The sequence below is a fragment of the Eriocheir sinensis genome, chromosome 48 (assembly GCF_024679095.1).
Source record: "Eriocheir sinensis breed Jianghai 21 chromosome 48, ASM2467909v1, whole genome shotgun sequence".
Classification (NCBI taxonomy): domain Eukaryota; kingdom Metazoa; phylum Arthropoda; class Malacostraca; order Decapoda; family Varunidae; genus Eriocheir; species Eriocheir sinensis.
This window is the reverse complement of record NC_066556.1, coordinates 13,091,380-13,203,802: the sequence shown is the minus strand read 5'-3', so window position 1 is coordinate 13,203,802 and position 112,423 is coordinate 13,091,380. Positions and strand designations below refer to the sequence as shown.

At 44.9% G+C, this 112,423-nt stretch overlaps 1 protein-coding gene across 1 annotated transcript; it reads left to right on the top strand.

Annotated features, from left to right (window-relative positions):
• Window positions 1-23,678: 23,678 nt before the first annotated feature.
• Window positions 23,679-107,935, top strand: LOC126981611 (uncharacterized). Its single transcript, XM_050833050.1, has 6 exons — window positions 23,679-23,842; window positions 43,414-43,571; window positions 45,443-45,578; window positions 75,417-75,529; window positions 83,022-83,205; window positions 107,459-107,935. The coding sequence occupies exons 2-6, from the start codon at window positions 43,488-43,490 to the stop codon at window positions 107,857-107,859; spliced, it is 918 nt and encodes a 305-aa protein (XP_050689007.1). The 5' UTR covers window positions 23,679-23,842; window positions 43,414-43,487; the 3' UTR covers window positions 107,860-107,935.
• Window positions 107,936-112,423: the final 4,488 nt, after the last annotated feature.

Genomic DNA, 112,423 nt, shown 5'->3' with positions numbered 1-112,423 from the left:
CCGTCAGGACCTGGCGACTTGTTCTTCTTAAGCTTATCTATCTCATCCTGAACTACTTGCCTGGTAATGATTATATCCCTCAATTTATCGCCATCCCCGCCCTCGTACACCTGAACTCTTTCCGGTATAGTCGTTCGATCCTCCTGTGTGAATACTGAAAGGAAGTAGTCGTTCAACAATGTGCTCATATTTTCGTAATTTTCTACTAGCTCCCCTGTGTTTGTTTTCAGCGGTCCAATTTTCTCCCGTGTTTTTGTTCTATACATCTGAAAGAAGCCCTTAGGATTACTTTTCGCCTCATTTGCTACTTTGATCTCATAGTTCCTTTTTGCTATCCTGGTGTTTTTCTTAACTAATCTAGATAGTTCGACGTACCGGCCCCTGAGATGTGTTTCACCATTCTTTATTTTCTGATAAATTCCCTTCTTTAACCCAATCTCGTGTTTTAGTCCACGAGTCATCCACTTAGGATCATTGTTTTCTTTTCTAAGTGTTCGCTGTGGTATATGCTGACCTTGCCCCTCTACTATTACTCTAACTAAATTATTGTAAGACATTTCTACCTGGTTCTCCTGGCTCCCTAATCCGCAGTTCTGGCCCTCATGAATCCCTAAATTATCCCAGTTTACCCCTTCAAGATGTCTTCGAAGCCCCTCGTAATTTGCTCTTCTAAAATCTGGCACTAACACTGGGTTTGGTTCGCGGGTTACCGCCCAGTCTAAGCTAAAACGAACCGTTCTGTGGTCACTATTTCCTAACTCTCCGCCCACCTCCAACTCACGTAGCAAGTTCCCATTATTGGTTAGGACTAAGTCTAATATGTTATCTCCTCTGGTAGGCTCAGTAACTACCTGCTTAAGGAAATTATCTTGTATAACTTCAAGAAAGTCCTCGGCTTCCAGGTCACCCACTAGGTCTTCCCAGTCTATATTCCTATAATTAAAGTCCCCCATTACGCAGACATTTCTGCTCATACTCGCCCTGCCAATCTCCTGTAGTAATATACTCATGTCCTGTCTGTTAATGTTGGGTGGCCTGTACATAACTCCTAGAGTTAGTTTTTCTTTCCCTTTGTAAACGTCCACCCAAACTGATTCTGAATCCATGTTAGTTTTGACTGAATTGTTAACTAAACATTTAAGTGAGTCTTTAACATATAGCGCAACTCCACCTCCCTTTCTGCCCCTTCATCGAAGCTTTCGATAGAGTCTGGCACAACTTTGCTTCTAAACTTCCCTCATTCGGATTAGATCCTTCTCTCCGTTCCTTTATCCCCAGTTTCCTTTCCGGTCGTTCTATCTCTGCTGTGGTAGACGATCACTTTTCTTCTCCTAAACCTATCAACAGTGTTGATCCACAGGGCTCTGTTATATCACCCACTATCCTCCTGTTATTCATCAATGATCTTCTTTCCATAACAAACTGTCCTATCCACTCATACGCTGACGAATCCACTCTGCATTATTCAATTTATCTCAATAGAAGTCCCTCTCAACAGAAATTGCAAGACTACAGACTGGAGGCTGCAGAACGCTTAACCTCAGACCCTGCTAACATTTCCGATTGGGATAAAAGGAACTTGTGTCCTTCAATGCCTCATAAACCCATTTTTTTTCGACCTATCAACTTGACACAATCTTCCAAACACTTATCCCTTATTCTTCAACAACACTCAGCTGTCACCTTCTTCAACACTAAACATCATCGGTCTATCCTTAACTCAAAATCTTAACTGGAAACTTCACATCTCTCTCACTAAATCAGCTTCCTCGAGGTTGGGCGTTTTGTTCGTCTCCGCCAGTTCTTCTCCCCCGCACAGTTGCTATCCATATACAGGGGCCTTGTCCTCCCTCGTATGGAGTATGCATCTCACGTGTGGGGGGGCTCCACTCACACAGCTCACTTGGACAGAGTGGAGTCTAAGGCTCTTCGTCTCATCATCTCTCCTCCTCATACTGATAGTCTTCTACCTGTGAAATTCCGCCGCCATGTTGCCTCTCTATCTTCGATCGATATTTTCACGCTGACTGCTCTTCTGAACTTGCTAACTGCATTCCTACCCCCCCCCCCCCCACTGCCTCGCCGCACACGACTTTTTACTCATGCTCATTCCTTTACTGTCCAAATCCCTTACGCACGAGTTAACCATGCAGCAGCTTCACTCTTCCATCCCCCACGCTGGTAAACACTGAACAAATCTTCCTTCAACTGTATTTCCTCTTGTCTACGACTTGAACTCTTTCAAGAGGAGGGTATCAGAACACCTCTCCTCCTGAAATTGACCTTTCTTTCTGCCACTCCTCTTAACTCTTTTATAGGAGCAGTGGGTAGCGGGCTTTTTTTCATTATTGTTTCCTTTTTTTTTGCCGTTGAGCTGTTTCCTCAGCTGTAAGAAAAACAAATATATTTCTTTATCTACCAATAAATCTATCTAAAAATCATTATCGTTATTACCCTTCCCTTCCCTCCCCCCTCACTCCGTATCTCCCACCTTATTTTCCTCTTCCCTCACTCTCTTCCCTTCCTCCTTACTCCGCTTCCTCTAATACATAGAACTCCATCTTAATTAGTCCCGATTCACTCCCTTCACTTGTTTTTCACCCCTTCCCTTCCCCCTCTCTCTCTTCTCTCCCCATCACTGTGTTCCCTCCACCTGCAGTGAGCTTCACCTTATTTTTTCCTTATTCACTTCTTTTATTCTTTACTCCCTTCCCTTCTCCCTCCCTCACTTAGCCTCCTCCCCCACAGAATACTCCACCTTCCTCCTGGACGACGGCACCCCCGCCCTTACACTTCGCACCATTGGCGGCATTCTGGATTTCCACTTCTTCCTTGGACCCACCCCGGAGGACACCACTTCTCAGTATACCAGCGTGAGTTTCCTTTTTTTTATTTTTATTTTTTTTTATTTACAGCACAGGAAACAACTCAAGGGCAACAAAGAGAAAGTGTAGAAAAAAAGCCCGATAATCGTTGCTCCAAAAAGCAAAAAGTAAAATGGCCAAATGGACTCCACTGTGTCCAAGTGAACTGTGTGTGTGTGTGTGTGTGTGTGTGTGTGTGTGTGTGTGGAGCCCCCCCCCCCTCCACACACACATGAGATTCATACTCTATACGAGGGTGGGCAAGGCCCTTGAATATGGAAAGTATCTGTGCGGGGAAGAAGAACTGGCGGAGACGATACAGGACGCCCAACCTCGAGGAAGCTGATTTAGTAAGAGTGGAGATGTGAAGTTTTCAGTTTTTGAGCTAAGGATAGACCGAGGATGTTTATTGTAGAAGAAGATGACAGCTGAGTGTTGTCGAAGAATAGGGGATACGTGTTTGGAAGATTAAAAAGAGTTGTGCTAGACTCTATCGAAAGCTTTCGCTATATCTAGCGCAACTGAGACAGGTTCCTGGAAACGGCGAAGAGTGGATGACCAGGAGTCAGTTAAGAATGCAAGAAGATCGCCAGTAGAATGACCCTTGCAGAACCCATACTGGCGATCAGATAGAAGATCAGAAGTGGATAGATGCTTTTGAATCTTCCTATTAAGGATCGATTCAAAAGGTTTAGATAGACAGGAAAGTAAAGCTATAGGACGGCAGTTTCATGGATTGGAGCGGTCACCCTTCTTAGGCACGGGCTGTATGTAGGCTTCCTTCCAGCAGGAAGGAAAGGTAAATTTTGAAAGGCAGAGACGAAAGAGTTTGACCAGGCAGGGTGTCACCACGGAAGCACAGTTTTTTAAGGACGATAGGAGGCACTCCGTCATGCCCATAAGCCTTTTAAGGGTTGAAGCCAGAGAGGGCATAGAAAACATCATTCTTAGGAATTTTAATAACAGGCATAAAGGAGTCAGAGGGCGGGATGAATAGGAGGAATATGACCATAATCGTTCAGAGTGACAACAGAAAGTCTGATTGATTGATTGATTGATTGATTGATTTAAATTAGGCGCCGCAACAGCCAGGGTCATATGGCGCCGTATTCAAAGAGTTAAAAACTAAAAAAGAAAAAAAAAACTAAACTGAAAAGGCTAAAAAAAGTAAACTAAAAAAGTAAACTAAGAGCAAAGCCAAACAAAACGAGACGAAACAAATCACACAGAAAACGGTCATAACTCATGGAGAAGGCCATCCTTCTCCATAAAGAGAAGTACCTCGTGTCCCGGGGAAAGGCATCTCCCTACCAGCATCAGCGAGAGACGGAATGATCCGTCTTCTCCCCGACACTGCGACAGGTATCGCACTCGCAGGTCCCCCAAACTGGCGCACTCGACCAGCAAGTGCCGCACAGTCAGAGGAATCAAGCAGTCATCACAATAAGGCTGCACCCCCCGGGACATGAGGTAACCATGTGTTAGACGTGTATGACCCGTCCGAAGACGGGTCAAGGCTGTCTGCGAGCGACGGTCACGGACACTTTCGTATGACCAAGGACGAGACACAGTCCTGGTAATCTCTCCCATTTTGGAAGTCGCACCCCGAGCATTCCACCTCTCCTGCCAACTGGCAAGAATTGCCTTGCGAATCTCTGGAAACATATCTGTACATGGGACAGCACTAGGGGGGGCAACTCTAGCTGCTGCCTCCCTTGCAAGTCCATCAGCTAGTTCGTTCCCGTGTACGCCAACGTGTCCTGGAACCCAACAAAACCCAACGCGATATCCCCTGTTGCTTAGCAAATACAGCCACTCGAGAACAGATAAAACTAGGGGATTAACAGAGGGGGTAAAGGAGCCCAGCGCAGAAAGAGCACTACGAGAATCACTAAAGATCATAAAAGAGTCCACAGGGAGCGTAAAAATAATCTGTAAAGAGAGGACTATTGCAGACAGCTCTGCAGTAAATACAGAAGCAACAGAAGAAAGAAGGAGGGGAACACAACACCAAAGCCAACTCCAGCATCCAACTTAGAGCCATCAGTAAAGACAGGGATGGAGTCCGAGAGTTCAGTGAAATGCTCTAAAAATAAGGCTCGGGACGCATATGGCGGTAAATCCCTCTTATTATCTATAGTGGGAGAACACACGGATACACCGGGGAACTGCCAGTATCCAACCCTAGGTACTCGATAAGGGCAGATAGGAATGGGAGGGAAAGACAACGGTGTCATGGCAGACGGAACCCAAAAGGTTTAGGGAGACTAGGTCGCTGATCATATGCAGGCGAACTGGAATCCCGCAAAACTGACACACAAGGAACTGCTTCCGGAAGGCGTTGGACGCGGAACCAGCAACGGAATAGAGAGGACTGGCGTCTCAAATCCAGAGACAGGACGCCAGCATCCACGAGGAGGCTAGGTATTGGTGAAGACCGGAATGCACCAGTAGCCAAGCGGACCCCGGCGTGATGTACTGAGTCGTACGCGTAGTGAGCCTCCTTGGCGGAGGAGTATGCCTCGCAGCCATATTCCAACTTGGAAAGGATGAGTGTTCTGTGGAGGAGTAGCGTGTCCCTGTCTGCACCCCAAGAGGTATGAGCGGCTTTCTGACAAGCCGCCTTAACGTAACGTAAATGAGGCACCCAGGTTAGGCAGCTATCAAATAAAAGACCGAGGTAACGAGTCGTCTCTACACAGGACAGTCGCCTATTACCAAAATATAAGTCAGGGTCCGGATGAACGCCTCGAAGACGACAGAAATGCATAGCTACTGTCTTTGAGGACGAAAATCGAAAGCCTCGCGTATTTGCCCAATTGACGACTCTATTAATAGTCAATTGCAGTTTTCGTTCAATCAACGACATCCTTGCCGCAGAAAACGAAATGGATAAATCGTCTACATATAAGGAGCTATGAACTCCATCAGGCAGGACACCAACGACTCCATTAATAGCCACAGCAAATAGCGTAACACTGAGAATACTTCCCTGTGGTACACCATCATCAAGTGGACAAACCTCGGAAAGAGTACTCCCCACTCTAACCCGTAAAAGACGATGAGATAAAAACTCCTGAATAAAAACAGGGAGACGGCCACGAAGACCAAACTCAAACAGGTTAAGTAAAATTCCATGACACCAAGCGGTGTCATAGGCCTTCTCCAGATCAAAAAACACGGTCACCTGGTGGTGATTATTGGCAAACGCCTCACAAACTGAGGACTCCAAGGATAAAAGAGCATCCGAGGTGGAGCGCATCTTTCGGAAACCATATTGCACCGGGGTCAATAAATTCCGGCTCTCCAAGTACCACATAAGCCTGACATTCACCATCTTCTCCATCACTTTACAAATGCAGAATGTTAAAGAAATAGGACGATAGTTAGTTGCTTGGAGATGATCTTTCCCAGGCTTCAGAATGGGGAGAATTACAGCCACACTCCACAGAGATGGAAAATCACCGGTACGCCAAATGAAATTGTAAAGATCCAATAAAAATGTAAAACCACAGTCAGACATGTGGCGTAAGAAAGCATAAGGGATGTCGTCTGGACCTGGCGATGAATCATGACACTGGGATAAAGCCGTCTTGAACTCGGAGAGAGAAAATGGGATATTATAAGATTCCCCTCCGGTGGAAGCGAAGTTAACGCCGAGTGATTCCAAATCCCGGCGATGACGAGCCCCTGGTGCAGTATGATCTTTCCTAGAGACACTGGCAAAGTGCTTGGTGAATAGGTCAGCAACAGTCTTAGGGTCCGCCACCGTTTCCCATGCATGCGATAACATTGGAGGGGGAGGGGGGGAAAACTTCCCAGAGATCTTACGAACTCTGTTAAAGACTTCTGTGAGTTTAGTTCTGGTAGTGATGGAAGAGACATAAGCCTTCCAAGAAATTCGTTGAGCCTCCTTGAAAGTGCGTCGTGCTCGAGCACGCGCTCGCCGAAAAGCATCCAAACACTGGGGGTCCCCACGGTGACGACGAAGTCGAGAGAATACAGCACGCTTCTCTTGCACAGCAGTAGTGCAAGCGGTGTTCCACCAGGGAACAGGACGTTTAGGGAACTGGCCAGACGTCCTGGGGACGGATTGAAGGGCTGCAGAATGTAAGGCATCAGTGAAATAGGATGCAGCCTCGTCAGAAGTTCCAAAGTCAGCCAACGGACGAAGAGAGGAGCTAAGTTCCGTAAAACGCTGCCAGTCTGCTTTATCTAGACGCCAGCGAGAAAGGCGTGACTGTGGTCCAGAATCAATGCGTTCCAATAAAATTGGAAAGTGGTCACTGCCATACAAGTCCGGTAAGACCCGCCAACGAAAATCAGGAAGAGAATTAGAAGTGCAAAGTGAAAGATCTATAGAGGTAAAAGTACCAGTTTGGCTATGAAAATGTGTCACCTCCCCAGAGTTTAAAATTTCTCATCCCTGATCCTCAATAAAAGAAGCAACTAAAAGTCCGCGTAGGTTGGTAGCACCATCATCCCACAACGGATGGCGACCGTTAAAATCCCCTAATAAAAGTAAAGGCGAGGAAAGTTCCTGCACCAGGTCGTCAAGATCGTGTCTGTCAACGGGAACACCAGGAGGGAGATAAAGGCTACATAATGTATAAAATTTGCCCAAATAAACCTTAACAGCAACAGACTGCAACGTTGAGTGAAGCTGTAATGGGACATAAGGGATATCACAGCGAACGAATATGGCGGTGCCACCATGGTGGCCCTGTCCAGGATTAGGGGTACTATAAACGGCACGATTCCCAGGAGGAGACAAGCAGGAGAAAACCGAGATATCAATGCTCGGAGTTCCTCCCACGAGGCTCGTAGGCCTCTACAATTCCACTGGAGGAGTAGGAAGATGTCTATTTTCGAGTGCGCTCCAGGCGAGCCCCTGAAAGAGACTGCTTTTTACCCACCTGATTCGGTACGGTAATACGACGAGAAGAGGAGACTGGGACCCGAGAGAAGCCGGGTCGAGGGACCTCGAGCTTTCTCCCAACAAGGAACCTGCGCCCCCTCCGGACGCCGCACTACTAGAGCCAGACCGCACACCACTCCCCGAAGCTACATGCTCGCGGGGAGGATTCAACATGCATCACCTGGGACGAGGCTGGAGAAGCTCCATCAGAACCTGGAGGTTACTCGACAGAATCACAGGACAAAAGGGAAAATCTGTTATGGGACGTAATAACAGTAGCTTCAAAGGGCCGGGAGGAAACCGTAGAGGACACCTGAGCAGCGGGCTGGGCAGAAGAGCGAGTGCCTAGCGATGAGTTGTACGTCTTTGCTCCAGTACCGGCCTTCTGGCGGTAGAGGAGTTCACGGCGCGCACTACCAAGGCTGATAAACTGACTATTTGCAAGTTGCAAAATATCCTGTTCCAGGCGATATCGTGGGCACTGTCTGGAAGACAACTGGTGAGCATCCTGGCAATAGAAGCAATAAGCATCTGACTCACATTCCGCCGTGGAGTGTGAGCCTAATGCAGAACAATTACCACACCGAGAAGGCTCAGTGCAGTATTTCTTACCATGACCATACCCGTAACATGAAAAACACTGTAGAGGGCGGTCAACAAAAGGCTTTACCCGAAGATGGAGAGGGTCAATACTGACACGGTCAGGGAGGGTACAACCAAAAAAGGTGAGAAGTATCATGTTAGCTGAACCCTTCATCTTGGACACCTTATGAACAGAACTAGGGCACATCCCAAGTATTTCCTCCTCAGAGAACTCATAGAGGTCATGATTATATATACTGCCTTTACTATAATTGAAGGTATGATGTGCTTTGACCGTTTCAAACATGTCAGCAGGGCATGGTAGATGTTGCAGCATTATAGCTTGAGTAATATCTTTAGCCCTGACTAACACTCCCTTCCCATACTTTTTCAGATTCCCCTCAGGGATCGTGCCAATTTCTTTGGCGAGGTACCTAGCAGCATGAATGAAGTTGCCACGCCCATTCCTATAGTATGCAACAAACCAACGAGGGGGAGGGACCTGGCTGTCCCTGGGAGTTGGCTCTAACAAAGCGTCTTCCCAGCACCTGCGATAGGCAGAGTCGCAACAGCATCACACGCCGACTGGGCTTCAGCGCTGGAAGCAAAGGCCACATAGCATCTGTTTGACTTGAAGTCTCCATTATAAATGAGAAGGATACGAAGGACTGTGCCAAATGGCTTGAGTAAGGAGTGCAAGGCACGGTAGGAAAACGATGGATCGATATTCACCATCTGAAGTGCGTCCAGCTTGGAAGAGGGACGCACATCAGAATGCGAGGCAGCCTTGTCAGACACACGTGGACTTTTGTGTCGCACGGATTTGTTTTGGTCAGCCCCTCTAGGAGGTAGGGACTTTCCAGCGGCACCACCAGAAACGTTGAAAGGCTCCAAGGTGGCGACGAGAGAGGGCCGTGTAGGGGTAATCGGGGACAGGCGGACGTCAGGGAGAGAGGTAGGCCGAGGCAAGGGAAACTTACCCATATACAGGGGAGGTGTTTCACTCCCCCACACCCCCACCCACCACGGAGCCCAACAAGGGGAGGCTGAATGTTGGGGCCAAACCGCACCCAACTGCCCCAGGGGTAATGGGGAAGTATACGCATCCACTGCCAGGTGTTTAACGGCGGCCGCGGGACCGTTGCGACCGCCCACCCGGCAATGACCACTTGACCCTAGCCATCGCATGACCAGCCGACTGATTCAATGGGGCCACACTGAACCACCCGTCTTACCCCAACCCTCCCACCAAAGGAGCGTGTTGCCCACCGAGGGGAACTACACCCTGCCCCGCGGTGGACTCAACCCCCAGATAAAAGGGCACGAGGAGTATACGGGACGCCACGCACGGCAAACACGTGGGGAGACAGTAGCCCTGCCCTAGGTGGTAAAAGGGCAGGGCGGGAGGAGGCAACATCACCAGTAGGCCTCCTCTACCGGTGATGAGGGGGGAGCACTTGATCCACGAGGCCAACGGACATGGAGCCCTATCGAGGTGGGTAAGCCACCACGGTAGGTGGTGCCGCCGACCTCGCTTCAAGCCCCGTCAGCACGACAAGGTGACTCCCCTTCGACGGGGGCTAAGAGAGGATGACCAAGAGTCAGTTAAGAGAGCAAGAAGATCGCCAGTAGAACGCCCCTTGCGGAATCCATATTGGCGATCAGATAGAAGGTTAGAAGTGAAAAGGTGCTTTTGAATCTTCTGGTTAAGGATTGATTCAAAAGCTTTAGATAGACAGGAAAGTAAAGCTATAGGGCGGTAGTTTGAGGGATTGGAACGGTCATCCTTCTTAGGCACAGACTGTACAAAGGCATACTTGCAGCAGGAAGGAAAGATAGATGTTGATAGGCAGAGACGAAAGAGTTTGACCAGGCAGGGTGTCAGCACAGAAGCACAGTTTTTAAGGACAATAGGAGGCACTCCATCAGGTCCATAAGCCTTCTGAGAGGTGAGGCCAGAGAGGGCATAGAAAACATCATTTGGAAGAATCTTAATAACGGGCATAGAGGAGTCAGAAGGGGGATGAGTAGGAGGAATATGCCCAGAATCGTCCAAGGTGGAGTTCTTACAGAAAGTTTGATTGAAGAGTTCAGCCTTAGAGACAGATGAGACGGCAGTGCTGCCGTCAGGGTTAAGGAGAGGAGGGAAAGAGGAAGAAGTGAAATTGGAGGAGATATTTTTGGCTAGATGCCAGAAGTCACGGGAAGAATTAGAAGAAGCAAGGTGTTGACATTTTCTATTAATGAAAGAAGTTTTGGTAAGTCGGAGAATAGATTTGGCACGATTCCGGGCTGAAATGTAAAGATCAAAGTTAGCGGGAGTTCGAAGGCTCTGGAACCTTTTGTGAGCTGCCTCTCTATCTTTAATAGCACGAGAACAAGCATGATTAAACCAAGGCTTTTTAGCATGAGGAGCAGAGAAAGAACGTGGAATGTATGCCTCCATTCCAGAGACAATCACCTCTGTGATGCGCTGAGCACACACAGAGGGGTCTCTCTCCTGGAAGCAGTAATCATTCCACGGGAAATCGGAAAAGTACATCCTCAGGTCGTCCCACCGAGCTGAAGCAAAATGCCAGAAGCATCGCCTCTTCGGTGGGTCCAGAGGATGTACAGGAGCGATAGGACAGGATACATAAAAAAGGTTATGATCGGAGGAGCCCAACGGAGAGAACAGTTTGACAGAGTAAGGAGAAGGATTAGAGGTAAGGAAGAGGTCTAGAATGTTGGGCCTGTCTCCAAGACGGTCGGGAATACGAGTAGGGTGCTGAACCAACTGCTCTAGGTCGTTGAGGAGAGCAAAGTTGTAGGCTTGTTCACCAGGCTGGTCAGTGAAAGAGGATGAAAGCCAAAGCTGGTGGTGAATACTGAAATCTCCCAAGATGTAGATTTCAGCAAAGGGAGAGTGAGTCAAGATGTGCTCCACTTTAGAATTCAAATAGTCAAAAAAATTGACATAGTTAGTAGAGTTAGGCGAGAGATAAACAGCACAGATGTATTTAGTAATAGAATGACAATGAAGTCTTAGCCAGATGGTGGAAAATTCAGAAGAGTCAAGGTCGTGGGCACGAGAGCAAGTGATGTCGTTGCGCACGTAGGCGCAACATCCAGCTTTAGATTTAAATTTAGGATAGAGATAGTAGGAGGGAACAGAGTAGAGGTTGCTGTCAGTAGCCTCAGAAACCTGTGTTTCGGTGAGGAAGAGAAGGTGAGGTTTAGAGGAGGAGAGATGGTGTTCCACAGAATGAAAATTAGAACGAAGACCGCGAATGTTGCAGAAATTGATAAGGAGGAGGTTCGAGGAGTTATCAGGACACCTCTCAAGTCGGCAGCCAGAAGGGGAGTCCTCCCTGGGGGAATTTATGGTCCCCTCCCCCCCAGGCGGTGTTTTCGTTAACCATTTTGAATTTTCAATTTTGGGAAAAGATGTGTGTGTTGTGTGAATGTAGTGTGGTGTAGAAAGAGAGAGTAACTGTCTTTTGAGAGCATGCTGAACTGCTCTCTGGTGTTGATGAGACAAAAGGGAGAAGGTTAGTGAGGACATGGGAAGGGTCTTTGAAGGGCTTCAGCACCCTCCTCGCTTCCCATATATCCTCACCGGGAGTAGCTCACGCCCGTTCGGTAGGGGTCTTCCTATCTACTGCTGATGCTCAGGCCCGTACCAAGAGTTATGAAGGTCGAGCCGCGTAACTTCCCTTCGCCAATGTAGGCACGGCCTCAGACCGTGCCTTCAATCCTCATCACAAGTCGCTCGGGAAGGTAAATACACATACACACACTGCAACCTTCTTTTCACCAACCATATCTAATGCACGCACACACATACAAACACACAGTGCTATTCATGGAGGTGTAATACCTTCGTGGTGCTATTACAGCAATAATATTGTCGGTTTCATTCCGTCTGTCCACTCGTGAACGTAGATGTGGCACCTGCGCATTGTGAGTTTTTGTGATTGCGTGAAGATCATTTGAAAGTTTGTGTATACAATAAATCCTCAAACCATCGTATATGAACCGCAAACAGAAGATTTGCATCGATAATATACCATACAAGAACACGAATAAATAACTTGTATAACAGTATAGTTTGATCATACTCGAACGATCTATAGCCTTTCAGATACTCATATTTCATCTCATTTATGGATATAAAGTGACATACGACTCTGCAAGTGTCTATACATAAGGAATTTTGATGTTGCATGTATAAATAACATGTGTAGCCTAATATATTCGAAATAGCCTAGCATCGCATTCAACAGTTATTATTTATTATTTCATGTTTTTTTCCATTATTAATCGTTATTTGCATGCAGTAAATTATTAAGATAACCCTTTGTTTGCACTTGCAGAGCCAGATGTCTTAACTGAAATTAGAAAGAATTTGAAAAACCATAGATCGTTGGAGAATGTGAGAAACGAAGGTTGCCGCCTGGCTAGTTCCTCTGTGCTTTGAAGGCGCGTGCAGTTGTTGTAAACAAGACAAACATATTCCCTGCAACTATAATATACGACTTTCCGATTAGGGAAAATATTTTCTCAGGTTGTTTTAACTGAACCGCAACTATTTGTCACGCCAAATTTGGAAAATAAACATATTTTTCCTCGAAGGTCTGAGGGAAGACACGGGGTAGACCTTGCCTTCCCTTCGTCTCTCCCGCAGACCTTCGTTCCAAAAATGCTAGTGACTATAGGTACGCACCGTCCTTCCCTTCGATCTTCGTCGTTAAACCTTCGTGACTCTTGGTACGGGCCTAAGGCTCTTCGTCTCATCAGCTCTCCTCCTCTTACTGATAGTCTTCTGCCTCTTAAATTCCCGCGCCATGTTGCCTCTCTTTCTATCTTCTATCGATATTATCACGCTGATTGCTCTTCTGAACGTGCTAATTGCATGCCTCCTCCCCTCCTGTGGCCTCGCCGCACACGTCTTTCTACTCATGCTCATCCCTTTACTGTCCAAATCCCTTCCGCACGAGTTAACCAGCATTTTCACTCTTTCATCCCTCACGCTGGTAAACTCTGGAACAATCTTCCTTCATCTGTATTTCCTCCTGCTTACGACTTGAACTCTTTCAAGAGGAGGGTATCAGGACACCTCTCCTCCCGAAATTGACCTATCATTCGGCCACTCCTCTGGACTCTTTTCTAGGAGCAGTGCGTAGCGGACTGTGTTTTTCAGTATTGTTTCCTTTTTATTTTGCTCTTGAACTGTCTCCTTTGCTGTAAAAAAAAAAATAATAATAAGGTAACGTTGTGGAGAGCAGCAGTGAGTCTCGTTAAGAAGCCTTCCGGCGGAGTGGGTTGGCCTACAGTGTTATGGACTCCCTCAGTACCAGGATATGTTGATACTTGACTAGAATGAAATAGATCTAGATTTTCGTGTCGCTTGTATATATACCCCCTTTCCTACTGTGACACAAAATAGTGACTCAAAGAGGACTGTTGCTTTTGGTAGTAAATGCCTCCCATAATATCGCTGAGACTAGTGTGAGACGCAATGATACTGATTAAAGGCTTCATAACGTGTGAATGCAAACTTCGACTATACAAGAAGCCGACCTTGCTTACCGGGTGGAGTAGGCCAAGGGAACATCCAGAGAATTCGTGGCTCTAGCAAGTCGCTAGATCCTGACATTAGATATTTATGATGGTAATGAGTGACTGGCGCGAATTTAGGGCCGCTTTCACAGTCGTTTTGTTTGTTTTGATCGTTACCAATGGCGACGATCGCCGCTTTAGAATTTCCACTTCTAACTGGCCGATGGGGTAGTGGCGGCTGCGGGGTTAGCCTAGCCCCGCACCTTACCACACACTCTCAACACCTCTCGCTTCCTCTGCAGCCGCCACTACCCCATAGGCCAGTTTCACGTGTATGTTAGCCTTTTTGTTAGCTGTTTTTTTGTGTGTTTTTGATTAAGGCGCGAACTGTTATCTCACGTGAGGTCCGGTATACCGTTGCCTGCTTTCACAAGTTGATTGTAGTAAGGTGAGATAACACAATAGCCTTTTTAGTTAAGTGATGTGTGGCCGAGCGGTAGCCGTTATAAGTTCACTTTAGTTCACTTTAGTTCTCTCTCTCAGGTTGATACAAATACCAAATGTATTTTAACTATATTAACAGTTGTACTACATAAGGTTTACAGTTTACGTGAGCGAGACGCACGAAATCAGAGACAGCCACACCGCTGCAGGGCGCGGGGCGGCAGAGCACCGCTCGCCTGCCCGTCACCCGTCTTCTCTGCCTTCTCCGCGTTGTTCGCCCGTTTTATTTGCTTGTAGTTCGTCCGGAAAGGTGTGGGTTCCGGTTGATGACTGTTGATGAAAGTCATCATTTGCTGATCCTAGTGTCAGTTCATCACAGCTTCCCACGGCCAAAAGCACGACGTGTTGTTAGACATCCTGTTGTGCGACACCGACCGGGTGTCGCCACACGTACAGTCATACATACACATGTACATTATAATATACACATTACATCGCTCGGTTCTCTAAAAGTCGCGACCTCGCGACTCACCCGACCTTTAAAAGCAGTGTACCTACCCATGTTACAGTCGCACAATGTGTACTAGTTAAACGAGGTCCTGTTATTGCTTAAAAAAATATATATACAAGTCAGAGCCCGCCTAACGATACAACATCGGGAAATGCCAATGATAATAAAAATAATCATGGAAGTAACAAGAAATGGGCAAAGTACATACAGCGCGAGATAAACAGGGCTAGAGTCGTGGACATGGAAGCTCAGTACTATTCCGAGAGACCAAAATAATAGCTCGAAAAATTATTTACATGATACATCCTAGTAAAATTAAATTAACTAAACTGTCATTAGGATACATGGTAATGGAGCTATTTGGAATAGTAAAAAGAAAAAGGAACAATCCTTGAAGAAGATCTGCTACACACTGAACCTTCGAGTCACACCTGGTCACAAAACTGTCGCAGAGAAACACTCATTCGTTGCGTGACAATTAACTGCCAGTGTCGTTACCCTCGGCACGCCTTCGAGACGGGTGGGGTTTACAACAATAGATAAGGTTATGTGAAAAGAGGTAATGTTATCCGTAGAGTCTCCCAATAGTTACATTGTGATAACAAGGACAAGTCTGGAGAACCTTAGAACCATCGGCAGTCAGCACCACTAACTCCTAATACTCCGTTTTTCAGGTCTACAGTACTATAAAAGAAAATCCTGTCACCAAGTTGTGAAATCACTGTTGTAACAAATCTCACTGAAATATATAATTCCAGCATAATTGATTAAAGTAATTCCAGCATTAATAAACATCAAATGAAAAAGACAAATTTCCACCTATCCCTCGATCGCAACGAACGTGGATGACTGACATCTTTGACGCCAAAAATAATTCCCGTCACGGGTAACAGTGGTATGTCAAGGAAGGGTAAGTAAGACTTGTCTGCTTACTTCCAAAGCTTACAGATATTCACATGCTGATTACGATAAAAGTTAGGGACAGCATCTGCTCAAGTTAAGTCTGTCAGTGCAGAGAAAAAGTATGTTTTAAGCAGAAGCACATGAGGTTCAAGGTTAAATTGTACCTATCCCTATGTTAGTCTACACCCTCGGTTATTACGGCTCCAATTAAATTAAGAAGACTGACTGCCTTGCATCAACTCAGCAATAAAAGAAAATAGTGGGTTAGAGTGAAAAGTATTACTCAAGCACTCCCCTTCTCGCATGAAAAAGATGCAGGCAAAAGCTTAGGAACCAAACATAAATTAGTAGATGCGAGGATGCAGGTTATAGTCGTGTGGTGGAAAGATACACAAAGCAGCGTCAGGCTGAACCTCAAGCCGGCGCTAGTCTTTGGAGACGATCACTATGCACCATTCTGTGCGAAAAAAAAATCGTAAAGCTCAAATTTCCAACCACCTATTTATCTGACTATTTCTGCCTAAACTACGGGTAAATGAACACACCAAGGAACTTTTTATTACCGCTGGTGACACCCAAAAAGGTTTAGGTCAGAGGGTCGCGAAGGCCCCCCTCCCCGACGAACGTGTCGACGGCAAACGAAGCTTCAAAAAGGACCCAAAATTACTTTAAATGCCATAAAAGTTGGCTGATAAAACCGTGTAGGTTGCCAGTGGGGCTGTAGTCAAGGGATACTGCACTCCTTCGAAGAGGAACGTTAAGGACAATCATGTACATAAGGAACTCTAGTAATAATCTAGCATTAGCTACAGAAATGGTTTCTCCATCTGTCTAGTTTCCATGTTTAAAACACGAGATCAAATCAGTAGATAGCCTATAGGCGTCCACTGGCCTATTAAAAAAAAAAAAAAAAAAAAAAAACTATAGCGTCAATCGGCGCCATGGTAACGATCAAAACAAACAAAACGACTGTGAAAGCGGCCCTTTAACCCCAGGGTTTGACGTCGTTAGTGTACGAGGTGACGCACCCCCCTGGCGTATGCTCCTATTGACTGACTAAAACTCTGGCTGACAAACCTTCATCTTTTTGGCATATATGATGGAAAACACGTGGCCAACACCATGGAAACGTGCAAGGGTAGCCCCACTGCATACGAACCTCTAAGTCTGGGCATGATAACTAAACACTCATTTTCCTGCTGTTTGTTATCAGCTACAAATTTATATCCGGGAGATGAGGAGGAGGAGGACGAGGAGGAGGAGGGGGAAGACAGGAGAAGGAGGAGGAAGATGAAGAAAAAAAGGAGCAAGGAAGGAAGAGGAAAAGGAGAGGAAAAGGAGAAAGAAGCGAAAGAGAGAGAGAAAAGAAGAAGGAAGAGGAGGAGGAAAGGAAGAACGTTACCTTATTATTATTTTTTTTACAGCAAAGGAGACAGTTCAAGAGCAAAATAAAAAGGAAACAATAATGAAAAAAAAAGTCCGCTACTCACTGCTCCTACAAAAGAGTCCAGAGGAGTGGCCGATTGATAGGTCAATTTCGGGAGGAGAGGTGTCCTGATACCCTCCTCTTGAAAGAGTTCAAGTCGTAGGCAGGAGGAAATACAGATGAAGGAAGATTGTTCCAGAGTTTACCAGCGTGAGGGATGAAAGAGTGAAAATGCAGGTTAACTTGAGAATGTTGTTGCTGAGGAACTCTTACGGCACCTTGAGAGGCACAACTTGCTCTCGAGTAGACAGTTCTCCAACTCCAAAGCAGACCTCCTTGTCCGCCTTACCAAAAACTGGTAGTAAGCCTAGACTAAGGTTTCGACACCCTAGTGATAGCCCTTGACATACTAAGTAGACGCTTTTGACCGGGCCTGCCACAATGGACTCTTGGCGAAACCCCACGTTAGGAGAGTACAGGGAGACTTGCTAATATTAGTGGACGAATGCCTAAACGGTAGGTCCTCAGTGTGGTGGTGGGCTGGTTTAATCAGAGCAATACCCGGTGGATTAATCTGCTCCGCAGGGTTCTTCATTCGGATCAGTCTTGTGGAATGTCTTCTTAGATGATCTACAGCAACATCCCGAATTAACCACTTACGTAGTTGACGGTACATTATGTATATATATCTCACAGTCAAGAGGATTACTATCAAGTGGCCGACCATGTCAACGCCACCCTAGGGCAAATAACAGAACGGGAATTCATCTGGGAGGTTGACTTTATACCAAATAAAACCCGCATAATGGTAATTTCCCGTTCTCTTGCTGATGCATATGCCATTAGGTACTTGCTAAAGATGAGTGACTCAACCAGGGCCATATTTTTCTTTTACTAAGAACTGAGGTTCATCAGGCAAGAGAAAAATGTGTCTGTTTGCCTTCCTCAAGGTGCCAGGTCTTCGACGTAAGGCCTGCATTCTCAACCACCAGGGGCTCATAATCTAATACAAAGCGCACTAGGAATACATTGCGCTCTCTTCGATGTCAGCTGCCCCTCCCCACCTAAAGAAGATTGAAAGTCCTGCGATAAGCCCCCTGCTTAGTTAATTCCTTCGGTTTTCCACCAAAACGTGACTTCCTGCAACACCGCAGAGATGTAGGTGTCATCACAGCCCTGCGCATGGCCATTGTGCAATACGAGCCTCATAAGGCTAGCCTCTCCCTCCCAATATTCACTGCGCCAGGAGTAAGAGAACTGTATTCAAAGCAAAATATTGGAGGTGCCGAGGTCACGGGCAAAACTAACACATCAGGACTATCTCCGTCAGTGTTGCGATGCTGTGTTGCCTTTTCGTAATAACTAATGTTTCGAGGATGATAACCCAGTAAGTAAAGGAAGTGGCTTACAGATGGAGAGCTGCATAACCAACACCAGATACATCCATTTATGCCTATAATTTTTTATACTCTATAATAAAATAGAATGAAAAAAGGCAAGTTTCAAAATAAAATGCCTCATCAGGAAGCCTCGTTTAACGTGTGAAAGATGTAATGTATCTGCCCATCATTTGTTATTTTTATTTATGAATGACCTGCTCGAGAGAGAGAGAGAGAGAGAGAGAGAGAGAGAGAGAGAGAGAGAGAGAGAGAGAGAGAGAGTAATAATAATAATAATAATAATAATAATAATAATAATAATAATAATAATAATAATAATTTATTTCCACTGGACGTGGTTATTCTGATTCAATCACATTGATAATGTAGATTACAATTACAATCGTATATATATATATATATTTATATATATATATATATATATATATATATATATATATATATATATATATATATATATATATATATATAATTTGTGCAAACTCGAAAGTTAAGAAGACTAGGATACAACTTTAACACCAGTCTCCCTCTAGATGATGTAATCTTTAACTTTTCAAACCACCACCTCTCTAACCTTGAAAAATCAGCTCTTTCAAATGGACTTATATACGCTATTCACCCATCTAGGCCTAAATTCGTTAATCATTTCCTTGATTTTGAGAAACTTTTTAAAACATTAGCCACACAAGACTGTTATAAAAAAGATGAAGGAAACTTTGAATACTTTAAAAGTAACTTAAAACAAACCGCGTTTGAGTCTTTCTACGGAAGAAATCGTAACACGACCGTCCACAACCTTACTAAGGACGAGTACCTTGCTTTGAAAGCCCTCAGCAATAAGTCCTCCCTCATCGTAACAAAGCCAGATAAAGGTAATGGCGTAGTTTTACTCAACAGAGACGATTATATTACTAAAATGGGTAACATTCTATCAGATCACAATAAATTCATGCCTGTTACTAATGATCTATTTCACGAACTTTTAAAATTAGAAGATAAAACACACAGGCTGTTGCGAAATCTACTAAAAGAAGATGTTATCAATAGAGATACTTACTCTAGACTACGGCCCAACGGTTCCAAACCAGGCATAATGTATGGACTACCAAAAGTCCACAAGGATGGTTGCCCTCTTAGACCAATTTTATCTGCCATTGGAACATTTAATTATAATATTGCGAAGTATCTTGTTGCAATCCTAGCACCGATTACAACGAACTCTTACTCCTGCAAAGACACTTTTTCATTTGTTAAAGAGCTAACATCGTTAAAGATGAAGAATTGCGTCATGGCTAGTTTCGACATTAAGTCTTTATTCACGAACATTCCGTTAGATGAAACAATAGATATTTGCATTAATGAACTTTTCAAAGATACAGACCTTGTAATGGGGTACGATATAACTTCCTTTCGCAAACTACTAGAGATAGCGTCAAAAGACAGTATTTTCCTTTTTAATAATGAGTGTTATAAACAAACTGACGGAGTGGCTATGGGTAACCCACTGGGTCCGACGCTCAGTAATATTTTCCTGTGTTTTCATGAACGTAACTGGTTAAAAGATTGCCCGTCTGAATTTAAGCCTACATTTTATCGCAGATACGTGGACGACACTTTTCTCACCTTCAAATCCCCTGACCACATTCCTCTGTTCCTTGAATACCTAAACTCCAAGCACCCTAACATTGAATTCACCGCTGAGCTAGAAAAAGATAATAGCTTACCTTTTTTAGATGTTTATATAAAGAAATGTACGGATGGCTTCACCACCAGCGTTTATCGTAAACCAACATTCACTGGCCTGTGCACAAAATTCAAGTCCTTTATTCCTTTAACTTATAAAAGAAACCTGATCACAACACTAACAACACGCATTTATCACATTTGCTCAACCTATTTTACACTCCACCATGAACTATCACGCCTTAAGGGAATGTTATGTAACAACGGTTACCCAGTACCATTCATTGACAAAGTTATTGGCAAAACACTAAATAGCCTTTTGATGCCTAAGGATATTTTTCAACACACAGTTCCACGCCATATTGTTTACTTTCCAATAGAGTACAGAGGCCCCCAAAGCCTGCAGTTAAGAAACAAACTCCTCAAGGTCATCCGATCCTGTTACCCACAAATTACTCTCAGAGTTATATTTAAAATGAACAAGACCATACAGTCATTCTTCCACACTAAGGATAAAACACCTTTACAACTAGAGTCTTCTGTAATTTACAAATACATGTGTGACAGCTGCCAGGCGTCATATATAGGTAAAACAGAGAGACATCTAAAAACACGAATACACGAACACTTCGGAACCTCAGCCAGAACGGGCAAACGAATCATCAACCCATCCCACAGCGCTATAAGAGAGCACGCTCACACACACGACCACCCACTCAACAGGAACTCCTTCACTGTCCTGGACAGAGCTCAGTTCAGAGGTGACTTGCCATCATGGAGACGCTACACACACACCTCAACAAACCTACCATTGGAGACAACTCCACATCAGTGGAGCTACTGTGTTTTTAACTTAAGGTATTATTATCTGCATTTAAATTTTTTTTTTTTCATTGTTTCTTTTACTTGTTTTTCTTCAACCCACGGTTTTATTTATTGCTGTTTTGAATCTATTGTTTTATATTGTTTTATAGCATCTGTCTACTTCACTTGTTTTGTTTGTTTTTGTTTGGATACTTTTACGCTCCCCTTTAGTGTTCAATTTTTAATCCGCTTGATTTTTACTAGTTTTACTGTTAAAACCTCGTTTTTGTGTACACTCTCACCTTATCATTTTATATTTTATCTTTTCTTATGACATTGGATTGTTTTTACCGTAGATTAATCTTATTGTACTTTTATCTTACGCTGTATGTGACACTATGTTCTTGCTTTTAGGTCTGATGATGGAACATGTTCGTTCCGAAACGTAACCAACTTATTAAAGAAGTTTAAGATAGCAGAGATGTTTCTGCCAGCCCTGGTACTCCTCTTCATTATATATATATATATATATATATATATATATATATATATATATATATATATATATATATATATATATATATATATATATATATATATGAGGGTAGGCGGTGGCCGAAGTGATAGCGTACTGGACCCACATTCGCCGCGTGATGGACGACGCGGGTTCGAATCCTCACGCTACCACTCGGATTTTTCGGTCACCGCCGAGTGGCTTAAAACTACCCACATGCTGTCCTGAAGACCACCCATCAACCCGGACTCTAGAGGAAGCCGTCCAAGCGAATCCAGTACGAGTTCCGGGGGGCAGCATGAGCCAATGCAAGATGGCGCCACTATAAACATTCGCCTGCGCCAGAACGGGCTGGGCCGACCATCAGGCCCCACCTGGAAGAAGCCTTTGGCCGACCATCAGGCCCCACCTGGAAGAAGCCTTGGGCCGACCATCAGGCCCCACCTGGAAGAAGCCTTGGGCCGACCATCAGGCCCCACCGGGAAGATGCCTACCGGCGCAATAGGCAACAACGTTAAAAAAAAAAAAAAAAAAAAATATATATATATATATATATATATATATATATATATATATATATATATATATATATATATATATATATATATATATATATATATTTGTTGAATAATGTGTACAGTAAAGTGCACACATGCACGCGTACAGATATGCATGCTTACAGTTACACACACACACACACACACACACACACGCGCGCGTGCATTTACTAATACATTCCCATAAATATAAATACATATATATATATATATATATATATATATATATATATATGTATATATATATATATATATATATATATATATATATATATATATATATATATATATTTATATATATATATATATATATATATATATATATATATATATTTCAAGTACACTTTGCAAATTTAGACAGTGATGTTAATTATGGATTAATAAGTAAATATTTCTTTAACTTTAATTTAAAATGGAATACGTTAATCGTGTATTTTATGTCAGGAGGTAGCTGATTATCAATGTTAGGGCCGTCTACACTTATCGCTGTGGCTCCCGAGTCAGTATTAGTTTTAGGGACAAATAGGTGTTGCTTTTGTCTTGTGCTGCTATGCATCATACTGTTAACAGTTGGGAGAGTTAAGAAGTCTAGGTAGTGGTGGGTGACTTGTTTAAAAAATATAGCTGCTCTGTTCAAGGTAATTTGTTCCTTTATATTTAGCCATTGAAGTTCCTTTAGTATTGGTGTGACGTGATCGTACTTCCTGGCGCTGCCATCTGCAACTTTAGCTGCAAAGTTCTGCAACCTCTGACCCTTCTTCATTAGTGAATTATTTGTGGAGCCCCAGATTATGTTGCAGTAGTTTAGAATACTTAAAACTAGATATTGTATGACGGCGAAACGGGTGGATTTATCAAAGTAATTTTTAACTCTATTTAAGCAGAATATGGCAGCCATGACCCTTTTTGTTGTCTGACTGATGTGTTTGTCGAAAACCATAAACTGATCCAGGAAAATAGTGATTTTTAACATGGGTGGAGGGTTGGATTATACTATCTTCAAATTGGATGGTGATGTTGCTCGATATTTTTTATATAATCTGACGTGTTCCTATAAATATGCAATGTGTCTTTTTGGTGTTTAGCATTAGATCATTTTATTGAAAATATTTCTTTGCTTTCCGAAGAGTCTTAACTTTTGGTGATTAGATTTCCCAGTTCGCTTAATTTGCCACTGTGAAGGAACTGGGTATCGTCAGCGTATTGTATTAGTAGTCATTTCTTTATATGAACAGACATATCATTGATAAAAATGTTTAATATGATAGGTCCTAAAACAGACCCCTGATGGACGCCATAAGTAACTTTGGCTATGGAGGAAACAGTGTTATTAATGCGGACGGATTGTGTTCTTTCACTGAGGTAAATGAGAGAGAGAGAGAGAGAGAGAGAGAGAGAGAGAGAGAGAGAGAGAGAGAGAGAGAGAGAGAGAGAGAGAGAGAGAGAGAGAGAGAGAAATATTTCTCAACCTCGGAGAAAAAATAAAGAAAAAACAAACAAAAATTGTATAAAACACGTTATCTTTCCAGGGAGAGGAGGTGCAGCAGGGCCGGCGCGGTGCGGGAGTTGTGCTGCTGACCGGGAACTCACTTGTGCTGCAGAAAGTCGGCAGAGGCAGTGGTGGTCTCTACTCGTGCAGCGCCGAAAACATACGAGGCAACGAAACGAGCAACGTCATCCGTCTCCATGTGATTTGTAAGTGTTTAAGTAGTTGTATGCGTGTGTGTATTTTTTATTTTTTATTTTTTATTTTTTTTACAGCAAAGGAAGCAGCTCAAGGACAATAAACAGAAAGTGTAGGAAAAAAGCCCGCTGATCGCACGGGTGGAGAGGTGTCTTGATTGTCTCCTCTTACTGATGAAGGAAGGCTGTTCCAGAGTTTAACAGTGTAAGGGACGAAAAAATGAAGATGCTGGTTAACTCTTGCATAAAGGGTTTGGCCAGTGTAGGGATGAGCTAGAGTAGAAAGTCGAGTGCATCGGGATCGCGAGAGGGGGGGAGGCATGAAGTTAGCAAGTATAAAAGAGCAGTCAGCATGAAAATATTGATTGAAATTAGAAAGAGGCAACATGGCGGCGGAATTTAGGAGGTAGAAGACTGTCAATAAGTGGAGGGGAGCTGATGAGACGAAAATGCAGACATGCACGCGTACAGATATACATGCTTACTGTTACACACACACACACACACACACACACAATCACACACACACACACACACACACACACACACACACACACACACACACACACACACACACACACACATCCTTGAGGATAAATAAGGAAAGGTTTGTCAGGAATTTCGCCATTGTAATGCAAATGACATTAACCTGCTTACCGATCACTGAATATGCTCCTCTCCAAGCCTCCCTCTCAGGTAAGCCCTATTCGAACAGCAGATGGTTGCCTCCTGTTAGCTATGGATGGGCAGTGGACTTGCTGGTCCGAGTACTTCGAGTAGTTGCACATGGGGGATCTTCCACGTGGGCAGCCTCCAGCTGCTGGGATGCAAATGGCGGATGCTGATCTACTCATTGATGAAACTTTGCCCTCTCCTGAAGAGGCCAGCGAGGCTGGCAAGAGCTAGCAAGCTTGAGGGGTCGAAAGGTAGCTGGTATTTGTAACGTCTGTGCGGATCTGCTCGAAGCTGGAGTTTTTGCCATGATCTGTAACTTAGATGCGGCCTTGACTACCGTATTGCAATCTGGAGCCATTCCCACTGACTGGAGGTAAAGCTAGTCATCCATATCTGCAGAGGGAAAGGGGACCGCCAGGACTGGCACAACTACTGAACTATTACTTTGCTTAGTGCGCGAGGCAAGGTGCTTGTCCATCTCTTCCACATCTGGAATCACAATCAGGTACTTTAGCTACAAATATCTGAGCAGTCCATATTCATGCCTGGTAAGTCGACATCTGACTGTATCCTAGCTCTCTGAGTACTGTTGGAACAGCGACGGGAGCTTCGATATGGGATGCTTGCAGCTCTCAAGAAGGTGTTTGACAGACATGTTTGACAGACACTCTGGTTACTTCTGATACTCAGCTGATTGTTTGCTTTCCTTTCTCGTTTCGTCTTCCTTTTGCGCGCGCATCGTTGATTGGTAGCTGCCTGCTGTCGTATCATGCTTGGTAAAGCCTGTAGATCTTCTTCAGCTTGAACGATGAGCTTTGGCCTGGAGTCTTTAATGTACAACTCCACCTTTCTAGGGAGGCGCCGTTTATCTGTACACATATCCGAGACTTCTGTGTTTTCTTCCACGGTGTTTCTTCTAAATGTTTCTCCATGTTCTCGTAATTGTGTTTTTGGAGTTCCAGTAGCCATGTGGAATGTAGGGCGCCGAGACAGTTTCATTGTCATCATCACGATATGCGAGGATTGGACGACTTCACAGTTCCATCTAGCACGTGAACCTCTATATACGAGACCACTCCCTTTGATATCTCTGAAATCATTATGATTTCAGGGATATCGAAGGGAGTGGTTGAGTCGAAATGGTATTCACGATCGGTGATGTAATTGATGGTGCTGTCCACAGGAACGTCAGCAAAAGCGACTCGACAACGAGTGAGGCAATTTATCATCTTCAATTGCTGGTCTTGAGGATGTAGAGGTAATCTGATGGGGCTTGTAGGCTGTAGGCAGAAGGTATGTATGGGGTAAGGGGGGACACACCCGCTTCGCTAGTTTATAGGTCGAGGTCGATATTTGTACTATAATGGGCCGGAGTTTGGTGCCTGGTTAATGGATGTTTACGTTACCGTAATAGTAATCCATGCTGAATTCGTCGGACAGTTTTCAAGCTAGATGTTATTACTAGCACAGTTTTTCTTAGCTTCAAATTTGTTTACTATAATTTATTGAAGGTATGCATCGGGTCCTTGGTGATTCTTTTGAATTTGCTGAAATATTTTAGTATGTCACTGATCTTCTGGAGGAATTCGGAAGTATCCATGCTGACATGTGGCAGCTTTGACTGTTTTCCTAATGGTGATTGTTGGCGTTAAACTTTTACCGTGGTTTACATCTCGTCTGCCACCGGTGGAAATTAAGCGATATACCGGGCCTAAAGAGGGGATTGATGAGGCGTATCTCATACATCCTAACAACGCGTGGTCACATTCCTTCGCAGGGGACATGTGCGATTTTTAGTTCGTTTTTTCTTCACAAAAAGCGTGAAGCGGCAGCGCCTGGACAAGACTGGACAGATCTACCAGAAGGGGGCAGGGATTGTCGAAGCTTCCAATGAAGTCGCTCTCCCGATGGCCAAAAACATGAAGGCGCGCCATTACAGTCTCTCGTCGTGCCAGCTGCAAAGATATTTGTCAGGCACGTGACTGGCGAAGAGGCGGTGGCGAAGTTGGGGAGTATGTTCCTCTCTAACAACACTACCGTGCCGTATCGAAAAAAATGTCGGTCGACATTGCCGACCAAGTGATTGCGGGAGTGAAAGCCTCCAAGTCTGGGTTTGCCATTCAACTCGACAAATCGATGGACGTCACAAACTTCTGTCAAATACTTGTCTACGTCCGCTTCACACAAAATGATGCAGTAAGGACTGAGCTACTGCTGACCAAGGAGCTGTCCAGTACAACGAAAGGAGAGAATGTTTTCAACGTTATAGACAATTCCCTCAAGCAGAATGAGCTGGATTGGGGAAAGTTGGTCGGATTTTTTTTTTTTTTTTTTTTTTTTTTTACAGCAAAGGAGACAGCTCAAGGGCACAAAAAAGTAAACATTAATAAAAAAAAAAACCCCGCTACTCGCTGCTCCTAAAAAGAATCCAAAGAGGTGGCCGAAAGATAAGTCAGTTTCGGGAGGAGAGGTGTCCTGATACCCTCCTCTTGAAAGAGTTCAAGTCGTAGGCAGGAGGAAATACAGATGAAGGGAGATTGTTCCAGAGTTTACCAGCGTGAGGGATGAAAGAGTGAAGATGCTGGTTAACTCTTGCATAAGGGGTTTGGACAGGATAGGGATGAGCATGAGTAGAAAGTCGAGTGCAGCGGGGCCGCGGGAGGGGGGGAGGCATGCAGTTAGCAAGTTCAGAAGAGCAGTCAGCGTGGAAATATCGATAGAAGATAGAAAGAGAGGCAACATTGCGGCGGAATTTAAGAGGTAGAAGACTATCAGTATGAGGAGGAGAGCTGATGAGACGAAGAGCCTTTGCCTCCACTCTGTCCAGAAGAGCTGTGGTGGAGCCCCACATGAGATGCATACTCCATACGAGGGCGGACAAGGCCCTGTATATGGACAGCAACTGTGCAGGGAGAAGAACTGGCGGAGACGGTACAGAACGCCCAGCCTCGAGGAAGCTGATTTAGTAAGAGATGAGATATGAAGTTTCCAGTTGAGATTTTGAGTTAAGGATAGACCGAGGATGTTTAGTGTTGAGGAAGGTGATAGCTGGGTGTTGTCAAAGAATAGGGATAGTTGTTTGGAAGATTGTGTCGAGTGGATAGGTGGAGAAACTGTGTTTTGAGGCGTTGAAGGACACCAGGTTCTTCTTGCCCCAATCGGAATAATAGTAAGGTCTGAGGCTAAGCGTTCTGCAGCCTCCAGCCTTGAGTCGTTAAGTTCCTGAAGGGTGGGTCTTCTATTAAAGAAGTTTAATAATGCAGAGTGGAATCATCGGCGTAGGAATGGATAGGACAGTTCGTTTTGTAAAGAAGATCATAAATGAACTACAGAAATAGAGTTGGAGATATGACAGAACCCTTTGTGACACCACTGTTAATAGATTTAGGGAAGAACAGTGACCGTCTACCACGGCAGAAATAGAACAGTCAGAAAGGAAACTGGAGATAAAGGTACAGAGAAGGATAGAAACCGTAGGAGGTAGTTTAGAAAGCAAGATTTGTGCCAGACCCTATCAAAAGCTTTTGATATGTCCTGCGCAATAGCAAAAGTTTCACCGAAACAGCTAAGAGAGGATGACCAAGAGTCAGTTAAGAAGGCTAGGAGATCACCAGTAGAACGCCACTTGCGGAACCCATACTGGCGATCAGATAGAAGGTCAGAAGTGGAAAGGTGCTTTTGAATCTTACGGTTAAGGATTGATTCAAAAGCTTTAGATAGACAAGAAAGTAAAGCAATAGGACGGTAGTGTGAGGGATTGGGCGGTCACCCTTCTTAAGTACAGGCTGTGTGAAGGCATACTTCCAGCAAGAAGGAAAGGTAGATGTTGACAGGCAGAGGCGAAAGAGTTTGACCAGGCAGGGTGACAGCACGGAGGCACAGTTTTTAAGGACAATAGGAGGCACTCCATCAGGTCCATAAGCCTTCTGAGGATTGAGGCCAGAGAGGGCATAGAAAACATCATTTTGAAGAATTTTTATAACAGGCATAAAGGAGTCAGAGGGGGATGAGTAGGAGGAATATGCCCAGAATCGTCCAGAGTGGAGTTTTAGAAAAAGTTTGAGAAGAGTTCAGCCTTAGAGATAGATGAGACGGCAGTGTTGCCGTCAGGACTGAGAGTGGAGGGAAAGATGAAGAAGTGAAGTTGGAGGAGATGTTTTTGGCTAGATGCCAGAAGTCACAAGAAGAGTTAGAGAAAGCAAGGTTTTGGCATTTTCTATGAATGAAAGAATTTTTTGTTAGTCGGAGAATAGATTTGGCACGATTTCGGGCAGAAATGTAAAGTTCATAATTAGCATTAGTTTGAAGGCTCTGGTATCTTGTGTGAGCTACCTCTCTATCATTGACAGCACGAGAACAAGCGTGATTAAACCAAGGCTTTTAGCGTGAGGAGTAGAAAGAACGAGGAATGTATGCCTCCATTCCAGAGACAATCACCTCTGTGATGCGCTGAGCACACACAGAGGTCTCTATCCTGGAAGCAATAATCATTCCACGGGAAATCGGAAAGTACATCCTCAGGTCGTCCCACCGAGCTGAAGCAAAATGCCAGAAGCATCGCCTCTTCGGTGGGTCCAGAGGATGTACAGGAGCGATAGGACAGGATGCAGAAATAAGATTGTGATCGGAGGAGCCCAACGGAGAGAACAGTTTGACAGAATAAGCAGAAGGGTTTGAGGTAAGGAAGAGGTCTAGAATGTTGGGCCGATCTCCAAGACGGTCAGGAATACGTGTAGGGTGCTGGACCAACTGCTCTAGGTCGTTGAGGATAGCAAAGTTGTAGGCTTGTTCACCAGGATGGTCAGTGAAAGAGGATGAAAGCCAAAGCTGGTGGTGAACATTGAAATCTCCTAGGATGGAGATTTCAGCGAAGGGAGAGTGGGTCAAGATGTGCTCCACTTTAGAATTCAAATAGTCAAAGAATTTTACATAGTTGGTAGAGTTAGGTGAGAGATAAACAGCACAGATGTATTTAGTAATAGAATGACAGTGAAGTCTTAACCAGATGGTGGAAAATTCAGAAGAGTCAAGGTCGTGGGCACGAGAGCAAGTGATGTCGTTGCGCACGTAGGCGCAACATCCAGCTTTGGATTGAAATTTAGGATAGAGATAGTAGGAGGGAACAGAGTATGCACGACAGATGTTAGTGAGTAGTCGCGGTTGTGATCGGATGTGTATTGCGTCTTGCTCCACGCGAAAAGTGCTTTGTACACATGGCTGTCAGGGCCAAGGGCGTGAGGGATTTGTGTTAGGTTTGTAAGGATTTCACAGGCGAGAAATGGATTGGATGCTGTTTGTGCCCTTAATGGTGTCATGTGAAGTGTGCTCATTTGTCTGGAATTAAGCAGGATAATATACCTAAAATTAATTGGATTTGCACCCCATGCCTTCATAAAGCGTCTCTGGCTACATAAATTGTGGAGAAATTGGATGAATTCAAGCAAGATGAAGTTGAATCAAGGGCTGGGAAGGTGCAGGAGGGCCTGGGGTCAGTTGCTGACGCCATTCGAGCCGACCAAGGACTTAGTTGGGCTGAGGTGGCGAAGAGAGACAGGAAAGTCAAGAAGAATCTCCTAGTTGTGAAAGCTTCTACCAAGGAAAAGAAGGCAACAGATATGAAGGATGAAGTCTCCTAGGCATTGAATGGCATTCAAATAACTGATTCAAGATTCACAAATGGAGGTAATATTGTCATGAACTTTGATAATGAGAACACAAGGACTGAGGCTGCTCAAAAATTGGAGTCTGTTGAGCAAATTAGTACCAAGAGTGTTGGAAAGATGAAACCAAAGATCATGATAGGTAATGTGCATAAAGAGGAGACCAAAGAAAAATAATGGAGACCATCTTAGACCACAATGAGTTCTTACGCACAATTCAGGGTGTTGAGAATAAGATTGAGCTGATTTTTAGTAAGCCTGCAGCTGGCGGCACGATGCACTACATTTTGAGGTGTGACCTGACTGTGAGAGAGCTGATTTCCAAGAATCATGACAAGTTGAAATTAGAATGAGGAATATACACGGTGAGAGACATATACCATGCAATTATATATTATCATTGTCAGAGATATGGCCATCTTGAGGCCAACTGTACTGCCAAGACCAATGAGAAGCCCAAAAATGTTTCAAATGCGCTGGCGATCACAAATCAAAGGAGTGCGCCATGGCTGAGAAAAAATGCATAAATTGTGTGAGGTACAAGAAGCCTGAAATCAACCACTCAGCGAATGACCAGTGTTGTGTAGTTCTTCAAACCAAAATTGAGAGAATTCGTAACATAAACGAGCATGGCTATTAATTAGTGTTTATACTAAAAGATAAATTGTGTGTTAAATGTTCAGTGAGTTGGAAATAATTTAATGCCCAAACATGGCCAAATGACTATGATAATGCCAAGTCTTATTAAAAGGACATCAATAGGCTATTCATGAAAGCAATCAAGACTCACTCACTCACTATGACGTCGTGAATAAGTGTATCGAGGATTATTATCGATGCAAACATCGTATTTGTTGACAGCCCTCGCAGAGCGCTGCACTAGCAGTGGAGCGGGGCCTGAAACCTCATCAACGGTAAACGGTAAAACGGTAGTTGGAGCTCCGTCTGCGCTCGGTCGAAAGTCTGGGTTTCAAGCCCATGTGAAAACTGTCACCAAACGCCACCGTTGTCCATTGTTCCTTATACACAGATTCGCCCTTTGTGCTAAGATGCTCCCTTCGATGTTGTTATGATGCTTGAACCGAGTTAGCAGAGTCGTGAATTTCGTCAAAACGTCCACCCTGAATAGTCGGCTATTGAAGCTGCTCTGTGAAGATCTCGGCTCCGACCACACCTGTTTCCTCTACCACACAGAGGTGCGCTGGCTCTCCCGAGGGAATACAACGATGCGTCTCTTTGAACTGAGGATGAACTCCTCGTGTACTTCATGGAGAAAGAATACGATTTTCAAAAATATCAGAGGGACAAGGAGTTTATCTCAAGGTTGGCCAACCTGTCGGACATTTTGGGGGCCCTTAACCACTTAAGACTGTCGTTCCAAGGGCTCAACGTCATTGTCACCGGTTCATCTCGAAGCTGGGGAGCGTTTGTCCGGAAGTTGGACCTTTGGATGAAGAACGTGGAGAGCAAACAGTACGGAATGTTCGAACTCCTGACTACCCTTGAGAGCGAGGACAGTGATGCATTTGCCCAAGAAATCGTCCGTCACCTCTCAATCCACTAGACTGAGTTGAAGCATTACTTCCCGGACGTGACATGTTGTGCCTCCATCGCCAATCCGTTCTCCGTTGATCCAGTCGATCTGCCTGTCGGGACCGGAGAACAAGAGGAGCTCATAGATATCCAGGCTGAAGAGGGAACACAAGGAATGCTCTCCTATAAACTTTTGGGTGAGAATGGCCTCCTTGTACCCGACGCTAGCCCGTCACTCTGTTCTCCAGCTACTGATTTTCCCCTCCACGTGGGAGTGCGAGCAGGGGTTCTCAGCCGAAGAGCCGGAACCGTCTTGCGCCCGGAAATTATTTTTGATGCGCTGTGAGCAAGGTTATGCCCCGCATAGACCAGCTGGTGGAGAAGAAACAGATGCAGCCCTCTCATTGAATTGAGTTGTGTTCTTTGTTGTTAGTTCATTTGTGTGTTCTAGTTGTGAATAAATTGATATTTGATCGAATTGAGCTTACGTTACAGCCAACATGTTTTCTGTTGTTCACAGTAGACTAGTAGAGGTTCAGTAGAAGAGCAAGTTACTTGATACTGGGTTCACTAGAGGACCAATTTACTCGATAATGGAACCTGGTACCAGGTGGTACGCGACGACGGTACGGGACCTCCAAGTGGTACGCGAATCAGAAAAAAATTATTGTGAACCACTGATCTAGAGACACATAGCTTAATTCACGACTCGCAGCATGGGTTCACGAAAGGTAGGTCATCCCTCACCAATCTATTGTCCTTCTATTATAAAGTAATTGAGGCGGTAGACAGATATGAAAACTATAATGTAATATATTTTGATTTTAGTAAAACGTTTGACAAAGTTCCTCACCACCGACTGTTGCTTAAATTACAGGATCACGAAATACACAGTAAAGTTTTGAATTGGGTCAGGGCGTGTCTTAGCAAAAGGAAACGAAGAGTGTAAATCAACGGTAAAAGACCTGACTGGGGCTGCGTTAAGAGTGGAGTCCAGTCAGGTTCGGTATTGGGTCCTCTGCTATTTAGCATTTATTACAATGGTTTAGATACAGGAATGAGTAGTGATGTCAATAAGTTTGCTGATAAGAAAGATCGGCAGACTAATTCAGTCGGATCAGGACGCTAGTATTCTTTCCGATGAACTAAGCAGGTTGTATGACTGGGCTGGAAAATGGCAGATGGAGTTTACTGTAAGAACATAAGAAGAACATAAGAACGTAGGAGTGTGCAAGAGGCCGGTAGGCCTGTACAAGGCAGCTCCTTTGAACCTAAACTCCCGTGTATCTAACCCCACCTGATATCGCTGTCCATGAATTTATCTAATCTATTTTTGAATGTGACAATTGTATTGACACTCACCATGTGACTGCTAATCCTATTCCACTCATCCACCACTCTGTTAGTAAACCAATTTTTGCCCATGTCCCTGTTGAATCTGAATTTATCCAGTTTAAACCCATTACTTCGTGTCCTACCCGGTTCTCTTACCAACAAAACCTTATGAATATCCCCCTTATTAAAGCCCTTCATCCATTTATAAACCTCGATCATGTCTCCACGCCCCCTTCGCCTTTCTAAAGAATGCAAGTTTAACTGTTTGAGTCTTTCCTCGTATGGCAAGTTTCTCAACCCCTGAATCATCTTAGTCATCCTCCTCTGCACCGATTCTAACATTTTGATATCCATTCTATAGTAAGGTGACCAGAACTGAACCGCTTAGTCAAGATGAGGTCTAACTAATGCTAAATATAGTTTGAGGAAGACTTCGGGGCTTCTGTTGCTTACGCTCCTTGAAATAAATCCCAGTACCCTATTTGCTCGATTTCTAGCTTGAATGCACTGTGCCCTTGGACGGAGACCAGAGCTCACTAAGACCCCTAAAGCCCTCTCGCACCCAGACCTGCTTATGAGAGTGTCATTTAAGCAATAGTTATGTGAGGGGTTGTTCCTACCTACACTCAGAATACTACACTTCCCTACATTGAACTCCATTTGCCATTTATCCGCCGAGTCATACAATCTGTTTAGTTCATCCTGGAGAATACTAGCGTCCTGATCCGACTCAATTACTCTACCGATCTTGGTATCATCTGCAAACTTACTGACATCACTACTAATTCCTGTATCTAAGTCATTGATATAAATAATAAACAAAAGTGGACCTAATACCGAACCTTGTGGGACCCCACTCGTAACACATCCCCAGTCAGATCTTTTACCATTGATTTGCACTCTTTGCTTCCTATTGCTAAGCCACGCCGTGACCCAGTTCAAAACTTTACCCTCTACTCCGTGAGCCTGTAATTTAAGCAATAGTCGTTGGTGAGGAACTTTGTCAAACGCTTTACTAAAATCAAGATAGATTACATCATAATTTTCATCTCTGTCTACCGCCTCAAATACTTTATTGTAGAAGGACAAGAGATTGGTGAGGCATGACCTACCTTTCGTGAACCCATGCTGCGAGTCGTGAATTAAGCTATGTTTCTCTAGATGCTCCCGAATGTTCCTGGCTATTATGGACTCCAGCATCTTGCCTATAACCGATGTTAAGCTAATTGGGCGATAGTTTGAAGCAGCTGACCTGTCCCCCTTTTTGAAAATCGGCGTCACATTAGCTACTTTCCATAGGATGAGCACATAACCAATATTTACCGACGTCTTAAAGATGTCGGTTAGTGGGTCACTGAGTACATCACTAAATTCCTTTAATACCCTCGGAAATATCCCGTCAGGACCTGGCGACTTATTCTTCTTAAGCTTATCTATCTCATCCTGAACTACTTGCCTGGTAATGATTATATCCCTCAATTTATCGCCATCCCCGCCCTCGTACACCTGAACCCTTTCCGGAATAGTCGTTCGATCCTCTTGTGTGAATACTGAAAGGAAGTAGTCGTTCAACAATGTGCTCATATTTTCGTAATTTTCTACTAGCTCGCCTGTGTTTGCTTTCCAATTTTCTCCTTTGTTTTTGTTCTATACATCTGAAAGAAGCCCTTAGGATTACTTTTCGCCTCATATGCTACTTTGATCTCATAGTTCCTTTTTGCTATCCTGGTGTTTTTCTTCACTAATCTAGATAGTTCGACATACCGGCCCCCGATATGTGTTTCAGCATTCTGTATTTTCTGATAAATTCCCTTCTTTAACCCTATCTCGTGTTTTAGTCCACGAGTCATCCACTTAGGGTTATTGTTTTCTTTTCTAAGTGTTCGCTGTGGTATATGCTGTCCTTGCCCCTCTACTATTACTCTAACTAAATTATTGTAAGACATTTCTACCTGGTTCTCCTGGCTCTCCAACCCACAGTTCTGGCCCTCATGAATCCCTAAATTATCCCAGTTTACCCCTTCAAGATGTCTTCGAAGCCCCTCGTAATTTGCTCTTCTAAAATCTGGCACTAACACTGGGTTTGGTTCGCGGGTTACCGCCCAGTCTAAGCTAAAACGAACCGTTCTGTGGTCACTATTTCCTAACTCTCCGCCCACCTCCAACTCACGTAGCAAGTTTCCATTATTAGTTAGGACTAAGTCTAATATGTTATCTCCTCTGGTAGGCTCAGTAACTACCTGCTTAAGGAAATTATCTTGTATAACTTCAAGAAAATCCTCGGCTTCCAGGTCACCCACTAGGTCTTCCCAGTCTATATTCCTATAATTAAAGTCCCCCATTATGCAGACATTTTTACTCCTACTAGCCCTGCCAATCTCCTGTAGTAATATACTCATGTCCTGCCTGTTAAGGTTGGGTGGCCTGTACAGAACTCCTAGATTTAGTTTTTCTTTCCCTTTGTAAACGTCCAACCAAACTGATTCTGAATCCATGTTAGTTTTGACTGAATTGTTAACTAACATTTAAGTGAGTCTTTCGCATATAGCGCAACTCCACCTCCCTTTCTTCCCCTTCTGTCTTTGTGAAACATCTGATAACCCGTTATTTCAAATTCCGATCTAAAATTTCTATTGGCAGTGTCTATCCATGTCTCAGTGATCGCTATTATGTCAAAATTTTCTGAACAAGCTTCACCCCTTAGTAAGTCTATCTTGTTTCTGAGGCTCCTGCACTTAGTATAGAAGATTCTTAGCCCGCCCTCTGTTACTCTCCTATAATTACTTCTAAGCTGCCTGGTTGTACTATGAGCTAGATGTCCTCTCCCATTACTCCTCCCCCCCTCGTCTATACTAAAAAATCCCTCAGTTTACTAAGTGTTCGCTCAAGGGAGTCTGAGAGAGCCTCAACACCCTTGAACGTCAAGTGTATCCCGTCCCGGGCGTAGAGGGCGTCGTTGCCAAAGAAGAGGTCCCAATTGTCGACGAACAGCCACCCATTGCGCTCGCAGTGCTCAGCAAGTCTGCTGTTCACTGCTATCTCCCTGGACAGCCATCCATCGCCAACAGCGCCTTGGCAGGATGCCACACACTACTGGCGACCCACCAGCGTCTCTAATCCTACCTAACAATTCCCTAAAACGCCGGAGAAGGTCCTCGCTTGGCACACGGGAAACGTCGTTTCCGCCACAGCTGAGAAAGACATTGGGGTTCGATCCCTCGCTTTCCATATACGCCTCAATCCTGTCTGATTTATGGCCCACCCCTGCCCCTGGCAAACACACCTTCGTCCTGTTCTCATCCTTGGAGCAAAAATACCTGTCAACATAACGCACCTGACTATCACCAACGACAAGCACCCGGCGGCCAGGAGAGGAACCAGAAGGAGGGGTGGGTGAAGGGGGGAGGGGAGAGCGGGAAGGGAGGGGAGGGACCTACTGTGAAGAACGAGGAGAAATTGTGGAAGAGGTGGAAGGTGGAGAGGAGGAGGAGGAGGAGGAGGGGAAGGGGGAGGAGAAGGAAGGGGGAGAGGAGGATGTTGGGGAGGAGGAGGAGGAGGAGGAGAAGGAGGGGAGAAGGAAGAGGAAGGAGGAGGAGGAGGAGGGGAGAAGGAAGAGGAGGAGAAATTGAGGGTGAGGGGGGGAGTGAGGAACGGACGAGGGGAGGGAGGAGGAAGAGGGGGAAAGGGAAGGTGAGGGACAGGTGTGGGAGGGAGGGACGAACGAGGAGGCGGAGGACGAGGAGGAGAAAGAGGGAGAGGAGGAGGAGGAGGGGGGGTGGGAAGAGGGGAGAGGGGGGACGGAAGAGGAAGGCGGGGAGGAGGAAGAAGAGGAGAAGGAGGGGTGGGAAGAGGGGAGAGTGGAAACGGTCGAGGAGGTGGAGGAGGAGGATAGGAGGGGCTGCTATGTGGGAGAAGAGAATACCAAAGCCGGTGGTGGAGGGGAGGAGGACGAGGAAGAAGAGGAAGAGGAAGGGGAAGAGGAGGAGGCGGGGGCTTGTTGGGAACAGGGGAGAGTGGAAACGGCGAGGAGGAGGAGGAGGATGGAAGGGGCTGCTGTGTGGGAGAAGAGAATACCAAAGCCGGTGATGGAGGGGAGGAAGACGAGGAAGAAGAGGAAGAGGAAGAGGAAGAGGAAGTGGAAGAGGAGGAGGCGGGGCTTGTTGCTGCTGCACTAACTAATAAGTCTACCTGGGTGGCGAGAGTCGTAACCCTATTCTGTAACTCTATGATCCTCTGATCATCTTTCTGAGTCTTAACGCAGAACCTACAAACGTCCTTGGAAGAAAGTACTGCTTGGCCATGCGAAGGCCACACCCGGAACAGCGCTTGAGGGACGGCATGGTGAAGATATGGGCGAGGCAAGACGAAAGTAATTTGGCGCGTTAAGACACTAACAAAAGTCCGCAGCTGCGGTGAGGTCGTCAGGTCAAATCTCTAGGGAAAAACGTGTATCTAGGAAAAAGGGCGCGCTTTTTTCTACCTACTAAGACGAAACAAAACAATAAGAAACCAGCAGCTGCTGTCAGGTCGCAGTCATGTCAACTCCCTGGGGAAAAGGGCGTGTCTCGGAAAAAAAGGCGCGGTTATTTCTGCCTACCAAGACAAAACACGTGCCTATATTATTATACTGAAAAATCACTTACGTAAATAAGATAATAACTGTGTTCATTAGGTTTGCGTGGAAAGGTGAAGTATCTAGTGTTTTGTGTGGACATAGAAATTAACGTAGCTTGGCGCGCCTGATTCACGTGTTCCTATTATCACAAAACAGTAAAGTATCCTAATAGAAGAAGGAAAAGAAAACACAAAAGCAATATAAAACCGTGTAGCACTGGGTTCGCGTGAAAGAGTGTTGAAGTTAGTGTAGGTTTGGGAAGCATAATACACGTGGCCTAAAAGTAACTGTGGATCACTATCTAACTAGGTAAATACTATATCAGAACACTTAGCGGTCTGTAATATGCAGGTAGTGGTAATTCTCCTGATTGTGTAGTACTCCGGCACAGCAGCAAGCTCCCAGAAGCACAGAATGCCTCAAAACACCACAAAAGCAGAGGAAAAAGGCTAGTTGGCACCACACAGCAGTGGGACAAAAAGTCAACGTCTTAACCTGAGGAAGGTCAACTTGAGACTGAAGGAAGGTCAGCGTGAGACTGTCGAGAAGTGCAGTTTTCTGAGTGTAGGTAGGAACAACCTCTCACATAACTATTGCTGAAATGATATCCCCATAAGCAGGTCTAGGTGTGAGATTGATTTAGAGATCTTAGTGAGCTCTGATCTCCGTCCAAAGGTACACTGCATTCAAGCTAGATATCGAGTTAAAAGGGTACTGGGAGTCATTTCTAGGAGTGTAAGCAACAGAAGCGCCAAGATAATTTAACATGATACAAGTCTTTAAGTACCTGAACAAGCTCAGCAACGTTGATCACTCCAAGCTCTTCACGCTACAAACTACCCTGACAACAAGAAACAACGGAAAAACAATTCAAGCAAAGCGATGCAATACCGACATCGGCAGGAGTTATTTCTCGAATAGAGAGGTTCGCCACTGGAACAGCCTCCCTGCAGAAGTGGTTAGCGCAGAGAGCATCACCTCATTCAAGAAACGTATTGATCGCCACTTTGCTGCATCGGGATTGAACTGAACGTATCCAAGAGTAGGTACACAAGTGCTTTAATCCTTCCCTTCAAGCCACTCAAAATGTAGGAATCGGTACAGTGGAGGACACCAAAGATGATTCACGGGTTAATAAACTTGCATCCTCCAGGAAGGCGAAGGGCGCTAGGAGACTTGATCGAAGTTAATAAGTAGATGTAGGGCTTAATAAGGGGAATATTAATGAGGTTATGATGGAAAGAGAACCATGTATGACACGTAGTAATGGGTTTAAACTCGATAAATCCATATTTAAGAAGGACAGGAAAAATTGGTTTACCAACAGAGTGGTAGATGAGTGAAACAGGCTTGGCAGTCATATTGTGAGTACCATATATATATATATATATATATATATATATATATATATATATATATATATATATATATATATATATATATATATATATATATATATATATATATATATATATATATATATATATATATATATATATATATATATATATATATATATATATATATATATATATATATATATATATATATATATATATATATATATATATATATATATATATATATATATATATATATATATATATATATATATATAGAGAGAGAGAGAGAGAGAGGCAGTGGCTGAGTGGATAACGTGCCGACGTCGTGTCCAGGACATCATGGGTTCGCTCCCCGCCCGGTGCCACAAGCTGGGATTTTTCAGTCACCCCCGAGTGGCCTAAGACTACCCACATGCTGTCTAGAAGACCACCTATCAACCCGGACTCTTGAATCTAAAAATTTAATCAAAGATGAGCACCGGGAGCCAACATGAGCCAATGCAAGATGGCGCCACTATAAAACACTTGCCTGCGCCACAACGGGGTGGGGCCGACCATCAGGTCCTACTACGATGCCTACCGGCGCCACAGGCGAAGACGTAAAAAAAAATAATTTATATATATATATATATATATATATATATATATATATATATATATATATATATATATATATATATATATATATATCTTCTTCTTCTTCTTCCCAGCTTTTCCCTAATCGGGGTCGCCGTTGTGAATGAGCCTTCTCCACGTATTTCTGTTGTTGGCCATCTCTGGGTTTAAATTCTTCTCCCTTAGATCTCCGTTTATGCTATCAATCCACCTTCGTTTGGGCCTTCCTCTTCTTCTATTTCCCTGCACTTCCATTTCCATGACTTCCCTTCCTACATGATCTTCCCCAACTCTTCTTCTCAAGTGTCCATACCACCTCAATCTTGACTCCTGGATCTTCTTGGAGATTTCAATTACTTTCACTGTTCCTCTTATATATTCATTCCTAATTCGATCTCTTCTGGTGACTCCTACCATCCATCTCAACATCTTCATTTCCGCCACATCCATCTTCTTTTCTTCGTTCTTCTTCAGAGGTGCTGCCTCAAGCCCATACGCCATTGCAGGTCTGACCACTGCTTTGTGAACTTTACCTTTCACTCTTACTGGTACCCTCCTATCACATATCACACCAGAAACTTTCCGCCAGTTATTCCAACCACATTGGATCCGGAAATTCACTTCTTTTTCCATCTCCACTGTCTCGTCTACCATTGATCCCAAGTACTTAAATGTTTTCACTCTCTTCAACATTTCACCATTTAGTCTAATTGTGGCCTGTTGGTCGCCACTTGTATCTGTTGTGAAGTATTCCGTTTTGGACCTACTAATCTTCATTCCTCTGCTTTCCAAAGCAACTCTCCATTCTTCTAGTTTTCTTTCCAGCTGTCTTCTCTCCTCTGTCACCAAGACGATGTCATCAGCATATAATACACACCAGGGTGGTTCCTCTCTGACATTTTCTGTACTGACATCAAACACTATATTGAAAAGTAATGGACTTAGTGCCGATCCTTGGTGTAAGCCGACTTTCACATGGAAACTGTCAGTTGTACCAACCGTACTCCGAACTCTAGTTGTAACATTCTTGTAGCATTCTTGGACAATTCTGACATACTTTTCTGGCACTCCTCTGTCTCTTAGGCTTCTCCATACTTCTTGCCGTGGGACCCGATCGTATGCTGTCTCCAAGTCAATAAACAACATATGTAGTACTTTCTGCTTTTCCCGATGTTTGTCCATATTCTGTCGAAGTGAGAAAATTCCGTCAACCGTTCCAAGTCCCTTCATAAATCCTAGTTGTTGCCTACCGATATGTACCACCTGTCTCAATCTATCATCCAACACCCTTTCGAATAGTTTAAGGGTGTGAGACATTAGTTTATCCTCGATAGTTCTCACAGCCCTGGATGTCTCCCTTCTCTTTAAAGATCGGTATCAGTGTGCTTTCTCTCCACTTTTCTGGTATAACTTCCTTCTCCATTATTCCTCTGATCAGCTGGTGCAACATGTCAACTCCTTCTCTTCCTAAGGCTTTCCATACTTCTACTGGTATTCCGTCGGGCCCTATTGACTTGGCATTTTTCATTTTCTTCAGTGCTCTTTCTACCTCTTGTCTTGTCACCTCCCCTAATTGGTCGTTCGGTTCTCCATCATCTCTAATAAGTCTCTCATTTTCTTCATTTAGCAGCTTCTCAAAGTAGTCCTTCCACCTTATTATGATAGCTCTTTCCTTTCGTATCACAACCCTCTTTCATCCTTGATCTGTCTAATATGTGTAATGTCTTTTGTGCTTTTGTTTCTCGTCTTGGCCAACTTGAATACTTTTTGTTGTCCTTCCTTGGTATCCAACTCTTTATACAGGTTGTCATACGCTTCTGACTTTGCAATTGCTACCGTTCTTTTTGCTTCCTTGCTGCACTGTTTGTAATGCTCTTTATCCCCGTCCAACTTTGTTACTTCCCATCTTTTCTTCGCAATCTTCTTTGCTTGAACTTTCTGCCGTACCTCTTCATTAAACCACCATGTTTCTTTATTTTCCCATATCTTGCCACTACTTTCACCGAGGATTTCTTTTCCAGCTCTCAAGATGTTTTCACTCATTCTGTTCCACCATCCATTTACATCTTCCATTTCCATGTCCATATCTCTTAGCACTCTTTCTTTGAAAGCCTGCTTATGATCTTGATTTTTCAGTTTGAACCATTTAATCCTTTTCTCCATTTTGACCTTCCTTTTCTGCCTGCGTTTAACAGCTATCGCTAGGTCTATGACTAGTAAACGGTGTTGTGCAGTCACGTGGTCGCCAGTATAACCTTACAATTTCTTATCTCCTTGATATCTTTCCTGCGATAGAGTAAGAAATCTATTTGACTCGCTCTATCTCCACTACGGTACGTAATTAGATGTTCATTTTTCTTGCGGAATATAGTATTTCCTATCACCAAGTCGAATGACAGGGCTAAGTCTATAATTTTCTCTCCATCCTCATTCCCATCACCATAAGCATTTCCACCGTGAATCCGACTGATTGCATCGTTTCCATTTCCAATGTGTCCATTCATGTCTCCTCCAACTATGCACCTTTCACTTTCGTCTACCTTTTCCAATTCCTCCTGCAAAGCTGTCCAAAACTGTTGCTTTTCCTCCTCTGAATTTCTTGTTTGTGGTGCGTACACACTAAAGATATTCACTGGGAAATCATCAAATGACAGTCGCACCCACATTATGCGGTCATTTTTCCTATTCACTTCTGTCACCAGGTCTTTCAAATCCTTGGATAAAATTATTCCTATTCCATTTCTCTTTTCATTATTAGCCCCTCCATAGATGAGTTTAAATCCCTCACCTAGTTCTTTGGCTTTATTTCCTGTCCATCTCGTTTCCTGCACGCATAACACATCCACTTTTCTTTCCTTCATTAGGTCTGCGATGGCACGACCTCTTCCAGTCATCGATCCAACATTTATTGTTCCAAACCTCACTTTTTGAGCTTGCTTCTTTGGCCCCATCCGCTCTTGATGCGGTAGCCCTCGCTGCGCCACAGAGTTAGGGCGATGTATCTGTGGGTCACTTACGGGTGACATCCTAGCATTTGTCTCATTTTCGGTAAGGCTCATATCATATCAGGTTTTGGCAGGAGTTTTATGGGTGGATGCCCTTCCTAACCCCAACCCTCCCCATTTTTCCGGGCTTGGGACCGGCACCGAGTTGCACTGGCTTGTGTTTTATGTATATATATATATATATATATATATATAGATATATATATATATATATATATATATATATATATATATATATATATATATATATATATATATATATATATATATATATATATACCTGTATATAGTCACATCAAGAAAGAGAATAGATAAGTTCATGGACAGTCATGTTAGGTGGGGTTAGGTTCACAGCAGCAGCCTTGTACAAGTCAACCGGCATCTTGCAGACTTCTTACGCTTATATATATATATATATATATATATATATATATATATATATATATATATATATATATATATATCTATCTATCTCTATATATAGAGAGAGAGAGAGAGAGAGAGAGAGAGAGAGAGAGAGAGAGAGAGAGAGAGAGAGAGAGAGAAATAAATAGATAGATAGACAGATATAGATATATGCACTTCCGTAACTGGCGCTGGCATTAATTCAAGAAAAAACAAAGAAATACTATTTAACACACTATTTGTTGAGTATATTATAAAAAAAAGATGATAAATGTATCGATAAAAAATTGGGGTTGGAAATTCTTTTCCTGTACAGTCAATAATGCTTGTACATTCTCATTGGCTTCTTTAAGCAGAAATCCCCTTTGTATTCAAATGTTCCTCTCCATGCCTGCAGACGCGCCGCGGTGTCAGGTTCAGGAGCAGGTAGTGACGGTGACACCGGGAGTTAACGAGACTCTCAAGTGTGCAATGGACGCCCATCCACCACCAGATCGCTTCTTTTGGTCTGTCAATAGCACACAGGATGGTCTACACGTAGTTCCCCAGAATCAGGTATGTATAAATATAGTGGTAATAATTATAATAATTTAATAATAATGTCAGGACATTTTCGACAATTTAATTATAATAATAATAATAATAATAATAATAATAATAATAATAATAATAATAATAATTATAATAGTAATCATTATTATTATTATAATTATTATTATCATTATTATAAAAAATAATAATAATAATAATTCTTCTTCATATTATTATTATTATTATTATTATTATTATAATAATAATAATTATTATTATTATCATTATAATAATAATTATTATTATTATAATTATAATAATAGTAATAATAACAAAAATAATGAAAATAAAAGTATTGATAATGCCATAGATACAATACTACTACTTTTTCTACTACCACTACTTCTACTACTACTACTACTAGGAAAAATGAGTCGCAGGAGCTTACAAAATGCGTCGCAATGCATTGACTCAAATGCATACATAGATATAGCGACATAGGATGCAAGTATCCTCCAGAAGTACACGATAACTTGGGATATTTTTTTTTCACGTTTAGCCTGTGGCCCCGGTAGGCTTTCTTGTTGGGGCCTTGTGGTCGACCCCAGCCCGTTATGGCGCAGCTAAATGTTTATAGTCGCGCCATTTTGCATGGCTCATGCTGTCCCTCGAAATTATTTTTTTCTTCTAATATCTTTAGTAATAATTCAGAGTCCGGGCTGATAGGTCGTCTTCAGGTCAGCAAATGGGTCATCTTAAGCAACTCACTGATAACTGAAAACTGTCAACTTGCAGGGGGCGGGACTTACGGACGCCGAGCCCACACGGTGACCAAACAGCCCACCCACCCCCACACAAACACCCGGTCAGTTGTTGATTTTTCATGCGTTAACCCAGACTGGCAAGGGATGTATCGCTCCAGCAACTGGCTGTGTATCCGTTATAATATTTGTCAAAAGTAGGGTAAGAAAATTATCTCTTCCTTTCTCCTCCGCGGAGCAGTCGTCAGTGTGCCTGACTACAACTCAGCGGGCCCGGGATCGAATCCCTGTCCGGTCAGTTGGCTTGCAGCTCACTAAGCTGCCATTCTCCCTTTCGGACTGGTCGATAAATGAGTACATGGGTAAACCTGGGGAAGGAAAACTGTGGCAATCACAGATTTCACATTGACCCGTGTCCCGCGGTGATGGGGTCTTAACTACCACAGGTTCAAAGGGCCAACGGTACGGAAATGAGCACGGCAGCTCCGCGCAACTTAACATTTCTTTACCTTTGCGTAATATACATTGCGATGAGGAGCTCTCTTATCCTAACATGTTGTGTTTTGTGAAACGTTTCTTCCGAGGAAATCTGATTGAAGTTTTTAATATACTCGATTGGTTAACGATTATGGTCACAACAAAATTGTATTTTAATCGACGACACTTCATGATCGAGAAATAATGTCACAAAACTTAACGTAAAGAAATATATGAAAGCTTAACGAATGTTTTTCCTCATCAATTATATAGCATGATGATGAAATAAACTCCCACCTTCAGTGGGCACATCCTCCATCATAATACTAGCTTGGGCAAAATGCAAATTTGTTGCGGCCGTTTAATTTTCTGTAGTTTCACATATTTCTTTTTAGTGGTGTCCATACCCTCGGTAGGCTATCTTGAGGTACTGGTGGGCGTAGGCGAATTCTGTTTATAAGGGTTGCCGTGAAATATGACTCTTTCGGCCCATGGTGTTCCCTGATGCTCACCTTTACCTAAGTCGTCCTTGTTAGAGTTGACTGAAATTTTAGACAGATGAATCCATCTATATAACTTTGTCTATGTGCATTTATCATTTATATATCTCTAATTTTTAACATCTGCACAATTATGCATGCACTGTTTCACACACAGTTCGAGTGGTTTGGCAATATCTCCAGGTTTACCTATACCCCGCCGGTCTCCCTCGCCAAGATGTTGGTGCTTTGCTGGGCGATGAATACACAGGGAAGAACCAAGCACCCATGCACTATCACCCTCATCCAAGCAGGTACGAAGTGTAAAAAATAATAAAGCAGATAAAAAAAAAGTACAGGAGGGAAAAAGAAAGGATGGAAAGAGGAAAATAAAAATGGGAATATTTCAAGTAAAATGAGAGACCAGAGAAGAGCAAGAGGGATATAGAAAAATGTTTTCATATTAAGAAACATCTTGTTAACTATCTATTTATGTATCTATCTGTCCGTCTATCTTACTATATTTATATCTGCCTATCTATACATTCATTTATCTATCTCTCTATATATTTATCTAGCTAGCTCTAGGAGTCTATGTATTTGTCTATCTATCTATAAGTGTCAATGTATTTATTTATCTATTTTCACTACAGTTGCTGGAGCAGCGTAAGCGAAAAAAAAGGGCAAGCGCTGCTCCTACGAAAATATAACATTAAATGGCCAAAAGAAAGTTTCAGTTTCGATCGGAACAGTGTATTTATATGCACCGCTTAAATTGGTATTCTTATTTATTTATTTATTTATTATTATTATTATTATTATTATTATTATTATTATTATTATTATTATTATTATCATTGTTATTACTATTATTGATATTATTATTATTATTATTATTATTATTATTATTATTATTATTATTATGTGCCGGTTTGGCGTCGTATTCAATTCCTTGGTCAAGTTTTGCCCGGAATTAAATTGCGCATGCGCGGGCTATGCTATTTTGTCTATTACATTCACTGCACTGTCTTTTAACAGCTTTTAATAAGCTTATCTTTTATCTTATGGTAGTTTTTATGAAATAAATGGCCAAGGCTGACATGGGCACCATAGCTCAGTTACTATTGAATGACCTTGAATCAGAAGAGAAATCTGAGGAGGCAGAAGGACAGTCATAAGATCAGAGGTAAGCTTGGGTAGGTAGGCGGTGGCTGAGTGGTAGTGTGCGGGCTCCACATTCACCACGTGATGGACGATGCGGGTTTGAATCCCCACGCTACCACCTGGGTTTTTCAGTCACTGCCGAGTGGCCTAAGACTACCCACATGCTGTCCTGAAGACCACCCATCAACCCAGACTCGAGAGGAAACCGTCCAAGTGAATCAAGGAGTTCCGGGGGGCAGCATGAGCCAATGCAAGATGGAGCTACAACGGGCTGGGGCCGACCATCAGGCCCCACTACAAAGGCCTACCGGCGCCATAGGCGATGACGTAAACAAAAAAAAAGCTTAGTATAAGCTATTAAAAGACAGTGCAGATAATTAAATGGACAAACCCCGCGTGTGCGCAGCTCAATTTTGGAGATAAATTGACAATGGGATGGAATACGCGCCACACCAGTCCTTCGTGAACCCCGGCACCGGATGTTGGGAGTCACTCCGAACTGCTGCACGGGAACACGGATGCCGGTACCTTAGTGAATGAAATACGTAGTAGCGGCCTGAGAGTAGGAGCGGTTCAGAAGTGATTTTTAAAGGGCACTAGTGTTACCAGAAAGGAAATCCATATCGACGTGTGGGAAATGTCTGTAGATGTCACAGTACGTTTGCCCAGTGCAGTTTAAGTTTCTTTTTGACTTCCTATATAAATTTTATGGAAAAATACGATTCAATAAATTATAACCTGTTGTAAGCCTGCTAATCCACTCATATCAATGCGAGGAAGTGGAAACAGTGCGGGCGGTCACGGGATTGTGGACACACTCAGTGTTGCTAGATCCTACCAAATGCCACAACCTCGTATCCCAATACGTTTTTATTAGTTCCTTATTTATCAATATCATCGAAATTTAAATGCCTATCAGCTTTTATATTTTCAAAGAATGATGTGTGGGATATGCCATATGGTAACATTAATGTAAGTTAGCAACTCGCTGTAGCACGCAGGTATTTCCAGTAGGGCTTAGCAGGTACCGTTGAGTACCGGTTGTACCTGTACCGAAAACTCAGATACCGGTAGTACCGGTACTGGTACCGTTGAGCTATCGATACTCAGTTACTACCGGTACCTTAACGGTATCCAGTGCCGTTAATTAAGGTATCGGAAGTGAGTATTGATAACTTAACGGTATCCAGTACCGGTACTGAGTATCGATAGCTTAATGGTATCCAGTACCGGACCAGAGTATCGATACCATTACAGATACCGAGTTCCTATACCATCAATACCGCTTAGTGATACGCTCGCCAGCCCTGCCTGGCTGGCTGGCTGTGCAGACGAGAGGGGCTTTGCTGAGTCGCTGCCCGTCATCCTGCCGTCGCTGGCTGCCATGTTATTGCCCTGCGGCGTTGTTGCGTCCTCCCGTCCACCTAATTTTATTTACTTATCTATTAAATAATTCTTCATGTCCGATTCTCTTTTTAAAGGTTTGCTAATATACACTGTTATTGTTATCAGTCTATGAGACCATCCATAATAACTATACACGCTGATTTTTTTTTTCTTCGAAAAAAGAAATATTCCCTTCTTTCAGGAGAGAGAGAGAGAGCATCCATTCACCGAGATATCCACTGAGGCTCTCACCCTCTCATTCGTGTGAGGAGGAAATGAGAGAGCGTGAGTGACTGGTCAGTATCGGTACCAGTACCGAGCAGTCTGGTACCGGTACCGTACCGTTTAGCCGGTACCGTTAGTATCATTACCTGTACCGGTACCTGCCCACCCCTATTATTCCCAGCGTCAGTTACCACGTGCCCTTCACAAAGAGAGCACGCTACCCGCTCTCCGACGTGTACCTGTACTCTTTCGACCTCAAAAAGAATCTCCAAATTACTTGGTGTTCCCTGTGACCCTCTAAACTCGTAGTGAGACTCTGAACCTCCACACATCACAGAACACCACCACACAGGATGAAAATGTCACTAATCTTAAATTTTTGTCATACATGACATAGGACAACGCGTCCTCGTCGACAGACCGACTTGGTCGGCTCGACTGACGTCAGCCGATTGAGTCGGTCTGTCGGCACAACCCCCTCTGATGGGCTCATTTATAGCCCCCCTCAGATAATCGACAAACCACCTTAGTAAGTCTCTTTCATAGCCCAGCCAGCCATCGTGCTGGCGAAAATACAAGAAGCCATACATGACTTATTTTACTTTTGGTATTTTCCCAGTGACCTGGGAACGCACTTTAGGAGGCTATGTAAGGAGAGAGCGGCGCCGGTAGCGAGGGAAGACGTTAATAGACGCCTTCATATATCTAAGAGACACGTGTAATGCTATCCGCCCAGCTCGTGAGCAGGGGGGCAGTTATTAGCCTCAGGTGCTGTACAAGAGAGGAGAACAGGAAATAAGCTCGCCCCCTCTCAGAGAGCTTGGACATAGGCGTTGGGCACCGCCGACATTGACGGCGGTGTTGTTTGTTGCGGGAGTTGGAGTCGACGGACAGTGACTTAAAAGGCCCGCTTCACACGAGCGTTTTTTTCTAACCAACCAACCAAAGCTCATTATAAAGGAATTTTAATATGTTTAATGTTACATTTCTCTAGCTCAGATTGAAACTCCTCGGACCGTAGAGAGTTTCTAGTAAAGTACCACCTTTTAAGAATGACTTGGCATTGTCCCTATATAAGTACCGAGGTATGGATTAGCTATTGCAAAATCTTTGGAAAGCCAAAATAAAGTTCTTAGAGGACATATCAGGGAGAAGTTCAAAGTGGACAGCTCTTATGTTGAGACAAGTAAATACCAATATAAACATTTTTACTGTCTTGTCACTGTTTTCCTCTTTAACCCAAATGTGATCTGTGTAGTATACACCTACGTGCAGAAAGGTCTTTACCAGGTTCATGTGGTGCTTAGGCATATTTGTAACTTTAGGATACTTAAAGGCTAATGCATTATACGTTGTACATGTTGTACAGTTGCTCAACTCAGACTTAACTGCGGCCCTACTTTTAGGGATCCAATATCCTTGTTCCCTTAGGTAATTTAGAGTAGTGCCTACGCCTAAATGTTGTACTTTTAATTGGCAGGAATTTATTAATAAGGATGTAAACCTATGCTCTTTAGGGAGCATTATAGGGTTATGCGCATCAAAATTGAAGTACTAACAATTTGCTATCCTGCCTCTAGATCTCAGTATTCCCTTCTCATCTAGGAATATGTTTAGATTCATTACTTATAAAGGAGGAACTTTAGCATTATTGGTGACACTCTCTTTCGAAAAGGCAATTTCCGTAGCAAAACATTCTGCTTGAGCTATTTTTATCCAGTATTCATTGGCTTTCCCTTTAGAATCATAACCTTGTAGCGGGTGCTACTTCAGGCAATTTGTTAGTTCAGGGAAGGAAGAATGACAGACTGTGGTGATCTGACAGCAACTGATTTATTAGCTTCTTCTTCTAAGTTTTACCCCTTTGATAAGGGGACAGGGCCTTTGCACAAAGGCGGCCCTATAAGGGGGGGCGAACAATTTAAAACTCGTGGCGTTTGTAGGGACGCCTCCGCCGCCGCAACAGCCACGGGTATCAGCCAGCGAGCAGCGACGGAGACACCGGCACCCCGGGCAGGCGCCCAGTAGCAGCCCGTAGCAGGACACGGGCGAGCAACCGAGCAGCGGGGGAGCCCATAGCAAGGATAAACAAGCAGGTCAACCTCACCGCTGCGGAAGGGCCACCCGGTCGCTCGCCCACGGAGGGCTGGCGTGTTCTCGATCTATTAGCGTCGTCGTCGTAGAAGATTTACCCCTCAGAGGGGGAACGGGCCTTTGTTTAATGCGACGGCCCGTCGCTGAGAAGGCAGGTTGAAACCCGCCGGCTGGCGTGCCAGGCGGGGAAACGGGTGCACGAGGTAGCCCATAGCAGAGCCGAGCGAGCAACTCAAAGGTCTATAGGTGGCCCAGAGGCCGGGAGAGTTGCTCGCTCGACGAGTGCTGGCGTTCCACTGATTCAAATTCAAATTCAAATATTTATTAGATCAGGTTGGGGGAAATTACAGAGGAGGGGGGGGGGGTGCACATACAAGGTTATATAAAGATATAAGGATACATATCCATACACGGCCTAGTACGTACAGGGAGAAAAGTTTTGGAAAAAAACAGAAATAAAGGAGGAGGTAGAAAGTTGCCGAGCGGTTACGGCACTGCTATTTTTTGTATATAGTTTGAAAAGTCGAGGGTAGGAGTAAACATTTTAGGGAAAGAAATGGGAATTAGGGCTACAATGGCTTACCAGCCTCTCTTATACACATAATTTTAATCGCGGGTTGACTACATTATTAGCGATTTACAGAATTAATAAAAAATAAAATAAATAAATAAAATAAATGTTAAAATTAATTTTGCAGTTTTACAGGTATACGATGAAAATATGGCTACATAAGAGTGTTTACGGGAGACATGTAAGGGAGTGAGTCGAAGAACAATATGGGCACAAGGGAAAGACACATTTACGGGAGAGAGGGAGTGATGAGAAAAATACGAACACGGGAAAATACAGCGATAAGTGGAAATTACCTGACACAGACACATACATATACATATACAGACATAGACGTACACATATACATACAGTTATACATACATACATAGCATAGATATACACACATACATATACATATACATACAGACCGACAAATACATACACATATATATACCTATACACACACACATACACATATATATATATATATATATATATATATATATATATATATATATATATATATATATATATATATATATATATATATATATATAAATGGGAGGAATGCGGTGTAATGAGTAAGGATTAGAACATCGCATACTGTCAAGGGGGGAGCGTGGAGACGGACTAAAGGGCAGATATGTGTTCAGGGGGTCAACGTGAGCATGTGGGGAAGGGGGCGTGAGTGTGGAAGTTAAAATCGCGGGTCGGGATCATGGTTCGCCTCCAAGGCTAGGAGACTCCGCGGAAACCACGGATGACTCCTGCCCGGGGCTTCTCTGTGGAGGTCCCGAAGGGTTCGGAACTGCTCCCAGCCCTCCGTCTCCATCCGGGTCCATATATTGACCGACATCTGATGGAGCAGGATATTTAGGGGAGGAATGCTAGCTTCTTCGTGGAGGGAACGCGTGGTTCTGAAATTATCCCACCTTACGCTGAGGGCAAAGCGTAGCGCCGCGTTCTGCACCTTCTGGAGCCGACCGAGGGCCGTCGCACTAAGCCCATGGATGGGAATGGGCGGGTAAGTGAGGACAGGGATCACCAAGGTTTTAACGAGATGCAGTTTTATCCTGGGTTCGAGATCCCGGAAGCGATACAACATGGTCAGCGCCGCCCGCGCCCGCGCCGTCCTCTCGGTGACGTGGGAGGTGAACCCACGCCGGGAGATCTTAAGACCGAGAAGACGTCCCTGAGCGCTGAAGTCGACGAGTTCGTCGTCTACAATGAGCGGGGCGGGGTTTCTGGTCGCCAAAGGGATGACGGTAAACTTCGCCATGTTCGTTCGTATCTGCCAGGCCTTCTCGAAGGCTCCGACCCTGGTGATCTCACTTGCCGTGCGGGCATTTAGCATCTCACGAGAGCGTCCTGGGTAGGGCACCACTTGGGACACGTCGTCCGCATACAGTATGTTAAGCCCAGTGATGGAGTCTGGGCAGTCGCTGGTGAAGATGGAGTACAGCGTTGGGGAGAGTACACTCCCCTGCGGGACGCCGGTCTCCAGAGGGAAGGCGGGGCCGACGAGGCCGCCGACCCGGATCCGTGCTGTCCTATCCATCAAGAAGTCGCACAAAATGCGCTCGACCGGGGGTGGGAGCCCCAGATGTAGCATCTTGTACTGGAGTCCAAGATGCCACACTTTGTCGAACGCCTTGCTGACGTCTCGGAGAACAAGGTTGCAGCGAGATCCGGATGCTAGGTTGATGGCAACCGTTTCCGTCGCCAACGCGATGGCGTGGACGGTGCCTCTCCCCCTGCGGAACCCGTACTGGGCCGTGTTGTAGTGACCCTCCCATTCCAGGTGGTCACGGAGACGTCTCGTGAGAACCCTCTCGAAGAGCTTCCCCGGGACCTCCAGAAGAGAGATGGGGCGATAGCTGTCTGGGCGGGTCGGGGCCTTCCCAGGCTTCACTATCATCCTCATCTCTGCCTCCTTGAGGCGATCCGGGAAATACCCGGCCGAAAGTGCCGCGTTCAAAATGTCCCTCAGTCGGGCCAGGGCGCTGTCAGGAAGGTGGGCGAGTATAGTCTTGTTTATGCCGCTTGCCCCCGGGCAGGATGACTTGCTCCCCCTGTTGGCCTGTCGCAGCTCCTGGAGGGAGATACGGCAGCCCAAGTGGGAAGCTCCGTCAAGCCTGTTCGGGTCTGCGGCATCAAACGGGAGGGTCCTAGGGGCGTGTTCGGCGAGGTAGTTCCGGACAATGTCGTCGTTTTGTTCGTCGATGTCGACGTCTAAGTCTGCGGCGTCCCCCACGCCGTCCTTCCGGAAGACCCGCTCCCAGTTGGACGTGCGGAGCCGGACCTTTTCTTCGTCAGTGCTGTGTCTGATGCCAGCGCCGTCGACCAAATCAGAGGCCCGACCCGAGGCCCTGCCGGAGAGGCATTTGAGCCTGTTCCAGAACTTCTTGGGGTCGGCGTGACAGGCGGTCAGCCCGGTCAGTGCCCTTCCCCAAGAATCCCTGGACTCGGCGAGTCTCGAGTCGTGGAGCTCCTGACGTAGTCGAACAAAGCGCCGGTACTCGTCGTACGTCCAGCCGAGTAGCTTCGCTCTGTCTCTCAATGCGTTGAATTGTATGCGCAGAAGGCACGTCGTGCGTGAGGGTCTAGCGTGTGGGATTAGTCGATAGGTCGAGGTGGGGATATGTCGGTCAGCAGCTGTCTTTACGCTCGACATCCAAGAGTCGAGCGCCGCGTCAATGTCTTCTAACGTTTCACCGGACACGTCCGGTTGGGCAGTCATGTCAAGGTTGTTATCGGTCTGAAAGGCCACCCAGTCGGTCCTGCGGAAGGCGTACCGTCTCGGGGCGGGGGTCAAGAGGGGAGACGTCGAGATGTCAATGATGACGGGGATGTGATCACTGGAGGTGAGGGGGCCAGGTGTGAAGCGGTGATTAAAGTGGTTGGAGGGGTTGGTGAGTAATATGTCAGGTGAGGTCGCGGACCGGGGTCCGAAGTATGTCGGGAAGTTGGGTCCGATGTGTCGAACGATGTGTCGGCGTATGTAGTCGACGAGGTCTCTGCCGACACGGTTCGACGAGGCGTAGCCGATGCCGACGTGTCGGGCGTTCAGATCCCCCGCGAGGAGCACCGGGGTGCGCCTGCGGAAGAGCCTGAGGTAGTCTGGGTGAGGGAAGTACGGTCGTCTGGGCGGAAGGTAAGATGTTGCGACCATCAAAGGACCATCGGAGGTGTCGACTGTCACTGCGAGAGTTTCGGAGAGGAAGTCGTCCTCGACTCTGCAGCGCAGCCGACATCTGACGGCGATGGCAACCCCGTCCGAAGGCTCGGAGCTGAGGTTCCTTTGGTGGACCCTATAGCCCGGGATTTTGATCCTAGCGTCGTCCGTAAGTCCGTGGCTGTTGAGAAGGATGATGTCAGGGTCAAATTGTCGGTACGTATTGTGCAAGTCAAATTTCCGTCTGTCCCAAGTCAGTACATTGTGTTGAACTACACGCAACCGAGTCACGGTATGTCAGGGCGTTGCCTGGTCAAGCGGAGGCTGGGGAGCAGTTCCTGTGGGACAGGGCCGGGAGTGAAGGAGTGGAAGTCATCCTCGGAGAGGGAGTGTAGGTAGCCGGCCAGCTGCCCTGGGAAAGTGCGGAGCCAGCCCCTCAGGTACGGGAGGGAGCCATGCGGGCCAATGTAGCCTAGCTTGTAGTGTCCGCCATCCAGGCCCTTTTCGAGGGACTGGTACGTGGGGCGAGACGGCCAGCGATCTGATCGGCGCCGGATGACGTAGGGGACTACCTGGCACAAGGCCCCATCCCCAAGGTCAGACGCCTCCGAGGCGGTAAGGGAGCGGGCAGGGGACACGGAGGATAGGGGGGAGGATCGCCCTGAGGATCCCTGAGGGGGGAGGGAGGGGGAGACGGGAGGGGGGGAAGAGAGAGGCGAGGAGGGCTGTGGCTGGGGCGGGGGCGCCGGCTCAGGCGTCACCGTCTCCTCCGGCACTGCCGGTAGGGGCGTGGCGGGGAACAGGAGGGTGAGCGCAGCGCAGAGAGCCGTCTTCACCAAGTCCGCAGGCAGCCGAAAGGGGGGGAATTGGAGGTCGGGGAGGCCGTTCTTCTGAAGGGCCCCTGAGAGGACCTCCTGGAAGGTGCCAGGCTGCGTCGCGTTCAGGACGTGAGCGTGAAAGACACAGGCAAGGCTTCCGAGGTTGAAGGTCGGAGAGGGAGGGGGGGAAGGTGCCTGCGCGGTCTGGGATTGAGCCGCCTGGGCGTAAGAGGAGGGGGACGTCTCTTGAATGCGCCGCCGCTGTTGCTCCTTTTCCCTGAGGGCAGCCCTGCGGATGGGACACCGCATGGCCCGAGCACTGTGCTCTCCGTCGCAGTTGGGGCACTTTTTTTGCTCGGCAGCACAGACTCTGAAGGAGTGCGGGCCCGAGCACTCCGAGCAAAGGGGGGCGGCGTCAGGTAAGGGGCAGTTGGGGGTGGTGTGCTGCTCGATCTTGTGGCAGCGGTTACAGGCCATGAGGGGGGTGTACACCTCCGCCCTAATTTGCTCCGGAGTCACGGAGAAAGAGAAGAGGAGAAGCCCCTTCTCGATCGCCTTCCGGGCCATCTCGCTGGACCGGAAGACGATCTTCAGGGTGTGGGAGTGAGGGAATTTGTATATGTCCTCCACTTTCGCCCACCCATGAGCCCTTTCGAGTTCAGTCCGGAGCTCGCCAGGGCTATTCTCCGTGACCAGCTCGTCTAGGCGGAAGCATATGACTGTCCGCCGACTACGGACCTCAGAGGGCATGAGGGGAGTGAATCCCTCCGCCGCAAGCGCCACCAGCAGGTTGCTTTCAAAGACAGCCTCGGTGTCCTGGTCCGAGGCCGTAACCACCACCACCCCGTCATCAGCGGCGAGTAGGCGGACGAACCTAAGTTTGGGCCCCAGCAGGTTGGAAAGCGCGCGCCGTGTCGCGAGGGCCTCAGGCTGGGCGTGCCGAATTTTGACGCGGCCCATGCTGGGTTCGTGGGCCGGGGGTAGGGGGGGAGTGGTGACAGGTGAATGGGGAAAAAGACGCCGCAGGAACCAGCAACGTGAGGGGACATGGAGAGGCAAGGACAGAGGCCCCTGCCGTGAGGGGAGGGGGGCAAGGGGTGAGGGGGGGACACAGGGGAGAAGGAGGGTAAAAAACCGGGGGCTGGGGGTGCGGCAGGAAGGGTCGGGGAGCCGCAGGGGGCGCGGGAGGAGGAGGGAGTGGGGGATGGGGGTGAGTGAGTGGGCGACTCGGAGAAATGTCCCGTCTACCCCACACGGACGAGCCACTCGATTGGGGAGTCCTGTCGGACGGGGATGGGCGTCCCTGTAGACGACGGGGGCGGGTGGTGAGGGGATGGGTGAGGTGACTCGGGGATAAGCCCCTCAGCGCCACAAGATATGTACGGGAAAAACCGGGCGCACGCAGTGGCACAAATGGATGAACCCTATCACATCAGCGACATGAATCAGTAAGTAACATACCTTGCGGATCGGTTGTGCATGCACCACAAACCAGATTCGGCCTGAAGAAACACGGTGGCGTGGAATGGTGGGGAGGAACAACGTACGCAAAACTCAACGCGTAGAGCAGGCAGACGAGGAGAGGGGCCCACTACAGCCGGCGAGCGGGAGCGGGGCAGGCAGCCAATGAGAGGCCGAGAAACCAGCCCCGCGCATGGCCAAGCCACCACTGCTGGCTGCCCTCCGCTGTGTAGCGAGGGATGGCGGGGCGACTCACACCCACACCCCGCCACTAGAAATGGCGATCCAAATCACAGAGACCAGGCGCTCCGGGGACGACACTATCAGGCACCATTAATGTGGGACGTTGCACGTGATATTTACCGGAGACGAAAACACCCGAGGACACACGGGCGACATTCGTCTCTCGGTGCAGGGCCAGCACGGAGAGGCCCACCCTGTGAGCGGGAGGCTGTAGCCAATGGGAGGACGAGAAGCACTACCCACACACTCCCGGGCCCCTGGCCGAGTCAACCCTGTGCCGCCTGGCAACAGAGGAGGCCAAGCACACCCCCAGCACACGCCACTGGCGAGTAGGGACACCGAACACACACCGCCGCACAGGGACACACACCGTCACTCGTCGGGAGCACGCAGGGGCCACGGGGGCCGCCTGACCGGACTCGGGAGCACACACAGCTTGTTCAGGCCGCCACCTGTGCACCCACACAAAAACAATGAGCCCCGGCAACATATACCCGCCCGCGGGCACCCAAAACAACAACAGCACAATGGGGAGACAAGCACACGTGGTAGTTAAACGGGGCGCGAGAATGAGGAGGAATCCCCGCAATAAGAGACACTGGGGAGACACTGGGAGCACGTGGGACGGGAGCACCGCGGGGGAACAATGGAAGGAGGTAGCAGGTCCAGGGACGGGGAGGCGGGAGGCGGGAAGCAGACGAGCCAAACACAGCGGGGGTGCCCCTCTCGGGCGCCCCGCCCGAGAGGGGCACCCGGCGGCGCCAGCCGCCCTTCGAGAGGAAGGACAGCGTCAGACGCGGTATAACTCACGCGAAGCAGCAGCGGCGCAGGCACAGGGTTGTGTGAGAAAGAGGTGCCCGGGAGGGACACCACGCCGCACGCCGCCCTTCGGGAGGAAGAGCAGCGTCGGAGGAGATAAGGCCCTCGTCACTTGAAGCAGCTGCGGAGCCGGGCCCGGGGTAGTAGTGAGGGGGGGGGGGTGTCCGAGAGGGACATCCTACAGAGGCAGCCGCCCTTCGGGAGGAAGGACAGCGGCAGAGGAAGGACCGGAGGAGAACCCGACACACACGACAGCTCCTGGTCCACGCGCCGCTCAGCAACCGGGAGGAGAGGGGGCGGGATGCCCGAGAGGGACACCCGATGTCGCCAGCCGCCCTTCGGGGGAAAGGACGACTTCTGCTGGCAGAAAGGTTCAGCCACCAGGAGCGGCAGCCAATGAGAAGACGGGAATGGTCGTGGGCCGGCGGCGTCGACTTCCTCTTCTTTCTTCTGCGCTGGGCGCGGGGTGGAGGTCCGTCCTCTTCCAAGACGAGAGCTTGCTTGCTTGCTTGCTTGCTTTTAGGTTTACCCCCTAAAAAGGGGGAACGGGCCTTTGTCACTGTGGACGGCCCGTCGCAGAGGGGAACCCGCCGCGGGCGTGCGGCGGGTGGGGGAGCCCTTCCGTCGCCGCCTCAGCCACGGGTATAAACAGGGGGGCAGCGACGAAGGAACGGGCCCTCCGAGCTCTGGCTCAGGAGCAGCCCGCTCGTGTGGGCGAGCAATGCAAGCTCGTTGCGGGAGCCTCCGCCGCCGCCACAGCCACGGGTAACAGCCGGCGAGCAGCGACGGAGGCACGGGCTCTCTGGGCAGGCGCCCAGCAGACACCCGTAGCGGTGCACGGGCGAGCAGCCGACCGATCGACTTGACTGCCGCGGTGGGGCCCTAAGCGAGGATGACCAAGCGGGTCAACCACGCCGCAGCAGAAGGACCCCCCGGCCGCTCGCCCGAGGAGTGCTGGCGGTCCACTGAAAGACGAGAGCTTGCTTGCTTGCTTGCTTTTAGGTTTACCCCCTAAAAAGGGGGAACGGGCCTTTGTCACTGTGGACGGCCCGTCGCAGAGGGGAACCCGCCGCGGGCGTGCGGCGGGTGGGGGAGCCCTTCCGTCGCCGCCTCAGCCACGGGTATAAACCGGGGGGCAGCGACGAAGGAACGGGCCCTCCGAGCTCTGGCTCAGGAGCAGCCCGCTCGTGTGGGCGAGCAATGCAAGCTCGTTGCGGGAGCCTCCGCCGCCGCCACAGCCACTGGTAACAGCCGGCGAGCAGCGACGGAGGCACGGGCTCTCTGGGCAGGCGCCCAGCAGACACCCGTAGCTGTGCACGGGCGAGCAGCCGACCGATCGACTTGACTGCCGCGGTGGGGCCCTAAGCGAGGATGACCAAGCGGGTCAACCACGCCGCAGCAGAAGGACCCCCCGGCCGCTCGCCCGAGGAGTGCTGGCGGTCCACAAGACGAGAGCTTGCTTTTAGGTTTACCCCCTAAAAAGGGGGAACGGGCCTTTGTCACTGTGGACGGCCCGTCGCAGAGGGGAACCCGCCGCGGGCGTGCGGCGGGTGGGGGAGCCCTTCCGTCGCCGCCTCAGCCACGGGTATAAACCGGGGGGCAGCGACGAAGGAACGGGCCCTCCGAGCTCTGGCTCAGGAGCAGCCCGCTCGTGTGGGCGAGCAATGCAAGCTCGTTGCGGGAGCCTCCGCCGCCGCCACAGCCACGGGTAACAGCCGGCGAGCAGCGACGGAGGCACGGGCTCTCTGGGCAGGCGCCCAGCAGACACCCGTAGCGGTGCACGGGCGAGCAGCCGACCGATCGACTTGACTGCCGCGGTGGGGCCCTAAGCGAGGATGACCAAGCGGGTCAACCACGCCGCAGCAGAAGGCCGCTCGAGAGACACGGCTATTTATAGGTCTCTACAGGATCAAGCACCAGCTTCACAGCCAATCAGCTACCAGCGTGGCTGCCACTCCGCGCCTCGTGAGTATCGGTTGTCGGCCGCCTTGGATCTAGCGCTTAGACCAACAACCAATCATCTGTCTGCGCGAATCCCGTCCCGTGCCTCATGATTGAGTTTGTGGCGAAGGCCGCCACAATACTCCCCCCTCAGCGAAAACGTCCCGTTGCGCGTGAGAGGGGACGGCCCGCCCTGGAGAATCGTACAGGACGGTGGTCGTCGTCTCGAAGGTATGCTGGCTTGAGTCGGTCGATGGAGACCCAGTCATCGCTGCTCTTTATACGTTGTAGGAAAGCTTTCTTCTTTCTTTGAATGACGTCGTAGGGGCCAGAGTGTGTGTGGGGGTGGGGGTGGGGGGGGCAAGGTTGGTATGTGGGTGTTGGTGCGAAGATGCTTTGATGGATGCAGATCTCGGGGGACGTATCGGTTATCTGGCGCCTTGTATGTTTGTTTGCACGGGCGAATTTCCCGACGATGCTCCTGAGGCGGTTGATGTCGATGCTCGTAGGCAAGGTAAATATAGTCTACCGACAGGTAAAATCGTCTCCCCCAAACGCTGGCTCTAATAGCCTCTTCCATTTAGCGTAACCCGTTTCTGGGTCGTGATCTGTAGAGTCCCTCATAGAATCCCGACAACCTAAGATTTGGACGCCATTATTGGCCCTGTGTTTTCGTCGCCCTTTTCAAACACTAGCACACGCTCTCGCGGCGAAAACAGGGACAATAATGGCGTCCAAATCTTAGGGTGTCGGGACTCTATCTATCAAGGGACTCTACAGATCACGACCCAGAAACGGGTTACGCTAAATGGAAGAGGCTATAAATTTGCGCTTCTGAGTGCGTGTGTGTGTGACGTCAGAGCATGGGTAGGAGGAGAGGTTGCAGAGCTGACAGCGGCTCAGTCTCAGATTTGACCCCGTGACGTGCAGTGACTTGCAGGACATGCATGGGGAACTTCTCTACACATATACAGCACATACAGCATGTGACAAGAGGCAAAAAAAAATTATATACCAATTCTGTAGACAATGAAAAGAATAAATAACCTGCTCGACACAAATATAAATCAAGACAAATGGGAGCTCCGTTGAATGAAGAGGCTCACCCACATCCAAGACCCAGACCTATACCACTCTGACGTCACGGGTATGGGCGGAGTTTACCTATACCACTCTTTGACGTCATGGGTATGGGCGGAGTTTGGTACATTGCCTGCGCGAAGGAGGGGGGATGATTTTACCTGTCGGTAGACTATATTTACCTTGCTCGTAGGGGCGTCAGGGAAGAATTCGCCAAGTACAACGAGGGGGTAGCCGAAGACCATCTCGGCCGGGGAGACGTCGAGGCCCTCCTGTGGGGTAGTACGAAGGCCGAGGAGGACCCAGGGAAGCTGTGAGAACCATGTTGAGTTGCTGCATCGTGACATCAGGGCCGCCTTGAGGGTTCTGTGGAATCGCTTCACCATGCCGTTAGCTTCCGGGTTGTAGGTTGAAGTGTGGTGGACTGCGGTGCCCAACAGCTGTCACAAGGACGTCCATAACTGCGACGTGAAGGTGGTGCCGCGGTCGGACGTGATGTGCATGGGAATGCCGAATCTGGAGATCCATCCGGAGATCAGGCATTGCCGTCTCGATATTGAGAAGGCCTGACAGCTTGCTGGATTCTTTGGCGATAAGTCATCCAAGTAAGGCCCAGTGTGTCCCGCGTTCCCCAACTAAAATGTTATTTTCTGTGTGTTTTAATGCATTTTTTTGTGTCAAATATATTTTTCCTGTGATTTTTCCTGTGATAAATAAAGGTTTCCCAACATTAATATCTTATAAACATCATCAAATTAGACATAAAAAGAGGAAATAAATAAGATATAGTATAAGGAGAGGGAGAAATATTCACATAAAAAATCATCTAAATACATTGACTGTCGCAACAGAGTAGACTATTATTTTGATTTGTCACCGTTTCTAAATATCTCTTGGACATTCAAAACGCTCTCGTTATAATTACTATATTCAACAAGCCGATCCTCCATCCCTATACTAGGCAACCAGTCACCTTCTATCTGGCAACGTTTTCTTCATCTTCTGCTTTTGACCTGTAACGCTTTGAATCGCTTATTAGGTCCTTCTCCTCTCGTTCCTCTTTTCTTCTTATTGACTCACGTTCCATTTCAGTATTATGTAACTTTCCTAACTGCAATAAAGTCACTTATTTTCACTTATTCACGCATTTGTTCACTCATTTGTTCATTCTTCTTCTTCTTCTTTTGACCTTTAAAGCTTTGTAGCATTTCTTAAATCCTCCTTCTCAACACTTCTATACTTCACACCACTAGTGACTAGTCACTTCACAGTGCACAATTATACATTTCACCCTGAACCTAGGTGTTTTTCAGTTCTATTCTTCCCCTGACTTTGCTTTTCTATGCACGTTTGTTAATAGTTTTCACTATTACGGGGTTGTAGCGGTCGTAGTTGCCTGATACCAGGTGACTGAGTTGTCTAGTATAGGGATGGAGAATCGGCTTTTTGAATAATAGTAAATATAACGACAGCGTTATGAATGTCCAAAAGAGATGTTTAGAAACGGTGACAAATCAATCTAATAGGAGTACCCAGCTACGACTTTCAATGTATTTATATGATTTTTTATGTGAATATTTATCCCTCTCCTTATACTATATCTTATTTATTTCCTCTTTTTTATGTCTAATTTGATGATGTTTGTAAGATATTAATGTTGGAAAACCTTTATTTATCACCGCAAAAATATACTTAGCACAAAAATATGCATTAAATCACACAAAAAAATAACATTTTAGTTGGGGAGCGCGGGACACACTCGGCCTTACTTGGATGACTCATAATTTGAGCTGTCTGGCCTTCTCTATAATCGAGACGGCAATGGAGCAGGGCTGCGGTGCTGGAGGCTGAAACGGCCTCGGGCATTGGGACGGCTTCAGACCATCTATTAGAGCGGTCTACGATGGTGAAAAGATAACGGTGTCCTGCTGACTGAGGAAGGGGACCCACTACGTCCACGTGGATGTGGGCGAACCATCTCTGAGGTTGGTGAAAAGATCCGGGGCCCGTCTCGGTGTGTCGGTGGACTTTGGATTTCTGACAGGAAGAGCAGGACCGAACCCAGTTCCCCGCGTCTCGGGAGATGCCGTGCCACACGAACTTTTGTGTTAGCAGTCGTATTGTTGCTCGTCGTGAAGGATGTGACAGGTCGTGGACGATGTCGAAAACGTGACGGCGAAGGGATGCTGGTATCCATGGGCGTGGTCGCCCGGTGCTGACGTCGCAGAGGATGATGGTGATGCTGGAATCGCTTAGGGGAACGTCCTTCCACTGTAGGGCTGTGAGCCATCTTCTCGTTCCTGTCGTTTCGGGATCCCGTTGCTGCTCCTTGGGAAGGAGGTTGTAGTCGAGTCCCAGTTGAATTGTGACTATCTCGACTCTGGAGAGGGCGTCGGCTACGGGGATCTTTCTGGCTGGCAGGTGTCTGAAGGTGCAGTTAAACTCGGAGATGGCTGAGAGGTGTCGGCGCTGTCGTGGGGACCAGGCGTCCGTCTGTCTAGCAAAGGCGTGAACCAAGGGCATGTGGTCGGTCTGGATGTTGAAGGTTGCACCCTCCAGGAAGTGGCGGAAATGGCGGATGGCTTGGTGGACGGCGAGACGTTCTCTGTCGAAGGCGGAGTAGCTCCTTTCAGCCTTAAGGAGTTTGCGGCTGAAGAAACTCAAAGGGCGTGGCTGTCCGTGGGTGATTTGTTCCAAAACAGCGCCAATGGCGATGTTGCTGGCGTCCGTGGTGACGATGAGACAATCAGACACCTGCCAGGCAGAAAGATCCCCGTAGCTGACGCTCTCTCCGGAGTCGAGATAGACGCAATTCAACTGGGATTCGACTACAACCTCCTCCAGGAACTGGAAAAGCAAGAATCTGGACCTTCAAGGCAGAATTTTAGTTTACTCAGGTATGTGCTGTAAGATAAACTTTAGGTAGTCATATCAGCAGGATTTTCCGCTGTGTTTACATAATGATATACCACTGGGAGTTTGAATTGTTTCATTATTTCACTCTTCAGCCAATTTAATACAACCTGGGCATTAACAATGATGCATACAACTTGGAATCGAATATTGTTGTAGGCTTCCAATATTACTGGTAAACATTTAAAGGCTAATATTACACCCATCAATTCTAGAGTAGGTATACTGTGCTCAGTTCTTTTATTTAGAGGAGCTACTTTAGCTTTAGAAAAGAGGAATGAGACCTTATTATTTTCACTCAGAACATTATGTTAAAAAGCCATAGGACTCTACTGAGCTATCACAAAAGATATGCAGTCCATAAAAATTTTGCTCATTTAGTGCTTGTCTGGGGAAGGAAAGTTCTGATTGCATTTATAAGTCAGTTATTTGTTTGGATAGTTTTTCATCCCAATCAACACCTAGCTTCCATATTTTTCTCATCAGGATTCTACCCCTTATGGCTACAGGAAGTACTATATTTAATGGATCAAATACTTAGGAAGTCTGAGACAGAATTTTCCGTTTAATATCTGCCTCTGAGTCTATTTTACAAGGGGCAAGACTCATTGTATCCTTTTTTACATTGTATCTGTATCCTAGTACTCATCTAAAAGGCCAATGTTGTTAAGTTTGATATTATTAATAACTTCATTCATTCCTGGGACTTCAAATGTTATATTCAAAGTTCTATCTACTAACAAAGGGACAAAACTAATCTTTTATCTAGTTTTATCCCTGTGGACATTTGTTTTAAATTCCTTTGTCTCTTGTCCTAGGTAAGTGCCTACTTCGCATACCAATGCATGTAATTCATTAACATGCTGGCATTGATCTTTAGCAGCTGTTCCAGAAATGTAAGACCTTTGGCTACCTGTGTCTATTAAACATCTTACTTTCCTACATTTCTTTCCATTTTCTTAAATTCAGTATCATAGTTGGAAGCTATTTAAATGAATCAAGGCTCCTCTGAGCAAGACACAAACTTATAACGGTCTTTGGTTTGGGTCTGAATTATTTAGCGAGGGACACAAAGGAGTTATGTGTTCTCTCCTTTTGCACAGCTGACATGGAAACTTCAACTTATTTTGTTTGCCGTAACAAGCAGATTCATCATGCCCTGAGCCGGCACACCTTATACATAAGGGCAAGTCTCTGAGTCTTTATACTTTATCTTCATAGCTATTGAACTTTGAGCATTTACCCAGAGAATGCCCTGTTATATTACACAACTTGTAAGTTGATATTTTAGCCTCATTGAATGATTTAAAATTTTGCATTGTGCTCATATTTTCTTTATCATCTTTAATTTTACTAGGTGAACTTACTGATGATGTATATTTATTTGAAGGCTTATTGACGGTTTTGTCAAAGGTCTTTTTTCTTAACCGGTGCATTATTAATTAAGGTCTTCATTGCTTCATTATAGTTAGAAAATATGTCAGTTATGGTTGGATCATTATCAGACAACTTATGTACTAACTCTCTTTTTAAAGTCACTGGTAGCTTGTTAAAAAAATACGTGACTGATTATGGAATGACCAGCTGTTCCTTCTTCTAGGTCAACAGCATGAGCCTCTAACTCATGTGGATAAGACCTCATTTCATTCAGATATATTTTAACTGATGTATAATCAGAGTCAAATTCCTCAGTAGATGCTGCCTTTAATATGTTTTTATAAGTCTCATCTATGATGTACTTCATATCAAGAAACTCTTGCTTAAGCATTTGAATGGTCAGATGGTAGTTGGCATCAGAGATAGTCAAGTGTTTGACTACTGAAAGAGCATAAGCCCTTAAATACACATGCAGGTAGGATTGTTTAGCAGAGTCCGTTAAGTTTTTGTTTTTCTGGAACCAATAACATTATTAAATTGGATTAGAAAAGTATTAAAAGCAAACTCATCCTTTTATTTTCCTGAAAAGGTTCCACACTGAAGAGGGAGAGGTTTTCCATCACCTAAATTCAAGTTTGTCATTACATCCAGGAATTTATCAGCTGAAGTATTACTAGCAAGATCTCTTTGTGCATTTACGTATTACTGATCCAAATCCGTGGTGGTTTGCACAGAATATTCTACTTGGGAATCTAGTTCATTATTAAAGTACTCATCATGAATACGCAAATCATATTTTTCCATTTGATTATTAATTTTTTATCGTAATTCTTGACTTGGTCTATTTCAGCTTCAATTTCCTTTAATCGGTTTGTACAGAAAGAAGGTGTAACTGGATAATTTCAGTCATTTCATTTAACTTGATGTTAATTGTGACCTTGCGATAGTGAACACCCCTTTTCTGCGTGATGAACTGATCAACTTTTTGGGGTCAACCTCCTCATTCATTACCAGATGCAAACATGATTAAAGATTTATTAACATGTGTTTACCAATAAATTTTAACTTTAAAACCACCTACTAAAATTTCTCAAGTTATTCACTGCAGGGGACCTAAAATTATAGAAAACCCAGTTATGTTCAAAGGAATATAACAAAGCACGCTCCCAGCTAGAGCAGCCCCTATAGGATTAAATGCAACAACCCCGGCATATTCAACTGAATAAGACCAAAAGCCGTCGCACCGAATCTGAATTACGTACGGTGGTTGAGAGCGTACTTTATTCCTCCCATGTTTGCCATTCGGTATCTAGATAGGCCTCCCCTCTTTAGATAGACTCCGTCTTCAAAATATTTGGGGTCATTCAAGTAGTTGGCCGCCCCCAGCAGTATTATATTGTGTATGAGTTTATGCTTTTTCAAGGTTTTATTCAGATAATTATTCAACACCTGCCTCCGCTGGTTAAACTCAACAGGCTCTGGTGTCCCGAACCTATTGCCAGCGTAGCAGTACCTTGGTTCTATTTCAACTACTAGTTTCAGGCAGTACGGGCCAACGACTTGACTTAACCTTGTGTAGAAGGCACTAGCTCTGCTGTTTATTTCACTATCTGTCACCGAATTGACAAGTAGGTAGGAAGGCACCAACCGAAACGGGCGTAAGCTACTCCCGGTGAGGTATATATGGGAAGCGAGGAGGGTGCTGAAGCCCTCCAAAGACCCTTCCCATGTCTTCACTATCCGTTTCCCTATTGTCTCATCAACACCAGAGAGTAGTTCAGCATGCTATCTAAAGACAGAGCCTCTCTTTTTCCACACCACACTACATTCACACAACATACACACCTTTTCCCAAAATTTAAAATTCAAAATGGCGCTAATTTACAATGTCGGAGTCCCCGCCTGGGGGGGGGGGGGCACAAATTCCCCCAGGGAGGACTTCCCTTCTGGCTGCCGACTTGAGAGGTGTCTTGATAACTCCTCGAACCTCTTTCTTATCAATTTCTGCAACATACGCGGTCTTCGTTCTAATTTTCATTCTGTGGAACGCTATCTCTCCTCCACTTCATTGTCATTCTATTTCTAAATACATATGGGCTGTTATCTCTCACCTAACTCTACTCTCTATGAAAAATTCTTTGCCTACTTGAACTCTAAAGTGGAGCACATCTTGACCCACTCTCCCTTTGCTGAAATCTCCATCCTTGGAGATTTCAATGTTTACCACCAGCATTGGCTTTCATCCTCTTTCACTGACCATCCTGGTGAACAAGCCTGCAACTTTGCTCTCCTCAACGATCTAGACCAGTTGGTTCAGCACCCTACTCGTATTCCCGACCGTCTTGGAGACAGGCCCAACATACTAGACTACTCCCTTACCTCTAACCCTTCTGCTTACTCTGTCAAACTGTTCTCTCCGCTGGGCTCCTCCAATGACAACCTTATATCTGTATCCTGTGCTATCGCTTCTGTACATCCTCTGGACCCACCGAAGAGGCGATGCTTCTGGCATTTTGCTTCAGCTCGGTGGGACGACCTGAGGATGTACTTTTCCAATTTCCCGTGGAATGATTACTGCTTCCAGGAGAGAGACCCCTCTGTGTGTGCCCAGCGCATCACAAAGGTGATTGTCTCTGGAATGGAGGCACACATTCCACGTACTTTCTCTACTCCTCATGCTAAATAGTCTTGGTTTAATCACGCTTGTTCCCGGGGCGTTTCTAGGGTTCAAAAACATTCGGGGCTAAGAGAAAAAACATCAGGGGCTGAAGTTTACAGAGAGCGAAAAAAAAGGTAAATCTTAAGAATAGCGGCTACTAGTGGATGCACATTTAGGGCACGGTTTGGTTTTAATTACAACATTTCTAGCACGTGCGACGGGGTTTTGACGAGCGGACAGGGGTGTTATGTCACAAGGGGTGTATTTTTTTCCGCGCGGGTTCTTCCCTTTCTTCACCCCGGAGCTCGCAGTCTCATCGCCCATCGACTTAGAAGAAATCGTGAGGCCAGCGTGGAAAAATCCACCCTTTGTGACATAAACACACCTGTCCCCTTGTCAAAACCCCGTCGTACGTGCTAGAAATGTTGTAATTACCGCCACACCGTGCCCTAAATGCGCACCCGCTAGGAGCCACTTTTCTTAAGATTTACAACAAAAAAAAAAGTGTGTGTGTGTGTTGGGGTGAGAGGGGACTTGTTTGCGTTCACCACCATGCACATAAGAGAAACACATACAGCTACACTCCCAGATTGCACAGTGACTGGGCTCGGGAAATGTTAGAAATAGTACGTATTTTAGCCGTTTCATACACACGGGATAGTAAGTGGGAACTAACACTGTTTTATATGCGCGTGAGAGGTAGCACTTGAGGAATGAAGAGCTGCTCGTATAGCGTGCATCGACTCCGCCTCTCCACCCTCAACGCTGAGCCTCGTGGAGGTGGAGCGGTTGGAGCCCTGCATGAGGGAGATGGCAGTTGAAATTTGAATGCAGTGTCGAGTGTCCAGTTCACACTGTATCTCTCACGCCTCGGCGCTCGGCGGTTTTTTTTTTTTTTGTGGATAATATTTATTTATTATTTTTCTGAGGGACGGGGGCACGGGGCCTGGGGGTGAAAAAAAGTTCGGGGCTAGAGTCAAAACATTCGGGGCTCAAGCCCCAGAAGTCCAAGGCTAACGACGCCACTGGCTTGTTTTCGTGCTGTCAAATATAGAGAGGCAGCTCACAAAAAGGTACCAGAGCTTTCGCACACCTGCTAACCATGATCTTTATATTTCTGTACGGAATCGGGCCAAATCTATTCTTCGACTTACCAAAACATCTTTCATAAATAGAAAATGTCAAAACCTTGCATTTTCTAATTCTTCCCGTGACTTCTGGCACCTAGCCAAAAACATCTCCAATTTCACTTCTTCTTCTTTCCCTCCTCTCCTTAACCCTGACGGCAGCACCGCCGTTTCATCTATTTCTTCCCTCAAACTTTCTGTAAAAACTCCACTTTGGACGATTCTCGACATATTCCTCCTACTCATCCCCCCTCTGACTCCGTTATGCCTGTTATTAAGATTCTTAAGAACGATGCTTTCTATGCCCTCTCTGGCCTAAACTCTCAGAAGGCTTATGGACCTGATGGAGTGCCTCCTATTGTCCTTAAAAACTGTGCCTCAGTGCTGACACATTGCCTGGTCAAAATATTTCGTCTTTGCCTAACAACATCTACCTTTCCTTCCTGCTGGAAGTACGCCTTCATACAGCCTGTGACTAAGAGGGGTGACTGCTCCAATCCCTCAAACTACCGCCCTTTAGCTTTACTTTTTTGTCTATTTAAAGCTTTTGAGTCAATCCTTAACCGGAAGATTCAAAAGCACCTTTCCACTTCTGACCTTCTATCTGATCGCCAGTATGGGTTCCGCAAGAGGCGTTCTACTGGCGATCTTCTTGCTCTCTTAAATGACTCTTGGTCATCCTCTCTTAACCGTTTCGGTGAAACTTTCGCAGTTGCGCTAGACATATCGAAAGCATTCGATAGCGTCTGGCACAAGTCTTTGCTTTCTAAACTGACCCTTTACGGTTTCTATCCTTCTCTCTGTTCCTTTATCTCCAGCTTCCTTTCCGGCCGTTCTATCTCCGCTGTGGTAGACGGTCACTATTTTTCCCCTAAACCTATCAACAGTTGTTTTTCACAGGGCTCTGTCCTATCACCCACTCTCTTCCTGTTGTTCATCAATGATCTTCTTTCCATAACAAACTGTCCTATCCATTCATACTCTGACGACTCCACTCTGCATTATTCAACTTCTTTCAACAGAAGACATTCTCAACAGGAATCATAAGACTCCAGACTGGAGGCATCAGAACGCTTAACCTCAGACCTTGCTATCATTTCCGATTCGGGTAAAAGGAACCTTGTGTCCTTCAATGCCTCAAATACCCAATTTCTCCACCTATCAACTTGACATAATCTTCCAAACACCTATCCCCTATTCTTCGATAACACTCAGCTGTCACCTTCTGCAACACTCGCACTCTGCCAGCCGTACTCACTCGCACTCTACCAGCCGTATTGAGCGGACGTGTGGTAGCTCTCTCCCGACCCGTTCGCAGAGCCAGGTTAAATGCCGCCAGCAGCTATATTTCCGTGTTTGACTTGCAGGAGGGAGTTCACGAAGGACTTCCTCAACCAGGAAAATGGTGAGTAAACTATGTTTTTTTCTGTGAAACTGAACACAAGGTAAGTGTTAAGTTGGAGGCAATAGATAGCAAGGTACAGTTTCTGGAGGGTGTGTTAGGTTTGGATGTAACTAGTGTCGGGGAGAGTGAGTTTAAGGTAGTTGAAAAGGTAGAGAGGTTGGAAGAAAGAGTAGGTGAGGTAGAGAAGAAGGTAGGTACCTTAGATTCTTTCCAGCAGGTTAGAAAAGGGAGTAAGGCTGTAGCAGCAGATGTTAGTTACAGTGGTGTCGTGACAAGGAACAGGTTCCAGGTGTTAGAAGACCAAGTTGAGAGCGATCCTAGCATCGTTCTTGTCGGTGAGAGTTTAGTTAGACAGCAGGACCAGGAGTTTTGTAGGGAGGGAGCGAGGCGGAGGCATGTAGTTTTTCCTGGACGTAGAATTGAGCATGTAGCTGAGAAGGTTGACGACTTAGTCGTCACTACCTCAGAGGAGACAGTGTTTGTTTACCTGGTCGGAACAAACAATGTAGTTAAAGGTAGGTCAGAGGAGGTTCTAGAAAAGTACAGGAAGTTTGTCGGGAAGTTGAGGGACAGCAGGCCGCGGTCAGTTGTGTGTGGATTACTCCCTCGGCATGATGTTAGTTCCCTCATTCTCAGTAGAATGCTGGGGATTAACGAACGTGTCAGGGATTTGTGTAGTCGTGAGGGAGTCATGTTTCTGGACGTCTGGGATCATTTTATTCATGACAGGAGCTTGTTTGCTAACGATGGACTTTAGGTAAATTGTGTAGGCTGGGCCGAGTGTTGGATGAGGAAGTTTTGAAAGAGTTAAAGAAAAGTCAGGTGCAGTTCAAGTCGTAGGCAGGGGAAAATACATATGAAGGAAGATTGTTCCAGAGGGATGAAAGAGTGAAGATGCTGGTTAACTCTTGCATAAGGGGTTTGGACAGTATAGGGATGAGCATGAGTAGAAAGTCGCGTGCACGGGGCCGCGGGAGGGGGGGAGGCATGCAGTTAGCAAGTTCAGGGCCCGGATCCACAAAGGCTCAGTGCGTAGTTTTGGGCCCTTAGTGCGTAGTTTTGAGAACATCGAGATTCACAAAGCTCGCGCGGCAATAACTACCAACTAATCGATGACGTCACGGGTTAGCGCGCGGATCTACAAACGTTTACCGCGCTCTGTGTGACGCTAAATTTGTTGTTAAATAACTATTGCCTCGGAGCTGACGGTAACGCTAACAGTATTATCAGATTTACGTATAAATGCTTATAAATCGCGTTTTTCAACTTGAAATATAACTTTGCGAGTAGAGGAAGCCCATTTCTTTATAAAATGATGAGATATGCACCCTTTGAGAGAGGTATATGATAAGTGTGGGCGGTATGGCAACACCCGGCCGGGGGATTGCCAGACCTCCCTCCTCTGCCTGCTGCTGGAGGATGGCTTGGCGACGAGGAAAAGTTGCCAAACTTTATGTAATTTCTGATTTACTAGGGAGAATTTTGCGTTTTCCTTCAATATGTAGATACAGAAAGCGTTAATTTACCCATACATGTCAACAGAACGATCTTACAACATAGAGTATAATAGCGAAGAAATCTGAGGCATATAGATGCCCAGGCTCAATTCTGCCCGAGGCTCAATTTTGTCGATGAGAGGGGCCTATATTTTTCCTTCCCCTGTCATTATTAATGAATCTCAGGTGTCGCAACTTGGTGTGAACATGCCCTAAGTATTCACCTGTGGAAATATATTGATGTATATGTGATTGGTATCCTATTTTCTGAGAAAAATGAATGTGCGATCATGGGTGTCGGAGCGCTGCTCTGGAGGATGGCTTGGCGACGAGGAAAAGCTGCCGAACTTTATGTAATTTCTTATTTAATGAGGCAAATTTTGACATGGTCTTTGTCATCATAATAAAGAATGCTGATCATGCTAGTTCTAGACGCCATATCAGTCGAAAAGAACCCCACATACACGAGCTTGAGCTAAGATAACAGAGGCATGTGGATGCCCGGGCTCAATTTTGCCCGTGACACCGCCCCCATTCGTGGAGGGACCATGGACCTTTGTCGGGTGACAGCTATCCCATGAGTTGGGCCGCAGATATGGCAAGACAGTCTTAATTTTCCCTATTCCTTCCTTCCGTCCTTCGTTCTGTCTGCCTCGATATCTTCCCATATTTCTATTTGCTTTCTTCCTGCCTCAATCTCCTCCGTATCTTCTTTTTCTTCATCTTAAGCATGTTCGTAGGTAACAAGACATCGAACAGTAGAGTTACTTAGACGTTAATGTGCAGCAAACAACGAAATAATTGAATTCGTAGATTACGATTTAGTACAGTTTGCCTTAGAAGGAAGAAAAATGGGAAAAGATAATGTGTTTCTTGAACCAGCAGCTGGAGGGGGCTCCCTAGGATTGGCTGACGGTTCTGTAAACGTGCTTGCGATTCGCTGCAAGGCCAATGACGTCATCAACCAATCAGCGGCCTCGCTGACTTAGCGCGCCTCTAACTACCATCTAAGGTTTGCTTCGTGAATCTGACGCTAACGTCGGTAGCTAAATAAAGAGTGCGTAGTTATGTTAGTTCGTAGTTAGTGAGTATGTTTGTGAATTCGGGCCCAGAAGAGCAATCAGCATGAAAATATCGATAGAAGATAGAAAGAGAGGCAACATGGCGGCGGAAATTAAGAGGTAGAAGACTATCAGTAAGAGAAGGAGAGCTGATACTGACTTATCTACTGATTTCAACCCTTTCAAGAGGAGAAAATGACGACAATTCTTCAAACGAAATTAATCTAACTCTCTCCTCTGATTATTATTACTTATAAGTGGAGCAGCGCACTTCGGGCTTTTTTCTACTGTTTATATTGTTTTTTAGCCGTTTCTACTGATAATATATATATATATATACAGTATATATATATATATATATATATATATATATATATATATATATATATATATATATATATATATGGGAGGGGGGGGCGCTCGCGCGCGCGCGTGTGTGTGTATAATTCACCTCTTGGTCTGCTGCGGGTCTGTCTCGAGACAGCCATCCGTTCCCCTACGGAAGAGCACAGAGCTCGAAGTACCGATCTTTGGGTAGGACTGAGACCACTCACACAACACACCGCGACAACGAGGTCACAACTCCTTGCCTGACGTCGCGTACCTACTCACTGCTTGGTGAACAGGGGCTACACGTGAAAGAAGATAAACCTAACTTATTTTCACCCGGCCGGGTGAGCCAGACGCTCTACCCCTGAGCTACCAGGCCGGGTATATATATATATATATATATATATATATATATATATATATATATATATATATATATATATATATATATATATATATATATATATATATATATATATAAGGGCACCCGTGCAAATTGGACGGGATTGCACGGGGTCACCATTCCACGACACCCCCTTCACTGCTAAGGAGAAATATACTACTCTTGGGACATAGTACCTCCCTTCTACCCCTCCTCCTCCTCCCCTTCCTCTCATTTTTTTCCTTCTTCCTCCTCCTCCTCCTCCTCTTCCTTTCCTCCCTCATTTTCCTTCTCTTCCTTTCCTCCCTCATTTTCCTTCTCTCTCTCTCTCTCTCTCTACTTATCTCTCTCCTCCTCTTCCTTTTCTTCTTCTTCCAATTTATCTCTCTTTCTCTTTCCTCTTTCAGCATCTCCTCCCCCTCTTCCTTTTCTTCTTCATCCAAAATATATCTTTCTTCCTCCTACAGGATCAGCAAGGATCTAGTGCTTAGACTCCGCGTCCCGCGCGTCGTGATTGGGTTTGCAGTGAAGCCCGCTACAATACTCTCCCCTCAGCAAAACGTCCCTCTCGCCCGAAATCGGAGAATAAATTACCGTTTTCACGTTAAATAGGGGCTATATCGCTTAACTAACCTAAACTGAAAAAACTTCGGCCATATCCGCGCCAATAGGTCAACATTTGGTGTTGCTACGATGGGTTTAAGTGCCTCAGATTTCACTTACAAACCCTCAGCCCTTAGCGTATTAATGTTATATATATATATATATATATATATATATATATATATATATATATATATATATATATATATATATATATATATATATATATATATATATATATATATAATGTGTGTGTGTGTGTCTGTGTGTGTGTGTTTCTCTGTATGTATGTGTTTGTGTACGTGTTTGTGTTCGTGTTTGTGCGTATGTATGTATGTTTGTTTTTGTTTGTGTGTGTGTGTGTGTGTGTGTGTGTGTGTGTGTGTGTGTGTGTGTGTGTGTGTGTTTCATACGCACGGCCATCTCCAACATTTGCAGCATCGATCTCCCTGAAGACAGTTGGATTCAAGCGTCTCTGCCCACTCGCCTGGGGAGGATCGGCATCAGGCATATGGAAGACGTTGCCCTGCCCGCGTTCATCTCCTCCATGAGTGCCACGCAGGAGCTCATCGGACGAATAACCTGTCGCTCAAACGACGACGGCCCGACGCTCCTTGCTCCAGCCCTCACAGCCTTCACCGATCTCATCCGACCACAAGACGCCCAGGATTTCTCCGTAGAGTCGCCACTCCAGGAACGCCAGCTGGACGAAGCCGCCTCTCGCATACGCCTTGACACTCCTCGAGGAATGCAACCAGGTATATCGCGCCCGCCTGCTTGCTGCTGCCGAGTCACACAGCGAAGCATGGCTAGATGCTCTCCCCGTGGAGAAGCTCGGCCTTCTCCCCCCCGATGAAGCCGTTCGGGTAGGCGTTGCCCTGAGGCTCGGCATTCCAGTGTGCTTACCACACATATGCAAGTGTGGAGCTATGGCGGACAGCATAGGTCACCATCAGCTATCCTGCCGCCGATACCTAGGCCGCCTCCCAAGACACGCAGCCATCAACGATATCATAAGGCGCGGCCTGGCAGCTGCAGGAGTGCCGGCGCTCCTCAAGCCACGAGGCCTCGACCGCGGTGACGGCCGGCGGCCAGACGGCATCACCATCACACCGTTCAACAGCGGAAGGTCGCTGGTATGGGACGCCACCTGCTCAAACACCTTCAATTCCATCCAAGTCACCGCCTGTGCTGTAACCCCTGGAGCCGCCGCCCGCGCTGCTGAGCAACGGAAGCTTGCGCGCTACTCCGCACTTGTCCAGCGATACTGCTTCGAACCCCTCGCAGTGGAGACGACCGGCGTGCTGGGACCCGCGGTCTCTAAGTTCCTGACAGAGCTTGGACGTCGTATCACAGCACAGACGGGAGAGAAGAGGGAAACCTGCTGGCTCAGATAACGTACGCGGCAACGCTGCCGCCATCACGGTGCCGGCAACGGACCCGTGATGGGCCCGTTTTTGTAAACATAATATAGAATAATAAATTTCCTTCGACACACACACACACACACACACACACACACACACACACACACACACACACACACCCTAAGAGGTGCACGTCACAGCAGCCTGCGGAAAGGTCGGGGCAGCTGCCATCACAGTCTGTGATGCCAAATAAATAAATATTGGTGGAGACGACACACACACACACAAAAAAAAAAAAAAAATGTGTACGTGTGTTTGTGTGTGTGTGTGTGTGTGTGTTTGTGTTTGTGTGTGTGTGTGTGTGTGTGTGTGTGTAAGGTGTGATACATATGTAAAGCCTTACGTGCAAAGGAGAGATGTGTTGCATGATGAACACTACCAATGTAATGGAATTGCAAATGCATGTGTTGCAGGAATGCCAGAGCGTGTCCAGAGTTGCACCGTGGTAGAGCAGCGTGTCTCTTCCCTTAAAGTAACCTGCACGCCTGGGTTCAATGGTGGACTTCAGCAGCGGTTTATTGCAATGGTAGGTCTTCGTCTGTCTCTCTAGCTATCTGTCTATCTGTCTGGATGTCTTTCTGATACCCCAACGCAGCCTCTCTCTCTCTCTCTCTCTCTCTCTCTCTCTCTCTCTCTCTCTCTCTCTCTCTCTCTCTCTCTCTCTCTCTCTCTCTCTCTCTCTCTCTCTCTCTCTGTCTATACACACATATGCATACATATATCAATGTATCTCCTTCTTGTATACGCACTTTTATATACGAATTTTATCCCCTTTCACACACATACATACACATAGTCATACACATCCATATGCACACACTCATACACACAGCTCCATTGGCAAATGAATAGAAAGCTCCGGAGGGCATTGGTTATAAAGCTACGGAGTGCAGGTGATAGAAAGCTCCATAGTGCAGTGTTTATTATTATCGCTTTAAAATCTGTAGCCCCGAAGAGAAGTGGATAAGGATTGAGGGCCCCTTTTAATGAGAGCTTCATGTCCACACAATGCAGATTGGTACCAGGTTTTGTGTGATGCCTCCTGGGTTAATGTATGTCTAAAGTTCCAATCGATCAAAAATCCAACGCTTGCTCAGGTCCTAGTAAATCCCCCCCCCCCCCCCCCCCCTCCACACACACACACACACACACACACACACAGGTCCTGGCAGTACCCAGAGATCGACGATAATGAGCATGCACTTGCTCGTGTCGGGAGGGTACCTGCCGGCGAAAGCGAGTCCAACTCGAAATCAGGCCGTGGTGAATTACACACACACACACACACACACACACACACACACACACACACACAGGACTAGGTAGGGAGACACCTACCGAAACGGGCGTAAGCCACTCCTGGTGAGGTATATACGGGAAGCAAGGTGGTTGCTGCAAGCCCACCAAAGATCCTTCCCGTGTTCTCACTTTCCGCTTCCCTATTGTCTCATCAACTCCAGAGAGTAGTTCAGCATGCTTTCTAAGGAGAGATTATCTTACTTTCCGCACCACAGTACATGCACGCTACACACGCACACCACTTCCCCAAAATTAATCAAAATTAAATATGGATTCTCGACGCATTGATTCGGGATCTCCTTCTGATGGGGGGGGGGGGGGGGGAGAAATTCTCCCAGAGTGCACTCTACTTTTGGCTCTCGACCTGAGAGGTGTCTTGATACCTCTTCAACATTTTTCTTTATTAAGTTATGCAACATACGCGGTCTTCGTTCTAATTTCCATTCTGTGGAAGACCATCTCTCGTCCTATACACCTCACTGATATACAGGTTTTTGAGGCTACTGACAGTAATCTTTACTCTTTTTTCCCCTACTATCTCTATCCTAAATTTCAATAAAAAAGTGCATAGAGTGTCTACGTTCGCAACGATAACATTTATTCTCCTTTCCACGACCTTGACACTTCTGAATTTTCCACCATCTGGCTAAAACTTAATTGTCACGCTATTACTAAATGCGTACTGTTTATCCCTCACCTAACTCTACCAACTATATAAAATTCTTTGACTATTTGAACTCTAAAGTGGAGCACATCTCGACGCACTCTCCCTTTGCTGAAATCTCCATCTTAGGGAATTTCAATGTTCACCACCAGTTTTGGCTTTCATTATCTTTCACTGACCAGCCTGATGAACAAGCCTACAACTCTCCCGTCCTCAATGATCTGGAAGAGTTGGTTCAGTACCCTACACGTATTCCTGACCGCCTTGGAGATACACCCAATATTCTAGACCTCTTCCTAACCTCTAACCCTTCGGCTTACACTGGTAAATTGTTCTCTCCTTTGGTCTCCTCCGATCAGAACCTTATTTCTGCATTCTGCCCTATCGCTCCTGCACCCACCGAAGAGGCGGTGCTTTTGGCATTTCGCTTTAGCTCCATGGGATGGCGTTAGGATGTACTTTTCTAATTGCCCGTGGAATGGTTACTGCTTCCAGGAGAGAGATCCCTCTGTGTGTGGACCCAGTGCATCACTGAGGTGATTGTCTCTGGAATGGAGGCACAGATTCCACGTACTGTCTCTACTCCTCATGCTAAAAAGCCTTAGTTCAATCACGCTTGTTTTCGTCCTATCAAATATAAAGAGGCGGCTTACATAAGGTATCAGAGCCAATATAAAGAGGCGGCTTACATAAGGTATCAGAGCCAATATAAAGAGGCGGCTTACATAAGGTATCAGAGCCATCGCAAATCACAATCTTTACATTTCTGTCCGAACTCGTACCAAAGCTATTCTTCGAATTACCAAAAATTCCTTCATCCATAGTTAAGGCCAACACCTTGCTTTTTTTTATTTTTTTTTTACGTCTCCTATTGCGCCGGTAGGCTTGGTTGAGGGGCCTGGATGGTATTCGGCCCATGCCCGTCATGGCGCAGGCAAGTGTTTATAGTGGCGCCATCTTCTCTTGGCTCATGCTGCCCCCCGGGACTCGTTCTTGATTCTTGTACGGTTTCCTCTAGAGTCCGGGTTGATGGGTGGTCTTCAGGACAATCCGAGGTGGTAGCGTGGGGATTCGAACTCGTGTCGTCCATCACTCGGTGAATGTGGGCCCAGCACGCTACCACTTCAGCAACCGCCTACCCTAATTATTCCATATACTTTTCGTACCTAGCCAAAAAACATCTCAAGCAATTTAATTTCTTCACCTTTCCTTAATCTCCTTAATTCTGACGGCAGCAACGCCGTCTCATCTATCATTAAAGCTGAACTTTTCGCTCAGACTTTCCCTAAAAACTCCACTCTGGAAAATTCAGGGCATATACCTTCCTAGTCATCCCACCTCTGACTGCCTGCTATTAAGGCTTTTAAGAATGACGTTCTCTCTGCCCCTTCCAGCCTCAGTCCTCAGAAGGCTTATGGGCCTGATGGAGTGCCTTCTATTGTCCGTAAAAAACTGTGCTTCCGTGCTGACACCCTGCCTGGTCAAACTCTTTCGTCTCTGCCTGTCAACATCTACCTCTCCGTCCTGCTGGAAGTACGCCTACATACAGCCGGACCTAAGAAGGGTGACCGTTCCAATTCCTCAAACTACCGTCATATAGCTTTACTCTCTTGTCTATAAAACTTTTAAATCAATCCTTAACCGGAAGATTCTTAAGTACCTATCCACTTCTGACCTTTCTGATCGCCAGTATGGGTTCCGCAAGGGGTGTTCTACTGGTGATCTTGTATTCCTACCTGGCTCCTGGTCATCCTCTCTTAGCCGTTTCAATGAAACTTTTAATGCTGCAAAAGACATCTCGGAAGCTTTCGACAGAGTCTTGCACAAATCTTTGCTTTCCAAACTCTCCTCCTACGAATTCTCTCCCTCTTTCTATACTTTATCTTCTATTTCCTGTTTGGTGATCTATCTCAGCTGTGGTAGACGGCTCCTGTTCCTCCCCTAAACCTACCAACAGTGGTGTATCGCAGGTCTTTGTCCACCTCTCTGATGTTTACTGATGATACACTTTCCAAAACAAAATGTCATATCCATCCTTATTATACTCTGCATTTCTCATCATCTTTGTTTATAGAAGACCCTCCCAACACGAACTATATGGCTCAAGGCTAGAGGCCACAGAACGCTTAACCTCAAACTTATAATCATTTACGATTGGAGCAAAAAGAACTTAGTATCCTTCAATGCCTCAAAAACTCAATTTCTCAACCTATCACCTCAACCCAATTTTCCAAGCACCTATCCCCTATTCTTGAACAACATTCAGCTGTCACCTTCTACAGTAAACATCCTCGATCTATCCTTAAAGGGGTTCTCACACATTCCCGGTCCCGGTCCCGATCGTCCCCGATCACTCCCGATAAGCCGGTCACCGGTCGACCGGCTGTAAGATCGGAGATGGTCGGCGGCAGACCGCCGGTGCACCACCGGTCGACCCTGATGACCGTAGAAGCAGCCGACCACCGCTGGTTAACTTTAAAATTTTCAAAGATATAGGGGATGCTCCTGGTCGACCGGGGATTAGCAATGGAGGAAGGATAAAAAAGAGGAGGAACAGGTAGGAGCGAGGGATGAGGAGAGAGAGAAAGGAGGAAGATGAATGGATTTACATAGACATAGAAAATCAGACCACACAGACCCCATGGTCCAGACTAGGTGGTCTGTCCTTAAACCTAAGTGATTTTACATTAATCAGATGGCTCCAAAACGTTGCTTTTCTACTCTAGTCAATATTAAGTTCAAGGAAGTAACGGTCGAGCTTGTTTTTAAAGGAGTCAATCGTGTTACACTGGACCACTGATGGTGGGAGCTTATTTCATTCTCGCACTACAACGTTGGTGAAGAAAAATTTGGTGCAGTCTGAATTTACTTGTCTACATTTGAGTTTTGTGCCATTGTTCCTCGTTCGCAAAGTGTCATCGATCATAAACAATTTTGTTCTGTCTACATTCGTGAAACCATTAAGTATTTTAAAACATTCGATCAGTTTTCCTCGGAGGCGACGTTTCTCAAGAGAGAACATGTTAAGGGTGGAAAGCCTTTCTTCGTAGGATTTGTTGCGCAAGGAAGGGATCATTTTTGTTGCTCGACGCTGAACACCTTCTAGTTTAGCAATGTCCTTTGCATGGTGGGGAGACCAAAACTGTACCGCATATTTCAAGTGGGGTCTGACTAAACTATTGTAGAGCGGAATTATTACATCTTTATTCTTGAATAAAAAGTTTCTTTTAATGAAGCCCAATATTCTGTTCGCTTTATTTGCTGCATCGATGCATTGATGTGAGAATTTGAGGTTTGACGCGATTTTAATCCCCAGGTCCTTAACGCATTGAACGCTTGTGAGTTTAACTCCGCGTATTTCGTAATCGAACTTCTTATTTTTTGTTTCAACTTGAAGGACCTGGCACTTGTCTACGTTAAAGGGCATCTCCCATTTATCCGACCAAGCTGAAATTTTGAGCAAATATTCTTGGAGGCTTTGCCTGTCTTCGTCAGTGAGAACCGAGTTACCAATCTTTGTGTCGTCTGCAAATTTACTAATGCGATTATTGAGTCCAACATCCACGTCGTTGATGTAAATAACGAAGAGCACTGGGCCAAGAACCGAGCCCTGAGGGACGCCACTAGTGACCGGCGCCCACTCTGCGTTAAATCCGTCAATCACAACTCTTTGTTTTCTGTTGCTCAACCAATTCGCGATCCATTGGTTTACTTGACCGTCAATGCCTATTTGCTTTAATTTATAAAGTAATTTATGATGTGGGACTTTATCAAACGCTTTCTGGAAATCAAGATAGACTACGTCCACTGATTTGGTTACGTCACAAATTGAGAAGAGATCGTTATAAAAGGTCAGTAGGATTGACAGGCAGGATCTTTTGTTACGGAAGCCATGTTGTGAATCCCCAATTAATGAGTGGCTTTCGAGGTAACTCACAATTTTGTCTCTAATTATGCTCTCGAGTAGATTACCTACAATTGAAGTTAGACTAATGGGTCGGTAGTTACCTGGTATTTTTTCGTCTCCTTTCTTAAAAATCGGTGTCATGTTAGCCTTTTTCCAATCCGAAGGGACGATGCCTTGTCGCAAGGACATTTTGAATACGGTAGTGAGGGAGGAGAGTATTTCGCACTTTGTTTCTTTAAGCAGTATAGGATATACTTTGTCGGGTCCGGGACTTTTATTTGTTTTAAGTGAATGGAGAGCTTTAAGGACTTCATCGGTTGTTATTTCAAAATTAGGCAATGCATGCTCGAGATTTACAGTAGTACTGGTGTTGGTGGTAGCGAGAGGAAGACTGTTAGTATTAAACACCGAGGAAAAGTAATTGTTTAAGAGGTTTGCAATGTGTTGGCTGTCAGTCACTAGTGCACCGTCGCTGTTTGTTAAAGGTCCAATACCACTTTTGATCGCCTTTCTGTTGTTTATGTAACTGAAGAAAGATTTCGGATTATTTTTACAGTTGGCTGCAATATTTTCTTCATATCTACGCTTTGACTGACCTACTAGTCTTTTTACTCGTCGCCTGGCATCATTATAAAGTCTAATGTTTTCGGGCGTGCTTTGTTCTTTCTTTAACCTGTAAAACAATTTTCTCTCATTGACTGATTGTTTAATTTCGCTATTAAAGCACGGTGGGCTTTTATTAGTGTGAATTCGCTTCTTGCACAAGGGGACGAATGTGTTCTGCTGAGTGAGTAAGTGCTTTTTAAAGCTTAGCCAGGCTTCCTCTACGTTGCCGTCATCTGATAGTTGTATTTCTGTTAGTTTTTGTCGGATTGCCGTCATCTGATAGTTGTATTTCTGTTAGTTTTTGTCGGATTTCTACGAAGTTAGCTCTTTTGAAATTGGGCACCTTTACTTTATTTTCAGTCACTGATGATTGAGCTCTAATGTCGACGCGCACTAATCTATGATCGCAAGAACCGAGGTGTTCTCCTACCGTGACATTATTGACTAGGTTATCTTGGGTCGTTATGACAAGGTCGAGTATATTATTTTGTCGAGTTGGCTCAGAAACCATTTGGCTTAGATAATTTTCTTCTAGAATTTCGATCATTCTATGTGACTCGCCTTCTGTACCTGACAGTGTCACCCAGTCGATATGGGGGAGGTTAAAGTTTCCTAATATCAGTGAGTCGTTGTTATTATGAGAGAGAGAGAGAGAGAGAGAGAGAGAGAGAGAGAGAGAGAGAGAGAGAGAGAGAGAGAGAGAGAGAGAGTTTTATGCACGTGTCTCTCTACCCCCAAGCAACATGTCCAGCCCACAGCTATAGTAGACCTTTGAAGATCAACTCATGGCAGAGGACCAGGTTACACCATCACTAAATGATTCGCGGGAGCGAAACAAAATCATCTTATTCACAGAGGAGGAGGAGTTGGTTGAGTGGTACAAGGAGCAATTGTTCTGAATGGGTGAGTGGCTGGTTTATAAATGACTGTATGGCTGGATTATAGATGGCTGATGACTGAATTGTTGGATGGCTGAGTTATAGAATATATATATATATATATATATATATATATATATATATATATATATATATATATATATATATATATATATATATATATATATATATATATATATATATATATATATATATATATATATATATATATATATATATATATATATATATATATATATATATATATATATATATATATATATATATATATATATATATATATATATATATATATATATATATATATATATATATATATATATATATATATATATATATATATATATATATATATATATATATATATATATATATATATATATATATCTATATATATATATATATATATATATATATATATATATTATCTTATTCTATTGCACATTATTATTTTTTTTTTAACTTTTTGGAACATACTGTCAGTGGTAATTCAGATCTCTCCTGTTACCCCTACTACTTTCCTCTGCGATTCTTTCTTTATTGATTCATTACCTTTCCCTTTTTTTCTAAATTGTGTTCTTTTCCTACGATTTAGTGCCTTAAAACATGCATCAAGTAAAATTGTCTCCTCTGCCCTTGTCAGGTGTTGGAACCAGGTGAAAAACATACTGTTGCTAATGTGACGGTGGATGACCCTGAATTTACCATCGGAGGCCTGACGCCTGGATTTGATTATACGGTTAAAGTGTTTGCCTTCAACAGCCGCGGCAGGTCGGAGCCCTACATCCTTGACGGCTTTTCCCTTAAAGTGGCTGAAAATCGCATGGGTGAGTCGAATTGTTCTTTTTGCCAAATTATGATTGACGCAATGTTCACAAGCTATTTTTATGAATCTGCATTGATAATGTTACTCATTTTTTTTCCAATATATTTTTGGCCAATATTGAGTCATATGAACTACTGTGAAATATATGCAGATAATAATTATATTATATAATGAATATGATAATGATGACTCATTTTAAAGATGCTTCACTGCTATATACTTTTCTTGTGTGGCGTTGGTATTTAATTCCGTGACTACATTTTTACTCTGGTAGTTGACTATTAAATGTAGTTCATGCTTGTATCTCTAAGGTATTTTGTAGTGGGTTATAACTGGATGAGGTGTTCAAAGTAAACCCTACGGTGCACTCATCAAGAAACTTCCAATGACGAGTAGTGGCTGTTAGCGCGTCATTATTCAGTAGATAATAATGCAATAGGTTCCTATTTTGGTTCACTGGAAAATCTATTGTGAAGTATATATTGATTGTCGACCTCCATTTAGGAAAGCATTGAGCCATTACGTCTGCTTAATTAACAGCCGCAGTGTGATATTTTTTTTCAATGAAATCATTGAAATTTCAATGCTCAGCATCGGCTTTCATCCTCGTTCACAAAATAGCCTGGTTGATGCGAATATAGCATTTTTTTAGGTGCTGCCTGCAGCGCCAGCAGGCTCTCTTTGGGGCCTCTTGGACGTCCACAGCCCGTTCATGGCGCAGGTGAATTTTATTTATAGTGGGTGCCGTGATATATGACTTTTGCTTGGCTCGTGCTGCCTTCAGGTGCTTCACTTTGCGACTTTGAACAAAGTCGCTGAACATAAGAATATAAGAACATGAGCCCGTGAGGAGTCTGTAAGAGGACGGTGGGCCTGTACAAGGCAGGTCTTGTGAACCTAACCCCACCTAACATTACTGTCCATGAATTTATCTAATCTATTTTGAATGTGACTATTGTGTTGGCACTCACAACATGACTGCCAAGACTGTTCCACTCATTTACCGCTCTAATGGTAAGCCAAATTTTGCCTATGTCTTAGTCGAATCTGAACTTATCCAGTTTAAACCCATTACTACGTGTCTTACTCGTTTCTCTTACCATTAGAACCTCATTAATATCCCCGTTACTAAGCCCTTCATCCATTTATAAAATTCGATTAAGTCTTCTCGCACCCTTCGCCTTTCTATAAAATATAAGTTTTACTGTTTAAGTCTTTCATCATATGGCAAGTTTCTTAACCCGTGAGTCATCTTTCCATCCTCTTCTGTACCGATTCAAACATTTTTATATCCATTCTATAGTAAGGTGACCAGAACTGAACCGCATACTCAAGATGAGGTCTAACTATCGCTAAATATAGCTTGAGGATGACTTCGGCGCTGCTGTTGCTTACGTTCCTTGAACTAAATCCGAGTACCCTGTTTACTCGATTTCTAGCTTGAATGCATTGTGATCCTTGACGGAGAATAGAGCTCACTAAGACCCTTAGATCCCTCTCACACCTAGACCTGCTCAGGGCAGTGTCATTTAATTAAGCAATAGTTATGCTTTTACAGGTTTTTAGTAGCTCCGTGTAAGTGTTGTTTTTTTAATGTTAAGGCTCTGACTGTTACTTCACTCGTCAGGGCCGGAGTCACCGTTGCCTGCTTCACAAGTTGATTGAAGTTGGTGAGATAACAAAATAGCGTTTACTTAAAGTGATGTAGATATGTATGGCCGAGCGGAAGCCTTGGTTCACTTCTGAGTTCCTCTTCTTTCTCTCTCTCTCTCTCTGGTATATAAAACCGTGCGTGCGTGCGTGTATAGTTACAAAGTGAGCGGAGTCGCACGAAAAGAAAAAAACACACCCAGAACAAGAGCTTGTGTCTCGTGCCGTCGCCCGTCTTGTTCTTCTCTCCCGGTGCTTGGCGAAGGTTTTATGTGTGTCGCTTGCTCGCCGGAAGTGTTGATATTCCTGTGATGAGTCGCCGGAACTTTCAACGTTCCGGTGCCAACGTTGCTGATATCTTCGTCAGCAATACTCTCTTTCTGCCCCTTAAACAGCTACGTGTCCAGCAACATCCTGCCGCGTGATCCTAAGTTCGTGTTTCGACACATACACTCTTATATTAATATGTACAGGGATCTTATATACATTACAATTTGAGGGGTTGTTCCTACCTACATACAGAATACTGCAGTTAAGGTTAGGGTTGACTGAAGATCTGGACAGCATCTGGGTAATCTTGCGGCACTCGGCGATGGCTTGAAAAATCAGCGTGATTTGATTGGACTCGAACCTAGGTCCACGGGCTCACCACGTCCGCACGCTGACCACTCGGCCACCGCCGAATTCTTCACCCAAAACATATCCATGACAGCCTGTCTCTAACCTCAAACTCTTTACGGGAGGCGGGAAAGCGGTGGATGAGTGGTTAGCGTGTGGGCCCCGCTTTCGCACCGTCATGGACGACGTGAGTTCGAATCCGTCGCTACTACCTGGGATTTTTCAAGTCACCGCCGAGTGGCCTAAGATTACCCTACCCACATGCTGTTCTGTAGAACACCTATCAACCTGGACCCTAAAAGAACTGTCAAATTAAATCAAGAATGAACTCCGGGGGGCAGCATGAGTCAAGATAGGTTGGCGCCACTATAAACACTAGCCTGCACTGCAACAGGCTGGGGCCACAGGCGAAAACGTATAAATAAGCAAAACATAAAAAATAAGCAGTGTTCTCCGTTGAGCCTCTCTGATGCAATCTCATTCATGAATTATATCCTTTCATTCTTTTGCAGCCTAGTATTCCTTCGGGGATGCGTTCAATCAATCATTGAGGGCATATGCCGGGGGGCGGGGGGGGGGGGGGTCACCTCGCCCACCCTACGACGCCATATCCGCGGGTCCCTCCGCGGGCGAGTCTCCATGCAGAACCTTTTGCCATGCGTTGCTCCTGCCATTGTGGTTAAGCTCGGTGGGAAGACCTGAAGATATACTTATCAGATTTCCTAAGGGCTAAAGAGACTTGGTTCAATCAAATCAATCAGGCGTCCCCCAGTGGTACCTGACTCTTCTATTATAAAAAAAAGAAGGACCCTTCCATCTGGAATGGGAGAGGGACGCCTAGATCCTTGTTTTGTTTTGGGGCTGTCCGGGGCGCGTAATTTTGTTGTTTTTCCTGGCCACTTCCGTCCTTCTCGTGATGCGACACGCCGCACTGTTCGACGTTTGGCAGCGTCGCCGGGAGGCGCCTGGGTTGGCCCAGCTGAAACACATCCAACCGACTCAGCGTGGCGTCGGATGCCGAACCATACACCTGCGAGCCATAGTCGATGTGAGTTCGAATTAGGGGTTTGTACACCATTAATAAAGATTTTCTGTCTGCTCCCCAAGAGGTGCCGCATAAATATTTGAGGATATTCATTTTCTTACTACAACGAACCAGCAAGTTATTTACGTGAATTTTCCAATTGAGTCTGCTATCAAAGTGCAGACCTAGGAATTTAACTGAATTTTTTAACTGTATCGGCTGGTTATTTAAAGTTAAGCGCAAATCAGGTACGTTACGTAAAGTAAAAACAACACCGATACATTTATGAACTGAAAACTTAAAACCCCACCGCGAGGCCCAGTACTGGACGGAGTCAAGTGCAACTTGCATCCGCCCAGCCGAGAACTGTGCGTATGGCGAGGAGTGCCATATCGCACAGTCGTCGGCGTACAGTGAGTATTTAAGGTTTCGGGGGACGGGAGTTGTCGACAGAATATCATTCATCATAATACAAAATAAAGTTGGACTAAGAACACTGCCCTGGGGCACCCCGTTTTCCTGGACGAATACGTCCGAGATTACGTTGTTAGGCAATCTGACAGAGAATGTTCTGTCCTTCAGAAAGTTACAAACAAAAATAGGCAAGTTTCCTCTTAAACCGTAAGCGTGCATGAGAATTCCGTGTCGCCATGTCATGTCAAAGGCTTTGTGGATGTCGAGAAACACCCCTATCATGAGTTCTTTCTTGGCAAATGCCTCTGAAATACATTGTTCCAAATTCATTAAATGATCCATTGTGCTTCGATACTTTCGAAAGCCACACTGTCGATCATTTAACAATTTTTTTGACTCTAAGGAAAAAAGTAGCCTTTTATTTACCATTCGTTCCATGACCTTACATAAGCACTCCGTTAAACCAATAGGACGAAACGAACTGGGATCCGTAAGGCGGCCAGAACTCTTCGGTATCGGTATGACGTGCGCAAAGTGCCATGAGTTTGGAAACGTTCGAGACGTCCAAAGCTCATTGTACAATGCTAACAGCTTGGTCAGGTTGTCCTGGCCAAGATGCTGAATCATACCGTACGTGACCGTGGAAGATCCGGGACTGGTGCCTTTACAGGTCTTCAGCGCAAGGAGAAGCTCATTCATCGTAAACTCGGTGTTGTAGGCAGAGTTTACGTCTTCCGTGGCAAAGTCTATGTTATTTTGCTCGGCCGCCTGCTTGTGGTGCTGGAAGGCAGGGTCATAGTTGGCCGAGCTGCTAAAGTTGGAAAAACTCCTGGCCATGGTGTTAGCTATATCCACAGGATCGTCGATGGTGCTATTGTTTATGAAGAGGGAGGTGATGGGGTTGTATGGTCTTTTGTTGTCGAGGCAGCGTACTATGGACCAGACCTGGCTGAAGGGGGTGAAGCGATTCACTGTGGATACGTAGTTACGCCAGGAGTTACGTTTGCATGTTCTAATTTGTCTCCTTGCTTTAGCCCGTGCCTCTTTGTATGCTATGAAGTTGGAATTAGTGGGCTGTTTACTAAAGATCCTGTATCGCCTATTGCGTTCTCGGAGTGCTTGTCGGCAATCTGGCGTCCACCATGGGACTGCACGCTTTGTGTGAATTGTTGAAGTTGTTGGAATAGCCTGTGCGGCGTGTAAGATGGAGTTTTGCACGCCATCGACCTTAGCATCAATGTCATCTCCGGATATATCAATATCCTTGAGAAGGACTCCCAGTCTGCTTTCTTAAAGATAAATTTAGGTGGCGGAGGTGGTGTGACAATGTCGCGTGAATAAGAAATGCAGATTGGTAGGTGGTCACTTCCCAAGGAGTCGTCGAAAGTACCCCAGGTACAGTCAGCGTGTATACCCGGGGAGGCTATAGACAGGTCGATGGCAGACGCGTTGCCTGTCCGATCATCTACACGAGTCGCACTTCCGTCGTTTAGAAGACAGAGGTTTGTGTGGAGCAGGATGTCAACTACTTGCTCTCCGCGACCATCACACCTCAGACTTCCCCATTGATGATGATGTGCGTTAAAATCGCCCAAAATTCATTTATTACGGGGTAATTCGTCAAAAAGTGAAGTGAGCGCACCATCATCAATGCGGCCATGAGGTGGACATTACAGGGAACAAATAGCCAGAAACGTGCCATTGAATTTTACTCTGCACGCGACAGCTTCCAGAGTAGAGTTCAAATTCACTTCTGTTTGTGGCAGTGTCTTGTGGGTGTACACGGCAACGCCGTGACCTACGTGTCTTCTATACGAGTGGTAGTGTTTAAGAGCTTGGGGATCAGGTTGATCTCCAAGTCTCGTCTCCTGTAGACAAATAACGGACGGCCTGTGTAAGTGAATTAACAGTGCTAAATTGTGTTCTTTATTCCGCAAACTTCTACAATTCCACTGTAGTACCGTGAAAGCCATGGTTTAAGATGAGCCGGGTTGGCCGGTGTTCTTAGGTTTCTTACGTCGCCGCTTCCCATCGCCGGGAGAGCGGCTGCCAGAGGACCTCTTCTGGTCATTACCAGTGGAGACCTCCATGGGCTCATTTATCACGAGCTCCCTGGAGCTCGAGGAGAGGAAGCGTGAGGTAGACCTGCCTCGGGAGGAGGCAGTGTCTCGCCCACGCCGCCACCCCGCCACCCCCGCGGGCTCAGGGTTGACAGCAGCACGAGTTTTTTGGAGGGTGGTGAGGTTAATGCAATCACGCTTGTCGTCCTTCGGCTTGACAGAAGGACTGGTGACAGCATTAGAGTAGTTAGCAGTGTTGGCAGTAGTAGTAGCAGTAGTAGTGGTAGTGGTGGCAGTAGTAGTAGTAGTAGAGGCATCAGTAGCAGTGGTAGTAGAGACAGAGGTAGTGTTGGGTGTTGAGTTGGTGGTGGTGGCAGCAGTGTTTACTGTGAGAGAAGCAGGTGTGGGGGTAGAGGGGGGTGGAGATGGCGGAGTCGGGTCAGTTTGGACTGACACAGAATGCATCTCGGACTTGGCATTTACCACCGATGCGAAGGAAACATTCGGTGCTGGCGTGTCATATGCACAGCCTTCACCTTCTTCCTTGCATCGAAGTAAGAAATGCCATCAATAGCCTTAACTGTGCAGACCTCTTTCTCCACCTTCCAAGCCGGGCAGTCCCGCGAGGTGGTGGAGTGAGCACCCTCACAGTTACGGCACTTTTCAGTCAGAGATACGCATTCCTCGACCTTGTGACCCTCTCCGGCGCATCTGGCACAGAAAAGCTTTGGAGAACGACAAGCGCTTCCATGGTGGCCATACAGCTGACACTTAAACCAAAGAAGGGGGTTGGGGATGTACGGTCTACATTCTTTCTTCTCGTAGCCAACTTCTACTTTCTGAGGGAGAGCAGAGCCGGCAAAAGTGAAAACAACAGTGGCGGTCTTAATCCTCGTGTTGCTGACAAGACGAGTTACGTGGCGGGCTTCAATTACGCCTTGATCCTTCATCTGCTCAAGGAAGTCATCCACTTCCATGTCAATGAAATCGGGATGGGTGGCAACACCCTTACACGAATTCATGTTCGCCGGAATCGAAACAGCAACCTTGTAGCAGTGAAACATCCGAAGCTTCATCAAGTCACGCACTTGTGAGGGGAGGAATGTTTCCACGAGCAGGTCTCCACTGGCAAGTTTCTTAACATTGCTGACTGCGCCTGCCTGGCCGTCAATTACTTTTTTGATGATAAAACCATTCAAACTTGAAAGTTTGATGTCGTCAGAGTGAATGATCAGAAACTTTGCGCGAAGCGGGTCAACGAGCGGGGTGGTGGTGGTCGGTCGGGTGTGGGTAGTCGTTCAGGCGGTGGTGGTCGTTCAGGTGGGGGAGGTGGGTCCGGTGCTCCTCCCCCCCTACTGGGGGGAGGAGAGGGTTGGCGCTCGGCCATAGGGTACAGTCCTCCCCTTCAGGGGAGGAGTGGGACGCAAAGGGGAGGAATAATTGGAGGGTTTACTGGGTATCGGGATAACCTCTAATGTGCTCTAGGGAGGCCGGACGGTGTGCTCACCGGCAGGCTCCCTGCGCGGCGCTCCGTAGGCTTTAACAAGAGAGGGTGGCCCGATAGGTGGACCAGGGACAAGTACCCTGGTCCATAAAGGGAGAAGGAAATGACTGGCAAAGCTGACAACGGGGGAATATGGACACCTAACTTTATTACTCTAAACCTAAGCCTGAAGGGCTGTATGGAGAGCCGGGTTGGCAGTGATGAACTGCTGCTCGAGCAGACAGCCGCACGTCTGCACCCTTCCGTTAGTTGGGCTAGACTGAGAGGAGGAGGAGGGAGGAGGAGGAGGAGGAGGAGGAGGAGGAGGACGAAGAGTGGAAGAACGAGAGAGGAGGGGGATGACGTCGAAGGGGAAGGGGGAGAGGAGGAGGTGGCTGAGGTGGTGGCGGAGGTGGCGGAGAGGGTGGTGGGGGAGGCGGGGGAAGAAGGGAGGAGAGAAGAGAATGCTGGAAGGGGAAGGAAAGGGATGCCATGTAGGGGTAGGCAGTGGCTGAGTGATTAGCGTGCGGGCCCTACATTCACCGCGTGCTGGACGACGCAGGTTCGATTCCCCATGCTACCGTCCGGTATTTTTAAGTCACCGCCGAGTGGCGGTGCTGTCCTAAAGACCACCCATAAACCCGGACTCTAGAAGAAACCGTTGAATTGAATCAAGATTGAGTTCGGAGGGACAGCATGAGGCAAGAATAAATGGCGTTACTGTAAAAATTGCCTGCGCCATGACGGGCTTGGGCCGACCACCAGGCCCCTGAAGAAAACCTACCGGCGCTATAGACGAACACGTAAACAAAAAAAAAATGTAGTGTCACTTTCCTTCGTAAGGTCTGAGCAGGTTGAGTATACTATATACTATACTGTAAAACTGAAGCTGAGGGTGATCATTCCTTCCATATCATTATAATGAAAAGCTACCGAGAGCCACATAATAGACGTAGGCATTTCGAACTAAATCGAACCTACCATAAAATAAACATTCCAAAGTGGAAATAGATTTGTAAAGTAGTACAGAAAGCCTTAGGAAAGTCTTTATTATTGCCAGTCTAATGACCTAGGCGCATAGCGTCACTGCACAAATCCCCATGCCGGAAAAAAAAAAAAAATATATATATATATATATATATATATATATATATATATATATATATATATATATATATATATATATATATATATTTTTTTTTTACAGGTAAGGAGACAGCTCAAGGGCGCAAAGAAAAAAAAAGAAAAAAAGGCCCGCTACTCACTGCTCCCGAACAGAGGTTAAAGGAAAGTCCAAAATCAGAGGTTAATTTCGGGAGGAGAGGTGTCCTGATACCCTCCTCTTGAAAGAGTTCAAGTCGAAGGCAGGAGGAAATACAGATGAAGGAAGATTGTTCCAGAGTTTACCAGCGTGAGGGATGAAAGAGTGAAGATGCTGGTTAACTCTTGCATAAGGGGTTTGGACAGTATAGGGATGAGCATGAGTAGAAAGTCGAATGCAGCGGGGCCGCGGGAGGGGGGGAGGCATGCAGTTAGCAAGTTCAGAAGAGCAGTCAGCGTGGAAATATCGATAGAAGATAGAAAGAGAGGCAACATTGCGGCGGAATTTAAGAGGTAGAAGACTATCAGTATGAGGAGGAGAGCTGATGAGACGAAGAGCCTTAGCCTCCACTCTGTCCAGAAGAGCTGTGTGAGTGGAGCCCCCCACACATGAGATGCATACTCCATACGAGGGCGGACAAGGCCACTGTATATGGACAGCAACTGTGCAGGGGAGAAGAACTGGCGGAGACGGTACAGAACGCCCAGCCTCGAGGAAGCTGATTTAGTAAGAGATGAGATATGAGATGAGATATATATATATATATATATATATATATATATATATATATATATATATATATATATATATATATATATATATATATATATATATATATATATATATATATATATATATATATATATATATATATATATATATATATATATATATATATATATATATATATATATATATATATATATATATATATATATATATATATATATATATATATATATATATATATATATATATATATATATATATATATATATATATATATATATATATATATATATATATATATATATATATATATATATATATATATATATATATATATATATATATATGTTATATGTCTCTGGCAAACTTAGAAGGCGCAGAAGACCTGAAAAGGACACACACACAACCTACCCTACTTTGGTTGGAGATGAAGGCGTTACGTGTGACGATGCGGCAGGTACTCGCTCCTTCGCCAGTAGGAACACGTAATCACTCCTCATAGAGGGAAAGCTTTAGTTACACTGCGGATACACTGTCTAGACTTGCCTCACACTTTGATGGTACTTTTTTTTAACCTCTCTTGGGGGTGGTAGGCCACACACCGGCGTGAGGGACCTTTAGGGCTCAGTAACACACAGGGGGAGGCAAACACATGCACACCTGAATACACTTTTATTACAGAAAACCTAAAACGCTCACACCACACAGCAGAAGTCCATACATACACCAAGCACGCTACAACACTAAGCTCTGACCTAACTAAGGCTAACTTAGCAGCGCTGAGATGCGAGAGGAAGACTAATTATCTGTGGCGTGGCGTCGGACGGCGTATCGTCTTAGAGTGAAGATACGCCGTAAGTGGTTGGCAGCGAACCCAAGGCAGCGTCTCTTCCCGACACACACTTGCCCGGCGTGGACCCAGGGGTGAGCAACCTCCTTCTTTAGGCGACACGGCTGGCGTTCCACGAAGCAAAAGAGACACACTCGCCCACTAGTTGAAGACACAGTAGCCACAGTAGTGCGACTTTTGATGATTCAAGAGCTAGCACGCCGTGCTGGTGCAGGAACGAGGCTTGGCTGACCTAAGACGGGTCACATGCACACAACAAGCTGCGGACTCCTTTACCCGGACTCAAGGTTCAGAGGAAAAGGAACTCATCACCCACTCTTTGGGTGGATGCAGAGAGGGAGAACTATCCCGCGTGCCACTCAACTTGGTGACCAGCGGGTAAAGGCGGCCGCCAGGCTCACGAACTGAGGTCAAGGGACTGGCGCCAGGCGGTGGGTGAGTGAAGAATTAAGGTCGCCGCCACAACGCGGGAAACACACATACAAAAAAAATATAAACCCCTTTACTAATCTACTTTCTACAGGATTCGCGGTCTTCGTGCTAATTTCCATTCTGTGGATCTCCATCTCTCCTCCACTAAGCCTCACCTTCTCTTCCTCACCGAAACACAGGTTTCTGAATCAACTGACATTAATCTTTACTCTGTTCCCTCCTACTATCTTTATCCAAAATTTCAATCCAAAGCTGGACGTTGCGTCTACGTAAGCAACAACATCACTTGCTCTCGTGCCCACGACCATGACTCTTCTGAATTTTCCACCATCTGGCTGAGACTTCATTGTCACGCTATTACTAAATACGTCTGTGCCGTTTACCTCTCAGCTAACTCTACCAACCATGTAAATTTCTTTAACTATTTGAACTCAAAAGTGGAGCACACCTTGACTCACTCTCCCTTCGCTGAAATTTCCATCTTAGGATATTTCAATGTACACCACTCGCCTTGGCTTTCATCCTCTTTCATTGACCAGCCTGGTGAAGAAGCCCACAACTTTGCTCTCCTCAATGATCTAGAGCAGCTGGTTCAACACCCTACACGTATTCCCAACCGTCTTTAAAACACCCCCAACATTCTAGACCTTTTCTTAACCTCTAATCCTTCGGCTTACCCTGTTAAACCGTTCTCTCAGTTAGGCTCCTCCGATCACAACCTTATTTCCGTATTCAGTGCTATCGCTCCTGTATGTTACTGCCTCTGGACCCACCGAAGAGGCGATGCTTCTGCCATTTCGCTTCAGCTAGGTAGGACGACCTGATAATGTACTTTCCCGATTTCCCGTAGAATGTTTACTGCTTCCAGGAGAGAGATCCCTCTGTGTGTGCCCAGCGCATGACTGTGGTGATTGTCTCTGAAATGGAAGCACACATTCCACGCATACACACACACACACACACATTCTTTCTCTAGTTCTCACGCAAAAAAAGCCTTGGCTCAATCACGCTTGTTCTCGCGCTATAAAAGATAGAGAGGCGGCCTACAAAATGTACCAGAGCCATCGTACTCCTGTTAATTATGATCTTTACATTTCTGTTCAGAGTCGTATCAAATCTATTCTACGACTTACCAAAAACTCTGTCATCAATAGAAAATGCCTGAACCTTGCTTTTTTCTAATTCATCCAGAGACTTCTGGTACCTAGCCAATAATATCTCCTCCGATTTCACTTCTTCATCTTTCCCCCCTCTTCTTAATCCTGACAGCAGCACAGCCGTCATATCAGTCTCTAAGGCTGAACTCTTCGCTCAGACTTTCTGTAAAACCTCCACTATGGATGATTCAGGGCAGATTCCTCCCACTCACCCCCCCCCCCTCAGACTGCACTATGCCTGTCATTAAGATTCTTAAGAATGATGTTTTCGATGCCCTCTCTGGCCTCAATCCTCAGAAGACTTATGGGCCTGATGGAGTACCTCATATTCTACTGGTGATCTGTTTGCTTTCTGAACTCACTTCAGGTCATCCTCTCTTAGCCATTTCGGTGAAACTTTTTATGTTATCATTGACTGATGAAAAGCCTTTGATAGTGCCGGGCAAAAATATTTGCTTCCCAAACTTCGGATTCTCTCTCTCTCTCTCTCTCTCTCTCTCTCTCTCTCTCTCTCTCTCTCTCTCTCTCTCTCGACTCGAGTCACATTAAAGCTTGCTATGTAAACGCTCGTAGCCTACGTAACAAATTTGAAGACTTAGAAGTCCTCGCAGCTACAAATCATTACCACATCATCGGAGTCACAGAATCTTGGATAGACACTTCAAATAGAGATTTCATTGCGGAATAGATTACCGGGTTATACCATCTTTAGTCATGAAAGAGAGAACAGACAGGGTGGAGGCGTTATCATTTATATCCACAACTCTCTCCATCCTGTATCCGTGAAAACAGATATTATAACCAATGTAGACACGGTCTTCATTGAAATTAAAATTAATCTCGTAAAATAGTAATTGGACTTATCCACAGACCGCCAAGGCAGACTCTTGATATCGACCACGCATTAAGTGAATTATTATTAGAAACAAGTAGCAGTTGCTAGGCAGTAATTGTTGGGGACTTTAACTTGCCAGTGAAAAGATGGGGTGAACCGTTGAACTGTCATAAGCTTTTAAGAAGAAACCCAAATGGTGGAATAACGAAATTCAAAATAGCCTATCTCTTAAAAAACGCGTATACAGTAGATACATATCAACTAAGAGTGAGTCTGACAAACTAGAGTTGGACAGAAATCGCCGCGAAACCAAGAAATTAATAAAACGAAGCAAGAAAAATCTTGAAGAATATATAGCGGAAACGAGTAAATTTAATCCTTAAGAATTTTTTAGCTATGTAAATAATAAAAAGTCACTCACTTGTGGTATCGGAACGCCTGCAAATGATAATGGTAACCACACGAACGATGAAAATGAAATGGCTACAATCCTAAATAACTTTTTCGCATCCGTATTTACCGACGAAGATTATTTATCACCTCAACCGCCGGAGGTTAGAAGGACCGAAAGGATGTTAAGTGGCGTGCTCATCATAGAAAGTGACATTTTACGCACAATTGAAAAGATTAAAGTAAGCAAAGCTCTTGGTCCAGACAAAATTACCCCTAGGGTCTTAAAAGAAATCAAACATCAAATTTATAAACCGCTCTCCATCATATTTAATAAATCTTTAACAGCTGGAAAAGTTCCGTCGGATTGGAAACTTGCAAATGTTACACCAATTTTCAAAAAGGGGGACAAGTCTCATTCAGGAAACTATCGGCCAATTAGCCTGACATCGATTGTTTGTAAGTTAATAGAGACTATCATTCGCGACAATATGGTGAAATTCTTCGAAGAAAATAATATGATAAATAATTCGCAACATGGCTTCCGTAGTAAACGTTCGTGTTTAACTAACTTACTTGATTTTTTACATTATATTTTTGAGGTGTTCGATGAAAGCAGATCAGTAGATATCATATCTCTGGATTTTCAAAAGGCATTTGATAAGGTCCCCCACCAATGATTGCTCAGCAAACTATTGGCGCACGGTATCTCGGTTAACATTCACAATTGGCTTGTGGACTGGCTCTCTGAGCGGAAACAGAGAGTAGTTCTAAACGGTGTTACATCTAACTGGCTCGACGTCAGAAGCGGCGTACCTCAGGGATCAGTGCTTGGCCCCATGCTCTTCTTAATTTATGTTAATGATATCGATGATGGGCTCACTTGCAAAGTATCAAAATTTGCTGATGACACAAAAATTGCTAGTAAAGTAACTGCGACACTCAACGAAGAAGCTTTACAATCAGATCTAGATCGACTTGCACGTTGGGCCAATCAATGGCAAATGAAATTTAACGTTGACAAATGTAAAGTGTTGCACATCGGAAAAAAAATAACAATCGCGTTCGGTACGTAATGAATGGCAAACAACTTTCTGCAGTAAGTAGAGAAAATGATCTTGGAATCACTATATCAAGCGATTTAAAGCTCGGTCAGCATTGTTCAGAGGTAGTTAAAACTGCAAACAAATTGGTTGGCTTCATCGGACGAGTCTTTAATAATAAATCGGAAAAAGTAATATTAAAACTGTATAATTCGTTGGTTCGACCCCGTCTAGAGTACTGTGTACAGTTTTGGTCTCCTTACTACAGAAAAGACATAGAAAAGTTGGAACGGGTTCAACGAAGAGTAACAAAGATGATTCCTAGGTTGAAAAATTTATCATATGAACAAAGGCTTAAATAAGTAAATTTATTCATTCATTCAAAACGAAGAATGCGAGGCGATCTAATAGAAGTGTTTAAAATGTTTAATGGATTCAGTGATATTAATGCGGAATATTACCTTAAATTGATCGATCAAATAGAACAAGAAGAAATCACAATTTGAAGATAAGTGGTAAAAGATTCTCGTTGCACGAAGCTAAACACTTCTTCTTCAATCGAGTTGTTAATGTTTGGAACTCTCTACCCTGTGATGTCGTTGATAGTACAACAGTTACGGCCTTCAAGAATAGATTAGACAAGTGTTTTGAATCCAACCAGCAACTAAGATATTACTCATCGTCGTAATAACGTTAAGTTCTTTCGAATACTGGTGTCCTTGTCCGCTTTTATCGCCCGGTTAGTGGTAGCAGTAATGGTAGTTCTTTCCTCTTTCCTACATAATTTCCATGCAGTTTTTAAATGCTGCATGGTTCTTTTTCCTTTCCTGCAAGCTTTGGATGGAGGGATGGGGAGGAGCCTTCGTCTTTGCTTTCCTTCATCTTCCACCTTTGATTAGATAGTTAGTGTAGCTTGTCACAAACAGCCTCGTAAGGACCAGCATGTCTGCTGTTGTTTGTTCTTTCTTTGTGTACTATGTGTTCTCTCTCTCTCTCTCTCCTCTCTCTCTCTCTCTCTCTCTCTCTCTCTCTCTCTCTCTCTCTCTCTCTCTCTCTCTCTCTCTCTCTCTCTCTCTCTCTCTCTTTCTGTTATTCTTCAATGATTTTTCCAAAACAAACTGTCCTATCTGCTCCCATGTTGATGAGTCTACTCTGCATTATTCAACTTCTTTCAAAAGAAGACCCTCCCAACAGGAATTACAAAACTCCAGAATGCATAACCCCAGACCTTGCTATCATTTTTGATTGGGGTAGAAAGAACCTGGTGTCCTTCAACGCCTTAAAAACTCTATCTCCATATTTTTATACAACACTCAGCTGTCATCTTCTACACTAAACATCTCCGGTCTATTCTTAACTCAAAATTTTTAATTTAAACCACATCTCTCTTACTAAATCAGCTTCCTCGAGGTTGGGTGTCCTGTATCGTCTCAGCCAGTTCTTCCACGCACAGATATTGTCCATATACAGGGACTTTGTCCGCCTTCGTATGTAGTATGCATCTCATGTGTGGGGGAGCTCCACACACACAGCCCTACTAGACAGAGTGGAGTCAAATGCTCTTCGTTTCATCAGCTCTCCTCATCTTACTGACAATCTCCTACCTCTTAAATTCCGCCGCAATGCTGCATATCTTTCCACCTCTACCGATATTTTTATGCTGACTGCTCTTCTGAACTTCCTAACTACGTGTCTCCCTCCCTCCCTTGGCTCCGCTGCACTCGTCTTTTTACTCTTGCCCACCCCTATACTGTACAAATCACTTATGCAAGAGTTAACCAGCATCTTCATTCTTTTATCCCTTCTGCTGGGAAGCTCTGGAGTAGCCATTCTTTGTCTGTATTTCCTCCTGCCTATGATCGACCTCTTTCAAGAGGAGAGTGTCAAAACACCTCTTCTCCCGAAATTGACCTCTCTTTTGGCCTCTTGTTCTGTTTTTTTTTCTTTTGTTGGAGCAGCGCTTGCTGTACTTTTTGTTACTTCTTTGTTTTAGTGCCCTTGAACTGTCTCCCGTGCTTTAAAATAAAAATCACGTGGGTTCTGGGACACGTGACGTCGGCAGGACGGTGAGTTGGTAACACAAGCCAGCACTGCTAAAACTAAGTCCCCCTACTTGAGAGAAAGAGAGAGAGAATTACATAGAAAATCAGACCACACAGACCCCATGGTCCAGACTTGGTGGTCTGTCCTTAAACCTAAGTGATTGTACATTAATCAGATGGCTCCAAAACGTTGCATTTCTACTCTAGTTGATATTAAGTTGAAGGAAGTGACGGTCGAGCTTATTTTTGAAGGAGTCAATCGTGTTACACTGGACCACGGATGGTGGAAGCTTATTCCATTCTCGCACTACAACGTTGGTGAAGAAAAATTTGGTGCAGTCTGAATTTACTTGTCTACATCTGAGTTTTACGCCATTGTTCCTCGTGCGCAAAGTGTCATCGATCATAAACAATGTTGATCTGTCTACATTCGTGAAACCATTAAGTATTTTAAAACATTCGATCAGTTTTCCTCGGAGGCGACGTTTCTCAAGAGAGAACATGTTAAGGGTAGAAAGCCTTTCTTCGTAGGATTTCTTGCGCAAGGAAGGGATCATTTTCGTTGCCCGACGCTGAACACCTTCTAATTTAGCAATATCCTTTGCATGGTGGGGAGACCAAAACTGTACCGCATATTCTAAGTGGGGTCTGATTAAACTATTGTAGAGCGGGAGTATTACATATTTATTCTTGAATAAAAAGTTTCTTTTAATGAAGCCCAACATTCTGTTCGCTTTATTTGCTGCATCGATGCATTGATGTGAGAATTTGAGGTTTGACGCGATTTTGACCCCCAAGTCCTTGACGCATTGAACGCTTTTGAGTTTAACGCCGCGCATTTCGTAATCGAACTTATTATTCCTCGTTCCAACTTGAAGGACCTGGCACTTGTCTACGTTAAAGGGCATCTCCCATCTATCCGACCAAGCTGAAATTTTGTGCAAATCCTCTTGGAGGCTTTGCCTGTCTTCGTCAGTGAGAACCGAGTTACCAATCTTTGTGTCGTCTGCAAATTTACTAATGCGGTTATTGAGTCCAACATCCACGTCGTTGATGTAAATAATGAAGAGCACTGGGCCAAGAACCGAGCCCTGAGGGACGCCACTAGTGACCGGCGCCCACTCTGAGTTAAAATCGTTAATCACTACTCTTTGTTGTCTGTTGCTCAACCAATTCGCGATCCATTGGTTTACTTGACCGTCAATACCTATTTGCTTTAATTTGTAAAGTAATTTATGATGCGGGACTTTATCAAACGCTTTTTGGAAATCAAGATAGACTTGGTTACGTCATAAACAGTGAAGAGGTCGTTATAAAAGGTTAATAGGTTTGATAGGCAGGATCTTTTGTTTCGGAAGCCATGTTGTGAGTCCCCAATTAATGAGTGGCTTTCTAGGTAACTCACAATTTTGTCTCTAACTATGCCCTCAAGTAGCTTACCTACAACCGAAGTTAGACTAATGGGCCTGTAATTACCTGGTACTTTTTTGTCTCCTTTCTTAAAAATCGGTGTCACGTTTGCCTTTTTCCAATCCGAAGGGACGATGCCTTGTCGCAAGGACATATTGAATACGGTTGTGAGGGAGGAGAGTATTTCGCACTTTGTTTCTTTCAGCAGAGTTGGATATACTTTGTCAGGTCCAGGACTTTTATTTGTTTTAAGTGATTTGAGGGCTTTAAGGACTTCATCGGGTTTTATTTCAAAGTTAGGCAATGCATGCTCGGGATTCACATTAGTACTGGTGTTGGTGGTAGTGGTGGGAGGACTGTTAGTATTAAACACCGAGGAAAATTAATTGTTTAATAGGTTTGCAACGTGTTGGCTGTCAGTCACTAGTGCACCGTCGCTGTTTAAGGGTGCAATTCCAGTTCTGATCGCCTTTCTGTTGTTTATGTAACTGAAGAAGGATTTCGGATTATTTTTACAGTTGGCTGCAATATTTTCTTCATATCTACTCTTTGCCTGACGCACTAATCTGTTTATTCGTCGCCTGGCATCATTGTAGAGTCTAATGTTTTCCGGCGCGCTTTGTTCTTTCTTTAACCTGTAAAACAATTTTCTCTCCTTGACTGAGTGTTTAATTTCGCTATTAAACCAAGGTGGGCTTTTATTAGTGTTAATTCGTTCCTCGCACAAGGGGACAAATGTGCCCTGCTGAGTGAGTAAGTGATTTTTAAAGCTTAGTCAGGCGTCCTCTACATTGCCGTCATCTGATAGTTGCATATCTATTAGTTTTCGTCGGATTTCTACGAAGTTGGCTCTTTTGAAATTGGGCACCTTTACTTTATTTTCAGTCACCGATGTTTGAGCTCTAATGTCAACGCGCACTAATTTATGATCGCAGGAACCGAGGTGTTCTCTTACCGTGACATTACTGACTAGGTTATCTTGGGTCGTTATAACAAGGTCAAGTATGTTATTTTGACGAGTTGGTTCAGAAACCATTTGGCTTAGATAATTTTCTTCTAAAAATTTGATCATTCTATTGTCCCGACAGTGTCGCCCAGTCGATATGGGGGAGGTTAAAGTCTCCTAATATCAGTGAGTCGCTGTTATTAAGTGACTGCCTTAAGACGCTGTACATTTCAAGATCGGCATCGAGTGATTGCCCCGGAGGCTTGTAAGTGACAGATATATTTAAATTGACTTTTGCAATGTTTACTCGCACGCACAAATGTTCAACGTTACTGTTTCTTGGTGTTTTGTCAGTGGGTTGCAAATAACTTTTGACACAAAGGGCAACACCACCACCTCTACGGTTTACACGATCCTTGTTGAAGAGTCTGTAGCCATCTATGTTGTATTCGGAACTTAAATCAATATTTGTGGTGTCGATAAATGTTTCGGTTATAGCAATTACGTCAAAGTTTTCTGTCAGAGCAAGACATCGCAGTTCATCAAACTTGTTTTTTAGGCTACGCGCATTGAAACTAAGGACTCTTAGGTTATCTTGAGGCTTGGTAATAGAGGTGGTGGTACTGGAGGGTTCAATGTTACGAGTTTGTTGCGGTGTATGGTGTCTATTTACACGGGCGGAATGGAAGGACGTGGCTGAGAGTCGTTTTTTGTTGTTCGGGCGTTACGTACGGCGTCGTTGAGGAGCCTTCCGAATCTGGCTGCCCCGATGGGGGACAGGTGTATGCCGTCCCTATGGAAAAGTTTACTCTGGCCGCAGAAATGGTTCCAGGCGTTAAAGAACTCGACGTCAAGCTCTCCGCAGACAGTCTGTAGGCGGTTGTTGAGGCTGAAGGCCTTACTGTAGAAGTCGCCCTCGTCCCACGTCCGTGGTAGAATTCCTGAAATCAAAATATCTGGGGATTTAGATTTATACTGCTGGATGAGCCTACGGTACTTGTCCAGCAGTTCCTCAGACCGGGTCGTGGTGACGTCGTTTGAGAGAGAGAGAGAGAGAGAGAGAGAGAGAGAGAGAGAGAGAGAGAGAGAGAGAGAGAGAGAGAGAGAGAGAGAGAGAGAGACATATCCCCGTCAAGGGACATTTCACTACCTTGCAGGTTTGCCAGATCAAAACCTTCCGTGAAACACTCTCGTATGATAACACTGCAATCTACAGTAGAGCTTTCGGATAACGGAAATCGGCGACCTTCACATTGTCTATATGCAGGAATCTATGCCTTTCTTTAGTAACATGGCCACCATAGTAAATTCCATGATGTCTTTATTATTTCATTTGAATGCATAAACACATAAGTAATCACATGATTAGACGAATGCTTTTTTGTGGTACCTGCACGCTAGCGCGAGTTTTGAAGTGATGGAGGCCTCCCCAGTCCTTGTAAGCATCCTCTGTACTTTGTACGCAAGAAATCTGAGTAACTTCCCGATATAAACCTTCCTGCCCAGCACAGGAGATGATTAACGATGTAGTACTTACCTCATGTACGAAATATGGATGAGGAAAGAGTCGAGTTGACGAGGAAGTGGTCCACGGATCAGCTGACAACATTATTTGAACACGCGGTGTTGCCGTTTCCTCTATGTGAAGAGCGTATAGCTTGAGATGCCGAATATTTCGCAGTTCTTCCACTTCCAGTTATGAATAAACGAAATGTTTTTTTTTCTTCTTTTTTTTTACAACACAGGAGATAGCTCAAGGGCACAAAAAAAGGAAACAATAATCTTATTCTGATAACATAATTCTCGCTCATACGTTTCACTTTATAGAACATACTTTACGCTGTCAATAAACGTGACCACCTGCAGGAAAACATCACCCTATTTCTTCACTTCTACACTAAAGTCTTATAAACGTGTTTGCATCTTTAATTTTTTTCTCATATTCGGGTCGAGGTGAACTGAAATTCACGTATCATACACCAATGAGAATATACTAGCATTTAATTATGCATAAATGACGGTATAATCCCTAATTATGTCCCAAGAGAAAGGTCCAAGGGAGGTCTGGAGGTACCTTGGAAATGCCAAGTTTTCCTTGGAGGGTGATGTTGGGAGACGGGAATATGGCTCAGAGAGTCACCCTTCTCTGGGGTAAAGTGTCGTTGGCAGCACTGCTTTGCAGCAATCCAAGGTATGGAAAGACACAGACACACAACCCTTGATATATTAAGACTGCCAACTGGAAGTTAACTGAAGCTGAAGATCGACTTTCACCTCAACTCTTGTGTCTTGAAAGTCAAAGCTTCACACAGCTACACACGGAGAGACTACCATCATCTCTCTTCGTGCATGGTAGCACTGGTTACAGCGCGGCTTGCAGGCGGGCTTTGTGTTGCTACGGCACCACAACAGAAGCCATTTCTACCCACGCACTCTGAAATGCGACGTCAGAGGCATAACTTACTGGAGAGCAAGGCACTGCAGCTATCTTGCTTCGCAACAGGAGTGAGTGCAACTTTTTTTAGTAACTGACTGCCAGGCGTGGGGCATGGGACGCCCAGTCACGCCCATAGAAATAAAAGTAAAAAAATGGCAGCTGCTCGCCCCTTGTCCACCCTCTTGGGGTTCGCGAGTTCACGAGGCATTGTTAAGCCGCCGCCTCATGGACTTTCCACAGAGAGAAGGAGCGATGTCATCCTTAAGAAGTTCAGAGTCTCACACACATTCACGGTCACGGTTCCGATCATCGCCGATCATCCCCGGTCCGCCATCAGGGGCTGACCGGTGGTAAGATCGGGGATGGTCGGCGGCAAGCCGCCAATGCATCGCCGGTAAAGCCTGATAACCGTAGATGCTGCTTTCCACCGCCGGTCAACTTCATTTTTCTCAAAAATATCGGTGATACTCCTGGTCGATCGACAGTGTTGAAAAAAACCTGCGACTGACCTGCGGTACATCTGCGATTGCCGGCAGTCAACCGCCGGTAACCGGCGGCAAACCGCAGGCAGGCGTTAGCAGGCCGGCGGTAAACCACGCGTTAACACCTGTGTTTGACCTGGAGATTAGCAAGGTTTGACCACCGATTAGGCGGCCGAACCCAGTTAAAAAAACACATGGTGTGACTATTTTTCAGTACCTCCTGGAACATGTCCCTGTCCATGCGGATTGGGGTTTTGAAGCCTGCCGGGTCCTCAGCTACTAATTCGAACATACCCAAATGATCCCTTACCTGCATCTATGTTCTCACCCTCGTTGCCCTACGTCTCTTCTACATTATTATCAATCATAAATTTTCCAGTAGGTATAAAAGCAATGACAAAATTTGGTTTATGTCAACGTCCAATGTAAGGAGTACAATCTCTCGTTGTTGAGCTGAGGAAAGTCATGGCGATGTCCAACACAGGAATGATAAAGAAACATCTGGAGCGACGTTTATTATACCCTACCCCTATCAGGTGTAACAACGACCGTGTTTGATCGCTGACGTGCCGTGCTGCATGCATTACGCAAGGCTGCCGCATATATGCCAGCGATAAACAGGCGGCCTGCAGTTGGAAAAATCGAAAATCGTACATGGTCACCGGTTTACAAGCGGTAAGCAGCCGGTCTGCCTGTGGTACACAGGCGGAATACTGCGGGTGTGACGCCAGTCAAACTACCAATCGGGAAGATTGCCGATCAGACCGGGGGTGATCGGGTATGATAGGGACCGTGACCGTATATGTGTGCGAGCCCCTTTAGATTCAGGAAAACTGCAATTAGCAGTGTCATGGTGACAACCCATGACACCTTCTGATAACCAAATTTGTTGTCTATCATTGCTGTGGATGCAGCAAAGTTGATTATTGACATGTCAGCAAATATAATTATGAGATCGAGCCCACATCTTTGATTGATATCCTTTATTTGCAATTTTGCAATTCGTAAAAATACAGAGTAAAAGTTATACTTCAGATATAGTGAATATAGACATACAAGTTCATTACGATCTTACCAGATGTTGTGCTATGCCTATATTTTTTTTACCCCAGAAGTAATATTTATACCCCCTATCCCAAACCGGGCGACCCCCTAAAAGTACTGTATTATTATTGATATTTTTATTACTATAAAAAAAGCCTTAAACCGGTGTTTTAAAGGACTTATAGTTATGTCGAACCTATACGTTGTTTATTATATATAACGGCATTCAATTAAATCGAACAAAATATATTACATATATTTGTTAAAAAAATCATATTTAAATCATCTGTAACGATTAGAAAAAAAAAAAAACTTTGGTAAATAATAATAATTTGAAGGATTTTTTTTTAGATCAAAACAAGATATACATTTATATCTGGATATAGCTCACACAATTCCTCGTTTTATTCTTTTTACTCCTTTCGTGTGTCTCGATGTATATACTTATCATTACTAGATGGGGGAATTTTTTTTGGCTTTATTTATTATCATTTCCGAAATCATTGCTCCTCACTAGGACTCCTCTGTCTTTTCTCTTTTTTTATTAAAGTAATCCCTCTCGTATCCGGACGTCCCGTGTCCGTGTGCTCAGCATCGGTATACTATGCCTTGGCTCTGTTACATCCGTACCCGAATTTACTTGTCCATATCCAAACATTAAGTTCCAACATGGCTGGTCGGGTCGGCTTACACACTAAAATCATCAATACATTTACATTATTGTATGTTGTTGGTGGATTTTGTTATTTATGCATTGTTTTCCTAGTGTCTAGCATTACACTGGATATTCCTATATGTGTTCTAACGTCTAAATGTTACAACTGAGAGACAAAGAAAAACTTTCAAAATTAAAAGGAATTAAACTGTTCGTTATACATATTGTGTCGTTAGGATATATCGAAATGTAACGGATTTTGTTCGTATTCAGATGATCCGATTGCTCTATGTCGGATACGGGACGGATTATTGTTATTTAATATTTATATGCCTCCTATAGCGACAGCACGCTATTTTATAGGGCTTATTTCATTGCCTTCGTATTCTAGTACTCAGCGAGCCTAGCTTTGACTTTGCGGGCTCGGGTTCAAATTTCCGGACAGGTGGCGTTGAGCTCACCCGGCTGTTCATCTTTCCTTTCGGGCTGGTCGATAAATGGGTACCTGGGGAGATCTGGGGAAGGTAAATTGTGACACTCCCGGATTTCACATTGGCCCGTGTCCCGGGGTTATTGGTTCTGAACTACCACAGGCTCTAAGATCCAACGGTTCGGAGATGAGCACCGCAGCCACGCGCAGCCATATCGTTTACATGTACCATTACGTATTCCACGGCTCCAGACATATACTCGCGAGGGCAAATTTTATCTTTAGTGCCTCTCGTGATATATGATCCTTGCTTGGACCGTGCTGCCCACCAGTTGCTCTTTTTGTCCAAAGCCACTGAAGACAGGGTTTTATTGATAATCTGGACATCATGTTCATGATAGTTTGCCTCTTAATGATGGTAAAAAAAAAGTCACCTGGTGTGGGTGTGACTTGAACCCGGGTCTTCTTGATCACCAAGCCCGCTCGCTGATTACTTGGTCACCACCTCCCCATGCTCCTTACTCCGCACACCCTTCATTTTATCGCGATATCAGCTCATTTACTCAGAAAATCTATGAATAGTAAAAAGTCGATGCGATCCATACATTAGGACATTGCTTATGTGTTCGATCTGTCACTTCGCTGATGAGTTGGCTCCCAGGAAATAAGCTGTCTTTACTTCGTACATAAGGTAAAAATGATTGGAATTTTTTTCTTGCATTTTGTTAGTTAAAAACTAAAACAGTCTGCATTCAGCACTGGCAGATTAGGATAAGTGGGTCACAGGTGCAACAGTTTCCATGAGGTATCTTCTGTGTCATGATGTTTAGCATAAAACTGTAAATTTATTTTGTTCATTCTTCCATATGAAATCATGCACTTTTTTTAAGGATTATGAGTTTGCTCCCCTTCCTCCGCCTACCATAATATCCCCTTATTTTCCACACTTAATCGGTTGTCATACCTCTCCTTTCTCCCCACCCGCTCCCTACCCCCTCATGTACTTCCTTTCTTTATCTAGATTCGGGCGACGAGGTGCCGATTCAAGACGTCTCTCCTCTCCTCGCCCACTTCATCGGGGTGCTGGCTGCCTTCGTGCTTACCCTCACCGTTATCATCGTGGCTACCAAGCTAAAATGTCGAGTAAGGGCCTTCTCCTTGGGTAGCACCGGAGGTGGCAAAAGCGAGGAGAGTGATGATGGCGCTGAAAGTAGAGGTAATGAAAAGAAGAGTACAGCAGAAGAAAAGTTGAGGGGGATGAGAATTCTCGATTGTGATGAGAGAGCGATGGGAACGCTTTCGTTGCATCAGCAGCAGCAACAACGCCAGCAGATGCAGCAGCAGTCACCACAGCAAACTCAACAGCACCAACTCTATTTCGGAGTGCACCCATCTCATGAAATAGGTAAAAACAATCAATGAAAACTAGTTAAACAGTTACAGTGCAGGTGACTTGTTTTACGAGAGGATTTTTACATATTTTATGAATGTTACGTCCTCTTCCCCCCCAAAAAATCAAACACACACACACACACACACACACACACACACACACACACACTAATAACATATATAACAATATTTACTATTATTATAATAATAATGATAATAATAATAATAGTAATACATTATTATTGTTATTATTATTATTATTATTATTATTATTATTATTATTATTATTATTATTATTATTATTATTAACAATTATAATATAATTAGTAACAATAATATTAATATCAATAACATTAATAATAATAATAATAATAATAATAATAATAATAATAATAATAATAATAATAATAATAGTAAAAATAATAATAGTAATGGTGACAGCAGCAACCTCCTTAATGATTTAATATAAGAATTTTTGTTGTTAGTTATTTAAATGTTATCAGTATCATACATTTCAATTTATTTATTATTATTTTTTTTACGTTGTTGCCTATTGCGCCGGTAAGCATCTTCCCGGTGGGGCCTGATGGTCGGCCCAAGGCTTCTTCCAGGTGGGGCCTGATGGTCGGCCCAGCCCGTTCTGGCGCAGGCGAGTGTTTATAGTGGCGCCATCTTGCATTGGCTCATGCTGCCCCCCGGAACTCGTTCTTGATTCGCTTGGACGGCTTCCTCTAGAGTCCGGGTTGATGGGTGGTCTTCAGGACAGCATGTGGGTAGTTTTAAGCCACTCGGCGGTGACTGAAAAATCCGAGTGGTAGCGTGAGGATTCGAACCCGCGTCGTCCATCACGCGGCGAATGTGGGTCCAGTACGCTATCACTTCAGCCACCGCCTACCCTATAATATACCCTATAATACGATATTATCATCGATATTATTATTATTATTATTATTATTATTATTATTATTATTATTAATATTAATGTTATTGATATTAATATTATTGTTACTAATTATATTATAATTGTTAATAATAATAATAATAATAATAATAATAATAATAATAATAATAATAATAATGTATTACTATTATTATTATTATCATTATTATTATAATAATAGTAAATATTGTTATATATGTTATTAGTGTGTGTGTGTGTGTGTGTGTGTGTGTGTGTGTGTGTGTGTGTGTGTGTGTGTGTGTGTGTGTTTGTTTGATTTTTTGGGGGGGAAGAGGACGTAACATTCATAAAATATGTAAAAATCCTCCGTCCCATTACATATCAGTACTGTTTCCATTGTCACATTTAACGTTATTTCATCTGTTATTATCTATTAGTATTAGTATTTCTGCTTCTTTATATCACACATTTTCATTCTCTTCTCTCTCTCTCTCTCTCTCTCTCTCTCTCTCTCTCTCTCTCCTGGAAACTATTCGTAGACACTTGACATTTAGCCCTCTTATGGAAGCAGTGGGAAGGAAAGACACTGCCACGTCTTCTCTCCGTGAGTGACAACTGCATTTTAGTGTTCTCGAGGCCAATAGATACGATAGTACATGAGAAATTCCAGAGACTTTTATTTTATCTTTACGCTGTGGTGCAGGCATGTGCCAGCTAGCCAACAAAGAGCCGCTCTGATTGGTTCCTTCTTGTCTCGGGACGTATTTGTGTTGCACGGACACCTCTTGCTCTCCTTTGCGCCTGCGCCAAAGAAAAAGCACAGGGGATACCTCGCTTTAAAGGACTTGCGTTGTATGCCCTTACCCTCCAACTGAACTTCCTTTCATCTAAAAATCTCAAATTCTGGAACAAGGAAATTATAAAAAAGAGGTTGAATTTTAAAGCTAAGGACAGTGGAACTGTCTTTTGTTCCATACTGAGAATTAGTAGGTTTATACGTTGTAATGCGGTTCAATGGAGTGAGACGCTTACTTTAAGGGAACACAAAGGAAGAACAAACAACAGCAGACCTGCTGGTCCTTACGAGGCTGTTTGTGACAAGCTACACTAACTATCTAATCAAAGGTGGAAGATGAAGGACAGCAAAGGCGAAGGCTCCTCCCCACCCCCCCATCCCTCCAGCCAAAGCTGGCAGGAAAGGAAAAAGAACCATGCAGCATGGAAAAACTGCATGGAAATTATGTAGGAAAAAGGAAAGAACTACCATTACTGCTACCACTAACCGGGCGATAAAAGCGGACAAGGACACCCGTATTCGAAAGAACTTAACGTTATTACGACAATGAGTAATATCTTAGTTGCTGGTTGGATTCAAAACACTTGTCTAATCTATTCTTGAAGGCCGTAACTGTTCTATTTGATCGATCAATTGTGAAGTAGAACAAGAAGAAATCACAATTTGAAGATAAGTGGTAAAAGATTCTCGTCGTACGAAGCTAAACACTTCTTCTTCAATCGAGTTGTTAATGTTTGGAACTCTCTACCCTGTGATGTTGATAGTACAATAGTTACGGCCTTCAAGAATAGATTAGACAAGTGTTTTGAATCCAACCAGCAACTAAGATATTACTCATTGTCGTAATAACGTTAAGTTCTTTCGAATACTTTCGAACCGTCCGGTAGATTTCTATTTTGAAAACTATTGGACATAAAAATCTAACTCACTTTTATCTTTTAGACATGAATGATGTGAGAATATTGCCTAAGTTTCAAAAGACTTTGATGAATAGAAAAAAAAAATATATATACGAAAAAATATATTTTACAAATTTCAAAAATGTTCACTTCCAATCAGTTAATCACGTATTTAGGAAAAACTTTTACATAAAAACAAAGCTTGCAAGTGATGAAACAAAAATAAAGAGGCCGATTTTTCAGTTTCTCTATTTTTTTTTTCCACTCGCGTTTAACGGTTCACGAATTTTTGTTGAAAAAAATAAAAGAAAAAAAGAAAAAAGTATCTCTTTATTGTCATTGTGCAATCATTCCTCTTTAAAATGGTACCTAAAACATCAAAATCGGTTAATATTTGGCGGAGAAACAGGGAAAAATGTGAAAAAGCTTCGTTTTGAGAAAACGGCCTTCAAAGATTTTTTTCTTTTTCTCCTTTTTTCCTAGCTCTCAGATCACTTATTGTTAGTAGTCGCCAAAATTACATATTCTAAGTTTGCAAACATGTTTCTAAGAATATTCCTGATGCATGCTAGCTCTTGATATCACACCTGGTCCCTCTTACAATGTAAGTAAAAAAAAAAGTATTATAGTTCTAAAAATGAGGGTTTCAGAAAGCGCGACTTTCCGCATTGTCGCCAGGTTTTATCTATAATTTTCAGCCTCATACCCTTCACTGACACGTAATTTCTGCTTTTTCTTTGATCATCTGGCCGGAGTCTAAGCGTTTTCTCTGTTCTTCCTGGACCTATCATCAAATGACGCTCTGAGGGCTCTGAGCTAGCAGGCCATCGGATCCACATTACACTCATGCCTAGCTTCACTGCCAGACGTTTGATTTACCGATAAAATGCATCAGAAATATTAATAATTATGTGTGTAATGATGTTTTACCATAAATATTGATGTCAACAAAAAACAGTTGTCGTCCACGAGAGTCAGGGGGTGCGCGGGACCATTAAATTTGCCCTTTAAATATAGATATTTTCCGAAATGGCCACTGGTGAACTGTTCTAGCCCACATGTATCTCTCAGTGACTTTAACTCATTTTCCATACTTTTTTTTGGTAAAATCACTACCGGACGGTCCCCTTTAGGTGAACCCTGCGATTCTCTCTCTCTCTCTCTCTCTCTCTCTCTCTGTGTGTGTGTGTCTGTGTGTGTCTCTGTATATATATATATATATATATATATATATATATATATATATATATATTTATATATATATATATATATATATATATATATATATATATATATATATATATATATATATATATATATTTATTTATTTATTTATTTATTTATTTATACCTATGGTTCCGATAGGCTTTATCTTGAAAGGGCCTGATTGTCGGCCACAACCTGTTCTTTTCTTTTTTTTCTTTTTTCTTTTTTTTACAGCAGAGGAAACAGCTCAAGGGCAAAAAAAATAATAATACAAAAAAAGCTCGCTACTCGCTGCTCCTATATAAGAGTTCAGAAGAGTGGCCGAAAGAGAGGTCAATTTCGGGAGGAGAGGTGTCCTGATACCCTCCCCTTGAAAGAGTTCAAATCGTAGGCAGGAGGAAACAGATGAAGTAAGATTGTTCCAGAGTTTACCAGCGTGAGGGATGAAAGAGTGAAGATGCTGGTTAACTCGTGGGTTTGGACTGTAAAGGGATGAGCTTGAGTGGAAAGTCGTGTGCGGCGTGGCCGCAGGAGGAGGGGAGGCATGCAGTTAGCAAGTTCAGAAGAGCAGTCAGCCTGCAAATATCGATAGCAGATAGAAAGAGAGGCAAAATTGCGGCGGAATTTAAGAGGTAGAAGGTTATCAATAAGAGGAGGAGAGCTGATGAGACGAAGAGCCTTCGACTCCACTCTGTCCAAGAGAGCTGTGTGAGTGAAGAGCCCCCACACTCGAGATGCAGGAAAGTGTTTATAGAAGCGCCATCTTTGGCTCATGCTGCCCTCCTGGAGCTC

What these genes read in the sequence shown, in the direction of transcription:
- LOC126981611 (XM_050833050.1), top strand. Translation starts at nt 43,488, where the DNA reads ATGGACGCCCATCCACCACCAGATCGCTTCTTTTGGTCTGTCAATAGC. An exon ending in TATCACCCTCATCCAAGCAG is followed by an intron (nt 45,579 to 75,416) that starts GTACGAAGTGTA and finishes CATGTGTTGCAG; the next exon opens with GAATGCCAGAGCGTGTCCAG. An exon ending in AGTGGCTGAAAATCGCATGG is followed by an intron (nt 83,206 to 107,458) that starts GTGAGTCGAATT and finishes TTCTTTATCTAG; the next exon opens with ATTCGGGCGACGAGGTGCCG.